The sequence below is a fragment of the Talpa occidentalis genome, unplaced genomic scaffold (assembly GCF_014898055.3).
Source record: "Talpa occidentalis isolate TD23 unplaced genomic scaffold, MPIMG_talOcc4v2.1 talOcc4.9, whole genome shotgun sequence".
NCBI classification, from domain to species: Eukaryota; Metazoa; Chordata; class Mammalia; order Eulipotyphla; family Talpidae; genus Talpa; species Talpa occidentalis.
In genome coordinates, this window is record NW_023605305.1 from 95,014,283 (window position 1) to 95,136,178 (window position 121,896).

At 39.3% G+C, this 121,896-nt stretch overlaps 1 protein-coding gene and 1 pseudogene across 5 annotated transcripts; one reads left to right on the forward strand and one right to left on the reverse strand.

The window, feature by feature from the left end:
* Positions 1-47,379: 47,379 nt before the first annotated feature.
* Positions 47,380-62,017, reverse strand: LOC119236884 (proteasome subunit alpha type-3-like; annotated as a pseudogene).
* A 7,057-nt stretch (positions 62,018-69,074) lies between these two features.
* MTF2 (metal response element binding transcription factor 2) lies at positions 69,075-113,999 on the forward strand. 5 transcript variants are annotated; one of them, XM_054691859.1, is made up of 16 exons: positions 69,075-69,381; positions 77,682-77,777; positions 89,450-89,648; positions 90,037-90,118; positions 93,503-93,598; positions 93,827-93,927; positions 94,312-94,460; positions 95,818-95,913; positions 97,000-97,068; positions 97,843-97,966; positions 104,131-104,198; positions 105,709-105,879; positions 109,995-110,100; positions 110,225-110,277; positions 110,390-110,494; positions 113,520-113,999. In XM_054691859.1, exons 1-16 carry the CDS (start codon positions 69,377-69,379, stop codon positions 113,875-113,877), a joined length of 1,878 nt encoding a protein of 625 aa, XP_054547834.1. In that variant the 5' UTR covers positions 69,075-69,376; the 3' UTR covers positions 113,878-113,999. The 5 variants fall into 5 exon arrangements, with proteins under 5 accessions (XP_054547834.1, XP_054547835.1, XP_037357367.1 ...); XM_054691862.1 differs by lacking the exon at positions 69,075-69,381 and having other exon boundaries at positions 77,688-77,777; positions 89,450-89,466; positions 89,547-89,648; XM_054691860.1 differs by lacking the exon at positions 105,709-105,879.
* Positions 114,000-121,896: the final 7,897 nt, after the last annotated feature.

The following is a 121,896-nucleotide window of genomic DNA, read 5'->3' on the forward strand; positions in this document are numbered from 1 at the left end:
GCAACACTACATTCTCCTACAAATGGTCCTTGAAACTTGTGGAGTTTGTAAGAAGGTTTTTTGATTACAAATTTTATTCTTTAATAAATGTAGTACTCAGATTACTTATTTCTTCTTGAGTACATTTTAGTAGTTTTGTGTATTTTAATAAATTTGTCCATTTCATCTGTGCTGTCAAATTTATAGGTGTAAAATTTTTTTTTTTAAAGATTTATTTATTTATTTATACAAGCACTGGGTACAGTCAAAAGCATGGGAGGGTGAGAGAATTCACCAGAGCCAGAGCGGGGAGCAGAGCAGGCAGAAGGACCGAAGTACACTGCTGAGGGGAGCAGCGGGTGGGGGGGGGGCGCCATCAAACCGCAGGGGTGGGGCGATCAAACCGGCGCCGTGGCGGAGGCTGCGGGCAGGTTTGCAACCCAGCGCTCAACTGCTGCGCCACCGGGGAGGCCCTATAGGTGTAAAATTATAATACTGTGGGGACTCCCTGGTGGGGCAGCTGGTTGAGCGCAGTGCTGTGAAGCTGTCTGCAGCCTCTGCAGCGCCAGTTCTATTCCCAGCCAGCCAAGGAGATTCCCACATGGCATGACAGACCTCTCCTGTCTTGCCTGCTGCTCCCCTCAGCAGTGTGCTTTGGTCCTTCTACCTGTTCTGCTCCCTGCTCTGTCTCCGGTGAATTCTCTCACCCTCACACGCCTCTGGTCTGTACCCCAGTGCTTGCATAAATAAATAAATCTTAAAAAAATATATAAATAAAATTATAATACTATTTTTAAATTTTGCTTAATAGCTGTAAAAGCCTTAGTGATGGCACCACTGTCATTCTTGGTAGCAGTGATTTGTATTTTCTCTCTTACTGAAAATCTTACTATAGATTTATTAATTTATAAATTTTATTAGTCTTCTCAGAAAGCTGGGTTTTAGTTTCATTGATTTTTCTCTATTGTTTTATCTTACATTTATTTATATCTTTATTATTGCCTTTTTTTTTTACTATAGGTTTAATTTGCTCTTTTTCCCCCTAGTTTCTTAAAGTAGTCTCTAAGATATTTTTCTGTTTGTTTTTTATTGTTTTGTTTCTGGAAGGAGAGTAAATCTAATTCTTGTATCCTATTATACTTGGAAATAGAAGTTAGATATAGTTTGCAGTAATCAGCTCTTCATCAAATTTCTACTGACCACTGAACTCTGATCTTTCCTTCCAAACGAAAAATCTTACAGATTTTTTAAGCTTGGAGATTTCAAATGTGCAATTTGATATCATTACTACTGAATTAGCATCAGATTTCTGTAAACTGTTTTTTTTAAACTTGTTTTTTGTTTGTTTCTTTGAGTAATATTAGAATAAAGTTAATGGTTTTAAGTGAAAAAATCTGTATTTCTGGGACTTCAGGTAAATAATAGCATGTTTAGCAATTTAAAAGAAGAAATTATGTTTTTTTTTATTTTAAGGATTAATGACGCCCCAAAGTTTATCCACATTTGCTCCAGGGGAGTAAGCGATATCTTCCACAACTCAGGGGGAAAATGAGGGATGGTATCTAGGGTTCTGAACTCTGCAACACTGAAGTAGTCTCTGGAGACAGAGCAAACTGAGAAGAGGGATCTTGCAAAATCTGGAAGTCTTTCTAAAGGTGGACTCTGAGGTGGTTTTAAAGTATGTCACAAATTCTTTGATACTCTCACTTTAGTAATCTTCTCTTCCCTTAAGTGTGGGTTATGGAGACACAATGAATCATTTCTAACAAATTGAATACTATTACATAATTGAGCCAACAATCCCAAGACTAGGTCATAAAAGCATTGCAATGGTAGCTTCTGCCTAGGTTACTCTTTCTCAGATTACTCATTCTGGGGGAGATCAGCGGCCATGTTGGGAGGAAAAGGTCACACAGTGAGGAACTCAGCTGACAGCTATGTGAGTGAGTCATCCTGGAAACGGAGCCTCAGCTGCATTCAAGGCTTCAGATTTTCAAATTTTGGCCTCCCTGGTGGCATTGATGTTAAGTCTCAGTGCTATCGTGCTATCACCATTGCAGCTTGAGTTTGATCCCTAGACAGGAAGCTAACCCACATGTATTGCAGCAGACCTCTCCTCTCTCACTTGCTGCTCCCCTCAGCAGTGTATTTCAGTAGATACACCAGTTCTGCTCCTCATTCTGTCTCTGGTGAATACACTCACCCCTGTACCTCTGATCCATAACCCAGTTCTTTTCAAATGTTCCAGCTACCATCTTGCCCATAGTATCATAATGTAACAGGGTGGTCCCCAGGAAAGGGGGAGGTTCCAGGTTCCCTGCCCCACCCAAATGGAGGGTGGAGCTGAGCAGGGAGAGAAGAGGCTGCAGAGGAGACTGAGGAAGGAAGCAGGATGGAGCCAGAAGGAGACCTGGAGGAAGCGCATGGAGCCTAGAGACACGTGAAGAAACTGTGCTTGCCTTTTGGTCATGGACGGGGTGACACGGATGTGGGTGAGACCCGTGGGGAGGTGACAATGGCAGCTTTTATCTTGATTTTGATTTTGCTCTTTTCCTTCCGGGCTTGTCTGATTGTTTCTGACCCTTTTCTGTGGGTCCCCACTGGAAGATGCTTTAGCCTTGTGGCAGGCTTTGGGGCCTTGCTCTGGGCCAATCCCATTTGGATGAACTTTTACCCACGAGGGGACGGGTAACTTTGGGTGTTTGATATAGAAACTAGATCTTTGCCTTTCCTGTATTGTTTCATAATTATATTAAAGTTCCTTCTCATTAAAATCTCATATGTTTTGTGTTAATGTGGCGGATGGCAGAACCCTATATAAAATAGGCAGGTTTGCGGAGTTTGGGCTGCCCCTCTCCCTGCCCTGTAACAATAACAGTTGCTGAGCCAGAGCCATTCTGCTAAGCTGCTCCTGATTCTGACCTTTGGAAACTATGTGAGACATTGGATGTTGCTTTAGATGCCAATTTGTGGTGATAATGAGCAAGAGATAAATAATACATAATACAGATTTGCTACAAGATAAATAATAATAGGTTTCTAGAACACAGAAGTTATCATGCTTTGATGCTGGGTATGGTTTGGTAATATGCAACTGAAAGTATGACCCTATACATCTAAATCACATACAGTGTTATAAACCAATGTCCCTCATTTTATTTTATTAAAGATTTATGCATGCATATAAGAACTGTGGTACAGGCCAGAGGTGGGGTGGGGGTGGGTGAGAGGATTCACCAGAGACAGAGTGGGAAACAGAACAGGCAGACTGACTGAAATACACTGCTGAGGGGAGCAGTGGGCGAGACAGAAGAGGTCTCCTGCTGCAGTGGCTGCGGATAGCTTCATAGTGCTGAGACCTAACACCTTGTGCCAACAGGGAGGCCCCTTTTTATTTTCAAACAAAGGTGTCAGGGTAAATTTCATTGTCAGATTCTGTAAGAAGCTCTCAGAATAGTGATAGGAAAACCATGACAGTTTCAGAGGTTCCAGGTACAGTCAGCGACAAATATTTCAGCAATGCAGATTTCTGTGGTAAGTGGTTGCAGGGAAATGGTTCTTTGGTTCTAGAGGTTTTTTATGGTGATAAAAACAAAAACAAAACCACACAGATTTTAGAAAGTTCACTAGTAAAGGCAAAGATTTTCATACTCAGAGGTTAGAGAACTATTTTCTGAAGCAACAAGAAGTAGGAATCCTCTTTACTTTTCCTTCTTTAATTTAACACTAACACATCCAGAAGCCATAAGAAATACAGAAAAAACAGGCAAAAAGAAGACAAAAATCACCACATAGAAATAATGGCTATTAGCATTTTTTAAAAGATTTATTTATTTATGCATACAAGAGCTGGGGTACAGGCCAAAGTTGTGTGTAGGGGGGGTGAGAGGATTCACCAGAGACAGAGTGGGGAGCAGAACAAGTGGATTGACTGAAATACACTGCTGAGGGGAGCAGCTGGCGAGTCAAGAGAGGTCTGCTGAGCCATGTGGGTAGCTTCCCAGCCGGGGATTAAACTCGTGCTGCAGCGGCTGTGGACAGCTTCATAGGTTGCATCTTATCCCCTTGCATCACCAGGGAGGCCCTAGCGTTTTTTGATATGTTACTCTGACAAGTCAATAAATACAGATAGACAAGCTGAAAAAGAGATTTAGTTGGTACTTGAGTTGCCCCTTTAAAAGGTTATTTTGATATCTCTGAGCTTGGCTGCATCTGGTAGGTTTGGTATATGATATGACTTGTGGAACCCATAGTTGTAGATTTATTTTTGCACCCTTGCTCTAAAGCAGGTTCCCTGGTCAAATATTATGCAGCATGGGGTTCTATGACTGTGGATCAAGCATTTTATATCCCCTGTGTAGTTCTCGCTGAGGCTATGTGGGTAGGAAACCTAGAATACTTATTATCCTTGTGAAAGTGAACCACTAACACTTTCAAAATGGGAGAGTTCTAATGTTCAGGATACTTTTCTGGAAGAATAATCTTTTTTTTAAAGATTTATTTATTTATGCATACAAGAACTGGAGTACAGGCTAGAGTTCCGGGGAGGGGGCAGGGTGGCTGCGGTGTGAGAGGATTCCCCAGAGACAGAGTAGGGAACAGAACGGGCAGATTGATTGAAATAAACTGCTGAGGGGAGCGGCGGGTGAGACACAGGAGATCTTCTGCACCATGTGGGTTGCTCTCTGGGCAGCCAGGGATCAAACTCATGCTGCAGTGGCTGTGGATAGTCTCATAGATTGTGTCTTAACCCCTTGTGCCACTAGAGAAGCCTCCTGGAAGAACAATCTTATATTGGGACCATTGTGCTGATTTTTGATGCTGACAAATTGGAGATTCAGAGGCAGTATCACTAGATTTGCCTTGGTAAATGTGAGTCCATCTGTTGGGTCCACAAAGAGCATCCATCTCTGCCACATATTCATATCACTTATATGGCCATCATGTCAGCTCTGGAATTACTGATGACAAAGTCTGATTAATATCAGTTGGCTGAATTCAAAAAAGATAAACACATGCAATTTGCAGCAACATGGATGGCGCTAGAAGGGATCATGCTCAGCAAAATAAGCCAGAAAGAAAAAGAAAAATACTGATGGTCTCACTCATAGCAGGAATCTAGAAAACTTAAATAAGGGACCAGGAAAAAGAATAACTATAAGAAAGAAAATATCAAAATCAACAAACAACCATGAACCAGAGACACACTATGGGGACAGGGGTGGGGAGGGGAGGGATTGGGGTCAAAATAAGGGGATTGCAATTGTATGGGGAATATAAAAATAAAATTTAAAAAAATATATCAGTTGGCTGAGACATTAGGGCTACTTGGTTTTTTAGTATCCTATGGATGTTTTCTGGAGGATGTTAACATGTTAACATGTGATAGAAAAATCTTCTCACTTCATGCTTACTTCCACATTTCCATAAACATTCCGCTAAACAGACTTCTTGTCTTTGGTCTTTCAGCTTCCAGCCCTTCAACCAGATAATCAAGCCATTACCCATGGCCCGTGAATCCATAGGCATTCTTGTCTAGGGCCATTTCTCCATTTACAGAAGCAGATGATCAGATAGAATCTGTTCCTAACTCAGTCCTTTGGGGAAAATTTTCTACTACATTGTCTTCTAAAACCACCTTTGCTATAGCCTGAGTTCAAGTCCCAGCAGGGGAGCTAACCCACATATGGTGCAGCAAACCTCTCCTGTCTCATCCACTGCTCCCCCTAGCAGTGTATTTCAGTGAATCCACCTGTTCTGCTCTCCACTCTGTCTCTGGTGAATCCTCTCACCTCCCGCACCTCTGGCCTACACTTCAGTTCTTCTGCACACACACACGACCATCTTTGAATGTGGCTGTAATGTAGTCATCCTTTTTCAGCCTGTAAGTACTTACTGAGTTGACCCACCTGTAACCAATCTTGGAATTTTCCCTTCATTTTGTCCAAGCTCCTTCAAAGCCAATGATTTTTCATGCCACCCAGTACGGCAAGCAGCAATAATCTTGAGTGGAATATGTAGCCCTCAGAACCCAAAAAGGCTACTAAGCTCTGTGCTTCTTTCTACATGTTGAGGGTAAAAGATGGCCCTATTTGTCTTTCACTTTGGAGCAGTTATTCTGACAAGCCTGTGACCACTGGACTGACTCCAAAAAGTTGAACTGAAATGGCAGGTTTCCAAATATGCAAGGCCTTTTTCTCCCTATAAATGTGGGTATCTTACCAAAGCACCCCAGCCACATTTACCTGGCCCCTGGACACCCAATATGAAGTGAATTATCCATCTTAACTGATAGGTTATCTGAGTCACCAAACCATAAATACATTATTAAGAGGAAGTGACACCTAAGTTTGGGTTTAAGTAGCCCCTGAAGCCCAAGTAGATTGCACAAGCAGGTGTCTCACTTGCAGTGTGCTTACCTCTTTTACCCTAATCTACACCCATATCCTATGGGACACTCCCTGTGATCAATCAGCAAAGGAAGAAGAAATTCAAGCCTATATAACAGATAACTGCCTACGATATGATGTTACCAGTCAAAATTGAACCTCTATGGCAATCCAACTTAGTTGTCTGAAAAGGCAGTGGTTGATGGAAATCTTCCCAATCACCTGACTTTGATCAGTCCACATCATGTTCCATTTTGCCAAGAAAGAGATATGGACCAGAATGTAGATCTATATAAATTCAAGGGCAGAGGCTAAGAGTTTGGTCACATGTTCAGAAGTTAAGAAGGAAAAAGAATACCAGGGTTTAGAGAAGATGTTTGTGAATGAGTATCTTGGAATGATGCCAGAATGTGAGGAAATTTGTGTCCCTTGTGAATCAAATATCCATTGCAGTAAAAGATTCTCCAAATAATCCAGTGGACAAGGTTACCCAACATGTGATTTCTTTTCCCAAACACTTCAGAACTTGTATAATAGGCACCGAGAAAGAGTAATGGTGTCAGGGATAGAGGTTATTCATGGATTTAATATGGAGTTCCCTTCAACAAATGATTTGACTACTACCAGACCCATCTTCTGCTCTGGGGACAGAGGAGACAAAAGGACATTTACAGCCTCCATGTAGAGTTAGTGTTTACTTACCTCTCTATTACCATCTTCCTCCCCCGCCCCACCCCACCTCAGGTTTGCACTTAGTTTGCTGCTGCCTCCTGCAGGCTTCATTCCTGCCTCTGTGCTCTGCCTCTGCTCTAAGAAATACAGTGGGGATGGAAAGTTGGAAAGAGGTAGTCCTGTTAGGATGTGCCTCTGAAACTTCACAAACATTGATCCTAATCCTTAGCAGCAGAAATTAAAGAGGTTAGTCTTTAATTAAGTCACAGGACACTCGCTCCTTGTCATTCGGTTCATTTATGTCATGGAAGGGACTGACCATGTTGATATACCAGTAGTTGCTGGTATTGGCTTATCCCATTGAAGCTGGTACAGCTGTTCCCTTCTTCTAGTGATTACTTGGGTCTTTTGTCCTCTAAGAAATATACTTCTAAGGGCCTCACTGGTGGCGCAAGGTGTTAAGCACTGCACTATGAAGCAAACCAAAGCCTCTGCAGCACGAGTTTGATCCCCGGCCCACCAGGGAGCAACCCACATGGTGAAGCAGACTTCTCCTGTCTCGCCTGCTGCTCCTCTCAGCAGTGTATTTCAGTCAATCTGCCTGTTCTGTTCCCTACTCTGTCTCTGGTGGATCCTCTCACCCCCCGCATCTCTGACCTGTACCCCAGATCTTGTGTGTAAAAATGAATGGATCTTTGAAAAAAAAAAGAAAAAAAGAAATATACTTCTAAGCTAAACCACACAAATAAGATTTCTGCATGCTGGCAGAAATGTGTCGTGTGTTTCAAGGATAAAACTGCTCCAAACTCTTCTGGGGTCATGACGGGAATTTTTTTTTTTAATGACGGGAATTTTTTTTAATGAATGCAAAAAAAAAAGAAGAAATTCAAATTGCTGAATGTCATTTTTATCTTGAGCCCCCCAGTCTTACCTAATTTGAGCCCCTTACTCAGTACTCAACTCAGTGGGAAAACAGTGCCATCTGGCGGCAGGTTGTTTACATTGTTTTCTTCTATTACTATAACTAAGGAATAGCAATTTGGTAATTTGTCCTCATTGGAGCAGAAATTTAGTCTGGATGATCTGCCTTTCTTAGGCATCATCTGCATGCCAGAAATATTATCCATGTAGTTACTTAATGCCTCATTTACCAGCATGCCACACGACATTGCTTTCGATCAGGAACTTATTTTGCTGTTAAAAAAAGTAAGGCTGTATTTATGGGGTTCACTGATCTTCACATTGCATCTTCTGAAATTCTAAGCAGAGTAGTGTCATTCAAGGTAATCAAAATTAATGAAGGAGGGCCTCCCTGGTGGAGCAAGGGGTTAAGCACAGCACTATGAAGCAATCTGCAGCCTCTGCAGCAAGATTTTGAGCTCCTATCAGCCAGGGAGCTACCCACATGGCTCAGCAGACCTCTCCTGACTCACCCGCTGCTCCCCTCAGCAGTGTATTTCAGTCAGTCTGCCTGTTCTGTTCCCCACTCTGTCTCTGGTGAATCCTTTATCCCCCCACACCTCTGGCCTGTACCCCAGCTCTTGTATGCATAAATAAATAAATCTTTAAAAAAAATTAGGGGAGTAATGAATACAGGCCCAGCTCCTGGAAAACGGGATAACAGGAATGAGATGGGAAATCAGGACCTTGGCTTTTGGTTGGGGTGTAGGGGAGAGGTCTTTTCTTCCTTGCCAGCTTCAGGTTGGAAAAGCCATGAGACCCAGCAAGAAGGGATGCAGAAGGGGACTCCCTGGTGGTGCAGCGGGTTGAGCACAACGCTGTGAAGCTGTCCACAGCCTATGCAGTGTGGGTTCGATCCCGGCTGCCCAGCGAGATACCCACATGGTGCAGCAGACCCGTCGCGCCTGCTGCTCCCCTCAGCAGTGTATTTTGGTCGTCTGCCTGTTCTGCTCCCCACTCTGTCTCTAGTGAATCCTCTCACCCTCCTGCACCTCTGGCCTGTACCCCAGCTCTTGTATAAAATAAAAATAAATCTTTAAAAAAAAAAAAGAAGGGATGCAAAAGGGGATCTAGTTTCTTTTTACCAGGACTTTTAGGGGGTTCATGTTCAGAGCAGTAGCATTGTAGTATTTAGGATGGTTCTTAGCCTGGCAGCACCTAAGCCCGTTTTTATTTATTTATTTATGTATTTTTTTTTAAAGAGGCATGTATTTTATTTATTTATTTGTTTGTTTGTTTGTTTATACATGCACTGGGTACAGTTAGAAGCGCGGGAGGGTGAGAAAATTCACCAGAGCCAGAGCGGGGAGCAGAGCAGGCAGAAGGACCGAAGTACACTGCTGAGGGGAGCAGCGGGCGGCAGGAGAGGTCTGCGCGCCATGTGGGACCCTCCTCCGGTGGCCGGTGAGCAGCCGGAGATCCAACCGGCGCCTGCGCGCAGCAGAGGCCGCGGGGAGCTTCCCAACCCAGCACTCAACCGCTGCGCCACCGGGGAGGCCCCTAAGCCCATTTTTAAACCATGGTGGGTCCATGAGAAATGATGATTCAACTTATGAAACCTATATGCTCATATAAACAGACCTTGATTTTTCTATATGAATATATTTGTATATGAATATATTCATATATATATATAAATAAAGAAGACTGGTAGGGAGCAAGGGACTTAATGGTTATAGATCTCTCTAGATCTCTCATCTCAACTGTCTTCCAGAAACTATATACCTCCAATCCCTGCTTCAACATTAATATTGGTTAATAAAGAAGTAAAAATATGGAGCAAACAAACAGTAAAATAATCTTCAGTTGTTACTGACACAACAATGCAATCTTCCCTGCTTTTGGTCTTTGGTACCACGGCAAACCAAATACTTCGGTGAGTGGTGCCCAAATCCAGGATTTGGTCATAGGCCAATCCTCATGGCACAGGTTCAAATTGGGCAGACCTGCATACTCCACCATCATCTGGAACAGGTCAGTTCTGACTCTTTCCACACCCTTGTGGTATTCTGGGTGGTTAGGCTGGCTGCCTAGAAAATTATACTGTGGGTTAAAATCCGCTGAGATGGAATGGAAGTCTGAGGCAAACAAAGTCCATGTGCTCTGTGAGACAATCAGAAATGGTCAGATTTTGTGTCATTTCTTCACCCTGCTATTTCAGTAGCTGGATAGACCCCTGTGTTTTTTCAATTTATCTGTCGCATCTTATGACCAGAGGTGGGACAGGGATAAGGGTTGGAAAGTGCCCCTGTAGAAGGGAGGAGGTACATATTGGCCTCATTATTTCAAGGCTCAACCCTCTGGAAGGATCCAGATGAGTACAAGGCTATAGGAAGATTAGCCTGGTGACTTGTGGATTCTGTGCCTGGAATAAAATCTCTGCATAGTAGAGCTAGATGGAAGTCAGGTGTGAAGGTGCCTGCTTAACAGCACATCCTTCCCTTCCCTGGTGCCTGTCATCCAGCAGATTTTTCTATACATCATGGGATTATCTCCACCATTTGAATCATTGCATGTTTTTCCTGAGTGGAGACTTATTTATGATGATCACTGTTTTGTTTTTTTATTAATGTCAGTCCCTTAATTATTTTAATTATTATTAAATCTTTGCTTGGGTTTCTCTTTACTTCCTGGGTTATATTTTATGAAACAGCTTTTCTTAACCAGACGCATTCTGATTAAGTATCCATGATATTTCTGTCATAATGTTTACTGCATGTAAAAAAAAAAGTCATTTCTTTAGAGACATTTCATGCCAGACTTTTTTTTGGCCTTTTAAGAATTTTTCCGGTTTTTATGAAAGGGGATTTTCAATGGATTAATTTCATCAGACAGTTTTAATTCTGTTTACTATTTATAACCAGAAGAATTGGTTACTATTCAGTTTTCCTTTTTCTACCCAAATCCCTTTCTAAAAATTAGGCCATGATGATTTGCCAAGCAAAAAAAGAAAAGTTCTACTGCAAAAAGTATCACTACAGAGATTTGAATGAAATTTTCCAAAGAGTGTTGAATAATGCATTCATACTGCAGAACCATTTCTTTTCTTACAGTTCTTAATCTTGAGATTCAGACATTAGGAGACTTGTCTGTTGCTAGGAACTTAGTTATTAGAATACTCATAAGCCTAGAGAATCCCATTTCTCTTCTTGGTGAAATATAGTACAGGACTATCAATACCCACAAATCCATAACTGCTTCTTTGACATTTTCTCCCACTGGATGGGTTCTAAAAGAAAGGAGAATGAAAGGATCTATCTGCCAGATACTGTGCTATTTGTTTTTCATATGAAGACTCAAATAATCCTTACAATGGCCCCATTAGCCACACTTGACAAATGAGAAAATTGATGCTCAGAGTAATTAGTAACTAACCAAACTCACAGAGTTGCTAGGTTGGCAATGTGGGATCCAAATTCAGATCTACCAGACTTGAAGGCCTGGATTAGTTTATTAGATTTATCACTCAGAAAAAGACAAGTATCCCGTATTGCTGGATGAGTTTGCAATAAACGTTATATCCAAATGTCCACAAAAATTAGAGACTAATGCAAGGCAAGGAATTATAAATTATACATCAGGCCAATAGAAGTAGGGTGTTGTAGATTTCAGAGGTCAGATTAGAAAAATTGAGCAGGCTCTCGGAGTATGGAGATGAATTTGTAACAGGCTGGAGAGGAGTGTGTAGGCAGAGAATCAGGCATTATCAGGATGAACCTGGAAGGCATGATGCTAAATGAAATAAGCCAGACAGAGAAAAACAAATGCTGTGTGATCTCACTTATATGTGAAATATGGAAAAAAAAAAGTTGAACTCAGGGACTAGAACTGCCAGGAGCTGGAGGTTGGTGGGGGTGGGAGGCTGGCAATGGGGAGATGTTGGTCAAAGGAAACAAATTTTCGATTATTTAGCATAAACAAGTCTAGAGATCTAATGTACAGGCATGCTGACTATACTTAACACTGTATTGAATATTGGACACATGTACAATGTAGATTTTAATTATGCTCATCACACTAATAATGGTAATGAAGTGGGGAGATATGTTAATTAGCTGGACTATAGTCATCATTTCACTATGCATATGTACTTCAAATTATCATATATATTTCAATACATACAATTTTCATTAAAAACACAAATTCTAAGTGTCTCTCTGGTGACACAGGAGTTAAAGTCTCAGCACTATCAAACTATCACCAGCCACTGCAGCATGAGTTCTATCCCCAGTCAGGGAGCTATCCACATGGTACAGCAGACATCTTCTGTTTTGCCCACTACTCCCCTCAGCAGTGTATTTCAGTAGACTACCTGTTCTGTAACCATCTCTGTCTCTGGTGAATCCTCTCACCCTCCACACCTCTAGCCTACACCCCAGTTCTTGAATGCATAATAAATAAAAATAAATCTTTTAAAAAATAAAAAGTTTAAAATAACATCTGCTTTGAAAATAACTCAAAATTAATTCTTAAAAAGAAAATGTAGGTTATGTTTAATAACCTATATTAAATAAAAAAATTTTTAGTTAAGTGCAAAACTCCCAACAATGGCATTAATATTAGCATAGTATGAATACATTAAGCTGTGCTTCTCAAGAATTTCACAATCATTGAGGTCACTTCTCTGTTCTTTCCAAAACCTCTTCATTCTCCTCTCCATCTGAGTGGGGAGCAGAACAGTTGGATCTACTGAAATACACCACTGAGGGGAGGCAGTGGGTGAGACAGAAGAGGTCTGCTGCGCCATGTGGGTTAGCTCCATGACCTGGGATGGAACTCATGCTGCAGTGGCTGCTGATAGCTTCATAGTGCTGAGACTTAACCCCTTGCACCACTGTAGAGGCTCCTTACTCTTAATTTTTTTAACTAAAAGGAAAAATAAAAATTGCCTTTTTCTTCTAAACCTTTTGATTGAGGTTCCTTTTTTTTTTTTTTTTCATCATTACTGAACATTGATAGGTAAAGTGTTGGGTAAACCAAGCATTTCCAAGTTCTTCGGACAACCTTTGCTTCCTTTCCCAGTTGTTCGCCTCCTTTTCAAGAAGAGGACTTTTACCAGCATGGTTTGGATGACAGGGACAGAGCTGAAGGAGACAGGGGAGACGGGACAGCATTTTACTTTCTTCAATTGCGCTTCACAACCTGCCATTGGCCCATCTATATTCCTAATCTCAGCCTGAAGTTTTGTCCTTAGACAATATCTGATATTCAACTTTCAGAGCAGAGGAAAAAAAAACACCTCATTTCTTTAAACTTGGAGACAAATATTCTACTTAAGAAAACAGATCGACATTTATACTGACTTGAAAATGCTGTGATATTTTTGAAAATTGCTGGGCTCAAATAGCTTTCTGGCATTAGGAAACCAAAGAACCTGCCAGATGACATTTTTACTCAAGGGAGAGAGGAGGTACAGAAGAGAAGGAAATTTGGATTCACAGCTGAATGTCTGGCTTAGATGTTAAACCTCTCTGGCTGAGAATGTGTTTTCTTGCTCCTGTTTTTGGTGTAATGCCAAGGGAACTGTCAGACCACAAATAATCACTCTTAAATTGCAGGGGAAACCAGCACCATAAAGAAAAATACTAGGAGGCTGTTCCAGGATCTTAGCATTTTAAAGGGCAAAGAAATAAGATACCTGGCTAACCTGTATTACTAGGATGGAAATGTGCTGACCAGCTGGATTATAAACAGGAATGACAACTTTTCCGGGATTTGTCATGGATTCTAAAAAGACAATGTGGTTAGATAAACAAATTTGCTGTAACTTGGCTAATAAGAAAAACAAAGGCAGAAAGCCTAGGTATCAGATTCATGATAGGGCGAAATAAGTGTGTAATCGCATCAGGATTCCTGATTCTGATGCATTTAAACTCAAAGGAGCTGTCTGCGTTGAAGAAACAATCTACCCTTCTGCTGAATGCAAACCGAGGTCCTTTAAACCTGTCTGTAAAATTCTTCAAGTCTCAAACTGTATTTTAGAAGAGCTTACTACAAGATTGGCAAAAGCCACCCATCCCAAAAGGTTATTATCATCAGAATTTACAGTACAATATCCTGAGTAATAGATAAGGACATAGAGACTTTCTCCAACAGCTGAGAAAATTTTCTTTCTTCCTTTTCTGTTTCCCAGTTAAAATGTTTGCAATCCTATTTCAATGCAGGTTAAGAGGTAAGAATTTAAATTGTTAATATGCTTGGCTGAGTTCCATTCATGAAATTCTGTTTGCCCTTCCAGGTCCATTTTTTACCTTTCACCCTTTTCCTACACCTGGAGGCTGATACGAATACACCAAAGTTTCCATGCCCTCAGGCTCCTGATTGGAAGTAACCAACAGGAATCCCAAGCCGTGGCTCAGTAACAGAGAGGAAAGTGAATCAGGGAGAATCTTTATTCCCCTGGTTACTTCCTAAAGAATTCCTTGACCAAAGATCATATGTTCTTCCCTGTGAATTTCTTGATCAAAGATTATTAATATTTTTAAAAGATTTATTTATTTATTTATACAAGCACTGGGTACAATCAGGAGTGCGGGAGGGTGAGAGAATTCACCAGAGCCAGGGCAGGGAACAAAACAGGCAGACCGACGAAATACACTGCTGAGGGGAGCAGTGGGCATGGCAGGAGAGGTCTGCGCGCCATGTGGGACCCGCGCCATGTGGGACCCTAGCCAGTGGCCGGGGATGGAACTGGAGTTGCAGAGGCTGTGGGCAGCTTCGCAGCCCAGTGCTCAACCACTGCGCCACTGGGGAGGCCCTATCAAAGATTATAAAATCAGGTGACCTCCATTTGACTTTCTCCTGAATTCTCCTTCCCCTTATTGCATCTACTTGGAGCCTAGACTTATCCTTTGTGGGTTTTCTGCACCCTGCCCACATCTTTATAAACAACCCTTTGTAAATAAACCCACTTAGAAGTTTTCTAAATTAAGCGTGCCATCTATTTCTGCCAGTCATTCTGCAAATTTTATCACATTGCTCTAAATATGTCCTAAAACACTATGAGATAAGACGCAAAGAATTGACTAGGTGCTCCTCAGAATCCCATACAATGTGCCTCCCTGGTGGTGCAGGGATTAAAGTCTTAGTGTCAGCCACTGTGGCCAGAATTCTATGCCCAGCCAGGGAGCTAACCCACAAGGTGCAGCAGACCTCTCCCGTCTCACCCACTGCTCCACTCAGCAATGTATTTCAAGAGATCCACCTGATCTGCTCCCTATTCTGTCTCTGGTGAATCTTCTCACCTCCTGCACCTCTGGCTTACACCCCAGTTCTTGTATGCATAAATAGATAAAAATAAATCTTTATTTTTTTATTACATTGGGATCTTTTTTAAAAATTTATTTATTTATGCATACAAGAACTGGGGTGCAGGCCAGAGGCGCAGGGTGGAGTGGGGAGCAGTGTGAGAATTCACCAGAGACAGAGTGGGGAGCAGAACAGGTCAATTGACTGAAATACACTGCTGAGGGGAGCAGTGGGTGAGACAGGAGAGGTCGGCTCCGCTATGTGGGTCACCTCCTTGGCCAGCCCGTAGCAGTGATAGCGCTGAGACTTAACCCCTAGGCCACCCAGGAGGCCCTCCACATGAGTTTTTGAAAGGCAAATGGGTCATGTCCCTTCCACCATGCTGAGAATAAAATCCTAGCTCTTCACTTTGGCCTGCTGTGCCTGTCTGATCTGCTGCTGCCTCCCTCTCTGCCTTGATCCTTACTCATTCTGGCCTCTTTTCTATTTCTCTAACTTCCCTCCACCCTCACCATAATAACTAGTGTTTTCTCCCTCTTTCACATTTTATACTTTGTTTCTGAAATTTCCAACATGATTGCATAATTTATGTTTTTTGTAATACTCTATCTCCTATTCTTTTGGTGATTCAATCCCCTTCCTTAGCTGATCCTCTTCCTAAAACTGCCTCCCTACTGCCCCAGTAGCCATGGGACCCAAATCTGACCAGTCCAATGTGTTATTTCGCTGATGCTTTATCATGTCTCTTGTTAGAGACTCTTACCTGAAGAGAGAGTAGACTAAGTCTTAAATTAAGCAATACACAAGTAAGGACTTCTTAAATACTTCAAATCCATTCATTTATCCAATAAATACTATTGAGTTCTTTCTCCACAAGCTACTGTGCTATCTACCTATTGTGTTAGGAACTGGGGAAACATATAGCAATGAACAAAGGAGACATACATCCTTGTCTTGCACAATTTTGCAGTCAGACAAGGCCAATCATCTGATGGCAACAATTCTGAGTATTAAAAAGGGATGCAGCACTATCAAGCTGTTGCCAGCCACTGCAGCACAAGCTTGATCCCCGGCTGGCTAGGGAGCAACCCACATGGTGCAGCAGACCTCTCCTGACTCACCTGCTGCTCCCCTCAGCAGTGTATTTCAGTAGATCTGCCTGTTCTGCTCCCCACTCTCTCTGCTGAATCCTCTCATCCCCTGTACCTCTGACTTACACCCAGTTCTTGTATGCATAAATAAATAAATCTTTTAAAAAATTAAAAAATTAAAAGGGATGCAGAGCATTCCTGGATCCATCAACGACTTTCATGATCAAATAAGTTTTAGCATAGATTTTGTGGATTCCAAGACTAATCTGTTCTACAAAGCATATTAGAATGCAAGATATTAATAGAAAGAGACATTAAAATTCTATTATTTCAAAGAACTGAATCACTCTGCTGGCTTGAGATAATATGTAATCAGTATGAATCTAAAATGACTCCAGAAAGTAGAGACACAGCACAAGGTCATACTCACATCTTTCCTCTCCAGAGATTTTCAGAACATTACCACTATGTTCAAATGAAAATGGCTAAAAAAAGAGATTAATCTTAGGCTTAGGAAATGAAAGTGCAAGGTTATGAGTTTGGTGTTGCATAAAAAAATGGTAAATCTCTTCTATCGGTTTACTTCAGTATAAGCCTCCTAAGCACGAGTTTAATTCTTTCATTTTTAGGATTAATTGTTTTTATATTTTATTTAGTGAGTTGAAAAATAAATAACAAAGAGGAAAATATCAGCCATCATCCTCCCATTCAACATCAACTTCTCTTAATATTTTGGCATTTAGCCTTTCTGTCATGTTCAAAATATTTCTCTGTGTGTGTGCCTGTCTCTATATAATATGTATATACATATACCTCTTTTAAAGCACATAAACATATGTATTTTAAAGGAAGTATACATATTCAAAATATAGAAACATGAAATTAATGCTTAAAGTTCCTTTTGTATATTTTCCTTTTTGGTTCCCAGCGGTAACCACTGTTTTAAATTTGATCAGTATCATTCGATTCTATATTCTATCTGATAGATTTATGTAGATATACAAATAAAATGGATCCTTAGGCTATTTATACAATGCCAGTCTGGAATAATGGGGGGGTTGATAATTACAGAATTCACATACCCAGGTCAATGTCTGAATTATAGCTTAGACCAGCTGAGGGATTTACCAAAATAATAAATATAAGGCCATTTTTCTGCAAGAAAATTGGTCCTAAACCAGAAGAAAAAATTAAATAGACAGCCTCCCTGGTGGCGCAAGGGGTTAAGCCACAACCTATGAAGCTATCCGCAGCCACTGCAGCACGAGTTCGATCCCCCACCAGGGAGTTACCCAAATGGCTTAGCAGACCTCTCCTGACTCGCCTGCTGCTCCCCTCAAGAGTGTATTTCGGTCAATCCACCTGTTCTGCTCCCCACTCTGTCTCCGGTGAATCCTCTCACTCCCCTTCACCTCTGGTCTATACCCCAGTGCTTGAATGCATAAACAAATAATTCTTTTTAAAAAATTAGAATCAGGTATGAGAGAAGTGAAGATGTTTGGGTGGGTCAGGGAAGCCTCTCTGAAAAGATGACCTTGATGTCAGCTACAAGTGAGGGAGGGAGGCTGAGACGAGCAAGGGATCAGAGCAAATCAGTGTGATGACATATTTGCTGCGATTTGCCACTTTAGAGCCCTGTGGCTCATATTACAATCTAAACCTCTGAGGAAGAAATGCTAATGGACACACCTGGGTACATTTCTTTCCCCAACTACCTAAATAGCAGAAGGAAAGAGGTCCCCAAGGAATCTAGCTCAGTACATATGTGGTTTAGTAGATGATTAGAAGCATAAACCAAAGGTGACTCGGGGGTTAGATAGAGCTGTTAGGACTTCCCCTTTTGTCTTATGGCCAGTTTCGAGGACCTTGAAAAAGTGAGCATGTGTTAGGAATTTGTCTTCACTGTACTTGAATCTCTCTCTGAACCTTCTGCCCAAGGCCATGCCAACCCATCAGCCCACATGCTTCAGGGATTGGCGCCACTTTTTCTGGGACATATTCTCCCCACTGTCACCATGTGGTTCATGAGAAGCTGCCAAATTATTATAATTCAAGCTCTTTGGTCACAATTGATGGGTCAGCAGATGGGAACATGACCGACGCCAGGCCAATCAGAGTGTTTCATGTCCTGGTCAACGCAGTTCATAGCCTGCTCAAAGCTTGGTCAATCACAAGCCAAGATATTTACCATCTATCCTCTGGATTTTGTGACTTGGAGCTCAAGGGAAAAAAAATATCAGTCTTTTTCTAGTGGTAAATCTGTGAGAGCTGAGGCTAGGAATCCAACAGTCCTGTTCCCTGCTGCAGAGAATAAATCTCATGCTGAAACTAGCCAACAGATGAGAGTCAGTGGTGTTGGATGTCCTTGTTCCAGGTATCCTCAAGTGCATTTTCATCCCTTCTGCCGTTATGAGTGTCTGCTAATCGAATTTGCTTTTGTTTTATGGTCAGTTTCTGTAATGACAAGAAGAGTCCTAATATAAATGTTTTCTCCCACATCATCCAAGTTTCTAAAATTATGTTCTCTCGAACACCTGCTTCCTAAATAAAATTTCTCTTCAGTGTGCTTGGAGGAAGTAATCTGATTGGCTGCTTGAAACAATTCACACTGAGGTATGGACATTTTATTTTTTCTTTCCCAGACCCTGGACAATTTTTTTTTAAAGATTTATTTATTTATGTATATAAGAACTGGGATACAAGTCAGAGGTGTGGGGGGTGAGAGGATTCACCAGAGACAGAGTGAGGAGCAGAACAGGTGGATCCACTGAAATACACTGCTGAGGGGAGCAGTGGGCAATAGAGCAGAGGTCTGCTGTGCCATGTGGGTCACCTTCTTGGCCAGGAATCAAACTCAGAGCTGCATTGGCAGCTGATAGCTTCATAGTGCTGAGATTAACCCCTTACGCCACCAGGGAGGCCCCAGTATGGACAATTTAAAAGCTTCCCTGTATTGGTAATAGTAGATAGAGACTATGCATGAGTGGAAGCAGACAGTATATGAGAAATCTGTATACTTCCCAAATTTTGTTGTGAACCTAAGGCTGCTCTAAAACTATTAGCTCCATTTAAAACAAACTTCTCGGGCCTCCCTGGGGGCGCAAGTGGTTAAGCACAGCACTATGAAGCAATCTGCAGCCTCTGCAGCATGAGTTCAATCCTTGGCCAGCCAGGGAGCAACCCACATGGCGCAGCAGACCTCTCCTGTCTCACCCGCTGCTCCCCTCAGCAGTGTATTTCAGTCAGTCTGCCTGTTCTGCTCCCCACTCTGTCTCTGGTGAATCCTCTCACCCCTCGCATCTCTGGCCTGTACCCCAGCTCTTGTATGCATAAATAAACACATCTTAAAAAAAAAAAAAACTTCTCTAGAGTATTACAACCAAGAGAATTAAGAGAAACATGTCCACACCAAAACATATATGCAAATGTTCATAGCAACTTATTCATAGTAGGAAAGTAAAAATAACTCAAATGTCTGTCAACTGATTAATGAATTTTAAAATGTGGCATATTCATATATGGAAATGTTATTTGGCCATTAAAAAAAAAAGTCATGCAGGCCTTCCTGGTGGCAGAGGGGTTAAGCTCTCAGTGCTATCAAGTATCACCAATCACCTTGGCATGAGTTTGATCCTTGGCCAGGGAGCTGACCCACGTGGCGCAGCAGACCTCTCTCTGTCTTGCCCGCTGCTCCCCTCAGCAGTGTATTTCAGTAGATCTGCCTGTTCTGCTCCCCACTCTGTCTCTGTTGAATCCTCTCACACTCCCCCTGCCCTACACCTCTAGCCTATACCCCAGTTCTTTTTTTTTAAGATTTATTTATTTATACATACAAGATCTGGGTTACAGGCTAGAGATGTGGGCATAGGAGGTTGAGAGGATCCACCAGAGACAGAGTGGGGAACAGAACAGGCAGACTGAAGAAATACACTGCTGAGGGGAGCAGTGGGCGAGACAAGAGAGGTCTGCTGCGCCATGTGGGTTGCTCCCTGGCCGGCCAGGGATTGAACTCGTGCTGCAGAGGCTGCAGACTGCTTCATAGTGTGGTACTTAACCCTTTGCGCCACCAGGGAGGCCCTATACCCCAGGTCTTGTATGCATAAATAATTAAAAATAAACCTTTAAAAAAAAAGAGCCATGCACTGCATAAGGATATTTCAGTCCACTATTGACTGAATATATGGCTTTAGTCCTTTTGTATTGCCTAGGTAGGTTGGAGGCTTTACCATCTAGGCTTATGTAATTATGCTCTATGTCATTTGCACAACGATATAATTGCCTAATATCACATTTCACAGTCTGTGCCCGCTTCACTAAGCTGCGCATAAATGTACTGACATATAGAAGACCCTTGAAAATATCATGCTAACTGAAAGAATCCAGTCACAGAAAGTTGTTGGTTCCAATACATGATATATCCAGAATAGGTAAAATCACAGAGACTTGGTATAGTTTAGTGGCTAGAGAAGGGGAGATAAACAGGGAAGGCCGATGGTTACGGGGTCTTTTGGGGTGATGAAAATATTCTGGAATTAGTAGCAATGATTGTACAACTTGGTAAATATACTTAAAAAGCATTGCAATTGTACATTTTTAAATGGTGAATTTTTTGGCATATGAATTATATCTAAATTTTTAAAAGTCAATTGAACCATTTTTTGACTCTCCTGGTAGTATTTAAGGGGAGGGGGATAATTTTGAGCAGGGAGGCCTGCCTTGTGATCCTCTCTTCTCTGCAGACCAGCTTCACCACACTTCTATGAACCAGAACCACTGGAGGAACACAATCTGGGCACCCACAGGGGTCTGATGCTTGTTTCAGATAAGGGTTCTCAGAGCACTTTATTTTTAAAAAGATTTTATTTATTTATTTTTGTATAGAAGAACTGGGGCATAGGCCAGAGGTACAGGGGATAAGAGGATTCACCAAAGACAGGAGCAGAACAGCTGGATTTATTGAAATACACTGCTAAGAGGAGCAGTGGGTGAGGGGGGCAAGGTCTGCTGTGCCAAATTCAGGCTGAGGCAGTAATAGCACTGACACTTAACCCCTAGACCACCAGGGAGTTGAAATTAAACAGAGCCCATCTTTTTTCAATCACACAAAAAGAGTTGATGTACACATTTTTCTCAATATTAAAACTTTTCTCCCATAATTTATCTAAAAAAATTTGATGCTGTTTTCATTGATCTGATAGTACTAGCGTAATTCTCAGCATACCAGAGACAAATAAGTCTCATTAGGGCAAAATCCTGGAAGGGGTAGAGACCCATTTGGCAAACCTCAGTCTTGAGATTGTAGACAGAGCTGCCATTAGACAAAACCATGAGGCTGGGAAGTTCTTCTTCAGAGCCTTCTATCTTCTTTCTACCTTTTTCTCTTGGGTCTCAGTGCTCTCTCCTACACCCTCCATCTCTTTGGGAATCTGAGATTCCTATCAGTTGGTGACTCATCCATGAAATTAGTTTATTATACCCCAATTGAAAACTTTAGGTCCAGGCTGTCCTGTAACAACCCAGAATGCCCCACAGTCCTGCCATGAGGCTCATCATGTCCCTTCCAGTCCTGGTGATGGATCTGTGGATGGTTTGGAAGACTCAGCCCCAGCCCAGGGCAGGGACACAGGTGCAGACTTCCCAGCACCTTGGAAGGCATCCCGGACAACCAGAACGAGTTTGGAAACACCTTGGAGGAGACCCAAGCTGTCACTGACTACATCAAGCACTGCTACATTCCTGAGACAGAACTGGAATTTGGAGACACTTAACAACTCAAAGTTACCTTCTTCTGAATACCAGGAGGACTCCCAGGAGAGGGCTCTGATATCTCCCAAACCCTAAGAACTAAAACTTCCTCCATGCTACCACATCCCCTACCCTCTCACTAAAAAATATTCTGTAGAGATTAAAACTTTTAGTCTATAGAAATGTTCACATGAGTACACAAAGAGACACGCATAAGGATGTTCAGTATGTCATTCTAATAATAGTTACCAATTCAAAGCAACCCAGATAATGGCTAATGGAATAAACATTTTACACACATTTTAATTTTTTTTTCATGGAGGACTTACATTACAGAGTAGACTCAGGGAGAAGCCCCTTCTAAATTAAAGTCTATGGACGTGATGATGGGGAACCACATGGAGACTAACGAGCTATAATCTGATATGGCACCTTGCACTTAGCCTGGAATACCCCGATCCTTCTCTCAACCCCAAATCTGACCTTTGAAGGGTTGATACACAACATTCAACATATATTTCTCAAATGACTCTTCTCAATGAATATATTTCTTACCCACTCAACTAATGATCCTTTGGTCTTTTTCAGTTTTGAATCTCCAGACTGTAGGAGACTGCCTGGCATATAACAGAGGTACAACAAACATTTTTCAAAACAAATAATGAATGATTGAAACTAATTCTTCAACAAAATTGGTTATTCTGTTCCATATGGATGCATAACAATTTGTTTATGTCTCTTTCATGGCATCATGACTTTTGACCACATTTTGTAATTTATTTGTGTGAATGTCTGCTTCTCCACAGGAATGTAAGCCTTTTGTAGACAGGAATCACGTAACACCAAGCATAGTGCTTTGTGTATAATAAGCATTTGATTAATGTTTAATGCAATTAAAATTTTTTTTGAGGGGCCTCCTTGGTGGCGCAGGGGTTAAGGACACAGCACTGTCAAGTTATTGCCAGCCACTGCAACACGAGTTCAATCCCCGGTCAGAGATCTGACCTGCAAGGTAAAGCAGACCTTTCCTATCTTGCCCTCTGCTCCCCTCAGCAGTGTATTTCAGTATATCCGCTTGTTCTGCTCCCCACTCTGTCTCTGGTGGGTCCTCTCACCACCCGCCCCATATCTCTGTCCTACATCCCAGTTCTTAGATACATAAAATAAATAAATCTTGAAAAAAGTTTTTTTGAGAAAAGTAATTATTATGATCTAATTAATATGAGAAATAAATGCATGTCTGCTAATATAGATGCAGAGATATAAATAGTGCTTTATCTCCATAGCACTGTCATCCTAGAGCCAACGGGGATATTCTGAGGTTTAAGGGAGCTGATTTATACACACACGGCCTAGCAGCCAGAGCAGCTCAATCAACTCGCTCCACCTCCCTCTTTCCCTCAGGTCCCTCCTCCAGCTAATGATAATTTTGACTTTCACACTCTCATGAAAGCTGGCTTCAGGAAAACTCAGAGGGTTGCTTCCTTTCAAACAGCAAATCAATTGCAACATCAAAAATAGATCTGCCCTCTCAGCTGCTCTGCCTTGGCTCTACCACATACACCCTGGCCTGTAGGAATGTGTGGACAATTTCCACCTGTAGGACACAGATGACATATGTCAAAGAAGCTACTCGTCAATTTCATTCTTTTCCACCTTTTGGACTGGGAGGCACCCTTTCTCAGATCTTAGCAACCTTCTATATTCCTGCTTTATATCCCATCTTCTCCTTAGTGGCACATGAGCATGTCACAGTTTCAGCCTCAGGCAAGTGTTAGTTTCCCATATTACTTTGTGTTCCATATCTTTGTGTTGTGGGGAGGAAATTTTAGATATAAGCTATTTAATATTCTAGTAGCAGTTTGCAGGTACTCAGCGTAGTTACTTAATCAGCAGAGTGTGCTTAATGATGCTGAACATGAAAGTCTGGGTTGCCTATTTCTAAGCTGTCATCCAGGCTGGCTAAATGATCCATTTTTACTTCTGGACTGAGCTCCAGTAGCTGGAGTGTGGGGGCCAACTGTAGAGTTATAGTCAGCTAGGCCAGATAGCTTTGCCTTAGCACTATTGACATATGGGGATTGTCTTGTACATGATAGGATTTTTAGCAGCATCTGTGCCCTCTCTGTACTAGTTGCCCATGGCACCCCAGCCTTAACCAGTTATGAGAACCAAAAATGTCTCAAGGGACCTCCCTGGTGGCACAAGGGATTAAGTCTCAGCACAATATAACTACTGGCAGCCACTGCGTCACGAGTTCCATTCCCGGCTAGGGAGCTGACCCACATGGCACAGCAGACCTCTCCTGTCTCATCTTCTACTCCCCTCATGATGGGGTACTAAAATACCCCTCATGGTATTTCAGTAGATCTGCCTGTTCTGCTCCCTACTCTATCTCTGGTGAATCCGCTCACCGCCCCCGCACCCCCACCCCCCACCTCTGGCCTACCCCCCAGCTCTTATATGCATCAATAAATAAAATAACTCTTTAAAAAAAAGTCTCTATATAATGTTCTCTGACATAGATTTTGAACTACTTGTTCATTGTTCTCCAGACCAGAAATAAACGCTCCCCACTTTCTCTTACCGCCAAGTTCTTCTAGGCTGACTCTTGTCTCCTTTCATTGAACCTCAGCTTTGACTGTTTCTTCTTTATTTGCCTGATAATTGCTGGTCTCCAGGCTGTTTGAGCTTCTTGATCTCATTTCCCTCCGGCCTTTGGATGATCTCACTGTTTTCCTCTTTCAGTCCATGAACTTCTGGGCCAACAAAAATAATGTACACCCATAAGTCCCAATTTGCAACATTTATTCAATAAAAATGTACTACTATATGTTCTGTTCTGGTGAAATATTAAGATATGCCAGAGATTTAAGGATGTATTTGTTAGAATCATAATCAGTGTGAGTGATGACTTGAATAAGATAGTTTGTTTCACAGAAAAGTCGAAAGTAAGGGTAGTCAAAACTAGCATAGTGATTTTGTTCCATGAAGCTGCTCTGACAGCCCCACCTATGTTGTAAGACCAACTTCATGGTGCAAAATAGCTGTTTACCTCCAGCCATCAGTTCTACCACCCAGCCAATAGAAAGAAGGACAGAATAGAGAAGAAAGCGAACTTAAGAAAGATACCTGGAGACTGCTATGTAATACCTATCTTTATATCTTGTTTGCCTAAACTTAGTTGCTAAGCCATACCTATCTGTAAGGCAAGCTGACAAAATGTGGTCTTTATTCTGAGTGACCCTATAGCCCTGTACCATAAATTTCAGGGGACAACTGGAAGGCTTTGCTGAATGGAGGGTACAAGTGTTATAGGACAGGGAGAGGGGCACCCCAGACCCCCACAAACCTGCCTATTCTAAATGGGTTCTGCCATCCGCCGCATCAACACAAAACATATGACGCTTTAATGGGAAGGAACTTTAATAAAAACTAGGAAACAATACAGGTAAGGCAAAGAGTCTAGTTTCTAAATGAAGCACCCAAAGTTACCCATCCCCTCGTGGGTAAAACTCCATCCATATGGGGTCGGCCCAGAGCAAGGCCCCAAAGCCTGCCACAAGTCTAAAACATCTTCCAGTGGGGACCCACAGAAAAGGGTCACAAACAACCGGACAAGCCCGGAAGGAAAAGAGCAAAATCAACATCCAGATAAAAGCTGCCATTGTCACCTCCCCACGGGTCTCACCCACATCTGTGTCACCCAGTCCACAACCCAAAAGACAAGCGCAGTTTCTTCACATGTCTCTAGGCTCCATGTGCCTCCTCCAGGTCTCCTTGCTCCATCCTGCTTCCTTCCTCAGTCTCTTCTGCAGCTTCTTCTCTTGCTGCTCAGCTCCACCCTCCCTTGGGTGGGGCAGGGAACCTCCCCCTTTCCTGGGGACCACCCTGTTGCACAAGGACACTTAAAACACATACCTGCCCTCAGGATGCTTCAATCTAGTAGCAAAATTGATTATCTACACAACTGCCTCTGCTTTAACTTGACTAAAATAACCTTTTGCCTAAAGGGAAAGGTATGATTACAATACTGATAAAATTATAAGTTCCATAAACTAATAACTCATCATTGTAGATAAGGACACATATTGGTATTTGCACAATTGTAACTTTCTATGACTTCTCAGATCCTGAAACATTATTCAACAAAAAATTTGAGTTTTGTTTTTGGAAAAGTTTGTGCCTCAGGAAATGAATACAGGAAACTCAATTACCAGTATTTGAAATGTTGGAAATAATAATTATGAGTCACTTGGTAGGTTCCATTTTTGTCATCTAGTGGTGGGTGTCAAATTAACCGCTTCTTTATTTTTAGCTATGCAATGTGTCACTCAGTACACACTCCCTGGCGGGTGGCATTGGCTGAAATTGGAAAGGGATCTGCCATGTCAATAGGGTTGCCAAGTCTTCATCAAAGATCATTCCAACTGGTAATTCGCCTTTTGGTACAAATTGATATGTCATCTTCCAGTGCCAAAAGCCATGATGATCAAACAGAGTTGGAACCGAGGTGGTTCTTATTCTTCCAATTTCCACATTGTTATAGCTCTTTCCCCAAAGAACTCTATTCCAGAACAGAGCTGTTCTGATGGCCTCCATGGAGTATTGGCCCAATCTCAAGGCCTTGCCATATATTAGAGAGTCAACACTAAGGGCAAGTTTTGTTCCAAACTCCCTGCACTGGAAGCAGCCAGCCTACATACAGATTTGCTTTGACTTTCTTTAGGAAATTTGCACAGAGTCAAGAAAGTTGACCTCATTATGTTAGTTTCATGGGGAAAAAAAAAGGGCTCCAAGTCCTCCAATCTGATCCCAGTTCCTATCATTGTTCGTTTCTGGAATTATTTAAGTAAATGTAGAATCTTAGAAGAAAATGAGAGGATCGCCAGGCTTGATCCCTGAATAAGACGGAGGAGGTGGCCACTCCCAAGGAATGCAGCAGCTGGTAATGTAATGGCTTTTTTGAAGCTCTGGGTCTTAGAGGAGAGGAGCTGGGGGGAGGCAGGACTGAATCCTGCAGCTGCAATTAGAGATCAAAGGGCAGTGTTTCTTTAAGCATTAGACATTGTGTCTTCAACCACCCCCGCACATTTGAATAACAATCACCATCAGATGGTTTCCCATGGGAAACATTAAGGAGTCCTTCCATATCCAGCATGTATGTATTTTACACACACACATTCAGTGCTTAGAGGAAATGTATGTAAAATGTGCTTGGCCCACAGTGTTAGCATTGTGCTTGGCCCACAGTGTTAGGTGCTCAATAACTGTTGTTATTATCAGAGTAAAGGGGCACTATGAAAACCCTTCCTCCTGACCTGCAAATCAAACTCCGGGGTCATATATGCAGATTTTTTAAATGCACTTGTTTTATGTTTGTTTGTTTGTTTTAATTTATTTTTGCTTAGAAGAACTGGCCAGAGGTGTGGGGTGTGAGCGGATTCATCAGAGACAGAGTGGGGAACAGAACAGGTGGATTTACTAAAATATACTGCTGAGGGGAGCAGTGGATGAGACAGGAGAGGTCAGGGGCTGTGCCACGTGGGTCAGCTCCCTGCATGGGGATCGAACAGCAGTAGAGGTAATAGCGCTGAGATGTAATCCCTAGGCCACCAGGGAGGCCCTAAAATGCACTTGTTATCTGGGACCCAAGGCAATCTTTCTCATCAACTTGGAGTACTTGGCAGCAGGTTCATTTCATTTTCCCTACTTACCTTTTGCCTTCCTTCCAAGTTCCAAACATCTTCTTTTTCTTCAAGGCCCAAGGAAAATGCCAACTTTTCTCAGTACCTACACCTCATAATATTCCCACATAGATGTCCACTTTCTCCTATGGTGCCCACAGCACTTTACCTATAATGTTATGTAGCTCTTACCAAGCTCTTATCTATAATGCAATGTACTGCTAACAATTTCACGACAATGAACATCTTCAGAGTCAGGACACTACTGTATCTTTGCATTTTCACTTATTAAAACATTGCCTGACTGAATAAATTGTACACCCATCCGATGGAATATTATTCATTAATAAAGAAAATGAGCTATCAAACAATGACAAGACATGGAGAAAACCTAAATGCATATTGCTAAGTGAAAGAAGCTAGTCTGAAATGGCCACATACTGTGTGACCCCTATTATATGACATTTTGGAGAAGACTAATATATAGAGACAATAAAAACAGTGATTGCCAGAGCTTCAGTGTGGGGATGGGCGGGGGCTGGGGGAGGCACTGGTGTTATTTAGGGAGGTGAACTATTATGTATACTTTTAAAAAAAAATTTATTTATGCATACAAGAACTGGGGTGTAAGCCAGAGGTGCAGGAGATGAGAGGATTCACCAGAGAAAGTGGGGAGCAGAACAGGCAGATTTACTGAAATACACTGCTGAGGGGCACAGTGGGCAAGACAGGAGAGGTCTGCTGTGCCATGTGGGTTCCTCCCTGGCCATCCAGGGATCAAACTCATCCTGCAGTGGCTGGCAATAGCTTGATAGTGCTGCCTTTAACCCTTGGACCAGCAGGGAGGCCCTATTATGTATGACACTTTAATGGTAAATACATAACACTACACATTTATCAAAACTTGTAGACCGCACAACACAGAGTGAAGCTTTATGTGTGAAAATTAAAGTGAAATCATTGAGGAGGTCAGAGAATTCCAGGAAGGAAAACAGACCATGACAAGAGAGTCTGTGTTAAGAATGTATGAAATAGGGCCTCCCTGGTGGTGCAAGAATGTATGAAATAGGGCCTCCCTGGCTATCTGCAGCCACTGCAGCAGGAGTTCGATCCCCTGCTGGCCAGGTAGCAACTCACATAGCGCAGTAGACCTCTCCTGTCTTGCCCATTGCTCTCCTCAGCAGTTTATTTCAGTCAATCTGCCTGTTCTGTTTCTCACTCTCTCTCTGGAGAATCCTGTTACCCCCCACACCTCTGGCCTGTACCCCAGTTCTTGTATGCATAAATAAATAAATCTTAAAAAAAAAGAATGTATGAAATAACTTCAGTGAAAGAGGTAGCAAAAATGTGCTGACCTTTGTAACGCTGGAAATAAGTGTAATTTAAGACTAAAGGTAAAAGAAACTGCATAGAAGGATTCTACTTTAGTTGATAAAGTTGCTTCACTTGGGGATGTGAGTTAACGATTCTGATACTGCTACATATCTACTCTGAACAGTTGAATAAACTGGACAGAAAATGGTGGGAGCCAGATATATTATTTTTGGGATGAGAATTTGTGGTAAAGCAAGGGGAGGGAGCTTGAAAGATCCATACAGTAGTGGACTAGAGTTGGAATCTCATAAGAACGCACGTTGAGCTTATTATACTACAGATGGTTACATGCAGAAACATTTATAAATTGTGTACATATACTGGTTAGCATGCACAAATATATTTGATACGTTAGCCAAAATATCCTAAAAGAAATTATATTCCTAGTACAAACACTCCTACCACCCAGATCTTGATTTCTAATAGCATGCTCCAGCAAGAGAAAGCAGGGTACTTTCGAGGAAAAGGCTGATCTCAGGACTAGGGCAGGGAATACACAAGATAAGCCTGGAGCATGCTGTAATGCCAGAAGGTAAGGATGTGCCGGGGTGGGGGTCGTGGGGAAAATTGATGGGAATGTCAAAGGGACAGGGGCGCCAACTGAAAAAGTTCCCAATGACCAAAGGCAGAATAATTTGGGCAAAAAATGGTATGTTGCAGGTTTCCCTGGTGGCGCAAGGGGTTAAGCGTCAGCACTATGAAACAATCCACAGCTAGGGCAGCACGAATTCAATCTCAGCCCAAGGAGGTGACCCATTTGGCACAGCAGACCTCTCCTGTCTTGCTCGCTGTGCCCCTCAGCAGTGTATCTCAGTCAATCTGCCTGGTCTGCTCCCCACTCTGTCTCTGGTAAATCCTCTCTCTCTCTCTCTCTCTCTCTCTCTCTCTCTCTCTCTCTCTCTCTCTCTCTCTCTCACACACACACACACACACACACACACACACACACACACACACACACACACACCCATTGCACCTCTGGCCTATACTACTCTAGTTCTTGAATGCATAAATAAAATAATCTTTAAAACAAATTAGGTATGTTGGATTATAACCCAAAGTATAAAATAAACATCTGTGAGTTACTACTCATAGAAATAAATGACTGAATAAATTAATAGATGGAGGAAAAGAGACAAAAACGTCCATGTAAAACAGTTCAAAATAATTTCTATACTCCTTAATTTATTATGCTACTCCTTAAGCATGGGCCACACATAATGGACTTCCTCCAAAGATTATAGAGAGAGAAGAAAGAGAATAACAGTAAAATGGAGAAATCTGATAATAACTTTATTAGCCAAGTGATCAAGGGCAACATCAACAGTCATTAATCAGGAGGACAGTCTATACCTGTGATATGATGTGATGAAAATAGCACTCAGGCTCTGTGTCTTCCTTCCAAATTCCCAAACCCCAATCTAGCTATGACAAAAACATCAAACTCCAATTGCAAGACATTCTATAGAACCCTGATGATTACTCCTCAAAATTGTGAAGTTCATCAGCAACAATGTAAGTGTGAAAAGCTGTTGTAATCAAGAGGCACCTAAGGAGATATGACAACTTAATGTAATGCAGGGCCTCCCTGGTGGCCTAGGGGTTGTCTTAGTGCTGTCACCATTAAGTCCTGAATTTGATCCCCAAACCTAAATCTTCAAAAAAAAAAAAAAAAAAAAAGAAGCACAAAGTAGTCTATTTAAATTTTTTCCCTAACTCTTCTTTTTTTGTTTTAAAATTTATTTTTATTAATTTATGCATACAAGAACTGGGGTGTAGGCCAAAGGTGCAGGAAGTCGAACTCGTACCCCAGTAGCTGGTGATAGCTTGATAGCCTTGAGACTTTTATTTTTAACCCCTGTGCCACCAGGGAGGCCCTTCCTAACATTTCTTAACTTTATCATTAAAAAAACTTAGGCAAGAATAGTTAACTAATTCTCTCAAGTTAGCAAAAATATGAAATATTATCAGTATGATAAATATAAGAATGATCTCTATTATAATTCATTCTAATGTAGTTAGCAAAGATTTGTATTAACTTTATTATGTTTTAGAAACTATTTTAGGTGCTTTACAAATATTATCCCAGTTTATTCTTATTACAAGCTCATGAAGACGGTACTATTCTCATTTCATAAACAGGGAACTGAGAACGGCAGTGATTAAGTGACATGACAGGAAGTGGCTAAACGGGTGTTTGGCTTGAGGCAGTCTAGCTCCAGAGATTGTATGTATAATACTACACTATGATACCTCTATTTGTAAAAGAGAAATGTGAAAAGTAGGTTTTTTTATATTCCTTACTGTTTATAGTGTTGTGGACAAATAAAACAAGTGGGAAGGTGAAAAATAGATTATTAAAGTCTTTCTGGTTGTTTTGGCAGCAGAAGTTCCAAAAGCAGTTGAAGAGCAGAAAATACTACCATGACTTACCACGAGGGGGCGTCAAAATCTTGCAAATCTGTGGAAAAGCTTATTTTAAAAGGAGTAAGGGACAGGTTTTTTTTTTCAATCTGTATTGTCTTTAATCTGTTTCCATTCATGATCCTAGGAATAAAAAGAAAATTTCACAAATAAAATTAGTATGGAGAAGTTAAAGTCCCACAAAGTTTTCTTTTTTTTAATATCTGCATTCTACAAATGTTTTGTACTGTATAATTTAACACCTCATTATATACTGTTTTATTTCAAATTGTTTTTTTTTTTTTTTAAAGATTTTACTTATTTATGCACACTAGAGCTGGGGGCTAGGTCAGAGGTGTGGGGCCGAGTGAGAGGTCTGGGGCCGAGTGAGAGGTCTGCTGTGCCACGTGGGTCAGCTCCCTGGCCAGGGATCAGCGGCCAGGGATTGAACTCCTGCTGCAGAGGCTACAGATAGCTTCATAGTGCTGTGCTTAACCCCTTGCGCTACCAGGGAGGCCGGGAAGATTGGTTTTTCACCAGCCTTCAGCATGCGCTTCTGGTCCCAGCTCATTGGTACTGATAAGACACATTCACTAATTTATTTCTCTCTTTCTCCCTGGGTTATTCCTTTCTTCATTCCCCCCCCCCTTTTTTTTTTTAAGACTTATCTATTTATGCATACATGAACTGAAAGGATTCACCAGAGACAAAGTGGGGAGCAGAACAGGCAGATTGACTGAAATACACTGCTGAGGGGAGCAGAGGCACCACAGGAGAGGTCTGCTGCACCATGTGGGTCACCTCCTTGGCCGGGGATGGAACCCATACTGCGGTAGCTGCGGATAGCTTCACAGTGCTGATGCTTAACCCTTTGTGCCACCAAAGGAGGCCCTCATTTCCCCTTTTTTGTAAATAAAACCTTTATTAACTTTTTTGTACGTGCCCTGCAATTGGGTCTCATTATAATTGAGGGTGAGGACCCACTCAAGCCAGCCCTTTTCACATTGGGTTTGCTATGTAACGTATCTACCTATATCAACTGAATTCAAACTTAACGGTTGTTGGAGCAGTTCACGGGAGCAGTTCACAGAGTAGCACCTGTCAGAATGCTACCCAGTTTCCAGTTCCACTTTGATTATCTAATAAACTTTGGGTCTAACTATTGTTGAGACTGTGACTCCAGTGAATGCATATCTTTGCAACAGCTTGCAATGACACAGTGTAGGGTAAATGAAGTTGGTCAGGCTTTTATGCCATTGTCCTCACCTGCAGCCTTGATCTTGTTAATGCAGAAGGCGTATGGGTGTGGGGCGCATATGCCTGATTATGGACACCTGAGCATGGGTGTGTGTGCATGTGCAAGTGTGCACATCTGAGCCTAGAGGTCAGGGATACAAGGGCGGCATTACTCAGAGACCGCTACGGCCAGTACGGTGGAATGGCTGGGAGAGAAAAATACCATGAAAGAAGCCAGACAAAGCCCAGAGAATAGGACATATAGAGATTTGCAGGGGCCTCAAGTTGCTATCTCTCTACTGGCATGTTTTCCCTGCTTACCAATATAACCTCTGAAAATGATGCCAAGAGCTCCAAAATTCGGGGCCTCCCATGGTGGCACAGTGGTTGAGCGCTGGACTGAGAAGCTGCCCACAGTCTCTGCAGCGCCGGTTCGATCCTCAGCAGCTGGCGAGGGTTCCGCATGGTGCAACACACCTCTCCTGCCGCACCCGTTGCTCCCCTTGGCAGTGTATTTCTTCTTCAGTCTGCCTGTTCTGCTCCCCGCTCTGGCTCTGGTGAATTCTCTCACCCTCCTGCGCTTCTGACTGTACCCAGTGCTTGTATAAATAAATAAATCTTTTTAAAAAAAAAAAAAGAGCTCCAAAATTCTCTTTCAACTTGCTAAAATCGACAGTGAACCTACCTGGCCTGGAATGGTTGCAAAACATACAGTCATCATTCACAAAATATTTAATATTTCCTTGATCCACTTTGGCCATCCTGGACACCATATAAATATAAAGGTAGGTACCATCTTTGTGCTACAGTTTCAAAGAGCAAAGATGACATTAGAAAACCCTGCAGTTGTTGAATCTAACCATTTATGGCTCTCCAAAACACAAAGAAAATACTCAGGTCTTAAATTTTCTAACAAATAACTAGAAACATCTAAAGAATAAAAGATTATTCAGATATTTCATTTTTCTACCAAGGGACACTGTGGTTCATTTAACTTTACAATCTATCATAGGCAAAGAGGTTTGGGGGCCAGTTGGGAAGGGTTTATGAGCTGTAAATTGAGTGCACTGAGAGCAATTAAGCATTTAAATTAGAGCAATGTGTAAATTTAACAGCTGGTAAGTGTTGTCAGTTGCAAACTACAGACCACCTGGAGGACTCTGCATACAAACTGAAGAAAATAGATTGAATGGTGGGGAGTAGAATCTGGATTTGGTCATTTAAAGCATAAATTCAGATTACACATGCAGCTGGAGTAACCTCTAAGATTAATCTAGAAGTATAGCATCTCCTCTAGGAATGCTTGACTGGACAAAGATTTGTTAGGCTATTTAAAATGTGCTTAAATTACAATTTAATTACTCTCACAGTTAATAGCTTGGGATTGTTTCAAGAGAATCTGACCTTGAAGTCTGATGTCTATTTATCTTACAATTATTTTTTAGTGCTTAAAATATGGTTACAATGAAGATTTAGGAAGTTCTCCCAGCCTTTTATCATTGACTGACTTCTCAGTTAATTAAATGTTTTAAATCCCCTCTAATAAAGTATTGATACTTGTTCAAGGAAAGAAGATTAAAGAATTTGGATTTATATTTAGTATGACCTGCACTTATCACTCCTCTTATTCACATTAAAATCTACTCACCTTTCATCTGTTATTCTCTGAGTTTTTTAAGGTAACAGATTTGGTAATTTCTGATAAATAATGAGACATCAATCACAGAAGGTGGCCTCACTTGTTCTATAAGCTGAAAAAGGGAAAGTTTTGGAAAGGTTGAAGAGCTTTTTTTTTTAAAATATTTATTTATTTATGCATACAAGAGCTGGGGTACAGGCCAGAGATGAGAGATGCCAGTGTGTGTGTGTGTGTGACAGGATTCACCAAAGACAGAGTGGGGAGCAGAACAGGCAGATCTACCAAAATACACTGCTGAGGGGAGCAGCGGGAGAGACAGGAAAGGTCTGCATTACCATGTAGGTTGCTCCCTGGCCAGGGATCGAACTCATGTTGCAGAGGCTGTGATTGCTTCACAGTGCAATACTTAACCCTTTGCACCACCAGCCTGCCAACCTCCCAGCTCCCCAGTACCCCTGCTTGCTGTCAACCTGGTAAACCCCAATAAAAGCCTTCAAAAAGCCACTGAGGACCCTGACTCCTCCTTTACCCGGTCTGCTGGATCATAGAAAACCTGCTCAGTGGTCATTCCTGACCTTACAGGTATGTATATATATATGTGTGTGTGAATATATTTCCTAGTAAACACCTCAAATACACACATATACTTACATATACACACATATACATATCTGCTGAGAGAAGAAATAAGCACTTAAGCTCTTATTACTTCCAAGTATTTCTTAAGTGACTTCATGACAGTATGGAATAAATGTCAGGATACAATTAAGGTTAAAATACTATTCAGCAATCAGAAAAGATAAACTCATGCCATTTGCAGCAACATGGACAGAGCCAGAAGGAAAAAGAAAACTATCGGATGGTTTCACTCATAGGAGGAATGTAGGGGAACCAAATAAGGGACCAGGAAAAAAAATAATTATAATAAATCAAAAAACAAAATTAACAGGCAACTATTAATCAGAGACACACTGCAGGGGAGGGGTGGGGAGAGGGACCAAAACAGGGGAGGGAATGTGTTCTTAGGCAAGGGACTATGGTGTTGGTGCACAGGTGAATTGGTGATGGGAATTTTTCAGGGGCTACACCTGAAAAGAGAAAGTATGCATTGTACAAAAAGGAAGAACGATGTAAAATATATATAAAATAAAATTTAAAGGGTCTCCCCGGTGGTGCAGCGGGTTGAGTGCAGTGCTGTGAAGCTGTCTGCAGCCTCTGCTGCACAGGTTCAATTCCTGGCTGTCCAGGAAGATACCCACATGGCATGGCAGACCTCTCCTGCCTTGCCCGCTGCTCCCTTCAGCGGTGTCTTTGGTCGTCTGCCTGTTCTGCTCCCCACTCTGTCTCTGGTGAATTCTCTCACCCTCCCATGCCTCTGGCCTGTACCCCAGTTCTTGTATAAATAAAAATAAAGAAAAAAAAAGAAACAACAACAACAAAGCCTGCACTCCTTACCCAGCAGGCAAGTTGGGATGGCTGGGATAGATAAGGGAATGCACCATGTCCAGAAGAACCAGCCCAGTCCAGGAAGGCATAAGCAGAGGCCAGAACATGCTTCTTCTTCTTCTTTTTTTAAAGATTTATTTATTTATGCATACAAGAGCTAGGGTAGAGGCCAGAAGTGTGGTGGAGGGGGTGAAAGGATTCACCAGAGACAGTAGGGAATAGAACAGACAGATTGAGAGAAACACACTGCTGAGGGGAGCAGCAGGCGAGTCAGGAGAGGTCTGCTAAACCAGTGGGTAGCTCCCTGACCGGGGATCGAACTCTTGCTGCAGCGGCTGCGGATAGATTCATAGGTTGCATCTTAACCCCTTGTGCCACCAGGGAGGCTCAGAACATATTTCTTTGTCAAAGAACAGTATCAGAGACCAGACAGCCCCGCAGATAACTGGCACCCCAAGTTAGAAAGCCTGAGAAAACAATACAAAAGAGAGCCTCAAATCCTCGTTAGTGCACAGACCTCTTCCTTCTCACCTGCTGCTTCCCTTAGCAGTATATTTCAATAAATCCACCTGTTCTGTTCTCCACTATGTCTCTGGTGAATTCTTGCACCCCAGGGAGACACCCACATGCTCCTGTCTTGCCCGCTGCTCCTTCAGCAGTGTTTTTGGCCATCTGCCTGTTCTGCTTCCTGCTCTGTCTCTGGTGAATTCTCTCACCCTCCCATGCCTCTGGCCTGTACCCCTGTTCTTGTATAAATAAAAATAAAGAAAAAAAAGAAAAAAAAAAACAACAACAAGCCTGTACTCCTGACCCAGCAGGCAAGTTGGGGACGCTAGGATAGATAAGGGAATGATAAATTCTTTCACCCCTGTGCCTCTGGCTTCACTCTGGTCTTCTCCCCACAACAGTAAACAATTTTTTTTGTCCAAAGCAATGTGAAATAACTTTGTTGAAATACTTAGGGAAGGGGGCCTCCCCTGTGGCGCAGCGGTTGAGTGCTGGGTTGCAAAGCTGCCCGCAGCCTCTGCGGCACCGGTTCGATCCCCGGCTGCTCCCCGGCTGCTCCCCTGCCACCGGAGGAGGGTCCCACATGGCGCGCAGACCTCTCCTGCCGCCCACTGCTCCCCTCAGCAGTGTACTTCGGTCCTTCTGCCTGCTCTGCTCCCCGCTCTGGCTCTGGTGAATTCTCTCACCCTCCTGCGCTTCTGACTGTACCCAGTGCTTGTATAAATAAATAAATCTTTAAAAAAAAAAAAAAAGAAATACTTAGGGAAGGAAGAAGTCCATATGAAACTGGGGACTAGAGTATTTAATTTCACCTGAAATAATGAGCCGTGTATGTTTTTGTTTTAATAAGTAGAAACAGAATCATTTGATGTTCACTCTTGGTTTTCATAGCACCAACAGTTACCCCACATCTGTCATTCTGGTGGCTACACCTGGGGCATTGCAAAACTGAAAACAGATGTGTGGGCTCCTAGAAAACAGAAGTGTCAGATTCAATCAGAGAAGAAATGGAAAGATCGGGGTGGGGTGACAAGATGCCAAATTTGACCAAGGGATGCTGCAAACAAAGAGAAGCCAAGGACAAGTAGCTTGGAAAGGGGAAAGGCAGAAGAAAAAACATTTAGAGATGGGAAAGCAGATATAGAACCATCCTGTGCATTTTGGTTAGATGGTGAGTTGTGGGGTTTGTGCTGCTTTGAGTGAGCAGCACACCTTCCTGTACTGCCTGTACTCTCACCTCCCTGTACTGCCCAGCACTTGACACCTGTGACAGTCACACTTTCTAAGAAGACCAAATACCATGGCAGTTAAAAGCCTGGTCTTTGGAGTCAGGAAATCTGGTGTGGTGACAAGGCCCAGCTCTGTTATTACCAACTATGCAATCTTTAACAGTTAACTTAGCTCTGACTTTAGTTTCTTTACCTACAAAATGAAGCTAATAAAGGGTTCTTTCTCATAGAAAGGCCTGATGGTCATTATGTGAGATAATAGATGCTAGATTCTTAGCACAATGCCTGAGTCCCAGTAAATATGAGCTAATATTTTTTCAAAGACTTATTTATTTATGCATACAAGAACTGGGGTATATGCCAGAGGTGCAGGGGTGAGAGGATTCACCAGAGACAGAGTGGGGGAGAAGAACAGTTGGATCTACTGAATTACACTGCTGAGGGGAGCAGCAGGTGAGACAGGAGAGGTCTACAGTGCCATGTGGGTTAGCTCCCTGGCTGGGGATCGAACTCATGTTGCAGTGGTTGCAGATAGCCTTATAGTGCTGAGACTTAAACCCTTTCACCACCAGGGAAACCCTGAGCTAATATTATTATTATTTTATTTTATTTTATTTTATTTATTTTTTGTGTGACCCTCACTGGCGGCCGGGGAAAGAACTGGCGCTGCAGAAACTGCGGGCAGCCTCGCAGCCCAGCGCTCAACCGCTGAGCCACCAGGGGAGGCCCCCTGAGCTAATATTTTTAACTTGTCAATAGTACTCTGAGTTCTGGGAAGAAAAAGAGGTGTATGGGAGAGTCATAATTTTCTCCCCACCTTCATCAAAGTCATTCTATTTTTATATATTTTATATATTTTTCTCCAGTGAAGATTTTACTTGAGTAAAATTATGCTTTAAAAAAAATCATCAGAGGGCCTCCCAGGTGGCGCAGCGGTTGAGCGCTGGGTTGCGAAGCTGCCCACGGCTGCAGCGCCGGTTCGATCCCCGGCTGCTCCCCGGCCACCAGAGGAGGGTCCCACATGGCGCGCAGACCTCTCCTGCGCCCGCTGCTCCCCTCAGCAGTGTACTTTGGTCCTTCTGCCTGCTCTGCTCCCTGCTCTGGCTCTGGTGAATTCTCTCATCCTCACGTGCTTCTGACTGTACCCAGTGCATGTATAAACAAACAAACAAACAAACTAAATAAATAAATAAATAAATAAACATGCCTCTATTAAAAAAAAAAAATCATCAGAGCGCAATAAATTTTCCTTTCCTTTGAAAAAAAAAATCATCAGAATCATGATATAAACTTTGAATTGGCAAAGTCCAAGAATTTGCTCCAGGACACTTGACTAGAAAATTCCCTCCAGACTGGCAGGGAGCACTTTTTGGGTATACTGTAAAGATGCTTGTAATGCCTACACTTTAATATCTTTTTCTCCTTGGGTTCATTATTTCCAGTGCAGCTTCCCAGTTCACAGATGATCAGTGCTGGAAATTTTCATTTATAGGTTTTATATTAGTAACAAAGACATTTCTTTTAAATAAAGACTCTTTTATATAAAGCTTGGATTAAAATCATTCACGATAAAGTTGTTCCCTGGATTCAGAGTCCAATACCATGGAATTCATATCAGTTAAATGAAGGAATGGAGAATAGATGTACAAAAAGCCTTGATTTCTATGATTTCATACCCAGGAAGTTTAATTAAGAGAGATTTTTTAAAAAAATCTCTCTGGCATTAGTTATCTGGCTAAATCGTTCTCTTTTAAAAATAACAAAATCATCAATTAAAAAAGTTAGTCTGGTGTATCTTTTCATGCACTGAGTATTCTTAATCTAGAGGAAGATCCCAGGTGGACCTTTTGATTGTTCTATGCTTGAACAATGCCATGAAAATTGGTCTGGGATTGTATTTCCCATGCCTCCACCTCCCTTTACGAAACAGCAGTGTATCGACCATCTGCACAGGGATAAAATTTACACTTCCATTATGCTGTTTTTAAAAGAATATGTTGTTTTGAAAGTAGGGTGTGTGACACAGAAAGAGACACAGTGAATTTTATAACCTCGAAAGGGCAGATGTCTGGAAAAATGAATACATTTACTCCATTTATTTGACAATAATGAAAACATGTTTTAAAATTAGAAATATGATTTTGATTATATATCAGAGGTTTAGAAATCTTAATCTAGAAATTTATTATTTAAAATCTATCATTGAGTATCTGCAATTTTAATTTATATGCTTTCTACTCATTTGCTCCGAGAAAGAGTTGAGAGTTTGGTGAACTTTCTCTCATACTTCTGGTTTTTCCAATGCTCAAGCAAACCAGGAGTAGGCCCTCAGAGCCACAGCCAGGCTCCCTGCTGCATCCAGCTACTCACTTGCTCCTCTTTTCCCCTCCTCAACCACAGCCCCATTTGGGAGTTAAAACCTTTTGAACAGGGCAACCTGTCCTCCTGTCGTAAACTCATGCTTAGCCATCCAAGTGGCCATGGCATGTGTTGTCACTAAACTCTTTAAACTGAATCTGAAAGAGTTGGGCAAAACACCTCAGCAATTCACTCTTTTTTTAAAATTAATTTATTTTTTAAAGATTTATTTATTTATACAAGAACTGGGGTACAGGCCAGATGCATGGGAGGGTGAGAGGATTCATCAGAGACAGAATGGGGAACAGAACAGGCAGACTGACGAAATACACCGCTGAGGGGAGCAGCGGGTGAGACAGGAGAGGTCTGCTGTGCCATGTGGGTTTCTTGCCTGCCAGCCGGGATCGACCCACACTGCAGAGGCTGTGGACAGCTTCACAGTGTGTCACTCAACCGCCGGCGCCACCAGGGAGGCCCCTCAGCAATTCACTCTTCTAGTAGTATGGCAAGACAGTATAAAGGAGAGATGAAAACATCCAATTGTATTTTGAAAGCCTGCACAAGAAAGCAGCATTTGCTCAAAGTCACTCAATTGGGGGAAAAAATTACAACTTGGGAGCCATTCTGTCCTTAGAAACATTGCTTATCCAACAATGTATCTAAAATCATTTAGAAATTGGAATATTTCAATCAGGGTTGGGTTCTGGGACATGCTCAGAAATATCCCCCCAAGCCCATTTGCTTTCAAATTTGGCTGTCTCCATCTTGAAGTTAAAAAAATATTATCTTTGAATGTGTATTATTGTTAAAGATTTATTTATTTATGCATACAAGAGCTGGGGTACAGGCCAGAGATGCAGGGGGTGAGAGGATTCACCAGAGACAGAGTGGGGAACAGAACAGGCAGATTGACTGAAATACACTGCTGAGGGGAGCAGCAAGACAGGAGAGGTCTACTGAACCATGTGTGTAGCTCCCTAGCCAGCCTGGGATCAAACTCATGCTGCAGAGGCTGGGATTGCTTCATAGTGCGATGCTTAATCCCTTGTGCTACTCTGAATGGGTGGCCCTGAATGTGGCCCTGAATGTGTATTTGTAAGTGAAGTCTGAGAACAGAGGGAACATGAATGTTCTCCATTTTTTGGCGCTAAATTCGCATATGACCCTCTAGATTTGCCCCATAAACACAGAGTTCCAGTGTTGATCCATAATGTGAGAGTTCAGTAACATTCAAAGCAAGTGCCAAGTATGCTTGTGTGTCCAAAATTAATGGGTCCCTGTCGGCCCGAACAAAACATGTTTTCCATTTAAACCAGAACTTGCCTTATTTTTTTTTAAAGGTTTATTTATTTATGTATACAAGAACTAGGGTACAGGCTAGAGGTGTGGGTGGGTGAGAGGATTCCCCAGAGACAGAGTGGGGAGCAGAACAGGTGGATTGACTGAAATACACTGCTGAGGGAAGCAGCGGGAAAGACAGGAGAGGTCTGCTGTGCCATGTGGGTCACCTTCCTGGCTGGGGATAGAACTCTTGCTGCAGTAAGTGTGGATTGCTGATGCTTAACCCCTTGCGCCACCCAGAAGCCCCCAGAACTTGCTTTGAATGAAGAAAGCAAGCAATGACATTCCAAGAAACACAAATCACTAACAAACCCAGGTATTTGGATTGTTTCCACTTTTTGGCTATTATGAACAATGCTGCTATAAACATAGTTTAGTGCTTTAGTTTAGTGCTTGTTATGGTCCTGTTTTGGGTTTTTTTTTTGTTTTTTTTTTTAACAGGAGGATCTGGATTTTCATTCTCCTCCTGGCCCCCTCCCTGCCGCCACCACCACCACTACCACCACCAAACTCTGCAAATTACAGAGCCATCCCTGGTATCAGTTCATTCAAGAAATAAGTATCTACTGTGCCTGAGGCATTACAATTGACAGTGCCTACCCCGAAAGGTTCTATGTTGTAGTAAACCAGAATGAGTCATAATTAGATCATTAATTTCAAAGAAATTATAAAATTTTAAAAATGAACTTAACACTAAAACAGTTCAATACAGGGCCTCCCCTGTGGCGCAGCGGTTGAGCGCTGGGTTGGGAAGCTGCCCGCGACCTCTGCGGCGCCGGTTCGATCCCCTGCTGCTCCCTGGCCACCGGAGGAGGGTTCCACATGGCGCGCAGACCTCGCCTGCCGCCCGCTGCTCCCCTCAGCAGTGTACTTCGGTCCTTCTGCCTGCTCTGCTTCCCGCTCTGTCTCTGGTGAATTCTCTCACCCTCCCGTGCTTCTGACTGTACCCAGTGCTTGTATAAACAAAAACAAAACAAACAAATAAATATAAATTAAAAAAAAAAAACAATTCAATACAGAGAGCACATTACACCTGAATGGGTAGGAGTGTGCTCCATGGAAGAGTGTGCTCCAACTTCTGGGATAGCATTGATCAATTTCACTAAAATACTGATGCCCTAAAAGCTAACAAACCAGTGGGTTTTTTTCCCCCCTAAAATAAGCAGGAAAGAGGAAACATGCTGATGAGGATGGGGAAAACCTAGCTTCTAAAACTACCAGTACTCTGTCCATTAAAGATAGGGGAGAAAGAATTCAATTTGGGGTAAAATTCATTTAAGTGACTTTATTTGAATTTGTTTTTCTGTTGTGACTAATGTTTACCATCAAATAAATTATAGTTGACTGGTCAACAGTCCAAATGAAAAGAAGCTAGGGTATCAGACTGAATCAAAAAGTACCTCTTTGTCTTAAGAGTAAGGACAAGCTTGAAGTTACCCTTAATGCTTCAGAATTGAATAGAGTGCAGAGGAGTATGGAAGGGTTGTCTCCAGGACACACTTGAATAAGATTCCTGGGTTCCCTGACATTACACAAATGGAAAGGAAAAAATAAATCTTAATTTATGAACCCCTATTTGTTTGTTTTTAACTCTTTTGTGGGTATAGTTAGAGCAAAGAGAATAGAATAAGGAATCCCCCTCACCCAGATTTAAACTATCAACTCATGGCAATCTTGTTTAATCTATCGTTCCCTATTGCTTGCATCATTTTTTGGAGCAAATATCAGGATTCTTGTGGTTCATCTACAAATACTTCAACATGGACTCTTCAAAAACATAATCACAAAACTATTACAATACCAAAAAAATGAACACTTTCTTAATATCATCAAACATTGATAGTCCCTCAAAGTTTGTTTTTTACAGCATTTGTTTGAACCAGGATCCAAATAATATTCATGCATTGCAATTAGTTGTTACGTCTCTTGTATTTTTTAGATCTATAGGGCCCTTCCACCCCACATTACTTTGTTTGTTTGTTTTGGTGATCAAATGGCACCAGGAGAAGTGGAGCCCCTGGCCAGAGCAGGAGGGAGACCCTGAAGGAGAGAGCTTGCCTTAATTTATGCCTGCAGATTGCTTAGGAAGAGAAAGTTCTCCAAATGCTATGCTTCCAGGTCTTGCTAAGGAAGCCCTCTATTTAGAATTTAAGATTTTCAGATGAGATTAACAGCAGGCAATCTTAAAAAGTCCAGCAAAGGTGCATGTGACTTATCAATGTCGTGGAGGAAGAATCACGTGAAGGCTGCAGGGGTGCAGGGGTACAGGGGTGTAGGGTGAAAGAATTTACCAGAGACAAAGCAGGGAATAGAACAGGTGGATTTATTGAAGTACGCTGCTAAGAGTAGCAGTAGGCGAGACAGGAGAGATCTGCTACTGTACCCACCTCAAGTTTATTTTATTTTTTTTAATAGAAGATTTTTTTTAAAGATTTATTTTATTTTATTTTATTTATTTATTTATACAAGCACTGGGTACAGTCAGAAGTGCGGGAGGGTGAGAGAATTCACCAGAGCCAGAGCGGGGAGCAGAACAGGCGGAAGGACTGAAGTACACTGCTGAGGGGAGCAGCGGGCGGCAGGAGAGGTCTGCCCGCCATGTGGGACCCTCGCCTGGCGGCAGGCTGGGGAACGAACTGGCGCTGCAGAGGCTGCGGGCAGCTTTGCTGCCCAGCGCTCAACCGCTGCGCCACCAGGGGAGGCCCTCCACCTCAGGTTTAAATTTATTTGTTGGAGAAGCCCATGTTTAGTCCTATAGCAGTTTCCATAGCATGGATTATATTAAGTTATCCTTATTATGCTGTTTAATATATTTTTTAGTGTTCTGCAGTTCCTGTAATTTATAGCAGTTTATATCTAAGGTAGATTTTATGAGATATACTTTGATTTTTGTTTTTTGGCAATACTTTTTGATATGTGATGTTAAGCATTTACATCAAAAAGCACACAATGTTTGATTATCTCTCCTTTTTAATGTTAGCAGCCATGTATGATGAAGGCCTGCATCCACTAAGGATTTTTCTAATTCTATCAGTCCTTCTGCATTATTATTTAAAATACTTCTACTATATGAGAATTTTCTCTCATAATCTATTTCCTAGTGGCCCTAAAAGAAAGACAGAATAACTGCTTAATTCTTTCCTTCGTATACTGATTTTTTTTTTTTTTTTAATTTACCTCTCAGGCATCTTTTTTTTTTTTTTAAGATTTATTTATTTATTTATTTATTTATTTATTTATTTATTTATACAAGCACTGGGTACAGTCAGAAGCGCGGGAGGGTGAGAGAATTCACCAGAGCCAGAGCAGGGAGCAGAGCAGGCAGAAGGACCGAAGTACACTGCTGAGGGGAGCAGCGGGCGCAGGAGAGGTCTGCGCGCCATGTGGGACCCTCCTCTGGTGGCCGGGAAGCAGCCGGGGATCGAACCTGCGCTGCAGAGGCTGCGGGCAGCTTCACAACCCAGCGCTCAACCGCTGCGCCACCGGAGAGGTCCATCTTTTCTTTTTTTTAAGATTTATTTTATTTTATGCATACAAGAACTGGGATACAGGCCAGAGGTGTGGGGGGTGAGAGGATTCACCAGAGACAAGAGTGGGGAGCAGAACAGGCAGACTGACTGAAATACTCTGCTGAGGGGAGCAGCAGGTGAGTCAGGAGAAGTCTGCTGCACAATGTGGGTAGCTACCTGGCCAGGGATTGAATTCGTGCTGGGTGGCTGCGGACAGCTTCACAGCACTACACTCTACCAGCTGTGCCACCCGGGAGGTCCATTGTAATTATTTCTTTTTTGATAAATTATTAATACTTAATTTATCCCATCTTTGACCAGATGTTTTCTGAATTCTTTTGACATGACCACAGTGGTCTTTGATTACCTTCTTACTTTCTGGTATTACAAAACATGCCAAGCTTTTCTTTTATATTTTGTGCCATAGACATATCAATCATTTCTCCTAGGATCCTTGATTTCTTTCTATATTCAGCCTATAACTCGGACCCTAGGGTTTCTCATTGCTTATGGATTGTCATTGTTTCTAAACTACATCAATGGAAAGAAATAGGAAATATATACATATATGCAATACATTTTACATATAATATATAAATATATATAAAGATAAAATGAGTTCATCCTGAGATTTCCAATTCAAATTCAGCTCTGCAGTGTTTTTTTTTTTCCCTCCTCTTTTTTTACAGTTACATCTCCTTTCTCCCATGGCAAAAATCCTAGTTCTCAATGATGCCAATATAACTGCTTACTTGCTTTATCCAACAATACATTCATGTTAATTTCAGGGTAACACTGACATCTCTGTCAACAACATGAATAACGAAAAAAATTTAAGGGTTTTTTTTTTTTTTTTTTTAGTCTTTTTTCATTTGGGTATATCCTAGTAGAAATGGACAGTCAAATTACTATGTTTTAAAATCATTTGGATTGGTGCCTGCCTGAACGATAATACTACCAATTGGATATTTAGTTAAGTTCATTTATTTCATTTTTCCTTCAATTTCTAGAGCCTTTTAAAATTTCATTTTGTTTCATAATTATATTAAAAATTTACATTGTTTGAAAATCTAAACTAAAGCAATCTTTTATCTATCTTTAATCTCTGCCCCATGACCTATTCCTTTCTCCCATTGATAACTATTTTAGAAATTGTGTGATTTCTCATTCCATTTAGAAAATATATAGGCAAATGTACATGTAATTTATTTTTCCTTACTCCTGCTTAGATAGTTGCATATGAAAATACTGTAGTCCAACTTATTTTTTTCACATAACAATATATCCTATTCCAACATATGAAGATGTTTTTCATTTCTATAGCTTTCTAATTCTATTATAATGTATGAGAGTGTCACAACTTAGTCATTTTCCTATCAATGGAATATTAATTTGTTCCAATTCCTTTGACAATACAAAGAATGTATCTATAAAGTCTCCTGCAAACTTATATTTAAATTTTTGCAAATGTATGTCTGAGATAGGTTTCTAGAATCTGGACCAGATTTCTGGGTTAAATGCACATGTGATTTTGCAGAAGTGCCAGTTTTGCAGTCCTTAGCAGTTGCAATATTTTGTTTCTCATAAACAATATTAAAAAGTATGCACTTCCTAACAGCCTCACCAAAATAATGTTCAGCTTTTTGATTTTTGCCAATCTTATAAATAAGAAATGGTAATTTTGAATTGCCTTCTTTATATGAATGTGATGAAGCACTTTTCATGTATTTGGGAGGTATTTCCATTTTTAATCTTTTATGTCTTAGAAGCTTTTTATACTGATGATATTAATTCCATTTCTATGATAAATGTAAAGTTTTTCCCACTTTAGAATTTTTCTTTCTCTTTTCATTGTGTTTTTTTAACACGTAACTTAAAAAATTATTACAAGGCAAAAATTTAATTAATTTATTTTTTAAAGATTTATTTATTTATGCATACAAGAACTGGGGTATAGGCCAAAGGTGTGGGGGGGTGAGAGGATTCACCAGAGACAGAGTGGGGAGCAGAACAGGCAGACTGACTGAAATACACTGCTGAGAAGGGCAGTGGGGAAGACAGAAGAGGTCTGCTGAGCCATGTGGGCTGCTCCTTGGCTGGCTTGGGATCGAACTCGTGCAGCAGAGGTTGCCGATAGCTTTACAGTGCTGTGCTTAACCCCTTGTGATACCAGGGAGGCCCACAAGGCAAAAATTTAATGAAGATTGGTCAGTGAGTATATAATAATCTGCAGGGCAAAATCATTAATATGGTGGTGCAGGTAGTTGGGCGCAGCACTGTGAAGCTGTCCACAGCCTCTGCAGTGCCGGTTCGATCCCCACTGGCCTCAGAGCAACCCACATGGCGAGCAGACCTCTCCTGTCCCGCCCGCCGCTCCCCTCAGCAGTGTATTTCAGTCACTCTGCCTGTTCTGTTCTCCGCTCTGTCTCTGGTGAATCCTCTCACCCTCCTGTGCGTCTGGCCTGTCCCCAGCTCTTGTATTAAAAAAAAATTTTTTTTTAAAGTAGATGCTGAAGTAAATGTTATTTTTGGTCCTTTCTTTTACTTACCATCAAAATTTCTTAGTCTATTTCTCTGCTTCTTCCCTTATATCTTTTGCAACAATTTCATGTTCTTTGCTTACTTAATTCACAAATCCAGTTGAACTCTAAAATCTTTTTTTAAATTATTTTATTTATTTATGCACACAAGAGCTGGGGTATAGGGGTGGGTAAGAGGATTCACAAGACACAGAGTGAGGAGCAGAACAGGCAGATCTTCTGAAATACACTGCTGAGGGGAGCAGCAAATGAGGCAGGAGAGATCTGCTCTGCCATGTGGGTCACCTCCCTGGCTGGGGATCGAACTCATGCTGCAGTAGCTGCCGATAGCTTCATAGTGCTGAGACTTAACCCCTTGAACCACCAGGGAGGCCATAGTTCAAAATCTTTATCTCTAAATTCATCATGAATTGTACAAATAAATTATTTTTATAACTTCTTTAGCAGCATCCTAGCAGATCATTTCTTTCTTCTGAAGCTTTCTACGTCTGTCTTTGCAGCTTGTCTTGCTTTGTCAATGGCATAGCCCCAGTAACCATATGAAACAACAGAGGGGTCAGTCATGTAAAATTATGCACCTTCATTCACACTGTAGAACCTGACATGAAATTTTAGTGGAATGTTATAGCCAAAGTCAGCTCTAAAGTTGGAAGCTTCTTCTCTTGCAATATCTGCTAAAGAACAAGCATCTGCCAACAAACCTGCTACTGCCATTCCAACACGCTGATCAATGTTAAAAAGTTGTTTGTTGGAATCCTCTTCACAGAGTTTAAAAAGGATTAATTTTTCTACCCCAAGACAATGTCATTTTTACATTTGATTCCAGTAACTACTATTTCCACAAACCTCATAGTATATTCAACTTGAAATCTCTTCCATCAGGGGCAAATGTAGAGGCTGACAACTCATATCTAGTGCCAACTAAGCTCACAATGCTAATTGATGTATAGGTCTTCTGCAAGTAAATTAAAGTTTTTTTTTTAATGTAATCAATTATAGTAATCTTTTTCCTTACTGCTTCCAAATAGGAACTTTTTCTCTAGTCCCAGATTACAGAGAAATTAACTAATTTTCTTTTTAATTTAAAAGCTTGGGCCTCCCCGGTGGCGCAGCGGTTGAGCGCTGGGTTGCGAAGCGGCCTGCAGCCTCTGCAGGTTCGATCCCTGGTTGCTCCCCGACCACCGGAGGAGGGTCCCGCATGGCGCGCAGACCTCTCCTGCCGCCCGCTGCTCCCCTCAGCAGTGCACTTCGGTCCTTCTGCCTGCTCTGCTCCCCGCTCTGGCTCTGGTGAATTCTCTCACCCTCCTATACTTCTGATTGTACCCAGTGCTTGTATAAATAAATAAAATAAAATAAAAGCTCTAATCCCATTACAATTCATTCTGGTAAATGGTACAAAGAGTGGGTTCAATTGTATTTTTTTCCATATGGTCATTTACTTCTTCCATCATCATTTTTAAAAAAAATGCACATTCTATCCACTGATTCGAAGAGCTGTCTTTATAATTTTGCTTAATTTCTTCTTCATTTGGGTCTACTTCGGGATTTATTGTGATTTCTATAGTATACAATTAGTCTACCTTCCTATGTGCTAACACTACATTTTTTAAAATTATGAATGATTTGTAATGTGTTCTTATATCTGGTAGTGCTAGCCCCCTTTCTTATTTCTTCTCTTTTAGATTTTTCTGGTTACTATGTTTATTATTGCAAATTAACATGATGTAAATATCTAGTTTGAGTAAAAAAGAAATTTCATTGTTAATGGACTTAAATTAACTTTACTCAACAACTTAAACTAACATTTTTATGAAGTGAGTTTTCCTAAGAACAGTTTGTCTCTTCATTTGTTCAGGTTTATTTTTGTATCTTTCAATAGTATTTTATGGTTTGCCTTGTAGAAATTTTGGATATTTCTTGTTCATACCAAGGTATTCTTGTTTCTCTCTCTCTCTCTCTCTCTCTCTCTCTCTCTTTGTAAATGGGATCTTCTATTATATCTTTGAATTGGTTTTTATTTGTAACAAAAAATCTAGTGAATTTTCTATGCTAACTTTATGACCTGATCTTTCACTGAATTCTTTTCTTATTTATTGTGATATCTTCATTAGAGAGTAACAGTTTTAGATTTGTTATATCAAAACAAACACATGATTCTACCTTCAAGATATAAACAGAAAATAAATGTCTTCTTTACTTTGCTGTCCTGTACCAATAAATACTAAGCCATCTTTATGTTTCAGACTACTTCTACTTGAGAGACAAGCAATGTAGGTAAGGGGACAAAGTAGGAGAAGAAGGAAGAGCTCGGAGTCATTTATGAGGTTTGAGTGTTCTGGTTCGCATCTGTTGTGATTCCTTGATGTTCCCATGTGGATCTCAGTCTCTGAAATCCTAATGGCAGGTTAGAGGGTGAAAGCACCCTTTAATATATGCCCTTTTTCACAGTGATAACAGATTAACTAGAAATTTGAAGTTTCCAAGGAACTTGATTCCAAGGCATAAACTTTCCTTTGCCAGCTTATATTTCTAAATATATATTACCTGATTCTCAACACAAACTGCTTCTTCCAACAGGACAGGCTTACTCAGTATTCCCTGCACACTCCTTAGTGGTGTGCACCTTGCTTGCCATCTGTCACCCTAACACTTTGGTCACCTTTGAGGTAAGGACTCACCCTCTCCATATACTAACTTCACTTTCCTCTTCCATTCTTCCTATACAACTTTTTTTTTTAAGATTTATTTATTTATGCATACAAGAACTGGGGTACAGGCCAGAGGTGTGGGGGATGAGAGAATTCACCAGAGTGGGAAACAGAACAGGCAGATTGACTGAAATAAACAGCTGAGGAGAGTAGCAGGTGAGTCAGGAGAGGTCTGCTGTGCCATGTGGGTCACCTCCCTGGCCTGGGATCTAACTCGCTCTGCAGTGGCTGTGGATTGCTTCATAGCGCTGCGTCTTAACCCCTTGCGCCACCAGGATGGGCCTGTATTGCAATTTTTATTTGCACTTTCCTTCACTTAGTATGAGGTTAGGATTCCTGACACATAATAAGGACTAAATTAACCTTTGTTAGAGTAAGGAAAAAGGAAGAAATGAGGGATTTGTGTTTGTTCCTGATCATACTGTGTATTTTTATATCTCTACATCTGGTGCTGATGTTGAAGTTCAACTTCAGTCTGCCTCAGAATTAAGTAATTAAGTTTATATTCTATGCTATAAAATTCTGTCTTTATCTCCAAATATACTAATTAACTAAAGTGTTTTTTTCTTCTACTTCAAATTAATAAATATGATTTGCTGCATATTTAAAAAATTGCATTACCATTTTAAAAAAAAAAAAGATTATCAGGCCTCCCCAGTGGCGCAGCAGTTGAGCGCTGGGCTGCGAAGCTGCCCGCAGCCTCTGCAGCGCTGGATCGATCCCCTGCCACCAGTGAGGGTCCCACATGGCGCGACAGACCTCTGCCACGCCCGCTGCTCCCCTCAGCAGTGTATTTCGTCAGCCTGCCTGTTCTGCTCCCCGCTCTGGCTCTGGTGAATTCTCTCACCCTCGCGCGCTTCTGACTGTAGCCAGTGCTTATATAAATAAATAAATAAATCTTTAAAAAAAAAAAAAAACATAATCAGTTTTATTTGTGTGGTAGTGACCAGAAATTCATGAGGTGGTGAAAGCCTTGCTCTTGTGAAAAACAAAAACAAAAATCCATGTTGTGATACCTCTTCTTTTGTGGTCTTCATGAATATCTGGTGTTTCACAAAAAAATGTAGCTCTGATGTGAAGTAAAATAGTTATGCTGAGTTATCCAAATAATCTTCCATTGAAAAGTTCTACAGAAACAGTAATGAAATTTTACTCACTAACTGTTGGGAGCCTGCTGCCCTGCAGAGAGCTAGAGTTTTTGGAGAAGTCCTGTTTGCTCTGCATAAGGAGTTCCAGGATGTTAGAAGTTCTGCAAACAGAACTTCCCAGAATTGACTCCTGTTCTCTGAGGATGTGCTGACTTCTGCGCATGTTCCCTACTAACCAGGAAAACTTGTTTTCAGCAGTAACTTATTAATCTGTATAAGCAAAAACACAGTTGCATGCTATTTTCTTGTTCTTTTGTTCATATCTTTAATAAAAGCTTGGGCTGGGAGAGTGAAAGGCAGAGCTGCTCTCGATGGCTCTCCCCAGTCTCCCCCTCTGCATATCCATTTAGACTTTGAGTCTTCAAGTCTTGTCTTTGTTAATGGCAGAGAACTTCATCTGCTGTCTGGTTGGCAGCAACTAGCTTTACTTTTTTTGGGTTATTTGAGACTCAATTTCCTTTGATGATATTTTGAAAATAGTATTACCAGTCTTTGTGTATTTCAACAGACCTTATAATTCTGTTTATGTTTTATTTTGATTATATATATATATTTTTTTAAGATTTTTATTTATTTATTTATTTATTTATTTATTAATTGATATGAACACTGGGTACAGTCAGAAGCACGGGAGGGTGAAAGAATTCACCAGAGCCAGAGCAGGGAGCAGAGCAGGCAGAAGGACCGAAGTACACCGCTGAGGGGAGCAGCGGGCGGCAGGAGAGGTCTGCGCGCCATGTGGGACCCTCCTCCGGTGGCCGGGGAGCAGCCGGGGATCGAACCGGCTCTGCAGAGGCTGCGGGCAGCTTCACAACCCAGCACTCAACCACTGCGCCACCGGGGAGGCCCTATTTTGATTATATATTAAGTTGAATGCTTGTTGTTGACTTAACAAGCAATTCATTACTCTCAATACTAAAATCCTATTCACATTAAATTATAAACAGCAATGTTTCTTGCAGATAACCAACCACAATAATGTTTTCACTTATGGGCCTCCCCGGTGGCGCAGCGGTTGAGCGCTGGGTTGCGAAGCTGCGCGCGGCCTCTGCGGCGCCGGTTCGATCCCCGGCCACCGGAGGAGGGTCCCACATGGCGCGCAGACCTCTCCTGCCGCCCGCTGCTCCCCTCAGCAGTGTACTTCGGTCCTTCTGCCTGCTCTGCTCCCCGCTCTGGCTCTGGTGAATTCTCTCACCCTCCCGCGCTTCTGACTGTACCCAGTGCATGTATAAACAAAAAACAAACAAACCAACCAGCAAACAAATAAAGCATGCCTCTATAAAAAAAAAAAAAAAATGTTTTCACTTAGTTCAACAAATCTTGTAAGTCAGTTTTTCTCAAAGTTTGATTATCATGGCACAACATGAAACAAGGCGGAGAGGTAAGTAAAAACACAGCATGTTCAACTGATGTGCCTGAAATGGAAAGTGGAAGAGGGATAGAAAATGGTAGACATAGGCCTCTTGGGTGGCACAGCAAATTGAGCACCGTTCTGTGAAGCTGTCCGCAGCATCTGCAGAGCAGATTCGATTCCCAGCCGGCCAGGGAGAAACCCACATGGCACAGCAGACTTCTCCTGCCTCGCCCACTGCTCCCCTCAGCCTTGTCTTCAGTCCGCCTGCCTGTTCTGCTCCCTCTCTGTCTCTGGTGAATTCTCTTACACTCCAGCACCTCTGACTGTACCCCAGTTCTTGTATAAATAAATAAATCTTTAGGAAAAAAAAAAGAAAGAAAATGGTAGACATAAGGGGCTCCGCAGGTAGCCTAGGGGTTAAGTACCAGTGCTATCACCTCTGTGGCCTAAGTTCGAACCCCAGCCAAGGAGCTAACCCAGTTATGGCATAGCAGACGTTTTCTGTCTCACCCGCTGCTCCCCTTTGCAGTGTATTTCAGTAGAGCTACCTGTTTTGCTCCGCACTCTGTCTCTGGTGAACACACACACACACACACACACACCCGCACATCTGGCCTGTACACCAGTTCTTCTATGCAAAAATAAATAAAATCTTTTTTTAAAAAAAGAAAGAGCATGGTAGACAGAGTGAAGAAGGGAACACAGGGAGAGGAGGTATTTTTAGTGGCAGAAGGGAAGAAAATAAATGATGGATGATAAAAATAATGATTGAAGGTATGAAAGTGGATTTACTCATTTGGGAAAAATAGACTAAAGAATAAAAAAGAAAAAGACTAAGGAAGGAATGCTGTCGTTATTAATTAAGGACACAGCAGAGGAAGAGGAATCAATAGACATGAGCCCTTTAGTTTTCACTATCATTAACATGCCCTATAGGTGTGGCACATTTGTTAAAATTGATGAACCATTGGGCCTCACCGGTGGTGCAGCAGTTGAGCGCTGGGTTGCGAGACTGCCCACAGCCTCTGCAGCACTGGTTCGATCCCCGGCCGCCCAGGAAGGGTCCCAAATGGCGCGCAGACCTCTCCTGCTGCCCGCTGCTCCCCTCAGCAGTGTACTTCGTCAGTCTGCCTGTTCTGCTCTCCGCTCTGGCTCTGGTGAATTCTCTCACCCTCCCGTGCTTCTGACTGTACCCAGTGCTTGTATAAATAAATAAATAAATATTAAATAAAAAAAAATAAATAAATAAAATTGATGAACCATTATTGATACACTATTATTTACTTAAGTCTATAATTTGCATTAGGATTCACTCTTTGTGTTGTACATATTATGTTTTTGATGTTCTTCCTCAGTTTACAAATATAACTAAATATAAGGAGTTTACCTCTTATTCATCTTTATGGTGATATTTTGTAATTAGTCATATTTTAAGATTCTTTTAAAATTAACAAATCTTTTCTTGAGAACGGGAATTAAAGATCTATTTCCCTTCATCTTTACTTCTAGCATCTGGAGGCTATTTATCAGTAATCTCCAAAATTAGTACCAGAAAATATAAAAAATATATTTATGACACTTCCACTATTTTATACTTCCAATTTACATGAAACATGGATGCCTCATTTCTTTCTTCCTTTTAAAAGATGCATTTTTAATTAATTAATTTTTATACAAGAACTGGGGTACAGGCCAGATGTGGGAGGGTGAGAGGATTCACTGGAGACAGAGCAGGGAACAGAACAGGCAGAAATACACTGCTGAGGGGAGCAGTGGGTGAGACAGGAGAGGTCTGCTCACCATGTGGGATTCTCGCGGGCTGGCCAGGATCGAACCAGCGCTGCAGAGGCTGCGGACAGCTTCACAGTGCGGTGCTCAACTGCCTATGCCACCAGGGACGCCCTAAAAGATGTATTTTTTTAGGGCCTCCCTGGTGGCGCAAAGGGTTAAGCACCTCACTACGGGGCAGTCTGCAGTCTCTGCAGCATGAGTTCGATCCTGGGCCGGCCAGGGAGAAACCCACATGGCGCAGCAGACCTCTCCTGTCTCGCCTGCTGCTCCCCTCAGCAGTGAATTTCAGTCAGTCTGCCTGTTCTGCTCCCCACTCTGTCTCTGTCCTCTCACCCGCCCGCATCTCTGGCCTGTGCCCCAGCTCTTGTTTGCATAAATAAACAAATCTTTAAAAAATAAAAGAGACATTTTTAAAAAAGATTTGTTTTATTTATGTTTACAAGAACTGGGGTACAGGTCAGAAGTGTGGAGGGTGAGAGGATTCACCAGAGACAGAGTGGGGAACAGAACAGGCAGATTGGGGGCCTCCGTGGTGGCGTAGTGGGTTAATACACAATCTATGAAGCTGTCCGCAGCCACTGCAGCTCGAGTTTGATCCCCGGCCAGGGAGCTACCTACATGGTGCAGCAGACCTCTCCTGACTCGCCCACTGCTCCCCTCAGTAATGTATTTCAGTAGATCCGCCTGTTCTGTTCCCTGCTTTGTCTCTGGTGAATCTTCTCACCCCCCCACAACTCTGGCCTGTACCCCAGTTCTTGAATGTGTAAATAAATAAATCTTTAAAAAAAAAAAAGAACAGGCAGATTGACTGAAGTACACTGCTGAGGGGAGCAACGGGCGAGTTAGGAGAGGTCTGATGCATCATGTGGGTAGCTCCCTGGTAGGGGATCAAACTCGTACCGCAGTGGCTGTGGATAGCTTCATAGGTTGCGTCTTAACCCCTTGTGCCACCAGGGAGGCTGATAAAAGATGCATTTTGTATGGTACTGTGGACATCAAAATATTAGTGGTATTTATGCAGTTTATGAGAAATTTTAAATTTTGTTACTTTGTGTTATATACTTTTCTATATTTTTCAAGAAATAATCAATGTCTTATCATTGGAAAAATATGTATTTGAGAAAACTATTGGCTTGTACATTTTTTTTCTTTTTGTGAAAAGCCAGTTGGAAAAATTTAATATCATATTACAATGAGATATGTTTTATGTTTTCAGAGGACTATTCTAAGAACTTTTATGGAAGTCCTTAGAAATAAAAGGAAAATTAAGTTTAAAGCAACAGTTATGTCATGACTGAACAATTTACTTCCAAGGTTACAATGCAGTAGCCTTAAACAGTGGGACATTGTCCATAAAAGTACCAAATATTCTGAATGGATAGAAGCCTTCAACTGTAAACTGATGGACTTTCGTGGTCTAAAAGCAATTGAGGGTTTTTACCTTAAGTAATAATTTCTCATGTTACAGCAATTGAGATTGTGAAAAATGTATAGGATAGATTGTGTTTCACTCTCTTTATTTGCACACCTTGTTGAAGGTAGGTTAATACTGTGGGAATCCTTATTCCATTCACAATTCTGAATATATACTTATGGTCTTTATACATCTAGAGGTTACATGATCACTCTTGACATCATCTGTACATGGATATTTGTAACCTGATGATATATTATTGTTTTTTTGTTTTGACATTATACACTATAGTTAATTCAAACAGAAGTAAATAAAACTATTAGTGCTCTAAAACAAAATTCAACCCAATAATTTTCACATTATTGTGAAATTTAATATACTCATCACCTACACTGAGTTCACAATGTAGTCGGAGTGAAAGGGAAAGTAAGAATAAGATATAGGTAGAAATTATCATCATCCACTGGAAAAAAATTACACACACCTAGTTAACACCTATTCATCTTTGAGATCATATTTCTAGTATCTCTTTCTTAGGGAAAACTTCTCTAACCCTCAAGATTAAGTATAAGCTCTCATAGCTCTATGAAGCTTTCACTCAGGGCTGTGTGTAATTATACATTTATTTGTGTCACTATTTCATTTGTGTCTGCTGTCCCTATATCACTACACACTACATTGTAAACACCAGGAAAGCAAAACCCCCAGTTCTTAGTGCTGACATGTAATACCTCTCAATTCTGTTTTTTAATAACAAATTTGAACTTCTAGAACAGTTTTATGATTACAGGAAAATTAAATTGTACAGCATGGTCACATAATTCCTCTCTCCTTGGGCAACCCGTTCTCCAGATTTCCCCTATTATGTTTCTGTAGTGTGGTACATCTGCTACAATTAATGAACCAATATTGAAGCATTGTTACTAACTGAACTCCATAGTTTACATTAAGGTTCATTGTGTTGTATAGTCTTACAGGTTTTCACAAATGCATAATGTCATGATCCACTATTATGCTGTCATACAGAAGAGTTTTGTCATTTTGAAAACATCCTTTGTACACCTTCTATCCATTCCTCCCTTCTTCCTCCCTAACCCTTGGTGACCATTGATGTTTTTACCCTCTCTAATTTTGGCTTTTCCAGAATATCATACTGTTGAACCCATACAGTATGTAGCTTTTTCAGGTTGATTTCTTTCATATATATATTTTCAATGAAAGTCCTTTACCAGATTTGTGTTTTTCAAATATTTCTCCCACTTCCTTAATTTTCTTTTCATTCTCTTTATGGTATCTTTAGCAGAATGAAGTTAATTTTCAGAATATTCAGCTTATCAACTTCTAAATTCACGAAGCATGATTTTGGTATTGCATTTCAAATAGCTAAAACCAAGACACACAGGATTTTCTCCTATGTTATCTTTTGGAAGTTTTATAGTTTTGAATTTTATGTTATGTTTATACTCAGTAATATTTGTTAAGTCAATGCATGAAATCTAGTGGTAATAGAAATGAAACAGTTGAGCTTGTGTGGGAAAAGAATTACTAGTTCTATAGATTTTTAAGGAATCAGCATAAAAAGAATGCTTAAAGAACTCATCTAGAGAAAAAAGTTGCCAGTTAAGATATCTTTAAGCAGCCAGCTTATCAGAAAGTCAGGATTCACTGTAGACCAAGGACAAAAAGGTCAGAAGGGAGACATAGGAATCTGTTTTAGTGATCAGAGTATCACGAAAAGCAGTCCAGTACCCTGGAGAGCTCCACCAAAGAATTTATGTTTTTGCAGTTTGGATGTTTTGAGTTTTGTAACATCTGAATGTTCTCATAGTTCACATAACCAGACATCTATGTCACTGCCCCATATGCTTTTTTTTTTTTTTTAATTTTCTAGAGGCATGTCTTATTTATTTATTTATTATTTGTTTGTTTGTTTGGTTTATACATGCACTGGGTACAGTCAGAAGCACGGGAGGGTGAGAGAATTCACCAGAGCCAGAGCGGGGAGCAGAGCAGGCAGAAGGACCGAAGTACACTGCTGAGGGGAGCAGCGGGCGGCAGGAGAGGTCTGCGCGCCATGCGGGACCCTCCTCTGGTGGCCGGGGAGCAGCCGGGGATCGAACCGGTGCCGCAGCGGCTGCGGGCAGCCTCGCAACCCAGGGCTCAACCGCTGCGCCACCGGGGAGGCCCCCCATATGCTTTTTAAATAACATTCCAAATATTACAAGAGTGGAAAATTAGGAAATATAGAGGGACACGAAGAAGGAAAAATTTTACCGTATTGAGATAACCATTCTGAACAACATTCATTATTTTTTTTAAGATTTATTTATTTATTTATTTATTTATTTTTTAATTAAAGGCATTTTTTTAATTTTATTTATTTATTTGTTTGTTTTTTTGTTTTGTTTATACATGCACTGGGTACAGTCAGAAGCGCGGGAGGGCGAGAGAATTCACCAGAGCCAGAGCGGGGAGCAGAGCAGGCAGAAGGACCGAAGTACACTGCTGAGGGGAGCAGCGGGCGGCAGGCGAGGTCTGCGCGCCATGTGGGACCCTCCTCTGGTGGCTGGGGAGCAGCCGGGGATCGAACCGGCGCTGCAGAGGCTGCGGGGCAGCTTCACAACCCAGGGCTCAACCACTGCACCACCGGGGAGGCCCAAGATTTATTTATTTATGCATATAAGAACTAGGGTACAGGCCAGAGGTGCGGGGACTGAGAGAATTCACCAGAGACAGTGGGGAGCAGAACAGGAAGAGTGACTGAAATACACCTGAGGCGAGCAGCAGGCAAGACAAAAGAGTCTGCTGCACCATGTGGGTAGCTTCCTGGCCGGGGATCAAACTCGTGCTGCAGTGACTGCGGATAGTTTCATAGTGCTGACGCTTAACCCCTTGCACCACCAGGGAGGCCAGAACATTCATTATTAATGGATGATATTGATGAAACAAGAACCCCAAGTGGATCCTTTTTGTTCATTGCTGTATTCTTTTGTGGACAATCCTTTAAAAACTCCAGTTTCTATATGTATATTTTGTAAAATTAAATCTGAATATCTAAGATTATAAAATTAAATATTTTCTGCCTCCATTATAATTTCTATTTTGCCAAGACCTTGTCCCTAGCACAGGAATTGAGGAGAAGTGCATTAATGAGGAAACTGAACTGCAATACCAAGGCTTGTATTTGTGTAGCTTCCCATTTAATGCCAGTCTTCTTTCTTGAGTCCCAGATGCTATTCCAGCTGCCGGTTGGACATACTCAATTTAATATCCCACGGGTGCTTAAACTCAGGAACTAATTTCGTTAGTTTTCCCCTCAAACTGTTTTACTTTCTTTCTTGATTATATTCAAAGCCAGCCACCTCTCATCTTTGTTAAAATGAATCAAGGAAGAAAGAAAGAAGGAAGAAGGAACAAAGAAACATAGTCATCATCTGTCATCTCACTCAAGACATCAACCTCAAAGGTTATTCTTAAATCAATTCATTTTCACATATTTCTTCCAATGACCGCCAAGTTTTGTTGCTCCTTTTAACCGTCTAGAGTCTCTTCTCTTCTCTGCATGAACCTTCATCCATTACTCACCTGGACAGCTGCAGTGTCTTCTTTATTTCCATTATTTCCCCTTTTGAGTCCAATTTCCACACCACTACCAAAGAGATGTTTCTAAATAATGAGTTTATATCAGATCCTCTGATAATTATCTTATTTTTATTAAGTTAGTGGTTAAAGAGTGGTCTCTAGAGTTAAAAAAAAATTGGATTCAAATCTGTGTTTGCTGTGGTGTGATCCAGAGTATCTCAGTTGCTTTATATCAAATAGGAATTAGTAATATTCTTCGTAGAATTGTTGGGAAGATTAAATAGAATAACATGCTTTCCACACATTTTGACAGAGGATAAATAATAAATGTTATTATCACTATTATTATTGTTATTATTATAGAAGTTAAAACTTCGTTTCATGTTAGTAGACTCAAAGCATTTTGTCAGCCCAGAATAACCCTTTCTGGGTAAACAACTTCAACTCCAATTATCTGCTTTTTTTTTTTTTTAAGATTTATTTATTTATTTATACAAGCACTGGGTACAGTCAGAAGCACGGAAGGGTGAGAGAATTCACCGGAGTCAGAGCGGAGAGCAGAGCAGGCAGACTGATGAAGTACACTGCTGAGGGGAGCAGGCGCGCCATGTGGGACCCTCACCTGGTGGCCGGGGATCAAAGTGGCGCTGCCGAGGCTGCGGGCACCTTTGCAAGCCAGCGCTCAACCGCTGCGCCACCGGGGGAGGCCCCAATTATCTGCTTCTTATTATAACTAATAAAAGACTCAATCTCTTTGGCTTCAGAGAATGGCATTGATCAATTTTGTCGAATATAATGTCTCATCTTACCTATGATACCTGATCCAGGTTGGGTATATGACTCAAATCTAACCTAACCCATAAGAATACGCCTTGGGGGCCTCTCTGGTGGCGCAGGCAGTTGAGTGCCGCACTGTGAGGCTGTCCGCAGCCTCTGCAGCTAGAGTTTGATCCCGGCCAGCCGGCGAGTCTGCCTGTTCTGTTCCCTGCTCTGTCTCTGGTGAATCCTCTCACCCCCTGAACCCTTGGCCTGTGCCCCGGTTCTTGTAGAAATAAATCTTAGAAAAAAAAAAAAGAATATGACTTGGGATTTTTTTTAAAAAGGTTTATTCATTTATGCATACAAGAACTGGGGTACAGGCCAAAGGTTCAAGGGGTGAGAGGATTCACCAGAGACAGAATGGGGAGCAGAACAGGAGGATTGACTGAAATACACTGGTGAGGGGAGCAGTGGGCGACACAGGAGAGGTCCGCTGTGCCATGTGTGTTACCTCCCCTGCCAGGGATTGAACTCGTGTTGTAGTGGCTGCGTTTAGCTTCACAGTGCTGACATTTAACCTCTGTGCCACCTGGGAGGCCCTTGGGATTCTTTTTGAGAGACTGGAACTTCAAGCTGTGGAGTGGAGATGGGGCATAAAGACTTAAATTCCCCTTTCTTAATAGGTTTCTATAGTAAAATGTAGAGTCTCCACTAAATAAAACACCTTTCATCTAAGAGCAGAAACAAGACAAAGTGCATGTGTATGTATTTGTGTGTGTGTGTGTGTGTGTGTGTGTGTGTGTGTGTGTGAGAGAGAGAGAGAGAGAGAGAGAGAGAGAGAGAGAGAGAGAGAGAGGCAGGCAGACAGAGAGAAAATCCTGCTGTCTTTCTGGCAAGGGTTCTTTCCTCCCAAGGCTTATTCAGGTTGCAATCATGACCCTTGCAATAAAAAAATAGTTTTGACTAATGTCATTGTCATATGGTGTTTATCACAATAATATCCAATCATTGTTCTGTCTTTATTTTTATTCTTTATGCTAGGTTCCACTAAATTTGTTTTCATTCCTCATCATGCATTTTCATATCTCTACACATTTGTGTTGTATCTTTAAGTCCTTATTATGCCATTGCACCCAGATTCAATTTTTTTAAGTTTATTTATGCATACAAGAACTGGGGTATAGGCCAGAGGTGTGTGGGGGGTGAGAGGATTCACCAGAGACAGTGTGGGGAACAGAACAGGCAGACTGACTGAAATACACTGCTGAAGGGAGCATAGGGTGAGACAGTAAAGGTCTGCTGCACAATGTGGGTCAGCTCCCTGGCCGGGGATTGAACTTGTGCAGCAGCTAGATTCATAGTGCTGCCACTTAACCCCTTGTGCCACCAGGGACGGTCCAATAAAGGGTTTTTATTTTATTTTTATTTTTTTAATTTTTTAAAAAATATTTATTTATTTTATACAAGAACTGGGGTACAGGCCAGATGTGGGAAAGGGTGAGAGGATTCACCAAAGCCAGAGCGGGTAACAGAACAGGCAGACTGACAAATTCTGCCACGCCATGTGGAACCCTCGCTGGCCGGCCGGGATCAAACCGGCACTGCAGAGGCTGTGGACAGCTTCACAGTGTGGCGCTCAACCGCCTGTGCCACCAGGGGAGGCCCCAATAAAGGATTTTTAATCATAATATTTCATTTATTCCATATGATAAAGGTTTAGTGTAGATATTGTTATCCTCCCCATTGAATCCACAATGAGGCTTAAGCAGTGAGAGTTTAGGAAACTTGCCTAAGATTACTCAGCTAATAAAGTGACAGAGCCTGGAGGGCAACTGAGGTTTTCTTTTCAGCAGGGTTCCAGCCTCTGTTACTCTCTCACCTGTGCTGCTTCTCTTACCTTGTCCTCATCTTTGAATGCTGAGAAGACAAATTAGCAGTATGAAGCAGAAAAGGCAAGTTTTATCTTGAAAATTACCACTGAATAATTTCTCCTCTTTTTCTTATCTCCTCCTCTCCTTCCCCCCCCCCTTTTTGGTAATTTATCTTTCAAGTTTATGTCATAAGATGGATATCTTATGACACTGAGTGATTTGTTTTGACTGTACACACCCTTTTCAATCACTCACCTTGAATTTTTGACTGCCAAGACAACATTAATATCACTTGATGGCAGCACATGCAAATTCTTCTGGGTTTGGGGTAAGGGGGAGATGATTCAACAAGACAGAGGAAGGTACATGTGTTATAGCATCCAAGCTCAGGGGAAATTGTGCACACTGCAGGAGGTTGCTGAGAACCCATGGAGCACTTTGGAATCAGTAAAAAAAAAAGTGCTTTATAATGAATGTCTCTTCAGCATCCTCCTTTGACAAAGCTTAATATTCTGCCAACTGGTGAAGGAAAACTAATTTTTTAAGATTTATTTATTCATACATGCAAGAACTGGGGTACAGGCCACAGGTGTGAGGGGTGAGAGGATTCACCAGAGACAGAGAGGGGAGCAGAACAGGCGGATTGACTGCAATACACTGCTGAGGGGATCAGCGGGCACTACAGGAGAGGTCTGCTATGCCATGTGGGTAGCAACCTGACCTGCCAGGGATGGAACTGGTGCTGCAATGGCTGTGGATTGCTTCATAGGTTGCATCTTAACCCCTTGTGCCACCAGGGAGGCCCAGGAAACTATTTAAAAGATACATCCATTTTTCACAAAGCAAGGAGTGAAGGGTGAATTTGGAAATGACAGACAATAAATTGCTAATGGGCATCTGTATTTTAAATGTATTATACAAGGAGTCCAAAGTTACTGACTACCTATTTTATAACAAAATTACTGTGTTTGAAATAAGTGTTTTTGTTATAAGTGGACATTTAAACTTTGGATAAAATGAGAATTTTAATGAATCTTCTCAATTTGATTATTATGGATATTATGGAAACATTCTTTTTTTTTTTTATGCTTCAGATCTACTTCCCTTTTCAGACCAATGACAGCAAATTCTACAATGTTATCATGCCAGGAAGGGCACAGAGCAGGTTTTCTAAGATAGGAGCAGGCCGGGTAAAGGAGAGTCCTGGAGCCCTTGGTGGCTTTCCCAGGCTTTTATTTAGCTTTTACATGTAGTGCAGCAACCAGGTACACAGCAGGCAAGGGTGTGTGGGGAAATGAGTGGGGCAGGAGGCCAATAGGCCTCCCTGCCCCAGGCAAGTCTTTGCTTTTTCCTCTTTCTTGGCTCTCTGGCCTTCTCTATTGTTCTCTCTCTTGCCTCTGCTTCTCCTGGCAAATATATCAATACTGCAGCCATGGCCCACAAGAGTAAACAACACAACTGAAAATAACAAAAATGCAGGTGCCCCATCAGGCATGCAATCCTAATGGTGCAGTCATGGCCCATAAGAGTAAACAACACAATTGCAAATAACAATGTAACAAAATGCAGGTGCCCCCATTAGGCATGCAATCCTAATGGCAGAGGGCAGAAAAACCTGAAAATTATTTACACTACAGATATTTAATGCCTTCTTTGACCTCTCAGATTTGCCTGGATATTTTCATTTCTACCTCTGCACAATGAACAATGTCAAAGATCTTCTAGCCCTTTCCTATAAAATACTAATAGCGAATTATTGAGACTTTGCAGTTTATAATATTCCTGTGACTTTTTAACATTAAATTTTGAGACATACCTAATGTTTTGAGTATTCTACTCAAATTTACATATTTTTCAATTTTGGTTCTATTACGGCATAACATTCAAAGCTGTTAGAGTTCTGTAACATTAGGTTGTAACAGCCAGAGTAGACTAAAATATGCTTATGTGACAGACAACTCTAAACTACAACTCTAAACACAACAAAAACTTATTTCTTGAATTTAATAGTCACTTGCAAAAAGATGACTGACACTGGGACTCCCTGGTGGTGCAAGGGGTTAAGTCTCAGCACTATGAAGCTATTAGTAGCCTCAGCGAGTTTGATCCCTGGCCAGGGAGCTAACACACATGGCACAGCAGACCGCTCCTGTCTCGCCTGCTGCTCCCCTCAGTGGTGTATTTCAGTAAATCTGCTTGTTCTGCTACCCACTCTGTCTCTGGTGAATCCTCTCATCCCTCTTCCCCCCCGCACCTCTGGCCTGTACCCCAGTTCTTGTATGCATAAACAAATAAATCTTTTTTTTTAAAAAAGACGACCCATACCTTACAGAGTACACAAAATGCATCATAGCCTTAAAAAATGCGTCCAAGCCTTCAATGTAAGAGTTAAACCTATAAAACATCTAGAAGAAAACATATTTGTGATCTTGAAAGAGGCATATAGCATTTAAGAAGAGATAAATTGGATGTCATCAAAATTTAAAAAAAAATTGTGTTCTTCAACAAGCATCATCAAGAGAATGAAAAGACAAGCTATAGACTGGGAGAAAAATATTTGCAAATCATTTATCTGAGAAAGGATTTGTATCGGGATATATAAAGATCTCTTATAAATTGATGATAAGAAGACAACTGAAGCCTTCCTGGTTGTGCAGGGGTTAAAGTCTCAGCACTATCAAACTATTGCCAGTTACTGCCACATGAGTTTTATTCCTGACAAGGGAGCTAACCCACATGGCACAGCAGACCTCTCCTGTCTCGCCCGCTGCTCCCCTCAGCAGTGTATTTCAGTAGTTCCTCCTGTTCTGCTTTCCACTCTGTCTCTGGTGAATTCTGTCACCCCTGCACCTCTGGTCTACACCCCAGTTCTTGTATGCATAAATAAATAAAAAAAAAATCTTAAAAAAAATTTCAGTCCAAAAAAATGGGTAAAAGATGTGAGTTCATACTTCACCAAGGAAGATATAAGAATGACTAATAAGCACACAAAAAGATGCTCACCACTGTTAGCCACTAGGGAAAATGCAAATTGAAAACACAATTAGGGTCTTCCCAGTGGCACAGCGGTTGAGCGCTGGGTTGCGAAGCTGCCCGCAGCCTCTGCAGCGCCGGTTCAATCCCCAGCTGCCGGGCGAGGATCCCACATGGCGCGCAGACCTCTCCTGCCTCCCGCTGCTCCTCTCAGCAGTGTACTTCGGTCCTTCTGCCTCCTCTGCTCCCCACTCTGGCTCTGGTGAATTCTCTCACCCTCCAGCACTTCTGACTGTACCCACTGCTTGTATAAATAAATAAATATTTTTTTTTTTTTTTTTTTAAAAAAGAAAACACACTGAGGGGGCCTCCCTGCTGGCACAAGGGGTTAAGAAAGACTAATCAATACAATGTAAAAATCAAAATCAACTAGCAACTATAAACCAGAGACACACTGGGGGTGGGGTGGCCGGGGGGCGGGGAGAGGAAGGACTAGAGTCAAAATAAGAGGGGCGTGCAATTGTATGGGGAATATAACCATAATGAAAATGCATACATTGTGCAAAGATGAAAAATGATGTAAGAATTATATATATATATATATATAAAGACCAGCCTATGGGGCTGTCCACAGCCACTGCAGTATGAGTTCCCTCCCTGGCCAGGGAGTTGACCCACATGGTGCAGCAGACCTCTCCTGACTCCCACTGCTTCCATCAGCAGTGTATTCAGCCCATATGCCTGTTCTGTTCCCTACCCTGTCTCTGATGAATCCTCTCACCCCCCACACCTCTGGCCTGTACCCCAGTTCTTGATAAATAAATAAATCTTTAAAAAAAGAAAAAAAGAAAACACAATGAGAAACTACATTACTCACACTGAAATCAGTAAAATAAAAAAGACAATAACCTGTGTTAGTGAGGATGTAACTAAACTGGAACTCTCACACCTTAATGACACTTTGGAAAACAGTTTGGTAATATCTTAAAAAAATTAACCACAAAGTTACCACACAACCCAGCAATTCCACTTCTAGGAATCTATCCAACAAAGAGAAAGCTATGTGAGACTTGTACAGAAATGTTCATAGCAGCATTATTCATAATAGCCAGAAATTGGAAACAATTCAATTGTGCACCAACTGGTGCGGAGACAAATAAAACATGGCATATTCATACAATGGAGTACTACTCATCAACAGAAAAAAAAAATGCTGACACATAAACAAGGATGAATCTTGAAAACATTTTGCTGAGGGCAGACCAAAAGATTACATATTGTATGATTCCATTTCCTTCAGTGAAGAAAAATCTATAGAGACAGATTGCTTGGGGATGGGAGTAGAGCAATGATTGATTGTAAATGGGCATAATGAATACTTTGTGGTGTAAATGTTCTCAAACTGGATTGTGGTGAAGGTTACACAATCTAGTCTCTGCTTATTGCTGTCATTTAGAGACCCAAAATGATAGCTGTTCTACCTCAACACTTGTATCCAGGATCACCATAGCAGGGGGTGGGGGAAATGGGTCTTTGCCTCTTAAAAGATTTTCCTAGGAAGAGATATACTTCACTTCCTCTTCCATTTTATTGGTCAAAGCAAGTTAATGATCATGCCTAACTTCAAGGGTAGAAGAAGGTATAACTCTACTATGTGTGTCTGGAAGATAGGAGAACCAGAATTTTTGTGAATCACCCTAATAACCAGCACAGAAATAATAACAAGGGTACAGTTTACTGTGACTGAAGTTAGTTTGCTTTGTACATAATGAGGGACTTGAGGATATTTGTTTCTTTTTTTAAAAAGACTTATTTATACATACAAGAACTGGGGTACAGGCCAGATTTGTGAGGAGTGAGAGGATTCACCAGAGACAGAGTAGGGAACAGAACAGGCAGATTGACTGAAAATACACTGCTGAGGGGACCAGTGGGCAAGTCAGGAGAGGTCTGCTGTGTCATGTGGGTGGCTCCCTGGCGGGGGATCGAACACTTGATGCAGTGGCTGCGGTGAGTTCATAGTTGCGTCTTAACCCCTTGCACCACCAGGGAGGCCCTGATATCTGTTTATTCTTAGTTCAATTCCATTGATATTGCTTAGTTAAACCCAATTAGAAGAGTTGTTTGTACTATACCGAGACTCCATCAGTATACTTGATTCCCTGAGCATCTAGTTTCCTTAAATTAAATTACACTTTTGCACTCATATGCTATATAGAAAAACAATACATTTATTAAAATATTCATATATTTGAATAGACAGGCATCATTGACTTCTCTATAAGGGATTAGATTACTTCAGTGTGGTTAGAGTTCAAAAGTTAAACCAGGGCCTCCCTGGTGGCACAAGGGGTTAAGACACAACCTATGAAGTTATCTGCAGCTACTGTAGCATGGAGTTTGATCCCCGGCCAGGGAGCTACCAATATGGCACAGCAGACCTCTCCTGACTCACTTGCTGCTCCACTCAGCAGTGTATTTCAGTCAGTCTGCCTGTTCTGTTTCCTACTCTGTCTCTGGTGAATCTTTTCAAGGCCCCACCCCCAACCTCTGGCCTGTACCCCAGTTCTTTTTTTTCAAGATTTATTTTATTTATTTATACAAGCACTGGGTACAGTCAGAAGTGCGGGAGGGTGAGAGACTTCACCAGAGCCAGAGTTGGGAACAGAACAGGCAGACTAACGAAATACACTGCTGAGGGGAGGTCTTTCGCGCCATGTGGGACCCTTTTCCACCGCCAGGTATCAAACCGGCGTTGCAGAGGCTGCGGGCAACTTCGCTGCCCAGCGCTCAACCGCTGCACCACCAGGGGAGGCCCTGTACCCCACTTCTTGTATGCATTAATCTTAAAAAAAGAAAAAGCTATACCAGTTAATGGAAAATAAAGGTAGAGTATACACCTGCAAAGAATAATTTTCTAATTATTTCTAAAATTGAGATGACGGACTGCGAGGTATTAAATTACTAGATGTTGTTAAGGCTTAGGAGCACTTGATAGAAATGGTGACAACTTGGAACAAATGTTCTCCCCAACTGACAACGCTCTATGTTTATGCTTAACTGTGCAGCAAATATACCTGATTGTGTGGTATTTTTATTCATTTTGGACTGCATTTAAGTCAAAACTTTCCAAAAGCAGTTAAGATGAACTTAGAATGAACATAGTTATATTCGAAGAAATTGAAATTTGAAAGGCAGCAGGTACAGTCATACTAAGAAGACAGACTTAAAATTTGACTAGGGCTATTAAGAGAAGCAGAAGAGTGGAGATGTATGACTTAAATGAAGATATTTTTTTCCAGAGAGGGAAAAAAATCCATGGTACTAATTATGCCTATGATGTAATATGAGACAAAAATATAAAGTGATTTTTAAAATATTTTGACAAAGTTATAAACAAAGGCACCACACATGGCTACTAAGCGGGGTAGGGGCTGGGGGTGGAGTTGGTCTGTATAAGTGCAAGCCAAAGAGACAAGCACAGTCTCACAGTTTGTCACTTGGGGCCGCGGATGGCAGCAGGGTATCTGCAGGTGAGGGTCTTGTCTCTATGAAAAAGTTCTTTATTCCTAAAATAAGCAACCCTGCACGGGATTATTCTCAGATTTCATCACAACCAGGAAGAATTTGCCAAGTAGATAAACAGAAAAACCTTTCACCCCGAAAGTGGAAAAAGTCCAAAAGCCTTCTAGATAAGCTACTCCTGAAAAGGAAATTGAGGCTGGACAATAAATGCCCAACAAAATTCAATTCTGACATCCAGGGTCGGCTGGGAGAAATTTGAACAGCAGGCCTCAAAGTGAAGACAGAAGAAAAGCGCTTTATCTAAGGTTTTTCTTCACAGAAAGGACATCGGAACGGTGAGAGGTAAGCAGCACTGCCCTATCTCTTAGAGAAAACATATGCAAAGCGAACGCAGGGCACCACACTTTCTTTTATAAGCGAAACCACAACAGCACAGCCCGCGGCCAGGAGCGCTGCGCTCACTATTGTGTTAGCGCCGGCGGCGGAAGGACTTATCTCCCAGCGACGTTAAAGAGTCCTTCTTTGTTCAGCTCTGCTTGGAGACGCAGGAAGCGGTGTTCTTCCGCGCTCGCGGCGCAGGCCCCGCCCCCTCGGGGCTCTGGAGAGCTGCCATTCGGCACCGGAGTGGCTCAGCGCTCCCAGAATGCACCGGGAGTCCGCGGGAAACCAAAATGGCGAAGGGCTGTAGGGAAGTAGGCTGTGTTTGAGGCCGGTGTAAGAACGCTCTCACTCTACCCCCAACCCAGTCCCCAGGACCTCGGTTTGTGCGTGTGCATGTGCGGGGTGCCCGGTGGGGCAGGTGCCCAGTAAGTGCTCGAACTTGCAGAGGAAGCGCCCACGGGGACGTGATTGGTTGTTTTTTCCTGTATGAAGCGGTTGGCACCACTGAAGTGACCGAATGAGGTGAGAGACCTTGGCCTGGGAGCCGACTCTTCCGAAGGAGGTGGGGGGTGGGGTGGGAGGAAGAAGAAAGAAAGCAAGTATAAAAGGGAAAGATGGAGGCTCGAGGTGGGGGTGGGCGCTCCTGTGTGTGTTCTGTGGGTGCCTCTTGTGTGTGTGTGTGTGTGTGTGTGTGTGTGTGTGTGTGTGTGTGTATTGAAAAGAATAGATAGGAAGGGGCAGCCCACTGGGTGTTGGGGAAAACAGGGGCTGAAGGAACGGTGGGGCATTAGGGAAGTCGGTTGGAGGAACAAGATGAAACATTGAGGCGGGGAAGATGTGTTTGGAGGGACAGGAAGGAACCTGGGGGCGGGAGGCGGTTGGAGGGGCAGGATGAACCTGGTGGCTAGGGGTGGGGAACGGAGGGGAGGAGCCGTTAGGAAATAGGGGCTGAGGGAGCTATGGGGAGCAAAGTGAAGGGACTGTCTGGGCCCTTGGGAGCTCAAAGGGAAGGAGCAGCTTGGGCTTGGAGGGTGGTGGAGTTGTATGAAATTGAAGCATGGGTTAGAGTAGAAGGGCAGGGATACTGGGGTAAGGGGGACACTTGAATGAAGTCTGGGAGCAAACCCTGAAAGCTTACGGCAAAGAAGTGCGAGGAAGAGTGTGAAATGGGGGAGGAGGTAGCTCGTATTTTCTACCGAAAATCAGAGGCAATTCTTGTATCTATTCAGTCTTCCTCATCCCTGCTCAGATGTAGATTTGTAATAATTGGGTTCATTTTTATAACTGAAGTCATTGCGGTTTAAGGGATTTTCATTAATTTGTCAGGATTATTTAATATATTTTGGTAATGCCAGAACTCTTCAACTCTGCGTTTTACAATCTGTGTCCTTGGTTGCTAGCATTTTTCTTTGGAAGCAAATAGAGGGAGCAGATGGATTTAGCAGGGTGGTTTGACTTAGAGTGAGGCTTTATAAACAATGGGAAAAAGGATATGGAATGTTCGCCCATTCTTTAAGACATTTGACTTTGATTAAAGATAGAACCCATTTAATACTAACTTAACGGTGAAAACGTCAGTAGGCCTGTATAACATGAGAGAGCACCATATGAGGTCAGTACTGAACTAGAAATATGTAAATAGTGCCTGATTTAATTTGACTCCAGATAGTCGGTAGCTGTTAACTTTCTCCTTTAGATTGATTCCATGTGACTCTTCGGTATACCTTCCCTGCAGGCTGGTTTCAATTTTCATGTTTGATTCTCTCGAGAATTCCTTTTTTGGGCAGTGAAATGCAAATAAGTGAATTTAAACAGTATTTTATGTGGCTGAAGTAAAATGTACTTACATTTTTAAGTGGCCTTTTCAAAAGTTCAAAGATGCTTTGCATGGTGCCATTTTGAGTAACAGTTTTAGGTACTCAGGAGTTTTGGCATGAAGAGAGTTGATTTAAAATTTCTCAACAAAATGTGTTCTATTTTCATTTTGGAATGTTCATACTCTAAGCATTTGCTGTGATAGCTTGAGAGGGAATACAAGGTGAAATTTTGTGGTTTTGAATTTTAGTTTCCTATATATAAAAATTATGTTTGAATTCTCATTTTTTAATTTGCCCACCTTCAGGATTTTTTTTTTAAGAGCTAAAAATATTCAAGATATTTGAATTAGGAGTGCACCTGTTTCCTGATACTGCATATTTATGTTAATGAGCATTAACGGAAATCTATACCTATCAGGATGAAACACACAATTTTAGAACTAGAAGTATAGATACCATCTGGTTAAACTTCTGAATGAAACAATATATTAATCTTTTAAATATTCCTATTGCCTCATTGCTCAGGTAAGGAAAGGGATTTTTATTCTGTATATTTTGCTATGCATCGTGAGTTTTTTGATACCTTGAATTGTAAATCTTTTCATTAGATAGTTGAAAGGATAATCTGCTCTATTCTTATTTCAACATAATTTTTACAGCTGACTTTAGACAACTGGCAGCATGTTGATTGTAACAGATGGGGAAACTTACCTTTGAGGAGTTGACATAACCAGCATCTGTAGCCTAGTGGTTCTGAAAGTAAAATTTAACTATTTTAGTCTAAACTTTCATGAATAATATTCCTTGGTTGATATTTTTATGTGTTTTGTTTTCTCTGTTGCAATAAAACACTGTATAGCAGCCTTAAATTGCAATGTGGAAATTTCCCTGTGGTTGTTTTTTATGTATTAGGGTATTAGAATGTCCTATAGAACTTTCTGCATTGGTGGTAGTGGTGATATATGTCAGCTCTACAGTATGGTAGCCAATAGCCCATGTGGATGTTGAATACTAGAACTATAACTAGTGAGACTGAGAACTGAACTTATGATTTAGTTTAATTTATTAAAACTAGAATTTAAATGACCATATGTGATTAGTGACTTAAATTGATAGCAGTGTGAAGGGTTATTGAATCAAGTTGTTAGAAATTGTTACATCCAGTAAAGGGTAGAAACCAAAGAAACCTAAGGGTAAGGAACTAAGAACTGAGGAGATTCAAACTCTGTACATTTTTAAGATCAAGAATTGTTCATGTTTGCCACATACTGTATCTCTGTCATACCTCTGCCTAATGTAATATTACAAAAGATCAAGTTAGCAACTTCTCAGGTCTTTTTAGGATATATGATTGTTTCCTTTATCAAAAAAGCTACAAAAATGGGTATTAAGAAAGCTAGTTTACTTTGTAATTTTAAAACATCTTTAATTTTATAAAATCAGTTTTAAACTTATGAAGGAAAATTTGGAAAATATACAAAGTGAAACCAATAATACAATGAACTTTATTTTGTACCTGTGCTTCTTTCATTTCTACCTCATTGTCATATTTCACTTCATTGTTTTCATTGTTTAGTATTTCTTTGAGGTAAAATTTGTGTACATTAAAATTCACAGTGTAACTGCAGTTTTAATCTCTTGTGAAATGTAATTCATAAATCATGTTTGTATATACATTATGCACATGTACATACACCATTTAGGTGTACAATTTAGTGACTTTTATATACTCAGAGTTGTGTGTCCATCACCATCACTTTAGACATTTTAATCATTCCAAGATGAAAAGTGTGTATTCATAGTATTGACTCCCATTCTTTCCTTCTCTCAGTTTAGGCGCTACTAATAGGCCAACCACAAGTCTACTTTGGGTGTTTTTATTTTGCCTGTTCTGGACATTTTGTATAAATGGAATCGTGCTCAGTGGCCTTTTGTCTTGGGCTTTTCACTTAGCATAATGTTTTCTCAGACTTTCATTGCTTTTTATGGCCCCAAAATATTTTATTCTTTGGATATACTACATTTCATTTATCCACTCATCAGTTGCTGGACATTTGGGCTTTTTCCACTTTTTGACTATGAGACAAACAATAATGCCGCTATGAGTATTCATGTAGTTTTTGTGTGGACATGTATTTCCATTTCTCTTGGGTACCTATTTAGGAATGGAATTGCTAGGTCAGATGATAGCTCTGTGTTTTTTTTTTTTTTTTTAATTTTTAAAAAAAGATTTATTTATTTATGCGTACAAGAACTGGGGTATGGGCCAGAGGTGTTGGGGGGGGGGGTGTTAGAGGATTTACCAGAGACAGAGCGGGGAAACAGAACAGGCAGACTGACTGAAATACACTGCTGAGGGGAGCAGCAGGCGAGCCAGGAGAGGTCTACTGAGCCATGTGGGAAGCTACCTGGCTAGGAATCAAACTTGCGCTGCAGCTGCTGCAGACAGCTTCATAGGTTATGTCTTAACCCCATGCGCCACCAGGGAGGCCCCTCTGTGTTTAATATTTTGAGGCACTGCTAAACCATTTTAATCTCTTGAGCAACTATGAGGGGTCGAATTTCTTCACATCCTTGCCAATGCTGTTGTTGACGGTGTCTTTGATTGTAACCATCTTGGTCTTAACAGTGGTATCCACCTCATTGTGGTTTTCATTTGCATTTTCCTGATGGCTAATAATGTTGAGCTTCTTTTCCATGTAATTATCGACAATTTGTGTACCTTCTTTGGAGAACTGTCTATTCAGGTCTGTTGCCCATTTAAAAATTTGAGTGTCTTTTTATTGGTGAATTGTGTTATTCTAATATTTTGGATATAAAACTATCAGATATGTGATTTGCACTTACTTTCTCTCATGGTTTGTGTATGTTAAACTTATATTGTTGGGCCTCCCTGGTAGCGTGAGGGGTTAAGACGCAACCTGTGAAGCTATGCACAGCCACTGCAGCACAAGTTCGATGCCCGGCCGGCCAGGGAGCTACCCACATGGCACAGCAGACCTCTCCTGACTCGCCCACTGCTCCCCTCAGCAGTGTATTTCAGTCAATCTTCCTGTTCCATTCCCCACTCTGTCTCTGGTGAATCCTCTCACACCCCTCTCCCACCTCTGACCCTGTACCCCAGTTCTTGTATGCATAAATAAATCTTTAAGAAATATAGTAAACTTATATTGTTGAACCTTTTTTAAACTGATTCAGTCCAATACTTGTTTTTGTCTGATAAAAACAAGTGTTTGTCCAATACATGTGATTCTGAATCACTTTTTGAGTTTCGTAGCACAGTTTTCTGTGCTCAACACTGTCAGTCTTTGTGCCATGATGAGTATTGGTGACAGTATTTCCTAATAGAATCTATGTAAAAATTAAAATAATTACAGAAAAGTTGGTGCTGGGCTCTAATGCAGGCTTATAGTTAAGTAAAACATGTTTACTCTTGATTCTCACTTTGGGAAACCAGCTGAATATACATTATTAATTGTGTGTCCCACCTTTTCCCACAACCATTTGTTTTCTGGAGAGAGAAAAGATCCCTCTGTATTTCCTCTGCTCAGTGGCTGCTGATACCACCCAATCTGACATTTCTCCCTACTATGGAAGGCAATGAAGTTTATTGTAAATTATTAATAAAAAATAGCTTATTGGAATAAAAAGGTTATATTAAAGAGAAACAATCATAATAATTGGGCTGTAAGGAATCGACCAGATTTTTTTTAACCCTTTAAATCAAAGTATAATTGATATTATTTTCAAGAGTATAGCATAATAATTTGATAGTTGCATATATTGTGAAATGATCACAATTAAGTGTTGCTAACTTCTGTCACTACACAGTTGCAATTTTTTTTTTCTTTTGATGAAAACTTTCAAGATCCACTCCAAGTAACTTATTTATTTTTAAAAGATTTATTTTGGGGGGGCCTCTCTGGTGGCGCAAGGAGTTAAGACGCAACCTGTGAAGCTATCCGCAGCCACTGAAGCACGAGTTTGATCCCCAACCAGGGAGCTACCCACATGGTGCAGCAGACTTCTCCTGTATAAATAAATAAATCTTTTTTTTTTAAAGATTTATTTATGCATACAAGAACTGGGGTACAGGCCAGAGGTGTGGGGGGAGGGGGGGTTGAGAGGATTCACTAGAGACAGTGTGGGGAGCAGTATAGGCAGATCTGCGGATTGCTTCATAGTGTGGTGCTTAACCCCTTGCGCCACCAGAGAGGCCCTCCTAGTAACTTTTAGATACACAATACAGGGGCCTCCCTGTGGTGCAGGGGCTTAGTTCTCAGCACTATGAAGCTATCAGCAGCCACTGCATCTGACTAGGTAGCTAACCCACATGGCACAGCAGACCTCTCCTGTCTCACCCACTGCTCCCCTCAGCAGTGTATTCCAGTCAGTCTGCCTGTTCTGTTCCCTGCTCTGTCTCTGGTGAATCCTGTCCCCCACTGCCTCTGGCCTCATCCCAGCTTTAGTATGCATAAATAAATAAAATAAATCTTAAAAAAACTCAATATTGTACTGTAGTTGTAGTGACCACCCTATACATTACATCCTCATTTATTTTGTAATTGAAACTTTATACCTGCATCCTTTATCTATTTTGCCCACTTATGCCCACATCTGTGACAATCACTGATTATTTGTATCTGAGAGTTTGGTTTTGTTTTGTTTTAGATTGTGCATGTACATGAGATCATGTAGTATTTTATTTTTCTCTAACATTTCATTTATTGTAATGGTCTCATAATCTATTCATGTCTCAAATGGCAAGATTTCATTTTTTTAAATGGCTGAGTAATAATTAGTTCATTGGTGTGGTGTATGTATACACCACATTTTGTTTATACATCCATAAATGTGCACTTGGTTTATATTGGCAGTTGTAAATAATGTTTCAGTGAACATGGGGTTGCATGTATCCTTAGTGATTTTGTTTTCTTCAGATACATAACCAGAAATGGAATTGGTGGATCATATGGTAGTTCCATTTTTAATTTTTTGAGGAACTTCCATTCTGTTTTCCGTAGCGGCTACATTAATGTGCATTCCCACCTGCAGAGCACAAGGGTTCCCTTTTCTTTATAGCTTCACCAACATATGTTATTTCTTTTCTTTTTGATAATAGCCATTCTGATTGGTGTGAGGTGATAATTCACTGATTTTTTAAAAAAAGATTTATTTATTTATGCATACAAGCACTGGGGTACAGGCCAGAGATGGGGGTGGTGGTGGGTGGGAGAATTCACCAGAGACAAAGTGGAGAACAGAACAAGCAGATTGACTGAAATACACTGCTGTGGGGAGCAGCGGGCGAGTCAGGAGGGGTCTGCTGCGCCATGTGGATAGCTCCCTGGCCGTGGATCAAACTTGTGCTGCAGTGGCTGCGGATAACTTAGTAGCTTGCATCTTAACCCCTTGCGCCACCAGGGAGGCCCTCTTTGTGATTTTTGATTTGCTTTTCCCTGATGATCAGTGATATTGAGCATCTTTTCATGTATCAGATGGCATGTATGTCTTTGGAAAAATGACTATTCAGATTTTCTGTTCATTTTTTTTATTGGATTGTTTGTTTTTGTTACTGAGTTGTATGAGTTCATATATTTTGAATGTTACTCATCAGATATATGATTTGTGATCTCTATTTTGATGCCAGTGCTTTTAATTGTATGTATTTGCATTGGCATTGAGGAATACTTTGCTACTGCTGCTTGGTCTATAAGTGATTATAAGATATCATCAGTTGTGGGATCTATATTTCATAGAGTTAAAATGTGAAAATTATATATCTTCTAGTTAATGACTTCTCCAGGCACTAGGGTACCTTGGAGTTATTCAGCAAAGGTGAAAGTGACTAAGGCAGGTTTTCCTTACTGCAAGATCAGAGTCATTAGACAGGAGGTTGATGGCAGAAATATCAGGAGCCTATGGTGATAGCGTAAGCAAAACCTGATGTCCTGGAATAAAGAATGGTTGTAGGAGGTATTTGAGAGGTAGTTTTTAAGAAAGAATCAGAATTTAATGACTGTAAAGAGGTTTCGGGATTAGGGAGGAATCAAGGATACCAAATTTCTACCTTGAGTGATGGTCATATAGTAAGGTTATTAATGGATATAGGGAATACTGGAGAAAGGGGAAGAATTTGCAGAAAATGTCACTTTTGTTAACGGTCCTGGAATAAATCCAGGTTAAGATGTTTGGCAGGCAATTAGAATTAAGGGCTTCGGACTTGTAAGATAGGATAGGGTGGAGAGATTAAGAAATTGTCAACAGATAAAAATTAGGTGAGGCATTAGGAGAATATGACTATAATGAGCAGAACTTGTAATACAAGATCAGGGAACTCTAGGCAACGCCCACATTTAGAGTTGGCAGAGGAGGAAGAATTGGTCTAGAAAACAGGAATGGTCAGAGATGGGAAAAAAGTCATTTACTATGGAAGATGGGCTTCTTAGGAACTGAGGGAAGAGAATTTCAGTAGTTCATGATCAACAATTATACAAAATTGGTAAAGTGAGAACTGAAATTAGAGCATTGTCTTACATTTGGTTGTTTGTAATGGCTAACAGTAATCAGAACAGTCAGCTTGCAATGGATTAAGTGGAATGTGGTTTTTAAAGTTTATTGGTGAAGAGAATAACAAATAGAGAAGAATTTTGTAAGGACTTTGGTTGTTTTTGATTTTGGTTATGGTAGATTAAACCAGAAAGATCTGGAGATTTAAAATAAAGGAAAGTGAGATTTTTGTTGTGAGCTCTCTGTCTAATACTGGAGAAAAGAGTGATACCCTTTTAGAGAAGCATATTAAATAAGTGCTTTATAGTCACCTTTTGGGGGGAAAGGGTGGGAGGAAATTGAGGAATTTCATGTTTGTAATGTTTGTTTTCTCTAGAATATGATTCCACTTTTAAAGGTGAAAGAGTGCCCTAACAGACCTACAACCAAGTTCTTTTTTCAAAAAGAGTGTGTATATAGCAGAAATGATTGAGTACTTTTCTTTGTGTATTTAAGGGTGAAGTTTCGTGTTACCTACAACTTTCAGATGGATCAGCAAAAAAAAAAAAGTGTGTATATACCCACGTGTGGACAGATGGAGAGAAAAAACAAGTGCGGAATATTAATTGGTGACTCTAGATAAATAAAATATTTAGTATTATAAAATAGCTGACAATTTTTTTTTTAAAGATTATTTTTATACAAGAACCAGGGTACAGGCCAGATGCGCGGGAGGGTGAGAAGATTCACCAGAGACAGAGCAGGGAACAGAACAGGCAGACTGACGAAATACACTGCTGAGGGGAGCAGTGGGCGCTACAGGAGAGGTCTGCCTCGCCATGTGGGACCCTCGCTGGCCTGCTGGCCGCGATTGAACCAGCAGAGACTGCCGACAGCTTCACCGTGTGGCGCTCAACCGCCTGCACCACCAGGGGAGGCCCTCTGACAATTTCTTTTTTTTTTTTTTTTTTTAATAGAGGCATGGTTTTTTTTTTTTATTTATTATATTTGTTTGTTTGTTTTTTGTTTATACATGCACTGGGCACAGTCAGAAGTGCGGGAGGGTGAGAGAATTCACCAGAGCCAGAGTGGGGAGCAGGCAGAAGGACTGAAGTACACTGCTGAGGGGAGCAGCGGGTGGCAGGAGAGGTCTGCGCGCCATGTGGGACCCTCCTCCGGTGGACGGGGAGCAGCCGGGGATCGATCGCAACCCAGCGCTCAACCGCTGCGCCACCGGGGAGGCCCTCTGACAATTTTCAAAAACAAAGATTGAGGGGTAAAGTAGAGGCTATAATAGAAGCTTTAAAAAACAAGAGTTCTCTGATAGAGAATGTTGGAGAGTGTACCTACTTTGATAGAATTACGTAGAAGGATCAGCTATGTAAAGAATGCGAATAGTGGGGAGGGCAGTTTTGGTTGTAGGTACAATCTGTGTGTGAATACCTTGGGTGGGAAAGATCTTGGATTTACAGGCTCCCTGGTGTTGCATGCGTTAAAGACAGCACTATCAAGCTATCGCCAGCCTCTGTAGCACAAGTTTGATTCCTGGCTGATTTTTGGCCGGCCAGGAGCAACCCACATGGCGCAGCAGACCTCTCCTGCTTGACCCGCTGCTCCCCTCTGCAGTGTGTTTCAGTAGATCTGCCTGTTATGCTCCCCACTGTCTCTGGTGAATCCTTTTCCCCCGTCCCCCACACCCCTCAACCTGTATCCCAGTTCTTGTATGCATAAATAAATAAATTTTTTTTTTTTTTTAAGATCTTGGTTTTAGAAGAATTAAAAGGAGGTCTGTATGGCTAGATCTTGATATGCAAAATGTTATATACACCTATGAGAAAATTTAGCACGATACTTGATTTTTAGTGTTTTCATCCTAATAAATATCCTAGTTTTCCTGGTGTTTGAATTGTTTATAAAATCCTTTTGAATTTATGTATATGAGACTCTTAAAATAGAGAACTTTGAAAAAGTGAGAGACAATTGTCCTTAACATTTTTATTGTGTAAAAATCAGGGGAAAACAGCTTTTCCTTGAAACTTAATAGAAACACATTTTATCCCTAGTAGATGTAATATTAGATCAACAAAGCTTTGGAGCTGACTGTATTAATATTATGGACCAGAGGCTTGATTTCACGAATTAAGTTTGAAAGTACTCTTGGCATTCCCACTGTGTTTTGTGATTTCAGTAAATAGTTGCGCTCCAAAATTACAAATATCTAGAATAATTAATCTCAGAGAAAATACGGAGTTTACCAGACTAGAGTCCCATTTTGGGATGTAATACAGCATTGTCTGACTTTAGAACTTCAATGGCGTTACTTTACTTTTGAGTTAATAGATTCCTTTTTTGTTAAAGAGAATGTAGTCTCCCTATACAAGGACAATATTATTAGGAGAAAATGAGATGTAAATGCTCTAGAGGCAGTTAAACACTATAGGTGAAGGTGTTTTCAAGTTCTTTTGATTGGTCAGCTCTACTGTACAAAATGCAGTTCATAAACTGGGGCAGAGTTAATGGCTTGTAGGAGGGAGTCTTCAATTCTATTTCTTGCTTTCCAGTCTTAGAACCACGATTGTGAGAATTCTAAGCTTTCATTTCCTTTAATTTTTTTGTGAATTGTTAGTGGAGTTCCATTTACATACTATAATCAACTTTACTAGTTGAACAAATATTCTTAACTCAAACTGATCTATGATTTTCAGGCATACTAGCATTATTGGTTTTGGTATTTTAAATCTGCGGTTAACTGCTATCTGTTGCATATGGAGGATAACTATATAATCAGTGTTATAACTAATCTATCATTAGGGATCTGCAAACTAATATTAGTATTAAAATGTCTTTGTGACACATTCTGTTTTTCTTTCACACAAATAGTTTAGATGACTGGATATTTGATGAAAAGGCTTAACCAGTTACATACTTTTTTTTAACCTGTTGTATTACAGAAATCTCATAATGTCTTTTAAGTGTTTGATATTTCTTTGTCATTCTGAAAACGTATGCTAAGCAGTATCATTTCTAACTTTAAGAAGTTAAAGTTATAGCTTTTTAAAATCTTTGATCACAAAATGCTATATATTTGTTGCAAAAACCTAAAACAGAAATATTCTATGAAACATCTTTTATCCTTAATTTTAAGATATTTAAAGCTATTTTGTATAGTTCTTGAAGATTGCCAAAGCCACACACTGAAATTGTAAACACCTTTGTCATTGTTTGACCTGTTAGATGACTGAGCTATTTTTAATTCCAGAGGGCTCAGGCTGAACCTGGGGTTGAGATGGAGACTTTGCCTTTACTTTTAGTTTAGTTTACTTCAGGGTGTTAAAGAAATACAATTTTAGAAGTTTTGGCTTTTTTAGGTTTACATTTAAATACATAAACAATTTTGAAGCTGTGTGTAATAGAATATGTGCTTTCATAAGATAGTGGTATTTGTAAAGTGGAGAATTTACTAGTGTATATTTGTAAATAAAGACTTTTCATTTATTGAGGAAAGATTAAGTACCTACTCTTGCCAGACACTATGAAAACTTTTAGATATCTGGTTGTAAGCAAATATTTTCTCTCAACTTGATATTTGAAATGTAAATTCCATTGGTTTACATGAGATTATTAGAGTATAAATTTCCAGAAAATTGATTCTGCTTTTAATACATATTTTATGCAGATGATTCAGGCAAACTATGAAAGTTAAGAGAGTAGGTTTGTTAGAATATGAATATAGTTAGAATATGAATATTGTTTGTTAGAATATGAATATTGCTAGTTTTAAAAACTATTCTCTTCTTTTTTTTTTAAAAGAAAAAGATTTATTTATTTATTTAAGCACCGGGTACAGTCAGAAGCGCGGGAGGGTGAGAGAATTCACCAGAGCGGGGAACAGAACAGGCAGACTTGACTTTAAAATACACTGCTGGAGGGGAGCAGCGGGCGCGGCAGGAGAGGTCTGCGTGCCATGTGGGACTCTTGCCGGTGGCTGGGGATCGAACGGGCGCTGCAGAGGCTGCGGGCAGCTTTGCAGCCTAGTGCTCAACTGCTGCACCACCAGGGGAGGCCCAAAACTACTTTATTCTTATAACCAAAAGCTTATATTAATGTTCATGTTTTCCCTACCCCTCCTCAAAGAACTAAGTTTTTTTTGAGAAAGAGTGAGCTAAATTAAACCTTTTAGTCTTCATTTCTAAACTCCATTTGGTCAGGCGATTGAACTCATTTGTCTAAGTGACTTTGGATTTGTTAGCCTTAGTAGAGTCATTTTATCTAACCTGTTAAGTACATTTAATATACTACTTAGCTCTTTACTGTCTTTCCCATTTTTTATGATTTTTCTTTCTAGATTACCTTTCTACATTTGTGGTTATTTTTCTTCAAAAGATTTCTTTTGCCTCTATTTTGAATAAGTTTTCCAGAAACCCCTAGATTGGACTTAGACAAAACACTACATTTTTTGGTAGAATGGGGATGCTGATAGGGTTGCCATTTTTTTTATTTTGGAACGTGAGAACACTTATAAAAATTTCCACTTAGAGTGGAGCATCCTCAAATTACTAAAAATGGAACTACTGGGCCTCCCCTGGTGGCGCAGCAGTTGAGCGCTGGGTTGCGGGCCTGTCTGCAGCCTCTGTAGCGCTGGTTCAATCCCTGGCCATCAGCGAGGGTCCCAAAAAAATAAAAATAAAAAATAAAAATAAAAATTGGAACTACTGTATGACCCAGCAATTCCACTTCTAGGAATCTAACCAAAGGTCACAGAAACATTAATTTGAAAGGAAATCTGCACGCCCGTGTTTATTGCAGCACTATTTACAATAGCTAAGATACGGAACCAACCAAAATGCCCCCAAACAGGTGACTGGATCAAGAGGCTGTGACATATATACACAGTGGAATACAATACAGCAATCAAAAAGAGAAACTATGTCATTTGCAGCAACATGGATGGAGCTGGAAGGGATTATGCTCAATGAAATAAGTCAGAAGGAAAGAGAAAAATACTGGATGGTTTCATTTATAGGAGGAGCATAGGGAAGAAAAACAAGGGATTAAGGAAAAAAAAGACAAAAATAGCAGCCAAACTAATTGGAGACATTCAGCAGGGGAGTGGGAGGAAGAGGGATCAGAATATTTGAGGGAAGAGTACAAGATACTATGGTGATGGTTCGTGTGGGGGGTAATTTTATGGGGATTACACTTTAGGGGAGAATGAATGACTGTAAAAAGTATATAGAAAAATTAAAAAAATTAACTTGATTAAAAAAATTCCTACTATACACCATCACTTCATGCAAGAAGAGGTATTTCAAGTGTAAAGAGATGAAGGCTGTGCTCTCAAAATATGGAATGGTCTTTAAGTTGATTAAAAACTGTATTGTCCTTATTTTGTAGATTGGCATTGGTCTTTGACTCAATTACATTTGAGAACCACAGTTTACTTTTTTTTTTAAAGCTGGTTCAGGGGCAGGGAGTAAGGACTCCCTGTAGTCTAATGTTAGGGAGAAACTTTAAGTGTATTTTAATGTATTAAGGGTCCCAAGATAATTCTCTGAAAATGCCACCAAGTTTACATGATATTGGAAGCCTTTTTTCACAAGCCAGCTATGAACATTCTATTCATAGGATACATTTAGGGAAATTCTGCCATGGATGTTGATTTGCCAAGATTTGTTCTCATTTTTATAAATTTGTTGGAGCTAATTTTTCGTATTCATCGAACATTACTTGCTAAGAGTATAAAATGTTATCAAAATTACAAAATTATAAACCTCAACCAAAAAGATGTTTCTTAGATGTTCCATCCATCCTTCTTAGAGGCAACTGCTTTGAAACTTAGCTGTTTCTTACATCAACCCACATTGAATATGATAATGTGAGAGTTAAATGAGTTGATGTATACAAAATACTTGGAATAGTGCTAAACACTAGTTAATGTTTTTAGGTGTTGTTTCTAGGATTGCATTTCTTTCTTATGCAACTGGGTTTAAAAATTGCTTCATTAAGATATAAGACTTCTTGGACTTCCCCTGGTGGCGCAGTGGTTGAGCACTGGGCTGCGAAGCTGCCCGCAGCCTCTGCAGCGCTGGTTCGATCCCTGGCCGCTGGTGAGGGTCCCACATGACTCAACAGACCTCTCCTGCTGCGCCCGCTGTTCCCCTCAGCAGTGTGTTTCATCAGTCTGCCTGTTCTGTTCCTGGCTCTGGTGAATTCTCTCACCTTCCTGCGCTTCTGACTGTACCCAGTGCTTGTATAAATCAATCAATCAATCTTTTAAAAAAAAGGACGTAAGACTTCTTTTCTATGAACCTTTAAAACTTTACAATTTTTTCCAATTTCTATAAAATGTCTTGCAGTGTACTTTTCCGCAGGAGCAATCTGTCATACAATTTATCAGTTACATTTATTTTTCTTATCCTGGAGCGCCTTTGGGAATTCTGTTCTAATCTGGACTTGTTGCTTGTTATACTTATTGCACAGTAAATTGTCTTTACTATCATCCTGGGAATTCCCTTTATTTCTCTGCTGTATCACCTCCCTTGCATTCCATGTCTGCCTTTGGTCAGGCCCAAGGGAGTGTGCTTGGGTGATGAATCTTTATAGACTTACTATGCCTAAAAATTTATTTTACTCACAACTTGTTACAAGGTTGGTTTTCCCTCAGAATTTTTTTTAAAGATTGATTATTTATACAAGAACCGGGGTATAGGCCAAATGTGCAGGAGGGGAGAGGATTCACCAGAGACAGAGCGGGGAACAGAACAGGCAGACTGATGAAATACTGCTGAAGGGAGCAGCGGGCGAGACAGGAGAGGTTTACCATGCCAATTTTTTTTTTAAAGATTTATTTATTCATGCACACAAGAACTGGGGTACAGGCCAGATGCACGGGAGGGTGAGGATTCACCAGAGACAGAGCGGGGAACAAAACAGGCAGATTGAAACATTCTGCTGAGGGGAGCAGTGGGTAAGACAGGAGAGTTCTGCCACGCCATGTGGGATTCTCTCCTGCTGGCGGGGATTGAACCCACACACCGCAGACAACTCCACAGTGCTGTGCTCAACCGCCTGTGCCACCAGGGGAGGCCCAACTCAGAATTTTTTAAAAATTTATTTATTTATGCATACCAGAACTGGGGTACAGGCCAAAGGTGCGGAGGGTGAAGAGGATTTCAGAGACAGATAGGGAACAGAACAGGCAGACTGAAATACACTGTTGAGGGGAGCAGCGGGTGAAACAGGAGAGGTCTGCTGCACTTTGTGGGTAGCTCCCTGGCCAGCCCGGGATCGAACTCATGCTGTAGAGACTGTGGATAGCTTCATTTCACTCAGAATTTTAAATTAGTTCCACTGTCTTCTAGTTTCTAATGTTGCTGTAAAAATAATGTCATTAACATCCTCTAAAATGAAAAGATACTGACTGGAGATGTGGGTGTAGGGAAGAGTGGGGTACCTTTTACTTATCTCAATAGAGGTAGGGAATATAGAACTTAAAGGACAGACACATGAACCAAATCCATTGTTGTTTTTTTTTTTTTAAATTTAAATTCTCTGTGATCTGACATCTTAAAAAGTGAGGCAGCCTAGCTGGGTGCAAGATGAAAGGTACAGGTTTGTAGTGACTGACCAAAGTCAACCTAATAATAAGAAGTACTGATCACGCAGTCAAAAAAATCTGTTTAGGGCCTCCCTGGTGGCGCAAGCATTAAGATGCAACCTGCGAAGCAATCCGCAGCCACTGCAGCACGATTTCGATTCCCGCCCAGCCTGGGAGCAACCAACATGGCGCAGCAGACATTTCCTGACTTGCCCGCTGCTCCTCTCAGTAGTATATTTCAGTACATCTGCCTGTTCTGTTCCCCGCTCTGTCTCTGGTGAAGTCTCTCACCTACCGCACCTCTGGCCTGTACCCCAGTTCTTGTATGCATAAATCAATAAATCTTAAAAAAAAAAATGTCAAGGCATTTTCACAGTGTATGAATTGGGAATATTTCCAGTATCTGTAACAAAGCATTATTATTATTCAGAAATACAATGATGTATGTAATTTAAACATTTATATTCAGAAATGTAAATAGAAAATAATAGAAAGGATTAACTTCAGTTTAAAAAACAGGTAAAGAACATTAACTCCAATTTCTAGAAGGTATACACATTGTTAACAAATCCATTTTAAACATGCTTCTTTAATTACGATAGAAATTGTGTGTGTATGTGTGTGTGTGTGGTGTGAAATAGCAAAACGATAATACTTCCTGTTGGTGAAGGTGTCCATGAGAGTGTCAAATGGTACCTTTTTTGGAGATTAATTTGACAGTCTTTCACATAAAGAAATACATGTAACATGGATTGGGGTGAAATGGGTTGCTTAAATGAAGCGGTATTGGCCATGACGTAATCAAAATGTGAGTAGTGAATACTTGATGGTTTGTTGCACTTGTTTTGTCTACTTTTATGTATTCTTGTAATTTTTTACAATAAAAAGGAAAACTACATAATTGGTAATTATTCTTTTTGAATTTTCCTTTATAGTAGTTGGAACATTAAAAATGAAGTGTTAAAAGGATGAACTTACATTATCACTTGTAATAGTTAAAACACTGGAACATCCTAGAGGTTCCTCAATTGGATGATAGCTGGAAAGTAACTTATCAGCTGATATACTTTTATATTTTACAGATGCTCATTGAGTTATCCAAGATAATTGTTATAATTCATGTTTTGTTAAAAATCTGTATGAGTCATATCTACATACGTAATATATACATTAGGTCAGGAGATTGTTTTCTTTTGTGGGAGAAGGTGGTGTGGGGAATTTTCACTATGTGTTTCATATTTTACCAACTACATGTTATCCTTCAGATTGGAAAACCTAAATTAGAAAAACTATTTGGCTTCTGATAAAGATATTCTAGAGAGGAGGGAAATAATCAGTGACAATAAATGGTAAAAAAACCTTTTGGGGCAGATGTACAAAGTGTTTAGTTTATGTTTCAGTTGTGATATGGGTTGTTTTTCATTCTTTCTTTGTTCTCTGTAAATTTCTTTTGACTGGGAGATTTCAACCCTAAGAAATTTCCTTTAGTATTTCTTGTAAGGTAGCCCTGCTAGCAACAAATTCTCTCAGTTTTATTTTTCTGGAGTATCTTTATATCATCTTCATTTTTTTTGTTTTGTTTTAATTATTTATTTATTTATGCATACAAGACCTGGGGTACAGGCCAGAGGTGGGGGCGGGGCGGTGAGAGGATTCACCAGAGGCAGAGTGGGGAGCAGAAGAGGCAGATTGACTGAAGTACACTGCTGAGGGGAGCAGCGGGTGAGTCAGGAGAGGTCTGCTGCACCATGTGGGTAGCTCCCTGGCCAGCTGGGCATCGAACTTGTACTGCAGAAGCTATGGACAACTTCATAGGTTGTGTCTTAACCCCTTGCGCCACCAGGGAGACCCCCCATCTTCACTTCTGAAGGAATTTTGCTGAATAAAAGATTTTTGGTCAACACTTTAGGTTTTTCTTTTCCATTTTTGCTCTTTGAGTATGTCATATCACTGCCTTCTGCTCTTCCTTATTTCTGATGAGAAGTTAATCCTTTTGGGGTTTCCTTGAATGTGATGAGTTATTTTTTGCATTGCTTTCAAGATTTTCTTTCGGGTTTTTACTCTGATGTGTCTACATGTATATCACTTTATATTTATCCTATATTTTTGTTCGTTGGATTTCTTAGATGTGTAAATTAATATTTTTCAGCAAATTTGGATCGAACTCATTTTTTTTTTTTTTTAAAGATTTATTTATTTATTTATTTATTTATTTCTACAAGCACTGGGTACAGTCAGAAGCGCGGGAGGGTGAGAGAATTCACCAGAGCCAGAGCGGGGAGCAGAGCAGGCAGAAGGACCGAAGTACACTGCTGAGGGGAGCAGCGGGTGGCAGGAGAGGTCTGCGCGCCATATGGGACCCTCCTCCGGTGGCCGGGGAGCAGCCGGGGATCGAACCGGCGCCGCAGAGGCCGCGGGCAGCTTCGCAACCCAGCGCTCAACCGCTGCGCCACCGGGGAGGCCCATGGATCGAACTCATTTTTCCTTTGCAGATCTTTAAATTGTGGTTTGGTTTTCAAACAAACTATATATACTTTAAACATTAACTCCCCACTCTTCCCTTCTTCTTGCCCCGGCAACTACCATTCTGCTCTCAATCTCTATAAGCTAGACTTATTCATAGTCTTATATGAATGGAATTATGTAATATTTGTTCTTTTTATATATTTTTTAAGATTTATTTATTTATACATACAAGAACCTGGGGTACAGCCCAGAGGTGTGGGGGATGAGAGGATTCACCAGAGACAGTATGGAACAGAACAGGTGGATTGACTGAAATACACTGCTGAGGGAAGCAGCGGGCGAGACGGTATATAGGTCTGCTGTGCCATGTGGGTCACCTCCCTGGCTGGGGATTGAACTCATGCTGCAGTGGCTGCGGATAGCTTCATAGTGCTGCTTTCTAACCCCTCGCGCCACCAGGGAGGCCCCAATATTTGTTCTTTTTGTCCGACTTATTTTACTTAGCATAATGTCTTCAAGGTTTATCTATGTTTTACTACATGGCAGAATTGTGTATTCTTTGGTATTGAAATTAGTTATTTCCAATTCGTAGGTATTAAAACAATTTTTTTTCATTTTTACTTTTATGCTAATTTTGAATTATCTATCAAGTTTTATATATTGTATATTTACTTAGTGAAAAAAAATCTAAATTAGGAAATTGAGACAAAATCAACACTACTTTTGTTGCCTTTAAGAAAGGTGATAGTAGTGTGTTTATGGAACAACTAATGCATAAGTTATAATTTTGGGATGTGTAATTTTGCTTAGAAAAATAAGTGATCTTATACTTTTCATTTGAATATGATTTTGTGAACTGTGGTTCTCAGTCTTTTATTAAACTCCCAATTCTGCATATTTGAGGGACTGTGACATATTCCTATCAATAAACTAGACTCAGGTCAATCATGATTCCCTGCAGGGAGGTTATGACTGCTCTTCTAGTGAGTTGAATTTACCGACTAACCCCCAGATCATTGGTTAATGTGTTACAACTACATGTGGCATAATCATATTTAAAATTCTTTATCATGTGCCTAAGAAATTGTGCTACTTAAGTTCTTTTACTTTATCTAATCCCAGTTGTGAGATTTAGTATCTCTTTTGTTCATTTTCCTGACCTACCACCTTCAACTTAAAGATGTTATTTTGATGATAGCTGCCCTGCATATGTTACTTTGGAGTTACTGCCAAATCCTGACCTCAGAATAAGCACTGAATGAATACTGAGTAGTGCTGTAATTTTGTTTTTTATTATTTTTGTTGAAGTAATAATTGTATTATGATATTAAGTTTCAGGTGTTTATGATTGAGAATCAGCATGAACTATGTATACATACTATGTTTAGTTCACTGCTAAAAATCCAGATCTGTTCTCTTCCATAATGTCTCTTTTCCTGATTTATCTATCCTCTTTCCCCTTAACCTTTTGGTAACCATTAATCGATCTTATAGTCTAAAAGTTTATTTTTTGTTTTTTAGTATTTCTGGTTTTTTGTTTTTTTTTTTGCTTTTTGTTTTTTGGCTATACCACATAAGAATGAAACCATATGGTGTTTGTCTTTCACTCTTTGGCTTACTTAATTAGGCATAATTCCCATTAGCTTCATTGATGTTGCAAATGGACATTTTCCTTTTTTTTTTAAGATTTATTTATGTATTTATGTATTTATGCATTTATCTATCTATCTATCTATCTATCTATCTATCTATCTATCTATCTATTTATGCAAGCACTGGGTACAGTCAGAGCACAGGAGGGTGAGAGAATTCACCAGAGCCAGAGCAGGGAGCAGAGCAGGCAGAAGGACCGAAGTACACTGCTGAGGGGAGCAGCGGGCGGCAGGAGAGGTCTGTTGCACCATGTGGGACCCTCCTCCGGTGGCCGGGTAGCAGCCGGGGATTGAACCGGTGCTGCAGAGGCTGCAGGCAGCTTCGCAACCCAGCGCTCAACCACCTGCGCCACCGGGGAGGCCCTGGACATTTTCCTTTAAAGGCATTTAGACATTTTGTTTTAAAGGCATTTCAGGTGAGTGTGTATGATTTGAGGTGCTTGTTATATTTTCCTTCAATTTAAGGTTTTTAATAGATTTTTGATTACTATATGAAACATATCAATGATTATAAAAATAAACTCTATAAGTATGTCAAATTTTACATGTGGTTTTTATTTCCTCAACAGAGACTCTACAGGGGCAGGTAATTCACTGGTCCACAAGCGGTCTCCTTTACGTCGAAACCAAAAGACCCCAACATCCTTGACCAAGCTGTCTTTACAGGATGGACATAAAGTCAAAAAGCCAGCATGTAAATTTGAAGAGGGTCAGGATGTCCTAGCTAGATGGTCAGATGGCTTGTTTTATCTTGGAACTATCAAAAAGGCAAGTTACTTTAAGATACACAGTAAACTTTTAATAATCTTTTTTAAAAAAAAAGATTGATTTATTTATTTATGCAAGCACTGGGCACAGTCAGAAGTGCGGGAGGGTAAGAAGAGTCACCAGAGCCAGAGCGGGGAACAGAACAGGCAGACCGACGAAATACACTGCTGAGGGAAGCAGCAGGCGCAGCAGGAGAGGTTTGCGCACCGTGTGGTACCCTCGCCGGCAACCTGGGATGGAACCGGCGCTGCAGAGGCTGCGGGCAGCCTCGCAGCCCAGCTCTCAACCACTGCGCCACCGGGAGAGGCCCAACTTTTAAAAATCTTGAATTTAACGTCATGTTTTTAGTCTTAGAAGAAATCACCATAAGTATTTCTTTCTATTTCAGATAAACATATTGAAACAGAGCTGCTTCATTATATTTGAAGACAGTTCTAAATCCTGGGTTCTCTGGAAGGACATTCAAACAGGCAGGTGCTACTATTTCTCTTGAACATGATTTATATTGAAGTTTGATTTCCTTCAGCTTGTCATTTTCTAGTGTTGTCTGTTGAGTACAGTCTATTAAGATAACTCATAATCATTTTTGAGGAGTTACAAATTATATGAGAAGAGCAAGAATTAACTCTGAGGGTAGAAGTAGACTAGAGAACAGGTGCATTACTGATGCACACTTATAAACTATTGTTACACTTCTAAGAACCTTGTAAAACTTTTTTAGCCATTTGGGCTTCAACATAACTGTTATTTGCCCATATTAGTACAAAATAATGTAGAGAACTGATACTGCGCACATACTATTTGCCATATGGTATGGGGAATTAGAACATAGTTAATAGATTTGGAGTGCTAAAAATAATCATTAGTAAATTGGTTTGAAATTACTGTTTAATTATGGTCTTTCATGTTTAAATGGGAAAATGAGGCTATATTTGGGTGCAAGTAAAAATGAATAAAGGTATGCCTTGGTTTGGTTGTAGGTACCTTTCTTGTAATGCTTTCCATTTTTATAAACTATAATTGCTGTATGACCTTTGAATCTGCTGAATATAAGTGTTTTTCAAGGTAGCTCTTTCATGGAAGTGCTTTATTTATAGAAGTATGAATATTAAAATTTAGAGTATATTAGCTGCATAATAAAGTCCCATTTTTGGTTTTCTTTTTACTGGGTTAATAGGCCCATGCTAAGACCTGTGTTTTGTTTCACCTTTTGTAGAGAGGAGAAATAAATTGTCTTTACTTTTCTAAAAGTATTTAGTGATTGGGTTTTGTATTTGAGTCTGAACTCCAACTTTGGTAAGTTATTGATATGTTCCATGGATTCCTTTTACTATATCTAGACTGCAAAGGGTTGTTCCATGGCCATGTAACTGCTTATAATGCTTAGTGAGTAGCTCATATGTTGCTATAGAATTAGCAGGTGAATCTGAGAAACTGCATTATGGCAGATTCAGTGTGGAGACTAGTTTTAGTGGTTTTCTTCGTATGAGAACATGCTCTATGCGTATGTGTATGTATATATATATATATATCTCAAAATAATAATATGAAAAGATTCTAAAGAGTAAGGAAAACACATAATAATGTTAGTCAAAGAAATGTACATTACAACAGAGAGAGAATGTTAAGACCATTAAATACATTTAAAAGAATTTTTCATTTTAATACCTAATACTGTTATTGTTTCAGTGAAAATGATACACTGCATTGCTGGTGGCAGTGTAAATTTCTATTCAGGATATTATTTTTTTAAATTATTTTTTTAAAGATTTATTTTATTTATACAAGAGCTGGGGTACAGGCCATATGCGCGGGAGGGCAAGAGGGTTCACCAGAGACAGAGTGGGGAACAGAACAGGCAGACTGATGAAATACATTGCTGAGGGGAGCAGTAGGCGAGACAGGAGAGGTCTGCTGCAGCATGTGGGTTTCTCCCTGGCTGGCCAGGATCGAACCCACGCTACAGAGGCTGTGGACAGCTTCACAGTATGGCGCTCAACTGCCTGCGCCACCAGGGAGGCCCTCTGGATATTAAATTTTTTTTTTTTTTAAAGATTTATTTATTTATTTATGCAAGCACTGGGTACAGTCAGAAGCACGGGAGGGTGAGAGAATTCACCAGAGCCAGAGCGGGGAGCAGAGCAGGCAGAAGGACCGAAGTACACTGCTGAGGGGAGCAGCGGGCGGCAGGAGAGGTCTGCGCGCCATGTGGGACCCTCCTCCGGTGGCCGGGGAGCAGCCGGGGATCGAACCGGTGCCGCAGAGGCTGCAGGCAGCTTCACAACCCAGCGCTCAACCGCTGCGCCATGGATATTAAATTTTAACAGTTGTGTTAAATGCATAAAAATACTTAAACGCAGACGTACTTCTAGCAGTAATTCAAAAGGAAAAAGCGTTTATATCTGAGATGAAATGAGCAGGACTTTATTGTCAATTTGATTTATAGTAAGGGCGATTTTTGTAGGCTACTAAGCTACTCAGAATTTCTCATAAACTTCATGGTGAGGAAAAAATGAACTTAGATTTCACAAGTAAAATAAAGATCCTTCCTTCTTCAGGATAGTTTCCTGAGGTGAACACATATTGTCAAATTGGAACCACTTTCTCTGAGGATCTACCTTTTCCCCACCAATCCACATGGTTTAGTGGGAGTCACATCAGACATCTGCCTTAATATGGGGTGATCGTCATTTTCCAGATAATTGCAGATTTGGACTGAGAGGTCCCAGGCTCAGACTGGTGGTTCTCTTGATTGGAGCCATGAACTCAGAAGCTCTACTCCTAGAGCTGGGTGGAATATTATTCACCTATTAGAAGTCATAATTTTGTAAACTGACTGAAAAATGCTTTTGGTAGAAAAAATAACTACATAGTATTGATGAAAGGAAGCATCTCACAGTATAGAGGAGAGACTATGGACTCTGCCATATTGGGGTTTGGATCCTTATCTTAATACTTCCTGACTGAAGGTCTTTCTGAGGTTTAATATTTGTTAATAAATAGAATATTTACCTAAAAGTTATAGAATTATATCAAATTTTATGTTGCACCTAACTCAGTGTTTGGTCCATAGCACAAAATTTTAGATTTTTGTTATTGTTATGTGAGCAAAGCCTGTATATTAGTATTTTAACTATGTATATTGAAATTGACAAGAGAATATTGGAAATAATTGTGTTAAGAGTGATAAAATTGTATCCTAAATTTTGTAGAATAAGATTATTTTTAGAATAAAATTGATTAGGGTATTATTACTGAATAATATTACCTGAATAACTATTCAGGTAAAAGTAATATTAACTTTGGAACCTTCCAACTTTTGTTGTAGTAGAGTTATGTTAGGTTATACCAATGGAAATTCAGGAATTGGAAGTTAAATAGCAGTCAGCCTCTTTCATAAATTAGTAAATAAAAAATGTTCAGAATCCAGGAGGAAAAGAGTCTTTGCTATCATTCTTACCCTCTTTCTTTTTTAGTCTTATGATGTAAGATGGTATAGGGTGAGTGAAAACAATGTGCATGTTCTAGTATTTACACAATATCCTTGTCCTTATAGAGAGTGGGAATATTGGAAGTAAATAGTAAGTGATCCTGCCTGAGACCAATTTAAATTATACCCTCTAAAAAAAAGATTGAACTATGATTGTAGACAGACATCTTAAGGTAAAGGTGGGAAGGATATAGGGAGGAGAGTGAGAACATTTTGTGTATTGTCCTTTGCCTTGAGAAGAAATCATGACCTAGTAGCATTGCCATATATTTTACTCACTGAGTCAAACAAGTAGCTTTGCTATTTGGAACGTTTCTTAATTATATTATGACTGTTTTCTGAATTTATAATTTAAATATTTTAGGAGCCACTGGAAGTGGGGAAATGGTCTGTACAATATGTCAAGAAGAGTATTCAGAAGCTCCTAATGAAATGGTTATATGTGATAAGTGTGGCCAAGGTAAACATTTTTTATTCTTACAGAAAAGTTTTGTTACATACTTAAAGCCTCTGTTGAAGATTAGTGATTAAAATACTTTATATTAGTTCACTTGAAGCTATTATTGTGGTTTTTCATCAATTATATATACATTAATACAGGAAAAGAGTACTAAAATACCTTCTTGAAATTGCATTACAGTATCTATTAATAAAACAGAATTTGCTTTATGCTCTTTTTGATATTAAGGATATCATCAGTTGTGTCACACACCTCATATTGATTCCAGTGTGATTGATTCAGATGAAAAATGGCTCTGTCGACAGTGTGTTTTTGCAACAACAACAAAGGTATCTTTTAAGTGTTTTGGGCTAAAGCCCTAAATGGAATTTGTAAGGCAATATCAACATAATGATTGTGTACATTGAAAATTTATTTGAATGAAATGAATAGTCTTTTGGGCAAAAAGAAGTGCTGTTTATTATTTGACTAATGATGCTTAAGTGACCTGCAACTATTCTTGTACTTATTTGCTGATTGTTATCTTGATATTGGGGCAATAATTTGAAAGAAGAGACAACAAAATAGATTATTATTAGTCAAACAGTTTGTGATATGGTAGGAAATTCAGAATGGAAGTAGCTTCAGAAATTTCATAAGCATTTTTAAGTTTTAGAATTGTATTTAAAATTTCATCCTTCACTCATTTAAATAACCTTTTCCCTCTAATATAGAGGGGTGGTGCTCTTAAGAAAGGACCTAATGCCAAAGCATTGCAAGTCATGAAGCAGACATTACCCTACAGTGTGGCAGATCTGGAATGGGATGCAGGTCATAAAACCAATGTCCAGCAATGTTACTGCTATTGTGGAGGCCCTGGAGAGTAAGTGAATAGTTATTTAATGTATTTTAAGTAATTTTCCTTGCTATTTTTGGTCTACCTTATTGTTCTTATTGATTGTGGTGTGTGAGTAAGAATGGATTGTAAATGCATGAAAGTATCAATAAAGAAAATTGGCAAGATTAGTAACTGGTTATATTTATCTTTATTATTAAGTGTTTGCTACATTAATTAGAGTTCTAATAATGTTTAGAGGAAATTTACGTTTAACTTCTGCTCACTGGTTCTAGTTGCAATCTTTGGAACTAAAGAAAAATACATCTTCTATTTCTTAGGAGGTAACTCTTAAAAATATTTCAATCCAGCAATCAAATTCCCATTCCCATGAGTCACATACAATTAGCATTCTTTTTTTCCTGGCTGAAATCTCTATTACCAAAAAACATTCTTTAAGACATGATATCCAAAGTCTCTTTTTGTTGCTGTCTAGTTTTTGAAAGTTATTCTTGAAATACATTGTCATGATTTAAGTATGCAGGATTTCCATAGAAATGGTCTGATAGACTACACTGATGCTCTTAGTTCTGCCTTATATTTCTCTTGTTGCAGAAACAGATTGTATTACCTCTCTTTGATTGTATTCTTTCGGTTTAAGTTGGGTTTGTATGTAGGTAGTTAACTAATAACACCTTATAGTTTTTTTTAAAAACATTACATTTAACTATTTAAATAGTAGTTACTAGTTTTTTATATCTTTCTTCCTTATTAGATTCTGTGCTTAAGACAGAGTTGCAATATAGTAGAATTGTGTAGTAGATGTTTAGTGATGAAAACATGAATAAATGAATGGATTTTCATCTCTGATTATACAGAGTTTTTGTGATTTAACTTTCTTAATGGAAGACTTCTCAGTTTATAGTCACCTGCAGATTTAAGAAACATTCTGTCTGGTTTCTTTAAATCACTTGTAAAAGAGAGAAACAGGCCCAGATATTGATCTTTGTCCTTTACTCATTCATACCTAGCATTTAATTTAAAGCATTACTCACAACAGGTAGAAACCATTATAAGACATTATTTTATGAAACTGTTATTCATTGTGTTTTTGAGGAGTAGAAAGTCGATGTGAAAATAATTCTGGGCTTTTGTGCTTTGGAAGAGATCCCTTGCTAGTGTCGAAACCATGCCCTTGTTGACTAGAAATAGTGAACATATTTTCTGACCCCTTATAAATTCTTGTGTATAAAGATGGAAAGGTTTCTTTCCCTTTTTGGGAAAGAAAGAAATTAATACTAAGTATATCAGAAATGTGATATATTCAGAATTCTATTCTGCATAAAGCCATTTTAGTTATTTTCTTTGAACGGTAATAATTTTAATCTTAAATTTTTCCTTATAGCTGGTATTTAAAGATGCTGCAATGCTGCAAATGTAAGCAGTGGTTTCATGAGGCTTGTGTGCAATGCCTTCAAAAGCCAATGTTATTTGGAGACAGGTGAGAAGGCATTTCAACTTCACTGGTTTTTTTATTTTCTTTTTTTATTTTCTTTTATTGTGGTTCCTTGCAGTCTCATATTTTTAAAAGTTGTTTTATTTGTAAATTTTTTTTTGATATTTATTTATTTATGCATACAAGAGCTGGGATACAGGCCAGAAGTGTGGGGGTGAGAGGATTCACCAGACACAGAGTGGGGAGCAGAACAGGCAGATCGACCCAAGTACACTGCTGAGGGGAGCAGCAGGCGAGGCAGGAGAGGTCTGCTGTGCTATGTGGGTTGCTCCCTGGCCAGCCGGGGATCGAACTCATGCTGCAGAGGCTGCGGACTGCTTCATAAATTGCATCTTAACCCCTTGTGCCACCAGGGAGGCCCTAAAAGTTGTTTTAATAGTGATTTGTAAAAGGGTCACTTGGAGGGGAAATATTGGATAATAGACTTTAATTACACAGAATTTAAATATACATGGAATTTTTGTGCTTTTGAATATTATCCCAGAAAGCTTTTAAGTCTTTGATTAATGATTATATTTGTTCATATTACCCCACAGTGCTCTAAACTGTTCTCACTGGTACCTTCCTTTAAAAAACCTCAAAGGGTCAAGAAATTTGATATACACCATTTGTGCCTTCTATGTGAAGAATTTCTAAAAACAGATCTAGGCTGTTTTTATGGATTAGAAGAGAGAACTCTAGGAATAGCACTAAACTTAACAACAGAAAACATGGCCATTTAAAGCTTCGTTTATGCCACTTAATATCTTTCTGTCTTTAGTTTGTTTTCTTTGGGTTTATTTTACCAGATCACTTTGTGCATTGAATGTAATAGTGTATGTAGGAAAACCATTCGAATTCTGGTATACACAACCACTAATAAACTACATTATGAATTTCTGTGTGAAGTAAAGTCTGTAATGGTTTAAAAATAAAATTGCCCTTTCCTCCCAGATAAGAACTATGTAATTATTTGTTATACCTGGAAAAGAAATTCTTTCACAGTGTCATAATTCATATTATATTTTGCTTTGTTAAATGGTTTAGGTATACTCTTAAATACTTAATATACAGCTTTTCTTCTTTCCTTAGGTTTTATACATTTATTTGCTCTGTCTGTAGTTCTGGACCTGAATACCTCAAACGTCTACCATTACAGTGGTGAGTATAGACATATCTGTTAAGGAATAAGAAAGAGCCATATTCTAAAACCTATAGTATGAAACTTTATATGAAACATATTTCATATAAACAATGCATTTACTTGGCATAAGCCTTGATTTTATTTATCCTCTTTTGTAGTCAGATGGCATAAAATACAGCTTTCAAAACATCTTTTAGATCTTCAGATTTTTTACTCATTTTTCTAGATCTTTTGGGCCTTCAGAATAGCATACGGCAGAAGAGACAAAGGTCTTAATGACAAATAAGCCAATTTCTGCTTCAGTCTTGGGTATGGGAAGTCTGAGTTTTAGAGATTTACTGACAAAGTGCTTCTACCAAGTACTTAGAAATCTTTGTTAAATGTTTTTCATATTTTAGGAAAAGATAAAGTTTAACTCAAGAATCAGACATGGGGTGTTAAAAATAAGTCTATTCTGTAACTTATATATAGTAGTGAAAAGTGGTAAAAATTCTGATTGTAAAATATTTTTTTCTTAAAATCAGATCCTCTGAATGCATTTTAAGAAATCAAATATGGCTTTGTTTATAGTTACAATCCTATGCAGGATAAGTAAATGTTTAGTTAACGTTTTCCAATGATTTTTATATGTAATGATTTATTAATTGTGAATATGACTGACAACATTGTCACTCTGTTCCCTAAATACTTCACTTTAGATTTAATTGCTGGTTTTATAAAAAGATTGTGTAATTTTTTAGCAATAACCAAAAACATTGTTTTCGTATATTTTGATTATTTTTGGATTCCAGGGTAGATATAGCACACCTATGCCTTTATAACCTAAGTGTTATTCACAAGAAGAAATACTTTGATTCTGAACTTGAGCTTATGACATACATTAATGAAAACTGGGATAGATTGCACCCTGGAGAGGTAGGTGGTCTTGAGCTAAATCTCATTAGTTATTTGATGTCCTTTTTTGTTTTGTTTTTGTTAAAAACAGCTAAGAGACATGCATAAACCAGATATCTAAAGTACAATTTTACTTTTAGTTCAGGATAAATAACTTTGATAAGGATATTAGGATGAGCCCTTTTACATCCTCCTGTTGTTGTAGACTTGGGAAAATTAAGAAGAAGTAAACTACTTGATTTTTCCCTTTTCTGAAGTGAGAATCACTATTATTAAAGATACATGGAGGGAGAAATCCTTATCATTGGGTATCTTAAGATTCCATTTCCTTTTCTTCTAAATTTATCTTTACATTTAGGGAGGTAGGCAACATTTCTTTCCTCTTTTGTTAGTACTCCCTTATCTAGCTTTCAGGGATGGTGGGACCCATTAATAGTATTAGGATAATGAGTTAGACAGTAAAGTTACATGAGTTGGAGATTATCCATCTCATTTTGACATCTCATTTTGTTTTTCATTTGCCTAGTATAGCCACTCACGCTTGTTTGCAAAAAAAATTTTTTGAAGTGATGTGAAACTTAAGATTGTTCATTGAAGATTTTGAAGCTGTAAAATAGCACAAAAAGGAAAGAAACTCAAATAAGTATAATAACCTTGTTTTTAGCATGTGTTTAGAATTATTAAAAATATAGATATTAGTGCTAAGGTTAATTAAAAATTTTGTTTCATAACATGTTGAATCAGATGTGTAAATTTTAGTCTTATATTACTCCTTGGTAAAAAACTGATTGAAATTTTGGGAATAATTTGCATTTTAAAGGGTTCATATCAAATAGGATATCAGGGTTTTTGTTACTTGGGGGATTTTATGGGGCATCAGGAGAATATAATGCACAATTGTTTAAAAGTTAATTGATGGCATATCAGTTGCATAAAACACCTGCAGAATATTTAGGTTTTCAAATAAAGGATATTAAAATCAGTTGAGTTAAAACGTTTTGAAAGTTAGAAATATAACACTCTTGTTCAGTTTTAAATGCTTCTTTTTTCAGATGGAGTTTGAAAAGAGTGATTTTACAAATTTGATATATTTTATTAGTAAACTAGTAATAAAAGAAGTAAGTGTAAAGCACTAGTAAATATAGTGTTCTTTATAGTCATTTTTAATACTTAATGTTCTAATTGATTCATTTAAAATGCTTTCTTCCTAGCCATGGTACTTTCAACACTTAATATGCAGATATATCTGTATTCCTTTTAGTACATTTTATTTCATGTGATTAAATTCTGTAGTAGTTACTTCATGTAGAGGGTGGACATACATATAAAAAAATCAATTTTTATTTCAAATGCTATCATTTTTATTAAGATAAAAGTAAAAATTTAGATTTTATTTAAGAGGTAAAAATTTTTAAATCACAGACAATTTTAAGAAATGAATACAATTTATGAGTTTCAGATACTTCAGTTCCAGCTGAACTTTCGCTACATCAGACATTTTTTTTTTTTCAGATAAGATAGATAAGTGTTTTTATTTTCTGTAGCCTGTGAAATAACATGTTAGAAATAAGAAATTTCACTTTCTCATTCTTTGACAAATGGAATTTTTTAAATTTAAAAATAAGAAAAATATGAGTATAATCGAATAAAACTTGCCAACTTTTCTCATTTTAAAGAAGAAAATATTCAGAGTTTAGATTCCATCCTCAGACTGTTATTGATAGGTGAAAGTTCACTTTTTGATTCTCTGTGTTAACGTTTTACAGCTTTATGCTGTAATAAGAATTGATTTTTAGAGTGAGATTTTAATATAATAGTAAAAGAGACCATAAATTTGATGTGTAGTGGTTATTCATTTAGTTTACTTTTAAATGTTAGCGGTAATAGAAACAAATATGATAAGAATAATGGATTATTCCAAGTTATTAAAATAGTAAATTCTTTGGGTAAAGGAAATTGAATTACAAATTGAATTTTGTCACTAATCCAAATTTAGGTTAATAGATATTTCCTTTTTTTATATATTTATGTTCAAAATCTTTTTATGGAAGTCTTGCTTTAAAACATGGAAAATACTATATGCTAGATATAATGAATTGAGCACTTTGAACTATTTGAGTCATTTTCAGATTATTATATTGCTTTAAAGAGAAGCTGAAACTTTTAGATCATATTAAAACATGCTGATCATTTTATATCATGGTTTTTTTTAACACTTTTGAAACGTTATATCTTCATGATTATTATATAAACTGAGTATAGTATAGCTGTTTGTGAAACTATTTTGAAATGCTTTCTTTGAGATAGTAAAAAATGTAGCAAAAATGTAACATTTTAGATTGCAAATAAAGGTTGCGTAAGATTTTTATATAGAATAAAGTGTCACTGTTCTGTACCAGATTGCTTATTGGAATTAAAATGAGATTTTTAAAATTATTTATTTATTCATACAGGAACTGGGGTACAGGCCAGAGATGTGGGGGGTGAGATTATTCACCAGAGACAGAGCGGGGAAAAGAACAGGCAGACTGACTGAAATACACTGCTGAGGGGAGCAGTGGGGGAGATAGGAGAGGTCTGCTTCGCCATGTGGGTTGCTCCCTGGCCGCCCAGGGATTGAACTCATGCTGCAGATGCTGCAGATTGCTTTATAGTGTGGTGCTTAACCCCTTGTGCCACCAGGGAGGCCCCTAAATGAGATATTACTAATTTGGGAATCTGCTTGTTTTTGTCTTTGATTCCTAAATTTATTTGAAATCCTCTTTGTATAAGGTTAACCCATTTTTCTGTTAACTATGTTTGTAAATTTCACAAACCCAAAGGTTAATAGCAGAACAATATGTTAAGTGCTTCCTCACTTTTGAGGAATGTAGAGATAAAAGCATAGCTAAAACTCAAATGAAATACTGTGGCAGAAATGATGTTTTGCCAAGAGAAAATTGTATGGTAGAGGTAATATAATACTTGTCATAGAAAATTGTAAGAAATCTGGCTATTTTTTGCAACCTTTGTATATTAGCATACAGTGTATAGATTGGCAAATTAGTTACTTAAGCTATTGGCACACTTAGACCAAAATGGCATGGCATTCACTATTTGTAATTAAGGGGTGTACAGATATACCCCCACTTTTTGAAAATCTCTGTTGAGCCACTTTGCTTTTAAGAAAGACCTACATTAGTACCTGTTTTTTGTTGTTGTTGCGGGGGGGGCGGTGAGAGGATGCATCAGAGACAGAGTGGGGAGTAGAACAGGTGGATTGGCTGAAATATACTGCGAAGGGGAGCAGCGGTCGAGACAGGAGAGGTCTGCTGTGCCATATGTGCGTAGCTCCCTGGCCAGGGGAGGGAACTCAGGATACAGCTGCGATAGCGCTGAGACTTAACCCCTAGGCCATCAGGGGGGGCCCTGGTTTTTTGTTTTTTGGTTTGCTAACTGAAAGAAATCTGAAGAGGATTTTCATTTTTATGACAAAAGATGAAGTGTAGAAATAGCATTCAGCTTTTGTAATTTGTAGTTAGCTGTTATGGAACAGTGTTTCTCCCTTTGCCATGAGAGTGGCAGTGGCAATGCTAAGCTCCATTCCTGGAAGCTACTTTGTATTACATCTTATGTTAGTTTTTATTATGTTATGTTAACATCTTATGTTAGTGTTACTTGATGGGTTGCTTTTGGGGTCTGGGAATGCTCAAAATTTTTCTCATTTAAATTAATAGTAATGTATTGTTCCCTTTACGCCATTTAAGCTTATGAAAGTTTTCATAGGAATCTTCTATTTTCAGATAGTGGGGCAAACCCATGTTTTACTGCAGGGAAGAGTTAATACTATACATGGTAGCATTTATGTCTGTATAGAAGTAACACCCATAAATATAAAAGCTTAATGAGCTTAGTGTCAGTAGAGAGAAAAACAAAAATAATTCTGCTGAAGGTATTTATTATTAAAGGCTCATGGTCAGATGAAAGTCCAACAATTTGATACTCTTCTAATACAGATTATATGATTCACATTTTAATATTTGCATTCATAGTTTTCAAAATACACAAAGGATACTGCTCCTGGCCCCATTATGTAAGTTAAAATATACATCCCTGTGCAAAATAGCCCTGGAATGCTCTAAAACTCACAGATAAAATTTCTTGAGAAACCATAGAGAATAACCTTATGTTGTGATTTTTAAAACAGTAAGAGTGGATTTGAGAAATTAGGAGATCAGTTTTGTTGTTGATTTTTTTTAGCAAAACGATAGAGCAGATTTTTCAAATACATGTTTTGTGAGGATTTAAAAGATAGTAGGAGAAAAACACTAAATTGTTAGAACAAATCACGTTAAATACTCTGGCTTCTCTATAGATATGATTAGCAACACAGATGTATGAAATGCATTGCATATGATGTAGCCATAGTATAACTTCATTTTAAGGTAAGGTATCAAAATGTGAATTGGTTAAGTAAAACTATAATGAATTTGTAAACAGTAACAACAGAAGTCAGTAGCTTAGAACTATTCTTAAGAGAGATACTAATGAAGAGCCCAGGGCTCTGTATCTCCTCTCAATTCAAGAAGGATGGCAGGGCAAGTGAAAAGATAGAGTGAGCTGATAATCAAATCAAATTAACAAGTTATGAAGTTCGTCTTTTAGCCTTAAATCCACATATAACAGTATATGCATATGGTAAAGGGGACACTTGATAGTACATCTGATAAAATTGTAGAGTTGGTGAGGGAACAAGGAAAAGGATGGAATTAGTAACTTAAGGATTAACACAAATCATGTGGTATTGATGTTAAGAATTTTAACCTGATCTTATTACATAGGCATGATAGCTGCTGTTAATTATTTGAGGAAATAGAATAGATCCAGGAAAGATGATTTTGCCCAGCTATAAAATGGCAGTAGGTGCCTCATCAGCTTTCATCAATGGTCATATTTGAACCAAGGTTGAATGACTGTACTGTAAAAGGGATCGCAGTATCAATGTATGTTTAAATTAGATGGACATCTAAGTTCTTTGTCAACCTTTAAAGTTTGATTCTATTGTTTATCCTTTAATAGAATGTCTCTATTATTGGACAATTCAGAAATTACAGTAGGAGGAGATGGCATGGTACATAGGAATGAGTACCAAAGTGTCCTATTGCATTTTTTTAAAAAAAATATCCAATACATTGGCACATAACGGGCTCTCAGTAAATGTTAAGTGAATGCATTGCCACTAGGGTTTAGAATCTAGCTCTCTCACTTAACTGCCCATGTGATTTTGAATAGTTTATTTGGCCTTTATATCCTGTTAATTAATCTATAAAATAGTTAAAGTGGGTCCTCCCAACATTTTTCGTGACTGATTTGTTCTTTTTACTTAAGGTTTAGGAATCCTAATGGTAAAGAACATAGTGGCATTAATTTTGAAAGTTAACTGTGATATTTTGGAAGTTTTTATTTTTAAAGTTGTAACATTTTTGAGGATGATACTTTCTATAATCTAGAATTTTTTAGTATTGGCCTCTGTCTTTGAAGAAGAGGTAGAAATGACTGAAGGAAGCCCTTTTGTAACAATATAGAATACTTTCTAGAATTGAATATAATTTGTGATAATAAAAAATTTCTCAGGCACTTTGGGTTTTGGAGCTGGGTAAAGCCTGTAATTGTTATTAAAATAGCTCCTCTAATTTCACATTTAAAAAAAGTATAGAGATGATTGGTCTGTGCTGTTGTTAGAAGTATTGGGAAATAAAGTGGTATGGTTCTTATTATTTATATTCTTTTTAGACACTTTTATGGTTGATATAAAAATAATTCTAAGGTATTATTTTCCCAAATTATAGAATTAACATAAATTTAATAACTAATAAAATCCCATTTTTGTAGGTTCTGTAGCTTATAGTTATTTCAGACATATCATTTATTTGATCCATGCAGTTGCTAGTAAAGTTACTGCAGGATTTATACTCACTTTTTTATAGGTAAGAAACAAACCTTAAGAGGGTAAAGGGTCTTATATCACACAGCTAGTCATTGAGGACCTGGAATTATAAATTTGATTTTCTGACTACCAGTCAGTATGCTTTTCCTCTGTAGCACATTGCCCCTACCAGGTGCTAGTGCTAATTGCCTCTGTCTAGCAGGTATATTACTAACTGATTAAATTATAGTGCTTTAAATTGTTTCTTGATACTTCACAGCTCGCAGACACACCAAAATCTGAAAGATATGAGCATGTTCTGGAGGCATTAAATGATTACAAGACCATGTAAGTTGATTTATTTTATGTATCCCTATGAGGGAGACATTTAGTAAGTATAAGGAATAACGGCATTGCTTAGGAATTGTAGGATTGTTTTATAGAATTATTGTATACCATTTTAAGCTTTTTAATCTCCTATTTCACTCAGAGTGTAGCAGTGATTCTCAAGGATTGGAGAAGGAAAGAACAATCCTGGGAATGGTGGATGGGGGGGAATATTAATGTCTGAGAACAGTTTACTCTGTTAAAATAAAAAAGCTTAATTCAGTAATAACCTATTTTTATAATGCAGTTTACTAAAAGTAAAATCTTGCTGGTGGGAATATGTAAAAGCTAAAGGAGTATATTGTAGAGAAAATGGGTTTTTATGATGAAATTTATGGTTTTAAGATTAATGTCATCACTTATAAAAAAGAGGTATTAGTGATCTAAATTTTTTATAATTATATAATATAGTTTAATATCTTATTATATAGGTCTTTGTTAAAAGCCAGTATATCTATATTTATTAATGTTTTCACAATAAGTAGAAATAATTTTTGTAAACATGTCTCTGATTGTAACCAACTATTGAGTTAGAAAATTTTTCTTTGTAACAAGTTGCTTTTTTTGTGACTTCACAGTGCTTCCTCATTAAAAAACGTTACAATTAGTAGTGTCTAGATCTTTAGGCTGTCTCAATAGGTCTATAAAGCACTTGAGCATTTACTATACTGGTGAAAACTATGGAACAGTAAATTCCGTAATCCATTTTAGGGTGCCAGAAACACATCTGTTCCTATTATGGTTGGAATGGGGGCTCCCTTTACTCAAACCTACATAAAAATCGAAGACTAATTCAAGCATTTGGTAGTGGTTTTTGTGGTCAGGCAGGCTCTACTAGAGCTGAGATTGATGGGAGTGTTTTGGAAAAAGGGCCCTAAGGACTTTGGGAAAGAATTAAGAAGTATATTTTTCAGACACCCAAGCCCACATTGGAATAACACTTCTTTGCTGTAGGTTATTTCCAATTCCAAATCTGACACACTAGACACTCCTTTTCTTTCTTTTATTTTCTGGGCCTCTAGGATTGGTCTCCTATTTTCCTTTTCAGTGCTGTCACCTGTGACTTCTCACCAGGGTTTCTCTCCTTACAGATCTACTCTGAAATAGAAATCTTTTTCTAAACCTTTTTGGAGATATTTTTCACAGATGATATTAAAGTATGGTAAAACAAACTGAGTTTAGAAAGACACCACTCCATACTCTTCTTTCTGCCTTTAAAAAGTTAGACGCCATGTTTAAAAAGAAAAGTAGACGTGGTCTTCACCCTTCCTTCAAATAACTGTTCTTCCCTTCCTACTCGCTTATATCCTACTGTGGACTGGGCAGATAAGAATCGGGGAAAGAGCAAGTTTTTATAGTATTGGGTAGACTTTCATGTATTAAGGCATTATATATGAAAGTTATGAGTTAGGGTCTGCCATGTATATGTGTTCAGTTTTTAAATTTTTAGTTAATTTTTTTAAAAATTTAGGTTTATGTCTGGGAAAGAAATAAAGAAGAAGAAGCATTTGTTTGGGTTGCGAATACGTGTTCCTCCTGTGCCACCAAATGTGGCTTTCAAAGCAGAGAAAGAACCTGAAGGAACATCCCATGAATTTAAAATTAAAGGCAGAAAGGCATCCAAACCTATATCTGATTCAAGGTAAAAGTTGATCTGTGGCTTAGTTTTTCTCTTTAGCTTATTTGTAACTAAAAATTGTGTGTTTAGTCTCATTAGTATATTTGAAAGTATAAGTGGCAGTTACCTTGATTTGTTTTCCTGTTTATAATTTCTTGCTTAGACAAGTTGCAAAAGAGTTTATGCTAGATATCTGTTTATTTTAGATCTTAGCACTTCCAGGAATAGGCCCTTATGTAATTTGTTAGCAAACAGCTTAAGTTTCGGCCTGTTCATTTGTTTGTGTGTTCATTTTACATTCTTTCATTTATTCATTTCTTCCATTTATCAAGCACTTTACTATCTAAGTGCTGGGGATACAATAATAAACAAGACAGACTTTCTTTCTGCCCTGATGATGTTTACATTATAGTGGGGAAGAAGGGTGATAAAGCAAATAAAATATGTATTTGTGTACCACGTTACTGATTTTGGGAAATAACTTACAATTTTAAGCTATACTGGGATGGACAAGGATGAGGGAGGAGGGCCTACTTTAAGAAGGAAGCTTAAGGAAGGCCTAATTAAGATAATACTTAAGATGAACTTGAAAGAATGAGAATGACCTAATGTGAGGAACAAAGACTAGGTAGTTGAAATCATAAGTATGACAGCTGTGAGGTATGTTCTAGGAGTTCCCTAAGGCTAGTGTGATAGGAATAAGAGAGTAGCATCAGGTCTTGGAAAGGTTGGGTGGAGCTTGATCATTAGAGTCTTAATAGGTCTAGTCAGGAGTTTGGGTGGTTTTCTAAGAATACTGGGCGGGAGGAGGGGGGAAAATATATTTAAAGATGTCAGTGTATTGAATTATCCTTTAAAAATTCTTTGGATACAATTTGAGAAGGGATAGGTGTAGAGATGAGAATAGAAGCAAGAGAAAATTGAGATTGAAGTTGTCTAGGTGAGAGATAGAGGAGGTTGCTTGTATAGGGTTGGTTGGTTCAAATGGAGAGAAAAAGATTTAAGATCTTTATTGGAGGTGGAATTTTTTGGTTTTGCTAAATTTATGGAAGAAAGGAAGAAATAAGTTTAATAATGCGAAGATTTCTGACTTGGTACTATTTGTTACCAGGATTTGGAAGAACAGATTTTGGCAAACTGAATGAAGCATTCTTCTATTTCATACTCAATTAGTTTGAGATTCTTGGTAGGAAATATCTAAATGATGATTATGTTAAGATACAGGCAGTTGAGTATGTTATACAGTGACATAAATTTTGAAGTTGATTTATAAAACTGTGAGATTACGTGAATTACCTGAGAACCATATATAGAGAGAAAAGAGAATGTGACCTATAATGATGCCCTGATATTATTTAGAGTTTTGGAAGAGGCAAAGTAAACAAAGGAGAACAAAAAAAAAGATTAGTGAGGTAGGGGAAAACCTAGAAAGTTTGATAGCATGAAAAGAAAGGGAAGAGGGGAGTTTTTCAAGAAAGATGAGTACATTAAATAATGAATGCTGCTGAGAGGTGGGTTTAAGATGAGGGGAAAATGTTTATTGGATAACATTTTGTTATTTGTTACCTTAACAAAAAGTTTTTTTTGTTTTGTTTTTTTTGAGAGGTGAAGATAGAAGTCAGATTGGAGTTGGTCAAAATGTGATTGAATCCAGCACTGTCCAATTTACATGTCACAACTGGACTTTTTCTTCAAATAAGGGACATAAGCAGATTCAAAATAATGGTGATAATACTAATAAAGAAAAAAACAGAAAATAGGAAATCTTTTAGAATTCTGATGAGAAGGGAAAAAGTGGCAAGGGTATGTGTCATCTCTCAGAAGTTAAATTGTGAAGGGAAGTAGACAAATGGAATGGAAGTTGAAGAGGGTAAAAGAGTAGTCAAGAGATGGTTTTTAATAAGAAGCAAGATGTTTGAAACTTGTTTTTGTATGTTTTATATGCTAGTGGGAATGTTGCAGTGAAGAAGAGATGAGTATATGAGAGAGGGGAGGTAATATGATACAAAGTTTGAGAAACCAAAAGGGGAACAGATTTAGAGCTGAAAAGTAGGAGTGACATTTGACAAAAGGATCTACACCTTCTATTGAAATGGGGTGAAAAGAGAAGATGGGTATAAATGCTGGTTCTGTTTGTAGATTTGGCATTTGGAAGATGACTAAAGTTATTGACTGGTAATTTATATGTTCACAGTGATACATGAGATGGAGATAGCTGAGAGGGGTGTGCAGAAAGGGAAGAAATTGAAGAAGTATAAAAATGAATCAGTCATGTGGGAGGATAAGAAAATATAATTACAGTGGTTTATGCTTCATAGAAGCATTTGTGTTTGCAATGAATAATTATAATACATATTTTAGATAATATTTGAAGGTCACTGTCTCCCTAGCACTCCTTTCCCTCTTCAAGTTGTATCATTAATCCTTGCTAGCAATTGCCCATAAGATAGAAGAAAAAGGTTATTTCTTCAACTTTCTGATTCCTGTCATAATTTTGATAGAACACTCCATCTGTGGTAGCTTCCATGTTTTTATTTGATGCTACCAGGTAAAGGTTCAACGTTCTTTGAAGGCATTCTGAATTGGTCTTACAATCTGAAAGTATTTTCCTTTTTTCTTTTTTTTTTTTTTAAGATTTATTTATTTATGCATACAAGAGCTGGGATACAGGCCAGAGGCGTGGGGGGTGGTGGTGAGAGGCTTTACCAGAGACAGAGTGGGGAACAGAACAGGCAGACTGACCGCAGTACACTGCTAAGGGGAGCAGCAGGCAAGTCAGGAGAGGTCTGCTGCACCATGTGGGTTGCTCCTTGGCGGGCCGGGGGAGCAAACTCATGCTGCAGAGGTAGTGGACAGCTTCATAGGTTGCATGTTAACCCTGTGCGCCACCAGGAAGGCCCTGAAAGTATTTTCTTTATTCTGGGGATCCTTTATAACTGTGAGGTTGATATCTCCCCTCCACCCCCCAAAAAAAAGTGTATTCCCATCTTTCTTATCCTTGAGACTTTTGATTGTAGTTCTAGTTAACGCTTTGTTATTCTGCACCCCTTCTTTTTCTTTCCTGGTCCTTTCACCTTTATTTGCCAGTTTTAGTTTTGATTCTGGAAGGATAGAGGTAGTAGTCTTGCCTAGTTTTCTTCATTCATCTTTTCCATCTATTATATAGTATTTTTCCCTTTCCTTGTTTTTAAAATGAATTTTCCTGGATTTATGCCACCTGACCCATTTTATTAACCTGCTTCTGTGCACACATTTGTTACTTTCTAACTATACTGTGAATCTCCTAGCACAGAGATTATATCTTTGTGCCCCCCCCCCTTACCGAATACCCCTTTTATACGACATGTTTGGTCAGTAAAAAGTAGATATTCTGTTAATATTTGCCCTCTTTCTTCTTCCCTTCTGTTAATCAGAGATGTACTTGTTACTTTGTTTCCTTCCCGTTGTTTGATATTTGCCCTTATGTCTCAAAAACAGCTTTCTAAATCTTTCTAATTTTGCTCTTAGAGTGATTCCTTGCCCAATATGAAGGATTCCTTCCTCCTTTCTCCTTTATGTTCTGCCACCCTGGGCTTCATTCTTTTTCTGATTAGCATCATTCAAGAATCCATGTGTATTTAACTCTAAAGGCAATCGCTATTGATACCACTATATTTTAACATAGACACTTGCTGGACTCATGGGGTTAACAAACTAGATTCATACTCATTTTCAATAGTAAATTTTGAAACATCCCCTAAGTACGCATGTAGTAGTAACAACCCTAACTAAGTAATTGAACTTTTAGGAGTTTTGAAACCCTTTATTCAGTATAGTAATCTGTTTTTGTTTTGTCTTTTTAAGTTTTAGGTGATATATATATATTTTTTTCAGATTTGTATTAAAGAGAATTTTTTCTTAAACATTTCATATGTAAATATCTCTAAAGTCAGTAATAGCTATTCAAGTTAGAATATGCACTTGACAACTTGTAGATTAAACTTAATTTTGTTTTTATATTGCCATAATATAAAAATGTAATAAGAATATAGTAAGTACAATCTAATTATTACATAAGTGGAGCTATGAGTGTATATTGTCCATTGCCTTTTTGTTTTCTTTATGCAGAGATTAAATGTATAATGGTTTTTATGTTTCAGGGAAGTAAGCAATGGCATAGAAAAAAAAGGAAAGAAAAAATCTGTAGGTCGTCCACCTGGCCCATATACAAGAAAAATGATTCAGAAAACTGCTGAGCCATCTTTGGTAAGAGGATATGCTGGTATATGTTCTCAGAGTGGAAGGATGATTGCAATTACTGAGGAACTCATATTTTTTTCAGCTTACTTTAGAACCATGCTTTAAGTATCCTGTTTTTTTAATTTTCCAGGATAAGGAATCAGTTTCAGAGAATCCCACCTTGGATTTACCTTGTTCTATAGGGTAAATAGAAAGTTATTTCTTCCTTTCCTGAGAATTTTCTTTTTGGGGAAAATTAGTATTTCTATTGTTAAGTAATGATAGTTTTTATACTATTTAAATTCTTTCGTCTCAGGAGAACTGAGGGAACTGCACATTCATCTAATACCTCAGATGTGGATTTCACGGGTGCTTCCAGTGCAAAAGAAACTACCTCGTCTAGCATTTCCAGGCATTTTGGGTAGATATTTTATGTTCTTATTCTCTATTAATTTTCCTCTAGCCTCTTTGTAAAATAAGTAAAGTGTTAGCAATTAGGAAGTTATACAAGTATACTTTTACTTTTTTTTTTTTTTTAAGATTTATTTATTTATGTATACAAGAGCTGGGGTGCAGGCCAGAGATGCAGAGGGGTGAGAGGATTCACTAGAGAGAGAGTAGGGAGCAGAACAGGCAAATCCACTGAAATGCACTGTTGAAGGGAGCAGCGGGCGAGACAGGAGAGGTCTGCTGTGCCATGTGGGTAGCTCCCTGGCTGGGGATCAAACTCCTGCTGCAGTGGCTGTGAATAGCTTCATAGTGCTGCGTCTTAAACCCTTGTGCCACCAGGGAAGCCCCTACTTTTAGTTTTTAAGAAGCAATCCATATGTAGACTTCCTGGGTTGTTAATATTCATCTGAATATATTTGATTTTTAGAGCACAAGTATTAAACATTTTAAATTTGCTTGAAGAGGTGTGAACCTATACCCCTAAAACACACACAGTTTTGTAAACCAGATTTACCTCAAGTAAATATAAGTAAAAATAAGAATATGAATAACACATACAAAATTAAAATACTTTGGAAATATACATATATTTTTTAAAGATTATTTATTTATACAAGCACTGGGTACAGTCAGAAGTGCATGCGGGTGAGAGAATTCATCAGAGCCAGAGCAGGGAGCAGAGCAGGCAGAAGGACTGAGGTACACTGCTGAGGGGAGCAGCGGGCGGCAGGAGAGGTCTACGTGCCATGCGGGACCCACCTCAACTAGCCGGGGAGCAGCCGGGGATTGAACCGGCACTGCAGAGGCTGTGGGCAGCTTCGCAACCCAGTGCTCAACCGCTGCGCCACCGGGGAGGCCCTGGAAATATTTTTTTTTTAATTCAGATTTGTTAGGGAATTTGCTGTGTGCACAGAGAAGTACACTTGTGTTGTTAGGCTATGCTTTTTTCTGCTAGACAATTTTATGCTTCTAACATACAAATATGCCTTGCTTTGGGACTACTTGGTATTTTTCATTTATAAATCTGAATCAGGGACATAATTCTTGTCAGTGAAAGGATTTACAACACAGGATTTGCATCAATAGGTAACTTCTCCGGGGCCTCCCTAGAGGCGCAGCGGTTGAACCCTGGGTTGCGAAGCTGCCCACAGCCTCTGCAGTGCCAATTCGATTCCCAGCCGCCGGGTGAGGGTCCCACATGGTGTGCCCTCTGCTCCCTGTGACCCTCTGCTCCCCTCAGCAGTATATTTTGTCAGTCTGCCTGTTCTGTTCCCTGCTCTGGCTCTGGTGAATTCTCTCATCCTCCCGTGCTTCTGAATGTACCCAGTGCTTGCATGCATGCATAAATAAATAAATAAATAAATAAATAAATAAATCTTTAAAAAAAAAAAAAAGATAACTTTCCCGTTATAACATTTTATTTATTCTGACTCTACTGATGGACAACTTTTTACTAAAGTACGATAGATTAGGTATGAAAAATTTAGTTTACTTGGGGGGGATCACAACATTGGGCTTGCAAATTTTATGCTTCAGCTTTTGTTTAACTTTTGTTTCTAATTCAAGCACTGCTCTTATACAAAATTCTAAGTATTTAAAGGTTTAAAATGTAATTTATTTATTAATGACTCATGAGTAATAGAAACTTACCTGGTGCTTTCATATACATTATGAAATTTAATTTTTATCCTTTAATTTTTAAAATAATCTTTTGAATTGATTGTTACTCTTACTTTACAGATGAGGAAAATGAGACTTACAGGGTTTTGAATAATAAGCCCAAGATATCAATAGCATGTCTTGCAGTTATAACAGAGCTGGAATGTTAACTGCAGGGCAGTATGATTGTAAAGTCTTTGAAATTGACTGTTTTGCTATATTCTCCCCTTCATACAAGATTGTAAAATCATTACATATCTGAGCTGAAAAGGAACTCAAAGTTTAAAACCTTTACTTAATGCCTTCATGTAAGAGAATAGAAGAAATTTGGGCCTCCCTGGTGGCACAAGGGGTTAAGACGCAACCTGTGAAGCTGTCCGCAACCTCTGTAGCACGAGTTCGATCCCCAGCCAGCCAGGGAGCAAACCACATGGCACAGCAGACCTCTGCTGTCTTGCCTGCTACTCTCTTCAGTAGTGTACTTTGGTCAGTCTGCCTGTTTATTAGCTCCCCACTCTGTCTCTGGTGAATCCTCACCCACCACACACCTCTGGCTTGTACCCCAGATCTTGTATGCATAAATAAATAAATCTTTAAAAAAAGAGAGAGAGAATAGGAGAAATTTGAATATGGGGCTCCCTGGTAGTGCAAGGGGTTAAGATGCAGCCTTTGAAGCTGTCAACAACCTCTGCAGCATGAGTTCAATTCCCCAGCTGCTCCCCTTAGCAGTGTACTGCGGTCAGTCTGCCTGTTCTGTTCCCCACTCTGTCTCTGGTGAATCTTCTCACCCCCAAAAGAAATTTGAATATGGCTAATATCATATAGTACTAGATCCAGGGTAAGCTGATTCATGCTACTCCAGTTCATTATGTTTCGTTACTAGGCCTAGAACTGGTAACGAGAACTTTTATGCATTCTGCTGTCTGTTTAAGCATGGGGACAATGTTTTACATGTAATGGTTATTAAATATTTACTGTATTGAATGAATAAGTGAATGCACTTTTTAAAAAAATAAGACTGTTGATAAGACCTTACTATTAATAGAGCCTCTTAGTAAGAATTTGCCTTTTTTGACTGATCTCATAGTTCAATTTAAGCTATTAAAGATAATAAAGAAAGAAAAAACTCTTCAAAGATTATCCCCAGAAGGTAATGGAATCTAATGAGGGGGAGCTATAGTCCATTTATATAGCTTTTATTGTTTTTGCTTTGGCCGATTTTTATGTCAGCAAGGGTATAAACTTAGAATGATAGAAAGAAAATCAGAGAACATATTGTATGCTCAAAGGGTGCTTTATAAGTTTAGTAGACAATTGTGGCCCTTTTCGTTTCATAGACTATCTGACTCCAGAAAAAGAACTCGTACAGGAAGATCTTGGCCTGCTGCAATACCACATTTACGGAGGAGAAGGGGTCGTCTTCCAAGAAGAGCACTCCAGACCCAGAACTCAGAAATTGTAAAGGATGATGAAGGCAAAGAAGATTACCAGTTTGATGAACTCAACACAGAGATTCTGAATAATTTAGCAGATCAGGAGTTACAACTCAATCATCTAAAAAACTCCATTACCAGTTATTTTGGTGCTGCAGGTAGAATAGCATGTGGCGAAAAATACCGAGTATTGGCTCGTCGGGTGACGCTTGATGGAAAGGTGCAGTATCTTGTGGAATGGGAAGGAGCAACTGCATCCTGACTGTAGGACTGAACATTATGTTCACTGCACTCATTTTCTGTAGGTACAGTTCAAAGCCCTAACGGAGTCTGGCTTTTACTGTCTTTCCTTTAAAAAAAAAAAAAAAGTCAAATTCACAAAAGGAGATGATACTAGCCTTAACATGTACCTGTCAATGTTACGGATATTGTCATAAAAAGATATCTTTTAAAAATCAGAACAGAGACTTAATTTTTTAAATCTTAAGATTTGTAGAATGTTTCTAGGATAGGGTATTAAAAATGATTCAAACCCATGCATGGTGTTAGATAATTTTTCTAATTATTCCATTGAGTCAGTTTTTGTGATTAGTGGTTATCAGAGCAAACGGATCATGTAGATAGATAGCACAAGTATTTGGAGAAATGTCTGTTGTTATTACCAAAATGTTGGAAAAATTTATTTCAATACCTTTTAGATTTCATAAAGTGCAGTGTATATAATGCCTACTAAAAGACTGTAAAATATTGAAATTTTCTTTCAAACAAAGTGTAAAAAATATATTGAGCCTGTAAATTGCTCTGTGACTAGACTTCATTGTCGTCTTAATATATTCTTTGCATGTGCATATATATACACACGGGTGTATATATATGTGTGTGATTATGTGACCTATGCAATACAAATTATGGGAATGGGCAGCTTTGGAGTATATATCCCATAATTCTTTTTTCAGGAATAGTTGCAGTATTTACACAGCAGCATTTCTTCTCAGGCTTTTATTGGGTGCTGTTGCTTGCTATGTATGAAGAGAAATGTGTCAAACAAGTTTAGTGTGTTCTGAAGAGGGTGTGAACAACAGTGTTCATGGGCTTTTAGAATGCTTTTCACTTTTAGTCCTTGTCACTCAGCTGTTCAGTACCTAAAAACAAATACAAATAATATGAACATTATCTCCTACTAAAAGTAGCTTTTTCAAGTTTTCATGGCACATTATGATTGTAAATGTCTCTCAGTTTTAACAGTAAGTCTTATAAGGAGTCCCATGAAGATTCCTGAAATGTCTGTAGTAACTGTTAGTCATGTTGAATAAGTGTAGTATGAACAAAGTATTTTATTGCACAGGGTTAAAAAGCAGTATGTTGCCTGTGGAGGCTACTGCTGTTTTATTACAACATTACCTCTTGTTTTTATAAAATGTACCAAGATTTAAATTGATAACTTTATTTTACATGTTAAAAAAAAAAACAGTTTCTTTTATCACCAGTGTTAGAGTTGTCTTCTGTTTCTTTTTGTTTTGTTTTGTTTGTTTTCCTTTTTAGCCAAAGAGTAAACAGAAGAATATTCTTATTTTTGGTGGCTATTCATTTTACTCTTAAAAGTGATTGGTGGACTTTAGCCTGGAAATTGGGGAATTTGCTGCCAAAATGAAAAATATGTAAAGTGTAGTGATTACAGAGTGGTAAAAATGTGGGTTAGTACTTATTTATTCCATTGATTGATTATTTGACTGTTTATAAAGAAAGTTGCTTTATTTCTTTAAACATCTTCAAAAGATGACCTTTTTTTGTCACATTATAGCCAAAAGAAGCAGAGAACGTTGTTGTCCTGCATTTGGTTCCTGGTTGGCCAGGTATAAATGAGCTTTACAAAAGTGCAAATTAAAAAGTCACTTCTGTTTACCTCCACCAAAACTTGATTTTCCCCTAGCTATTAATTTAAAGTTGCCTTTCCTGCAGCTGCAATATTTTGAATAACACACAGAGTTTGTGTTGATTTTGAATGTTTGTTTATATCTAGGGGTAATGGAAATGTAAATCCCGTGTAACCTTATTCACTCCACCTGTATCATATTATTTCGTTTTCCCCTAAAGTCCTTTAATTCTAACTGAACACCAGCAGTATTTTTAGTAACTTTCTTTAGAATACTTGGAAGATGATTTATTAAGCTGAACTGTCTTTAGACGTAATTATTGTGAATGTCTGTTTTATTTTATTATGGTGGTTCACATGGCTCTGATGTTCAGTTTGTATTTTTGGAATTGCTTTACTTAGAATTAAAACAGACCAACATTAAATGTGTGTATTTTTTAAAGAGCTAATGAGTTTTGCTTCTGTATTTGCTTGAAAATACACACTGGTGCAGTAGCTAACTGCTTTTATTTAGCCAGTGAGGAAAGAGTTTTCCAATTCCATTGTAAATATTGTCACTTCAATTAATCTTTATAAAAATTCATTTATTTTCCCCTTTTCCCCCAAATAATAATCACTGCATGTTCATCTTAATTGATCCTTTAAAAAAAAAAAAATCTGTTAGCCAAGTTATATACACTTTATACTTGAAAGACAGCAGAACTACCCTGTCCCCAGACTAAAAAAGTTCAGACTTCTCAACTATGTTTTATTTTCTCTTTATGTAAAAGGTACCAGGGTTCACATAAAAGGATTTCCAATTTTTTCCTTTAAAAAACTTTGCCCTAGACTCCAAAAAATGTCAAAATGATATACCTTGCTCATTTTAATTCCATTTCTATTCAAAACAAATAAATTTTTATAAGTACCCTTATATAAATGATAAATATGTATTCTTAGGCCTTAGGTGATAAACTAGATCAGAATAAGAACTGAGAGAGTTAGTGTATAAATTCTAATGTAGAGAATATGAAGGTCAGATCCTGTTAGACATATTTTGTTATTAATTGTTTAACAGAAATGTTCACTGGTGTATGAGTTGAAAGGTAACTTCTCACTCCCCCTTCCTTATTTTACAAGATATTTTCAGTATGCATGTGTGCTTTCTGTTGTGTATATATTTAGCAGGTTTATGTTATTAGTGTTGAGGGCAGACCTAATTCTGTTTTGAGCCACTGAATTGCCTTTCCACTAGGTACTAGTAACTTTTGGATGGAACATGAAAGCTGTTTCATAGTGTAGTTCTAGAGTTGTTTGGATGAGGATGTGATGACAAAGGAAGATGTCTGTGCAACTTTGAGAAACAGTAAAATGTGTCCTGTTTGTGAGGGGATGTTTTCCTCTATTTTTTTTTTAAAGATTTATTTCATTTATTTATGCATACAAGAGCTGGGGTGTAGGCCAGAAGTGCTAAGGGGGTGAGAGGATTCACCAGAAACAGAGTGGGAAGCAGAAAAGACAGATCTACTGAAACACACTTGGGAGGGAGGGGAGCAGCAGGCGCGTCAGGAGAGGTCTGCTGCACCACCATGTGGGTAGCTCCTTGGCTAGGGATCGAATTCATGTTGCAGTCGCAACTGATAGCTTCATAGTGCTGAGACTTAATCCCTTGTGCCACCAGGGAGGCCCCTGTTTCCCTCTTTAATTATGATTTGGTACCTCAAGGAACACACACTACCAAAAGTTTTGATTACTTCTATGGCAATTGAGTAGTCATGTTCTTTCTTGGGGGAATGGGGATGGCATGGGATAACCTTGACAGTTAAATGTACATGTGGATTTTATCATAATTTTTTTATCATAATTTATCATGTGGATTTTAATCATAATCAGTTATGATTCTTTGTACTAAATAACAGTTTAGGCATCTGATACAAATTTGGAAATGGGAAAAGGTATGAAAGCTAACTGGCTCTCTGAAATATAAGTAGGTGAGAGTAAGTAGAATGTTTATAATTTTTAACAGCATGATATCAAAATGTCTTGGAATAATAGCTAGATCAAAATATTGTGCTGCCTTTATAGTTACTATTGTAATTAACCAACTCATTTTTTTTTTTCTCCCCTCCTCTCACTTCTACCCAACAAAATTTCTTTGTGCTAGCTAATTCCCCTTGCATTTTTTCTTTGTTGGAGATGATTACTGATGATTACTGAATGCTTAGTAATTGCTCCTTTTGGCAGCATCTTTAAGGACTATGTCTCATTTGAGAAAATTTTCCAGTGAATTTAAAGCATAAAGTAAAAATATATACCGTTCAAAGTAATTTGCCTAATTACTGTCCCTCATATTTACCAAAAGACACTCAATTCTGTTTTTGGTGTTTTTTTTTTTAAAACCCTGCAATGTTGCTTTTTCCGTGGTGGTGGTGGTAGGGAATGTAGTTCCCCAAAGAACACCAGTTAGTTGAGGGGGGAGGACAAAAACTTACATGATGGTTTGTGGCCCTACAATACTCAATTCTACCCAGTAATTTTTTATTCTTTAGTATTTAATTGCTCTTGGTGAGTTTTCTTGAATACTGTAAGAGCAGCATTGAGTTCATGGAACATACACAAACTATTTGCAAGAGCCATGTTAGAAACTGGCAAAAAAATAGATATCTGATTTGGAGCACTTTATTCAGTCTTGAAATCTTACTGGGAGAGAGGTGGTCTTTGTATGCCTACTGGCTTCCACTGACTTTTTGAGGATTTTATTTGTTTGATTATTGATGCTTATGTGTGTGACCTGGTCTTGTAGAATTAAATAAAATTAGTTTATATTTAGTTATTTAGTTCTTCCAAGGTTATTCAGCCTCTTCATTAATGTCAAGTACTGAAAAGAGAAAATAACTGACGTTTGCATAAATACCTAGCCACTATTATAGTTGAGTAATTTTTTTTCATATCAAACAAATTAAAAGTAACCATATCAAAAACAAATTTAAAAATTAAGTTTTTCAAATGTTCTATTTTTGGTGGAGAAACGTTTAAAATCAAATTCTTTTATGTATTCACAGATATTTGCTTATGTAATTATAGATATTGTACTATTTACATGAGTAAATTAAGTTACTCTGTGAGGTTGTAAATTTAATTGTTAATAGCATAATCCATTATTAATGTATACTTCATTATAATTAGTGTTATTTTGGCCAAAAATTGACATCTTACATATTTGTTATTAACACTATTCGTAGAATGTAAGCAGATATTTCCCACTCAGTGTTTGATGGTATGGTGGCAAGTATGTAAAATTTTTCTAAAGAATGTGGGGGTTTTCTTTACTACCTACTGTTAGTAAAGAAATGATTAGAGTAGATTTAAGGTATTAGCTGAACCAAAAAAGTGTTGGTTTTGTTGAACCATGTAATGCCTATATTTGTAGTGGGCAAGCACTATGTTTTATTCAAAAGTTTATTCGAAGTAAAAGCACTTGGGAGTCTTTCCATGAGAATATTTGTGGGGCTTCCCAGGTGGATACTCTGCTGTCAATTCAAAAGTCTTTATGTGTACTCCAGTGGCATTGCAGCAAAAGCAGGTTGCAGTAAGTCAAGCCTGGGAATAATTTTTAAAAGAAATACTAAAAACTAATGTGCAAATAGTTTTAAAATAAGTGAGGAAAAGATCTCCCTATGAAGAATAATCAAAATACATCCAGAGTGGTGAGTAAATGGCAGAATGGCGGAAAGCAACATTAAAGTATTTTGAGTAATTACTGAATAGACTTCTACAAAAGTACACTATATTTCCTTGGTATTGGGAATTAGGTTTAGAAAATGATAAGCATCTGCTATAATACAGTAATAGGGAAATTTAAAAATTATTTACAGAATATAGTCAAGTACTTAATTCTCTTCATAAGGAAACTGCCATAGTCCCCAGTTCTGGATTTTCTTGTACTAGAAATAATTCACATCTGCCATTAAAAGTACTTTTTCTCATCTAAACCTGGTTTGGAGAAAATTGTTAATCTGTATCCTAATGTATTCCTCTCTGGTTAACCCTGAATTGTATCTTAATTGGCAATAAAGTAATGAAGTGATTCTGACTAAAGTAAAATTTAGAAGGAGCAATGGTAGGGAAAAACGGGTAGAAGAGACAAACAGGATATCTTTTATCAACTGTCACTTTATCCCAAAGTGAAAAAACTTTAAACTGTTGCTAGTGGGAAATACAGATAATGCAGACGATTTTTTAAGAGATTTATTTTTTTATTTATACAATAGCCGGGGTACAGGCCAGAGGCGCAGGAGGTTGAGAGGATTCACCAGAAGAGACTGAGTGGGGAGCAGAACAGGCAGACGGACTGAAAGTACTGCTGGGGGGGAGCAGCGTGCAAGACAGGAGAGGTCTGCCGTGTCATGTGAGAATTTCCCTGGCCGGCTGGGAATCGAACCTGCGCAGCAGAAGCAACGGACAGCTTCACAGTGCTGTGCTCAACCTGCTGTGCCACTGGGAGGCCCAATGTAGACGATTTTTAAATCCCAGTTGTATAATCCAGAAATGGTATATTTTATAACTGGAAGGCTGTACATTTTTATTCACATCACCCATTTTGGCCACCCTTCCAGTATCTGACCCACCTTCGTTTTAAATTTCTAGTTTGGGGGCCTCCCCGGTGGCGCAGCAGTTGATCGCTGGCTTGCGAAGCTGCCCGCAGCCTCTGCAGCACCAGTTCGATCCCCGGTTGCTCCCGGCCACCGGAGGAGGGTCCCACATGGCGCGCAGACCTCTCCTGCCGCCCGCTGCTCCCCTCAGCAGTGTACTTCGGTCCTTCTGCCTGCTCTGCTCCCCGCTCTGGCTCTGGTGAATTCTCTCACCCTCCCGCGCTTCTGACTGTACCCAGTGCTTGTATAAATAAATAAATAAATCTTTAAAAATAAATAAATTAATTTCTAGTTTGAAATTTGCATATGTTCATAAGGAGTTGCCCCCAAAAAGTTTGGAGGTCTCATGTACATGTTTTCTCCCAGTGGTAATATTTTGCATATCAAGTCCAGAAAACTGATATTAATACAATCCAGTTTATTCAGATTTCGTGTTTTACAAGTACCCATTTGTATAGTTACATGTTAATTTATTGTGTAGGTTCATTTGCCCGTTAGTTAAGACACAAGATTTACCCACAAGCCTGCCTTCATAGCCATATTCCCTTAATTCTTTCCATTCCTAACACCCTGCAATCACTAATTTGTTTTCTTTCTCTATAATTTTATTTCAAGAATATTGGTTAAAGGGTTTATAGCGTCTAGCTTTTCAAAAATTTTTGCCCATCAATCACTAGTCCCTTGAGGTCCATTCAGATTATTCTATCAATAGTTTTCTTTTTACTGCTGCATAATATTCCATGGCATGAATGTACCAGTGTTTAACCATTCCTTTTAATAGAACATTGGGAGGTTTCCAGTTTCTAGCTATTACAAATGAAACTGGTTATACATTTTTATTTTAACAATATATTCATTTACCAGGGATAAGATTCCAAGTGTAAAATCCTGGGTTGCATAGTAAGTACGTTTAGTTTTGTAAGAAATTGCCAAAATATTTTCCATAGTGATTTTATTGTTCATATCACACAAAGTATGATCAGATTTCTCTTGCAGCTGTGCCATCATTTGGTGTATTTAGTTCTGTAACTTTTTTTAAAAAGATTATTTATGCATACAAGAACTGGGGTACAGGCCAGAGGTGTGGGGGGGTGAGAGGAATCACCAAGACAGTGGGGAATAGAACAGCAGGTCGACTGAAATAACTGCTAAGGGGAGCAGCGGGTGAGTCAGGAGAGGTCTGTTGTGCCACGTGGGTCAGCTCCCTGGCTGGGGATTGAACTCATGCTACATTGGCTGCGGACAGCTTCATAGGTTGTTTTTAACCCCTTGTGTCACAAGGGAGGCCTCTGGTTCTGTAACTTCTTAATTTTAGCCTTTTTGGTAATCGTGTGGCTCTTTTCTTACGGTTTTTACTTGAATTTCCATAAGGGCTAATGATGTTGAACATCTTTTCGTGTGCTTGTCACCCACATATGTTTGGTGAAATGATTGTGGTGTTAGCATATATTTTCTAATTGAATTGTTTACCTGTTTAAAGAGATTTCAGAATTCATTATTCAAGTCCATCTTTGAATATGTAATTTACATATATTTTCTTCCCATCTGTAGCTTATTTTTTTTCATCCTTTTTAAATAGGGTCTGTTGTAGAGAACATGTTTTTACTTTTGATAAAGTCCACTCTTACTAGTTTTTCCTTTCATGAGTCATGCATTGGGGTAAATGCATGACAAAATCTTTGCCTAGCCCTAAGGCCTGAAGATTTTTTGCGTGAAAACTTTTACAGTTATGTTTTTATCATGTTTGTCCCAGTTGCTCCAGCACCATTTGTTTAAA

What these genes read in the sequence shown, in the direction of transcription:
- MTF2 (XM_054691859.1), top strand. An exon ending in AAACGTCTACCATTACAGTG is followed by an intron (nt 97,069 to 97,842) that starts GTGAGTATAGAC and finishes TTTGGATTCCAG; the next exon opens with GGTAGATATAGCACACCTAT. An exon ending in ATAGATTGCACCCTGGAGAG is followed by an intron (nt 97,967 to 104,130) that starts GTAGGTGGTCTT and finishes GATACTTCACAG; the next exon opens with CTCGCAGACACACCAAAATC.